General features: G+C 45.2%; 44 non-coding genes across 44 annotated transcripts; 26 read left to right on the top strand and 18 right to left on the bottom strand.

Annotated features, from left to right (window-relative positions):
• The first annotated feature begins 20,893 nt into the window (after positions 1-20,893).
• Positions 20,894-20,975, top strand: trnas-aga (transfer RNA serine (anticodon AGA)). Its single transcript has one exon. It is a non-coding gene; the product is annotated as a tRNA-Ser (tRNA).
• Positions 20,976-24,862: 3,887 nt separating this feature from the next.
• trnas-aga (transfer RNA serine (anticodon AGA)) lies at positions 24,863-24,944 on the top strand. The gene has a single exon. It is a non-coding gene; the product is annotated as a tRNA-Ser (tRNA).
• Positions 24,945-28,966: 4,022 nt separating this feature from the next.
• trnas-aga (transfer RNA serine (anticodon AGA)) lies at positions 28,967-29,048 on the top strand. The gene has a single exon. It is a non-coding gene; the product is annotated as a tRNA-Ser (tRNA).
• A 4,022-nt stretch (positions 29,049-33,070) lies between these two features.
• trnas-aga (transfer RNA serine (anticodon AGA)) lies at positions 33,071-33,152 on the top strand. Its single transcript has one exon. It is a non-coding gene; the product is annotated as a tRNA-Ser (tRNA).
• A 6,145-nt stretch (positions 33,153-39,297) lies between these two features.
• On the top strand, positions 39,298-39,379 carry trnas-aga (transfer RNA serine (anticodon AGA)). Its single transcript has one exon. It is a non-coding gene; the product is annotated as a tRNA-Ser (tRNA).
• Positions 39,380-43,400: 4,021 nt separating this feature from the next.
• Positions 43,401-43,482, top strand: trnas-aga (transfer RNA serine (anticodon AGA)). The gene has a single exon. It is a non-coding gene; the product is annotated as a tRNA-Ser (tRNA).
• A 4,022-nt stretch (positions 43,483-47,504) lies between these two features.
• On the top strand, positions 47,505-47,586 carry trnas-aga (transfer RNA serine (anticodon AGA)). The gene has a single exon. It is a non-coding gene; the product is annotated as a tRNA-Ser (tRNA).
• Positions 47,587-51,608: 4,022 nt separating this feature from the next.
• trnas-aga (transfer RNA serine (anticodon AGA)) lies at positions 51,609-51,690 on the top strand. The gene has a single exon. It is a non-coding gene; the product is annotated as a tRNA-Ser (tRNA).
• Positions 51,691-57,650: 5,960 nt separating this feature from the next.
• trnah-gug (transfer RNA histidin (anticodon GUG)) lies at positions 57,651-57,724 on the bottom strand. Its single transcript has one exon. It is a non-coding gene; the product is annotated as a tRNA-His (tRNA).
• Positions 57,725-59,784: 2,060 nt separating this feature from the next.
• Positions 59,785-59,858, bottom strand: trnan-guu (transfer RNA asparagine (anticodon GUU)). The gene has a single exon. It is a non-coding gene; the product is annotated as a tRNA-Asn (tRNA).
• A 2,102-nt stretch (positions 59,859-61,960) lies between these two features.
• trnas-aga (transfer RNA serine (anticodon AGA)) lies at positions 61,961-62,042 on the top strand. The gene has a single exon. It is a non-coding gene; the product is annotated as a tRNA-Ser (tRNA).
• Positions 62,043-65,935: 3,893 nt separating this feature from the next.
• On the top strand, positions 65,936-66,017 carry trnas-aga (transfer RNA serine (anticodon AGA)). Its single transcript has one exon. It is a non-coding gene; the product is annotated as a tRNA-Ser (tRNA).
• A 1,702-nt stretch (positions 66,018-67,719) lies between these two features.
• Positions 67,720-67,793, bottom strand: trnan-guu (transfer RNA asparagine (anticodon GUU)). Its single transcript has one exon. It is a non-coding gene; the product is annotated as a tRNA-Asn (tRNA).
• A 128-nt stretch (positions 67,794-67,921) lies between these two features.
• Positions 67,922-68,003, top strand: trnas-aga (transfer RNA serine (anticodon AGA)). Its single transcript has one exon. It is a non-coding gene; the product is annotated as a tRNA-Ser (tRNA).
• Positions 68,004-69,908: 1,905 nt separating this feature from the next.
• trnas-aga (transfer RNA serine (anticodon AGA)) lies at positions 69,909-69,991 on the top strand. Its single transcript has one exon. It is a non-coding gene; the product is annotated as a tRNA-Ser (tRNA).
• A 1,703-nt stretch (positions 69,992-71,694) lies between these two features.
• trnan-guu (transfer RNA asparagine (anticodon GUU)) lies at positions 71,695-71,768 on the bottom strand. Its single transcript has one exon. It is a non-coding gene; the product is annotated as a tRNA-Asn (tRNA).
• A 128-nt stretch (positions 71,769-71,896) lies between these two features.
• trnas-aga (transfer RNA serine (anticodon AGA)) lies at positions 71,897-71,978 on the top strand. Its single transcript has one exon. It is a non-coding gene; the product is annotated as a tRNA-Ser (tRNA).
• A 1,703-nt stretch (positions 71,979-73,681) lies between these two features.
• Positions 73,682-73,755, bottom strand: trnan-guu (transfer RNA asparagine (anticodon GUU)). The gene has a single exon. It is a non-coding gene; the product is annotated as a tRNA-Asn (tRNA).
• Positions 73,756-73,883: 128 nt separating this feature from the next.
• On the top strand, positions 73,884-73,965 carry trnas-aga (transfer RNA serine (anticodon AGA)). The gene has a single exon. It is a non-coding gene; the product is annotated as a tRNA-Ser (tRNA).
• Positions 73,966-75,668: 1,703 nt separating this feature from the next.
• Positions 75,669-75,742, bottom strand: trnan-guu (transfer RNA asparagine (anticodon GUU)). The gene has a single exon. It is a non-coding gene; the product is annotated as a tRNA-Asn (tRNA).
• A 128-nt stretch (positions 75,743-75,870) lies between these two features.
• Positions 75,871-75,952, top strand: trnas-aga (transfer RNA serine (anticodon AGA)). The gene has a single exon. It is a non-coding gene; the product is annotated as a tRNA-Ser (tRNA).
• Positions 75,953-77,639: 1,687 nt separating this feature from the next.
• Positions 77,640-77,713, bottom strand: trnan-guu (transfer RNA asparagine (anticodon GUU)). The gene has a single exon. It is a non-coding gene; the product is annotated as a tRNA-Asn (tRNA).
• A 128-nt stretch (positions 77,714-77,841) lies between these two features.
• trnas-aga (transfer RNA serine (anticodon AGA)) lies at positions 77,842-77,923 on the top strand. Its single transcript has one exon. It is a non-coding gene; the product is annotated as a tRNA-Ser (tRNA).
• Positions 77,924-79,626: 1,703 nt separating this feature from the next.
• On the bottom strand, positions 79,627-79,700 carry trnan-guu (transfer RNA asparagine (anticodon GUU)). Its single transcript has one exon. It is a non-coding gene; the product is annotated as a tRNA-Asn (tRNA).
• Positions 79,701-79,828: 128 nt separating this feature from the next.
• trnas-aga (transfer RNA serine (anticodon AGA)) lies at positions 79,829-79,910 on the top strand. The gene has a single exon. It is a non-coding gene; the product is annotated as a tRNA-Ser (tRNA).
• A 1,703-nt stretch (positions 79,911-81,613) lies between these two features.
• Positions 81,614-81,687, bottom strand: trnan-guu (transfer RNA asparagine (anticodon GUU)). Its single transcript has one exon. It is a non-coding gene; the product is annotated as a tRNA-Asn (tRNA).
• A 128-nt stretch (positions 81,688-81,815) lies between these two features.
• On the top strand, positions 81,816-81,897 carry trnas-aga (transfer RNA serine (anticodon AGA)). Its single transcript has one exon. It is a non-coding gene; the product is annotated as a tRNA-Ser (tRNA).
• Positions 81,898-83,599: 1,702 nt separating this feature from the next.
• trnan-guu (transfer RNA asparagine (anticodon GUU)) lies at positions 83,600-83,673 on the bottom strand. Its single transcript has one exon. It is a non-coding gene; the product is annotated as a tRNA-Asn (tRNA).
• A 3,901-nt stretch (positions 83,674-87,574) lies between these two features.
• On the bottom strand, positions 87,575-87,648 carry trnan-guu (transfer RNA asparagine (anticodon GUU)). Its single transcript has one exon. It is a non-coding gene; the product is annotated as a tRNA-Asn (tRNA).
• Positions 87,649-87,776: 128 nt separating this feature from the next.
• trnas-aga (transfer RNA serine (anticodon AGA)) lies at positions 87,777-87,858 on the top strand. The gene has a single exon. It is a non-coding gene; the product is annotated as a tRNA-Ser (tRNA).
• Positions 87,859-89,763: 1,905 nt separating this feature from the next.
• trnas-aga (transfer RNA serine (anticodon AGA)) lies at positions 89,764-89,845 on the top strand. The gene has a single exon. It is a non-coding gene; the product is annotated as a tRNA-Ser (tRNA).
• Positions 89,846-91,548: 1,703 nt separating this feature from the next.
• Positions 91,549-91,622, bottom strand: trnan-guu (transfer RNA asparagine (anticodon GUU)). Its single transcript has one exon. It is a non-coding gene; the product is annotated as a tRNA-Asn (tRNA).
• A 128-nt stretch (positions 91,623-91,750) lies between these two features.
• trnas-aga (transfer RNA serine (anticodon AGA)) lies at positions 91,751-91,832 on the top strand. Its single transcript has one exon. It is a non-coding gene; the product is annotated as a tRNA-Ser (tRNA).
• A 1,702-nt stretch (positions 91,833-93,534) lies between these two features.
• trnan-guu (transfer RNA asparagine (anticodon GUU)) lies at positions 93,535-93,608 on the bottom strand. The gene has a single exon. It is a non-coding gene; the product is annotated as a tRNA-Asn (tRNA).
• A 128-nt stretch (positions 93,609-93,736) lies between these two features.
• trnas-aga (transfer RNA serine (anticodon AGA)) lies at positions 93,737-93,818 on the top strand. The gene has a single exon. It is a non-coding gene; the product is annotated as a tRNA-Ser (tRNA).
• Positions 93,819-95,521: 1,703 nt separating this feature from the next.
• Positions 95,522-95,595, bottom strand: trnan-guu (transfer RNA asparagine (anticodon GUU)). The gene has a single exon. It is a non-coding gene; the product is annotated as a tRNA-Asn (tRNA).
• Positions 95,596-97,509: 1,914 nt separating this feature from the next.
• Positions 97,510-97,583, bottom strand: trnan-guu (transfer RNA asparagine (anticodon GUU)). The gene has a single exon. It is a non-coding gene; the product is annotated as a tRNA-Asn (tRNA).
• A 128-nt stretch (positions 97,584-97,711) lies between these two features.
• On the top strand, positions 97,712-97,793 carry trnas-aga (transfer RNA serine (anticodon AGA)). Its single transcript has one exon. It is a non-coding gene; the product is annotated as a tRNA-Ser (tRNA).
• A 1,703-nt stretch (positions 97,794-99,496) lies between these two features.
• On the bottom strand, positions 99,497-99,570 carry trnan-guu (transfer RNA asparagine (anticodon GUU)). The gene has a single exon. It is a non-coding gene; the product is annotated as a tRNA-Asn (tRNA).
• A 128-nt stretch (positions 99,571-99,698) lies between these two features.
• Positions 99,699-99,780, top strand: trnas-aga (transfer RNA serine (anticodon AGA)). The gene has a single exon. It is a non-coding gene; the product is annotated as a tRNA-Ser (tRNA).
• Positions 99,781-101,483: 1,703 nt separating this feature from the next.
• trnan-guu (transfer RNA asparagine (anticodon GUU)) lies at positions 101,484-101,557 on the bottom strand. The gene has a single exon. It is a non-coding gene; the product is annotated as a tRNA-Asn (tRNA).
• A 128-nt stretch (positions 101,558-101,685) lies between these two features.
• Positions 101,686-101,767, top strand: trnas-aga (transfer RNA serine (anticodon AGA)). The gene has a single exon. It is a non-coding gene; the product is annotated as a tRNA-Ser (tRNA).
• Positions 101,768-105,458: 3,691 nt separating this feature from the next.
• trnan-guu (transfer RNA asparagine (anticodon GUU)) lies at positions 105,459-105,532 on the bottom strand. The gene has a single exon. It is a non-coding gene; the product is annotated as a tRNA-Asn (tRNA).
• A 128-nt stretch (positions 105,533-105,660) lies between these two features.
• On the top strand, positions 105,661-105,742 carry trnas-aga (transfer RNA serine (anticodon AGA)). Its single transcript has one exon. It is a non-coding gene; the product is annotated as a tRNA-Ser (tRNA).
• The last annotated feature ends 36,443 nt before the right edge of the window (positions 105,743-142,185 follow it).

The following is a 142,185-nucleotide window of genomic DNA, read 5'->3' as shown; positions in this document are numbered from 1 at the left end:
AAAAAGTTTGATTAACAAAAGATTAAATTTCAGTCGAAGATTTAACCTTGGAGTTGCGGTTGCTATGGTGAAAACTTCTAAAGCAGTTTGATTTGCTTAAATGTGAAAAACTAATTTTTCTCCAGTTATATTCAATGTTTTTTTTACAGTATTTTGGAAAGACATCTGAAGAAAGGACAATAAGAAATATGACGTAATTTACTGTTTTCTGCAAGAATGTGCTATTTTGTTTTGTTTTATCTGTTCACTGTTTTACAAAAGATAAGCTTCAGCCTTGAAGTTACAGTTGTCAATGTGCCTGGAAGAAAATGAATTTGAATATTTACAATGCATACGTGATTGCTTCTTTGTTAGAAATGGTTTCTTTCTTTCTTTTCCAAATGATACTGATCGGTAAAATAAAATTGATCTGGATCAAATTGGAGTTATGAGGATAATTAAACTATTAATACCAGACTTTCATTGTGGCCAGGGTGAAATTCTAATTGGTATAAATTGGTGTAGTCCGAATTGAATAAGATAACTCCAGTTTGCAAGAACATCCGATATTGGCAGGTCCCGCTACAATACTTAATTGACTACGGTACTGGAAACCCTACAGAATGTGGGACTAAAGGTGAACTCTGGAAAGGTACAGGTAGGGAAGGATGGAGTAATCTACCTAGGATACAAAGTATAATAAATTAAAACACACAAGAAGATTACTGACCAACACCAACAGGGCAATGCATGGGCAGCCAGGGCAGTCAAGCGGGCAGCTGAGAAAGGGAATCTGAACAATGAAGCCCAAGTGTTCGTGTTTAGTTAAAGTGTGAAAACACAACTGTCTATTTCGATCAGGAAAGTTTCTTTAATTTATGTGAAGTGACGCAATTGCGTGCAGCTGGAAATGTTTCGCTCCAGCTTCTTAAAAATCTGCAAAGGAGTTAACCCTTTCCACAGACAGCTGTTTAAGTTCACCAAGCAACAACTTTAGTATGAACTTTAAAGATATTGGACATTATTAAATTTAAGTTTCTTAATTTTAAGCTGGTATTGCCCCAGTGACAGAAGGAAAATTATGATCTGATAAATTAACCCCTTAGGCTCTAAGAAGAGTCACAATGGATTATCTTCTTTCTTTTGTTATATGGAAGTTATCTTGTAAACTTATTGCTGCAACACCTCAAACGGCAGGAAGGCTGCTTGGGAGGCTGTCCTGTTAGCCAAAGATAAATCTATACAGATAGTTAGACATGAGCCAGAACCCCACATCTATGATGGGAATGGAAGGAGAGGAACACTGTTGCACCTGTGAAGAGGAACAAGAGTATGCAGACAGGATCAAGGAATTACCTTTGACGGAAACAGACTTACAGCTATATGTGGATGGGTCTCCTAAATATGTTAACGGAACACAACAAACAGGTTGGGCTGTGGTGATGGGAAACGGCACCATCCAGAGGGAAGGAAGACTACCAGGGGATAGTTCAGCACAAGGTGCCGAGTTAACGGCATTGACAGAGGCATTAAAATTAGCAGCAGGAAAACGGGTGAATATCTATATCAATAGTCGCTATGTTAATGGCATAGTACATGCTTATATGGCTGCCTGGAGTAGATGGGGTACATCGCCTGGGGGGCAAACACTTACTGCATGAGGGCTTAGTAAAGAGATTGGTTGCCACCTCGGGGCTAACCACGGAAACGGCGGTAGTGAAGGTAAAATACCACCAGCGGGGGAATTCCCCCACAGAGAAGGGAAACAGAGCCGCCGATCCTGCAGCCAGAAATGTGGTACAGCAACAGATTGCAGCGGTAAACAAGAGTGAAACAGAACCAGAAATGCAAATAGACATAGCCGCTATTATTGCATTACCAGAGGATATAGACATAATTACATAAGGAAGTCTCCGAGGAGGAGAAGCAGCTGTGGGAACGAAGGGGTGCAAGAGAAAGGGCGGGGGGAATATGGAGGAAAGAGCAGCAAATATGTACACCAAGCTGTATACAACAAGAATGAATGAAAATGTACCATGCTAGACAACACACAGATATATCCAATATGTTAAACAACCTCCAGCGATGAAACAATCTGTGGGCAGATTCTTTAGACACTGCCGCATATGTGCACAGCATAACATAGGGTAACCTGTCAATGTAAAGTGTGCACATCAGCCAAGACCAGGAGGCCCATGGGGGAAGTTGCAGATGGACTTTACTGGACCTCTACCAAAATCAAAGGGAAAAATATACTGCTTGGTAATAATAGATCAATTTAGTAGATGGGTTGAATCATTCGCCACTAGAGATTGTACAGAAACAACAATAGCACGAATAATGGCAGAGCAGGTAGTACCACGATGGGGGGTCCCGCTGCAGATTGATTCAGACCAGGGAACACACTTTACAGGGAAGGTTATAAAGGAAACATGCGCATTATTAGGTATCAGACAAAGGTTCCACACACCATACCACCCTCAGAGTTCAAGGATGGTGGAAAGGATGAATCGAACTTTCAAATTATCCTTAGATAAAGCAATAGAAGACACAGGAAAGGGATGGGCGGAGTTACTCCCGAGTATACTGGTGAGGCTTAGGGCAACCCCGAATAGAACTACGGGGCTGACATCTTTTGAACTAATGACCGGACGAACAATGACACTGCCGGAAGGAGACACTACCGGGTGTGAGGATGCAGGGCCCCTGAAGGATAGAACTAGGAGATTTAATTAAAAATTGTGTACGAAATTACACGCTCTCAGAAATGAGGCCAGAGACCAACAGATTATATGAGATCTAGAACAGCATACACGGGACGACCAGAAGGAGGTTCCAGTATTAGGTAGCAAGGTAATGGCAAAACTAATCCCTGACAAACCAGGGTTAGCACCTAGATGGTCAGGATCCTACGAGGTATTGATGAACAGTGACACATGCGCTTGTATATACGAGTCTGGAACAGGTAAAGGAAGGTGGAAACTTAGAAACATAGAAACATAGAAGATAGAAGCAGGAGTAGGCCATTCGGCCCCTCGAGCCTGCTCCACCATTCAATGCGATCATGGCTGATCATCCAAATCCCTGCTTTCTCCCATTAACCCTTGATCCCTTTAGCCTTAAGAAATATATCTAACTCCTTCTTGAATATATTTAATGAATTGGCCTCTACTGCCTTCTGTGGTAGAGAATTCCACAGGTTCATCACTCTCTGGGTGAAGAAATTCCTCCTCATTTCTGTCGTAAATGGCTTACTCCTTATCGTTAGACTATGACCCCTGGTTCTGAACTCCCCGACCATCGGGAACATCCTTCCAGTATCTAGTTTGCCTAGTCCTGTTCGAATTTTATAACTTTCAATGAGATCGCCTCTCATTCTTCTAAACTCCAGCGAGTATAAACCCAATCGACCAAATCTCTCCTCATACGTCATTCCTGCCATCCGAGGTACCAGCCTGGTGAATCTTCGCTGAACTCCTTCCATGGCAAGAACATCCTTCCTCAGATAAGGCGACCAAAACTGCACACAATACTCAAGATGTGGTCTCACCAAGGCCCTGTACAACTGCAGCAAGACATCCTTGTTACTGTTCTCAAAACCTCTCGCTACACAGGCCAACATACCATTTGCCTCCTTAACCACCTGCTGCACCTGCATGCTTACCTTCAGCGATTAGTGCACAAGGACACCTAGGTCTCGTTGCACTTCCCCTTCTCCCAATCTATTGCCATTCAGATAATAATCTGCCTTCCTGTTTTTGCAACCCAAAGTGGATAACCTCACATTTATCCACGTTATATTGCATCTGCCATGATTCTGCCCAATCACCGACCCTGTCCAAATCATCCTGCAGCTTCTCTGCATCCTCCTCACAGCACACACGCCCAACCAGCTTTGTGTCATCTGCAAACTTCGAGATATTACATCTAGTGCCCTTGTATAGATCATTAATATATATTGTGAATAGCTGGGGTCCACGGACCGATCCCTGCAGTACCCCACTAGTCACTGCCTGCCACTCAGAAAAAGACCCGTTTATTCCAACTCTTTGCTTTCTGTCTGCCAACCAGTTCTCTATCCAAGTCAATACCTTGCCCCCAATCCCATGTGCCTTATCTTTACACGCTAATCTCTTATGCGGGACCTTATCCAAAGCCTTCTGAATGTCCAAATACACAACATCCGCTGGTTCTCGCTTATTTGTTTTACCAGTTGCATCCTCAAAAAATTCCAATAGATTAGTCCAGCTCGATTATCCTTTTGTAAATCCATGTTGACTTTGTCCGATCCTGTCACTCTTTTCCAAGTGCTCTTCTATTACATCTTTTATAATGGACTCTAGCATTTTCCCCACTACCGATGTCAGGCTTCCCAGTCTGTAATTCCCCGTTTTCTCCCTACCACTTTTTTGAATAATTGAATAATTGTAAAATTAGCTACCCTCCAATCCATGTGTTCTGTTCCAGAAGCTATCGAATGTTGGAAGATGATCAGCAATGCATCGACTATTTCTAGGGCCACTTCCTTAAGTACCCTAGGAAGTAGGTTATCAGGCCCTGGGGATTTATCGGCATTCAATCCCGTCAATTTCCCTTACGCCATTTCCCTACAAATACTGATTTCTTTCAGTTCCTCCCTTTCATCAGACCCTATGTTCCCGACATCTCTGGGATGTTATTTTTGTCCTTCTTTGTGAAGACAGAACCAAAATATGTTTTTAATTTTAACCATTTCTTTGTTCCCCATTATAAATTCCCCTGATTCTGACTGCAAGTGACCTACTGGAAGCACTGGACTCAGTTACAGGTATATAACAAGGACAATGATTAAGCCAGAGATGGTGCCTTTTGAGGAGAGTGAGGAATATGCTAGAATGTATAAAGAATGGAAGGGGATTAACTTCATATATCAATGATAGGGCTGTGCATGATTTTAATATTATACACCGTGGTTTGCATCTTCAAGTATATCTGGAAACAGAGCCACAGACCAATAAATGAACAAGATGTACAACATCTCGAACTGACAAAGCAATTAAGAATAGAATAATTCTAACCAGCTTATGATGACTGGCCCCTTTGTCTATCATTACAGGAACGATAAACTCGTAGAAAGATGAAGTGGAACATCATTTGCGCGCTCATAGGGATTTTATGGCTAATTATAAGCGCTGAGTCTGTTGGGAATAAAGAGGGAGAGAGGCGCTGTCCAGCAGGATTTACAGTATGAAGTAACGAAATCTGTACATAAAATCAGAGTTGTAGGAGGACCAGATATGGTGACGGAGGATACAGGCTACCACCGGAGTGTTTGGTTAAGATGAGCACCGGACAATGGGGCACATGTTTAAATGGCACTTTCTGTGTGAAAAACATCCCGCCATCATCCACAACCCCACTACCTTGCCCGTCAATGGAAAAAGTAGCATGAGGGGGCTCAATCATGAGAAAAACACAAGATGAGGTGTATTTTAGTGTAACACATAGAGTTATTTAGCTTGCCATTAATATGTGTACTTTTGAGATGCCCGTGATGTGTAACAAGCATACAAAAGAATTATGGAACTCCCTGTGGGTAAAACAATCAGGGGGTCCACAGGGAAAATCTATCTTACAAAGACGTAAGAAACGGGGAATATTTGAAATGGCTGGAGCAGGGTATGCGGCCAGGTTAGCAACAGTTAATAGTTTTGACTTAGAAGGAGTAAACGAAGGAGTAGAGGCACCAGAAGCAAAAATGGACAAGTTACGAAAACAAGCCACCGGAAATAGCCAGCAAAGGCACTGGAAGGAAAACAAACGACAACAAAATTGTTCGGGTGGAAGGGATAGTAGCCTACTATGGAAAAACAATTAATAGATTTATTGATCAGATCAGCAATACATCACGCAAAACCCATAAGGAATTGATATGTGCAAAGTATGGCTCATGGCTATGGTCGAATGCCCAGCATAACATGAAGCAAATAAATAATGGACAAATCCCTGACTGGATTACTAATGAGGATCTGGAAACTTGGATTGACACAAATAAAAGCCTATGCAAAGGGCGTAAAATGGGACAAGTATACAGGGTAGGCAATTGTCTGACCCAATGGACTAAGGTGATTGGCTTTGTACTAGCCATCCCACAACTCCCAGAAGAGGGACAGCCCCTATGCGACGTGATTAACATAGGAGAGATTCAAAGGGAGAGTTTGGTTAAATATCATGATGTCCCTACCAAGGCAATTTGGAAAAGGGATGAAGATAATAACCAGAAGAATGGAACCTTAAGGGGGTGTTAATGGACGGGTGCCACCATAATGGAAGGACATGGGTGCGTACACACACCCCCACCGAAGGATACACAGCCGAGTGCGGATTTACGAAAACCACCAATTGCACCCTTGAGCTACACCCACGAGGGATACACCGGACAACGGTAGCAACGAGGAACAATGGGCCATTTTGTGTCACCACAACTGAACAGAAATATGAATATCAAGATCTGACTTGTCGCATTCCCCAACCAAACTTTTGTTTCTATCCAAAGATATCTACACAGATAGGGCACCAATATATGCACCCACCAAGACCACAGCAAGGGAAAACCTGGTCGCTTGATAATATGGAACTTAATAAAGAGGTTGAAACTTATGTCATATCAGAGCCCAAGGCAATTCCTAAGTTAGAGGAAGAAAAAGCTTGGAAGAAATTAGAGCAGGAAACGAAGGAAATTTTAAAGTATTATCATTAAATAGAAGAAGACGTAAAGAAACAACAAAAAGACATTAGTAAAACGTTAGCAGAGACTCCTTGGTACAATAAGATCTGGAACTGGGGGCTAAATGTTGATATACACCCCTGGATAAGGATCATATCATACGTATTAGTAGTTGTGCAAGGCGCCGTATTAATGATCCTTTTGTTATTAATTTGTGGATATTGCCAGTGCAAAAGAACCGAAACTTAGCACAAGCCATAATCTAACAAATAATGAAGGAAGGAGGGAAAGAAAGATTGTTGCTAACCACCAACAAACAAGTGGTAGGGCGTGAGAAGAATGATTATGAAAACTGTGTTTAGGATTGTGGAAGTATGAGTACTAGACACCCTTGGCGATTCAAGCAGAAAATAAAACAAGCTCTTCACCCCATTATTACATCACAGCATCACGAGAGGCCTAGGCCACTGGAGAAATACTACATTATTTAATGTTCTTGAAACCGTGAAAGCAATTTTAACCATTGGAAATATTTATTTTGCAACCCATTGAAGAAAATGCACGTCGTCTGTGCAACCATCTTCCAGTTGATGCTGCTTCCTGCTGCGATGCTTATTTAATGAACTAAGCCAGACGAGCCACAGTTCTCAACCCTGCTGGCCAAGATCGGTACATGAGAATGTTGTATCCGTGTGTTAATGGAGACACGGAATGCAGGAGTTGGTTTAACAGGTGTTTACTGGACAAAGTCTGGAGGTGAACTAACAGATACAAGACACTATACAGGCTTATATAGCCCGATGGGCCACTACCGGCATTACAGTACACAGGGGCACTTAAAGGCACATACACCACAATTCCTCCCATTTCAGACAACGAGTACATAACATTTTAAGTAATTGTTATTAACATGTGTACAAGAACAATAATCTAAACATTTGCTGCAGTTAATCAATTATAAGTCAGTCTCTCTGGAGGCTTCCTGACTCAGTCCGGATAACGCCTCGGTGGTGTAGTAGTTTTCGGTGGTGTAGTAGGTTCCTTTGGCAAGGTCGATTCGGCTTGAATGCCAGTGTCGGGTTCATCTGGTTCCAGTATCACCGGATCGGAGGTAGATACTATGGCTATCTCTGCTTCATCATTAGGTGTATAGAGTTGTGGTGTAGGTTGCCCCTTTTTGGATGACTCCATGATCTGGTCAGCATGGCGCCTTATTACGCTTTCTCCAATGTCCACGGTATACATCAGTGATCCTAGTCGTGTGCAAATATTTCCAGGCTGCCATTTCTCGGTACGGTAGTCCCGGGACAAAACGTGTTGACCTATCTGGAAGGTTCTAGTTGGCCTTTCATTCATGCCTTGAAATTGCCGGTTCTCTACGTCCCTTCTGATGTTTGGCTTGATCAAATCCAGCCGGCATCTTAGTCTACTGTTGAAAAACATCATGGCGGGAGTTTGGTTTGTAACCATATGTGTTGCATTCCTGTAGGCAAACAAGAAGTTATCTACCTTATGCTGTAGATTAATGCCTTCATTACCCATAGCCTTTATGGCCTTCTTGAAGGTCTGGACAAACCTTTCAGCCAATCCATTGGTGGCGGGATGGTATGGGGCGGATGTATAGTGCTTAACCCCATTGTTTTTTAAGAACTTTCTGAATTCTTCGGACACAAATTGTGGTCCATTATCAGAACAGATCTGTTCAGGCAGCCCATTCCTGGCAAAAATGGTCCTTAATACTGTGATGTTTTTTTCCGTGGTGGGGGAGGACATCTTTATTACCTCTGGCCACTTGGAGTGTGCGTCAACCGCGATTAAGAACATTGAGTCCATAAATGGACCAGCAAAGTCGATGTGTACCCTTTGCCATGGAGTTGAGGACCACTCCCATGGATGTAGAGGGGCTTGTGGTGGGGCGTTTTGGACCTTCTGGCATCCTAGACAGCCCTTGGTCATTGTCTCCATCGAAACCTGGCCACCACACAAACGCTCTGGCTAGGTTCTTCATTTTCACTCCACACAGATGCCCCTCGTGAAGCTCCTTTAGCACTTTATCCTGGAGTTTGGGTGGAATCACCACTCTGGATCCACACATCTAGGTTCCTCGGCACACTGACAGCTGTTCCCTTGTTTGTGAGAATGCTGGCAACAGTGGTTCGCCATGTGCTGGCCATCCCTTTACCGTTAAATCGTAGACTCGTGAGAGAGTCGGGTCATTTCTCATTTCCTTTTCAATGGCAGAATTTGTTACTGGTAGACAATCTACTATGGTAGAGTGGAACATTTCCACTGGGTCCACTGTAGGTGCTTCTTCTACCATTGGCAACGGTAGACGCGATAAACCATCTGCATTTCAATGCTGTTTTGATCCTTTGTATTCTATGTCATATCGGTGTGCCCCTAGGAAAAGGGACCACCTCTGTTGCCTTTGTGCCGTCAAAATGGGAACGCCCTTTTTAGGGTTGACTATGGAGACGAGGGGTTGATGGTCAGTCAACAAGGTAACTTTTTGTCCGTGTAGGTAATGGTTGAATTTCTTCACTCCCCATACCAGGCTGAGTGCTTCCCTGTCGATCTGGGCATAGTTATGCTCAGCTGAGTGCAATGAGCGTGATGCAAAAGCTATCGGCCGCTCTGAGCCATCAGGGAATCTATGCGATAATACCACTCCTACGCAGTAAGGGGATGCATCGCACGCCAGTCTGATTAGCAGTGATGGGTTTTAATGAGCCAAAACTTCCTTGGACGTGATCAATCCTTTACATTTATGGAAGGCACGTTTACAGTCCTCGTTCCATTCCCAAATTACTCCCGTTTGTAGCAGTTCGTTAAGAGGGTGCAGACAGTTGACAAGTTCGGTAATAATTTATGATAGTAATTTATCAATCCCAGGAACGACCTTAATTGTGAGACATTTTCAGGTGCTGGGGCTTTTATGACCGCTTCAATTTTTTCAGGTGACTTATGCAACCCTTCTTCGTTAATTATGTGGCCACAATATGATATTTGTTTCTGGAAAAATTCGCACTTCGGGCGGTTTGCTCGTAGGCCCCGTTCTCTCAGCCTGGTGAGCAGCTGCTCCAAATTGGCAAGGTTCTCGTTGTCGTTTTCTCCTGTTACAAGGATGTCGTCTAGGTAGCATTGAGTCCCAGGATTCCCTTTGCAGGACTTGTTCCATAGCTCTTTGCCAGATAGCTGAAGCTGATGCTACTCCGAAAACCAGTCGATTGTAGTGGTACAGGCCTTTGTGTGTGTTTATTGTGAGATGCTTTTTAGAGGCCTCCTCAACCTCCATCTGTTGATATGCCTGTGCCAAGTCAATTTTTGTGAAACGTTTCCCTCCGGATAGTGAGGTGAAAATATCTTCTATCCTCGGTAGAGGTTACTGTACCGTGTGAAGGACCAGGTTTACAGTCACCTTGAAGTCCCCACAGATGCGAATTTTTCTTTCTTCTTCAGATTTATCATTATTCAAAGTTTTCTTCATGACCGGGATGATGGGTGTTGCCCACTCACTCCAATCTATCTTGGATAACACGCCTGTCCTTTCCAAATTCTCCAGCTCTGCCTCGACTGCTGGGCGAATTGCGTATGGCACCGGCCTTGCTTTAAAAAACTTGGGAATTGCCGCATCTTCCACCTTTATTGAGGCAGTGACGCCTTTCAAGGTTCCTAGTTCCTGTTGGAACACTTCTTTGGCGTTGGCCAAGTTGTCTTTCAATCGTTCAGGTATGATGTCATCATCATTTTTTTTCTTACTGGTCACCGTCAGTGCCTGAATGGAGTGCCAGTCTAAACGTATCTTTCTGATCCATTCACGTCCCAACAGCGGTGGACCACCATTTTGCAGAACGTATTAATACAACTTCTGTATTTCCTTGCCGTTGTATACAACAGGCACCCTTATTTTCCCTCTGGGGTATACTTTCTGCCCCATATATGTTTTTAAGATAATGGATGTGTCTTTCAAGGGTATATGCGGAAACAGTCGCTCGTAATCCTGTCGACTTATGACGGTCAGAGCTGATCCTGTATCCAGCTCCATTTTAACTGGGGACCCTGCTATCGTGAGGGTAACCCAAATGGTCTGGTAATCTTCTTTGGTAATTGCATTATTTAATTTGAGACAGCTTAGTCTCTTGTTTTCGGAGTCGCTATCGCTCTTCGGGTCTTCGGAGCTACTGTCCGTCATCATTTGTACCTTTTTGTACGTTTCTTTATTGATTTTTTTTTTGTCAGTGGACTTTTTGTTTCCAGATCGGCATACACGTGCAATGTGTCCCATCTTTCCACATTGCCTGCATGCTCTGTCCTTGAACCAGCAGTCCCTCTGGTCATGGGTGGATCTGCTGCACCGATAACATCTCTCGAAACCCTGTGTCATTTCATGGGTGCCGAAATCCTGTGGCTTTTGCTGTATCTCTGCAGCTCATCTCGCTGCTGCTTCGTATGATACAGCCATACTGAAAGCCTTGTCCAGTGTTAAATCTTTCTCAGAAAGTAGCCTTTTCTGTGTTCCTTCACTTAGGAGACCGCAGACGAATTTGTCTCGAAGAGAATCTGCCAGTCCTGCTCCGAATTGGCAGTGCTTTGATAGCTTCCTTAATTCGGTGAGGTAATCAGCATTACTTTCATTCTTGTGCTGATTCCTCCTGAAGAATTTGAACCATTCTGCTATCAGCAGCGGTGTTGGGGTTAAGTGTTCCTGTAGGGTATCAACAATTTCCTTAAAATTCTTGTCCATTGGTTTGGCTGGAGTGATTAATTTTCGTAACAGCCCATATTCCTTTGCGCCCATTAGATTTAGGAGTATCGATGCCTTTTTATCATCTTCTATTTCATTTGCTGTGCAATATATCTCCACTCTTTCCACATATGTGGTCCAATCCTCTACATCACTATCGAAAATAATAATATTGCCAGTCTTAGGCATCCTGAAAAAAAATGGCGCCTCCCGCGCTTTCCTTTCTTCCTTGCTGAGAAAAGAAAAATGGCGCCTCCCACGCTTTCCCGCCGCTGTTGCTGCTGACAACGCTGTTCTCCGCGGTTTTTATTTATACAAATATTTTTTATAGTCGGAGACTTGTTCCCGCCGGACTCTCTGGGACTTTCCCCTCCCTCTGCATGGTACGAACGCCGACCTGCTTTGCAGAGCTGGCCTTCTCCCGAGTGCTCCACCCTTCGTCTCTGTTTGCCTGCGCCTTGACTGCTTGGCCCCGCTGTAGAGCCAGCCGATCGAGCCCCAGTCCGCCGCGCAGGAAGGATTATTCCAGTACCTGCCACCAGCCCGGCTAGCTGGTGATACCACAGTTTTTTCTTTTTTTTTTCTTTTATTCTTCTTCCTTCGTCAGAGGAATCGATCTCCTTGAGGTGCTGCCGAATTGCAGGTAATTCCGTTTCCAATTCGTCACCACTGTTGTATCTGTGTGTTAATGGAGACAGGGAATGCAGGAGTTGGTTTACAGGTGTTTACTGGACAAACTCTGGAGGTGAACTAACAGATACAAGACACTATACAGGCTTATATAGCCCGAGTGGCCACTACCGGCATTACAGTACACAGGGGCTCTTAAAGGCAAATACACCACAGAGAACATAAGAAATAGGAGCAGAAATTGGCCATTCGGCCCTCGAGCCTGCTCCACCATTCATTAAGATCACGGCTGATCCTCTACCTCAACTGAAGCTTCCAAACTTAGCCCCTTATACCTTGATACCCGTAATGTCCAAATCCATCTCAGTTAGGAATGTACTCAATGATTAAACAGCCACTGCCCTCTGCAGTAGAGAATTCCAAATATACACAACCCTTAGAATGAAGAAATTTCTCATTATCTCTATCCAAATTGGCCGGCCCCTTATTCTGAAACACTGAATGCTAGCTCTGGGCTCCAGAGCCAGGGCAAAATGGCTCTCATTATCCGCCCAGTCAAGCCCTGAAAGAATTTATATGTTCTTCCTTCGTACAATCTGCTGATTTCATTTCACCACAGAAAACAATGTTTAACTGGATGGACACGCAGCAGGAAATAGAATGCAGCTGCAGATTTATTCTCCAACCACTTTTTCTGGCACGCAGGTGGCCGTATAAAGCGATAAAAGCAGCACACGAGAGAAGAGGCGATTTCAATCCCTTTCGTAGTGTCGAATTGCCTCAATTTGGCCGAACACCATATGAAGCAGCAACTTGAATCAGACATTGCACTTCGTTTCAGTCTCAAAACTTTAAGCGGTCACTCACTGAAAACTGCACGGAAAAACAAAAGCACACGGCCCATGCGAGTCAGTAAACCGCATTCAAATACAGCAACCAAATCATCTCGCGACAAAGATTTTGTGATTAGAAATTCATATCTCTTGCATTTGGCTGAAAACAAGAGATTGCAGGGGCTGCTCGCTTCTCGGCCGCGGCGCCAGCGACAGGAACAAGTCATCCGCTCACAGCCGAGTCCTCCAACGTACTGGAGCTGCTTGTGACGGAGCAGCTCAATCCTCAGGCCCTGATTGGACACATTCAATGGGGGCATTCTGGCGCCGCTGCATGTGATTGGTTGGTTGTTGCCACGTGATCAGGGTGCGGGCGATGCCAGGAAGCTAAAATTGTCTGGCAATTGTTATTGCTTCAAGCTGGTCGGGGAGTCCAGAACCAGGTGTCACAGTCTAAGGATAAGGGGTAAGCCATTTAGGACAGAAATGAGGAGGAATTTCTTCACCCAGAGAGTGGTGAACCTGTGGAATTCTCTACCACAGAAGGCAGTAGAGGCCAATACATTAAATATATTCAAGAAGGAGTTGGATATATTTCTTAAGGCTAAAGTGATCAAGGGGTATGCGGAGAAAGCAGGGATCGAGTACTGAATTTGGATGATCAGCCATGATCGCATTGAATGGCAAAGCAGGCTCGAGTGGCCGAATGGCCTACTGCTGCTCCTATCTTCTATGTTTCTATGTTTCCGTTCTTATCCATGTAAGTGTAAAACTAATGAGAGTGTAGGAAAGGGTTTTCAGAATGGATTATCTGAAGATGCAGGTGAGGATTTAAATGAATATTTGGCATCTGTGTTAAATATGGAGAAGGACGATATAGGCATGGAAATCAGGCAGAGGTATTTTGATATACTTGAACAAATTAGTATTGAGAAGGAGGAGGTACTCGCAGTTTTATCCGGCTTCAATGTGGTTAATCCCCAGTCCCAGACGAGTAGTATCCCAGTTTGCTGTTTGAGGCTAGGGAGCAGATTGCATGGGTTCGGAAACCAATTTTCAGAAACTCTCTGGCCACAAGGCAGGTGCCAGAGGACTGCGGGACAGCTAACATTGTACCATTATTCAAGAAGGGTAGTAGGGTTAAACCAGGGAATTAGAGGCCAGTGAGTCTAACACCAGTGGTAGGGAAAATATTTGAAAACATTCTGAGGGACAGAATTAGTCTCCACTTGAAGAGGCAACGATTAATCAAGGGTAGTCAGCATGGCTTTGTCAGGGGGAGATCATATCTAACCAATTTGATATAATTTTTCGAGGGGGTGACTAGGTGTGTGGATTAGTGTAGTGTAGTTGATATAGTCTACATGGACTTCAGTAAGGCTTTTAACAAAGTCCCACATGGGAGACTGGTCAAGAAGGTAAGAGCCCCTATGATCCAGGGCAATTTGGCACATTGGATCCAAAATTGGCTTAGTGGCAGCAGGCAGAGTATGATGGCCGAAAATTGCTTTTGTGACTGGAAGTCTGTGTCCATTGGTGTACCGCAGGGATCTGTGTAAGTTGCTTTGCTGTTGTAGTGTACATTAATGATTTAGATATGAAGGTAGGAGGTATGATCATTAAGTTTACAGATGAGACGAAACTTGTTGGAGTGGTACATAGCGAGGAGGGAAGCCGCTGGCTGCAGAACGATATAAACGGGATGTTTAGGTGGGCAGAACAGTGGCAAATTGAACTTAAGCCTGAAAATTGCGAGGTGATGCATTTTTGGAGGACTAAGAAGGCAATGTAACACAGAAAGAATGGTAGGACCCTAGGAAGGACAGACGATCAGAAGGACGATGCATGTCATCTACCACTGGGCTACATCCACAACTGATGCTTTGCTGTAATGTAGTACAGAAGACCTGGCAGCCTTTTCTTTCTAATCACCCTTTGCTTTCTAAGTCTGTGCTGAAGAAGGAGCACCTGATGCAACTGTGGGTGAAGAGAAGAATTTTTTGGCCTCGTCACTCCAGGAACAGAGGAAGGAGAAATGAGAAGGAAATGTTAGGGAACTATTTGGCCTCTTCGCTCTAGGAAAAAAGTAGACTGAGAGGAGAGCTGACGTAGGCCTTTAACATTTTGGAGGAGTGAAAGTCATAGAATGTTACATTACAACAGGGGCCCTTTGGCCTGTCGTGCCTGTGCCGGCTCTTTGAAAGAGCTGTCCCATTTCGTCCCACACCCCAGCGTTTTCCCCACAAGCCTGCAGACTAGTTCTCTTCAAAAACATGTCCAATTGCCTTTTGAAGTTGCTTCGAATCTGAATACCTTTTGAGGTAATGCATTCCTGCACATAACAACCGTCTGTGCGCCAATATATATTACATCTTTGACCTCTGGTTACCATTCTAATTGTCAGGAAATAGTTTTCCTACTTGACCTATCAAATCACCTCAAGTTTTTGAATATATCTATTCAGCCTCCCCTTTACCGTCTCTGCTTTAAGGAGAACAATCCCAGGTTCGCCAAACTCTCCACAAACTAAATCTCTTAACCCTGGTACCATTCTAATAAATCTCCTCTGCACCATCGCCAAGGTCTTGCCATCCTTCCCAATGTGTATGCCCATAATTGAGCATAATACTCCCGCTGAGGCTAACCAGTGTTTTAGGAAGATTTAGCATAACTTCTTTACTTTTCTTCTCTATTTCTCTATTGATAAAGCCAAGCATCCTGTGTGCTTTTTAACAGCCGTGTCCTGCCACCTTCAAAGGTTTGTGCACATACACCTCCAGGTCTTTCTGTTCATGCACCGTTTGAAATTCTACTATTTCCTTCATATTGCCTCTCCTCATTCACCCTAACAAAATATATCACGTCACACTTCTCTGCATTAACTTCCATCTGCCATGTGTTTTCCCATCCTTCTTGAAGGCGATCAGAGAGTCAGCACCCACAAAACCGGAGTGCAACGCATTACTGCTCTCTGGAAAAGTATCACCGCCTAAAATCCAGTCTATTCCTCCCGCTGTGTCAGCTTGAGAATATATTCTTGATATATTACTCGGAATGGAGCACAGGAGCAGATGGGAGGTGCTGTTCAACCGGTAAGTTTGGAAGGGCAAACAGGGAGGCCGCGGTGAGATGGTGGCAGCAAGGAGCAACAAAATTGTAAAAGTGGTGGAATCAGAGTTAGTGAGATAGAGCCCGCGTGGAGATGTGTGAGTCAATAAATAGATGAATGTTTGAACACACCAATTGCAAATTTAATTCATTATTTATCCCTAAAGTAACATTATGAAGGAAAAGAGAGATATCTGGTCATTATCACATTGCTGCTTATGGGAGCTTGCTGTGCACATAATGACTGCGGCATTTCCAACATCACAACGGGAACTACACTTTAAAGAACTGCATTGGCTGTACAGCGCTTTGGGCCACTTCCAGATAAGAGAATTTAGTTCATGAATTCGAGCCAGTAGTGCTTCTCTGCCATGCGTTAGTGCCTCGGCAGGGATTCCATCTGCTCCTGAGGCCTTGCTGTTCTTCAGTTGTCAGATGGCCTTTTCAATCACATGCCGGTCTGGGGTTGAGCGGAAATGTTGGCAGGTAGCATGCCGCAGGGCGGAGTTGAGCAAACTCACGTCAAAAAGTGTCTCGGTTAAGGAGATCTTCGAAGTGTTCCTTCCAGCGGGCACTGACTGCATCCCTGCCTTTGATGAGTACCTCTCTATTCTTGGCCCGCAGTGGGATAGGACCTTGTGTGCTTGGGCCATAAGTGGTCTTGACTGCGCTAAAGAATCCACGCACGTCGTGGTTGTAAGAAATGGAAGAAACGATAATGTATAAGTGTTGGATATCTGAATAAGTGAGCCACAGCGGCTGTGGAGACGAGTGAGTGAACGGTCTGAATTTAGTTGGTTGGATGACGGTGTTTGTAGTGTCCGGTGCTGGATTCAGGCCAATTATGGACCAGAGGGAATTCTGCAAATCTTTTCAGCCTGTCAGTAACAACTGAATGGAAAGGATAGCATGGACATCCACGAGCAAATGGTGAAGAAGTGACATGATAATTTGCAGAACCGCTCACCCTGCACGGTTTACTGCTGTTGGTGAAGCGACGAAATGTATGACTGTTCAATTATGGGTGTACACCTTGGGAATGATGGCAAGGCCCTGGCGTGGGTGCAGAGGAGATCTACTAGAATGGTACCAGGGTTATTGGATTTATGTTATGTGGTTAATCCTACCGCTGCCAGATATTGTGGCTTTTGTAAATTTCGTCGCTAAAAGCATTAAACTGTGCAGGCTGGCCAGCTTTGACAGTGTTTATGCCACTCTTTAACTTTCAATGCTGACATTTCAATTCACTCACACATCTCCACACACGCTGTGTCTCACGTCCTCAGAGATTCCACCACTTGTACAATTTTGTTGCTTACATTTCTTAAAACCCATCGACCACACCCTCCTTGCTGCCACTCTCACGCCCACCATCTCACCGCCACTCCCCCGTTCACCCTTCCAAACTTACCGGTGGAACAGCACCTCCCACTTGCGCCTGCACTCGAATCCAATCAATATAACAAGAATATATTCTCAGCGTGACACAGAGGGAGGAATAGACTGGATTTTAGGCGGTGTTACTGTTCCCAGAGAGCGTTGAGCCTCAGGAATGCTTTGCCAGTCGGTGTTGTGGGTGCTGAATCTCTGATCGCCTTCAAGAAGGATGGGAAAACACATGGCAGATGGAAGTTAATGCAAAGAAGTGTGACGTGATATATTTTGGAAGGACGAATATGGAGAGGAAATATGAAAGAAATAGTACAATTTTAAACGGGTGCATGAACAGAGAGACCTGGATGTGCATGTGCCAAATCTTTGCTGGTGGCAGGATACGATTAGAGGACTGTTAAAAAGCATATGGGATGCTTGGCTTTTTCAATAGAGCAATAGAGAAGAAAAGTAAAGAAGTTATGCTAAACCTTCTTAAAACACTAGTTAGTCTCAGCTGGAGTATTGTTTTCAATTATGGACATACACTTTGGCCAGAATTGCAAGGCCTTGAAGGGAGCGCAGAGAAGATTTACTAGGATGGTACCAGGGTTAAGGGATTTCAGTTATGTGGAGAGATTGGAGAACCTCGGATTGTTCTCCTGGAGCAGAGACGTTTAAGTGGAGGCTTAATAGAGATATTCAATAACATGAGGGGGTATGATAGAGCATGTGGGGATACTCTGACAAGTGAAATGGTAACCAGAGGTAATGGGTGTAATATATATTGGCGCACAGGCGGTTGTTAAGAGCAGGACCACTTTACCTAAAATGGCAGTGGAGTCAGATTCGACAGAAACTTCAAAAGGCAATTGGACATTTACTTGAAGATAACTCGCAGGGTGGTGGGAAGAACGCTGGGTTATTGGATGAAATTGGACAGCTCTTTCAAAGAGCTGGCACAGGCACGACAGGCCGAATGGCCCCTGTTGTGATGTAATATTTTAACCCCTCCATAATGTTAAAGGCCTATATGAGGTCTCCTCTCAGTCTACTTTTTCCTTGAGGGAAGATGCACATTAATGCCGCAAGTCATCCTTCTCATTTCCCCTTTCTCTGTTCCTGGAGTGATGAGGCCAGAATTCTTCTCTTCACCTACTTCAGCACAGACTTGGAACACAAAGGGAGATTAGAAAAATAATACTGCCGGTCCTTCTGTCCTACATCACAGCAAAACATCTGCTGAGGCTGTAACTCAGTGATAGAGTGCATGCATGTATGAATTCTTGGGTTCAATACCCCGCATTTCCAAATATTGTTTTTAACACCGTCATTTTCAGCAAAACGTTATTTTATGAGTTCCAGCGTCTCAGGCCTCGGTTAAACATTTCTTCCATTATTTACAATCTATTGACCGCGCCATGTTTGCTGCCACTCTCAAACCCACCATCTCTCAGCCGCTTCCCCGTTCGCCCTACCAAACTTCCCGGTTGAACAGCGGATCCCATCTGCTCCTGCACTCCAATTGGTTCAATATTACAAGAATATATTCTCAACCTGACCTAGCAAGACAGTGAACTTTACATTAAGACAAGGTTAAGGGAATATTCATGATCTATAAACAGGTGGTGAGCTGGTCTCCATGATCAGGATGAGGGTCAGATGTTGTTTAAATTCCATTAGTCTGAGGAACTTTTGATTAGGAGGGCAAATATCCCCTAATATTCTCTCCTCTTATACAAATGGTAAATTTCAATCTCAATGCGGCAGGAATAGTTCAGTTGTGAGAGCAGTAGAAGGAAGATCAAATGTGTCGGCTATGCTCTGAATTTTATTATAACAATTGGCAACATTCTGCAATATGTCCCTATGGAAATGATTATCTTTCTTTCTACCATTTTTTATTTCTTCCCTCAAACACGATATCTTTCCTCTCACTGACATTCTGCCGACGGTTGTCATGATATTATTTGTTGTCAACTTGCAATGTTTCCCCTCATGCTCGCACGCTCTGATCAGACTTGCATTGCCTTAGTGCCTTTCAGCTCCTCAAGATGTCCCAGAGCGCTTTACAACCAATGAAGCATTTTGAAGCGAAGTTATTGTTGTAATGTTGGAAAGGCTGCAGCCTAGTTGCGCATAAAATGTCCCACAAGCAACAATGTGTTAATGATCTGTTTTACTCGTGCTGTTGATTTTGGGATAAATTATTAATTAAATTTGCAATCGGTGTGTTCCAAGAAACATCGGTCTCCAGCTTATTGCAGTTCTGACGAAGGGTCTTCAACCTGAAACGTTAACACTGTTTCTCTCTCCACAGATTCTGCCTGAACTGCTAAGTATTTCCAGCATTTTCTTTTTTTATTTCAGATTTCCATCATCCACAGTATTTTCCTTTTGTATCTATTTATTAATGTTCAAACACAGTAACCAAACCAGCTCGCGTCCAAGATTTTGTGACAAGCACGGGGCCATACAAAGGGACAAAAGCAGCACAAGAGAGAAAAGGCGATTTGAATCCCATTCGTAGTGTTGAATTTCCTCAATTTGACCGAAAGCCATATGAAACAACAATTTGAATCAGAGATTGCATTTAATTTCAGTCTCAAAATGTTAAGCAATCACACACTGCAAACCGTACACAAAAAGAAAATCACAAGGCCCGTGCGAGGCACTAAACCGCATTCAAATACAGCAAACAAATCAGTTAGCGTCAAAGATTTTGTCATTAGAAATTCATAGCTCCAGCATTTGGCTGAAAACAAGAGATTGCAGGGGCTGCTCGCTTCTCGGCCGTGGCGCCAGCGACAGGAACAAGTCATCCGCTCACAGCTGAGTCCTCCAACGTACTGGAACTGCTTGTGACGGAGCAGTTCAATCCTCAGGCCCTGATTGGACACATTCAATGGGGGTGTTCTCGCGCCGCTCTATGTGATTGGTTGGTTGTTGTCACGTGATCAGGGTGCAGAGCGATGCAAGGAAGCTGAAGTTCTCTGGCAATTGTTATAGTTTCAAGCTTTCCATTCTAATCCATGTATGTGTAAAACTGAGGAAAGTGTAGAAAAGGGTATTCAGAATGGATTATCCACTGTGGCCGATTTTCCTGCTAGATTTTAATGCAAGAACGCTGCACTTGGTATATTGGTATATAAGGGAAGCAGAAAATCCAGGCTGCCTGGCAGAAGACTGATCGATGAAGCGATTGTTCCCATTGGAAGCAGGAAGGCAGCAGCAGTATGCTCACCACTGTTCATTTCACGGAATCAAAGACTCCATTTTTAAACAATAGATGAGTTTGCAAAAATTAAAATTTACTCACGTCTTCTGGTGGGCTCGAACCACCAGCCTTTGCAATTAACAGCCAGAACGCGCTGGCCCATTGCGCCACAGAGACAGACACGGAAATGTTTGCAATTGGAATTATTCCACATGAACCCATGTGATTATGCGCCAGAGTGTTCACAGCAGAGGCACCGCTTTCGAAGCAAATGAGAAGCTGCGTGGGTCCAAACCACCGTCAGGGTAGTCGTGGCCGAGTGGTTAAGGCGATGGACTAGAAATCCATTGGGGTTTCCCCGCGCAGGTTCGAATCCTGCCGACTACGGCACCAAGGACGTCGTCCCAAATGATCGCTTTTTACTTAATTTGAACTGCTGCCTTTCGGTTCCTCTGCCGAGATTCAAAGCGACAATCAAACAAAGTTTCAAGCAGAAAGTATAACAAGCACTTCACCCCATTATGACATTACGAGAGGCCTAAGCCAAAGGAGAATACTACGTTATTTAACGCTCTTGAAACCGTCAAAGCAATTTTAACCGTCGAAAATATTTTATTTTGCAACCCATTGAAGAAAATGCACGTCTTCCGCGCAGCCATCTTCCAGTTGATGCTGCTTCCTACTGCGATGCTTATTTAATGAACTAAGCCAGACGAGCCACAGTTCTCAACACCGCCGGCCTAAATCGGGACATTAGATCATAAGAAATAGGAGCAGGATTTGGCCATGCGGCCCTCGATCATGCTCCGCCATTCAATAAGATCATGGCTGATCCTCTACCTCAACTGAAAATTACCGACCTAGCCCCATATACCTTGATTTCCGTAATGTACATATCCATCTCAGTTAGGAATGTACTCAACGACTGAACCACCACATCCCTCTGTGTTAGAAAACTCCAAAGATACACAACCCTTACAATGAAGCAATTTCTCCTCATCTCAATCTTAAATGGCCGGCCCCTTATTCTGAAAGTTTGACCCCTCGTTCGGGCTCCACACCCAGGGTAAACAACCTCTCAGAATCCGCCCAGTCAAGCCATGAAAGAATTTATATGTTCTTCCTTCGTAGCGTCTGCTGAATTCATTTCACCACAGAAAACTATGTTTAGCTGGATGGACAACCAGCAGGAAAAACAATGCAGCCAAAGATTTATTCTCCAACCACATTCCGTGAGGCACGCGGCCATACAAAGGGACAAAAGCAGCACACAAGAGAAAAGGCGATTTGAATCCCGTTCGTAGTGTCGAATTTCCTCAATTTGACCGAACGCCATATGAAGCAACAATTTGAATCAGATATTGCATTTAATTTCAGTCGCAAATTGTAAGGCGATCACACACTGCAAATCGTACGCAAAAAGAAAATGACAAGGCCCGTGCGAGGCACTAAACCGCATTCAAATACAACTACCAAATCAGTTAGCGTCAAAGATTTTGTCATTAGAAATTCATACCTCTAGCATTTGGCTGAAAACAAGAAATTGCAGGGGCTGCTCGCTTCTCGGCCGCGGCGCTACCGATAGCAACAAGTCATCCTTTCACAGCTGAGTCCTCCAACGTACTGGAACTGCATGTGACAGAGCAGTTCAATCCTCAGGCCCTGATTGGACACATTCAATGGGGGGTGTTCTCGCGCCGCTCTATGTGATTGGTTGGTTGTTGTCATGTGATCAGGGTGCAGAGCGATGCAAGGAAGCTGCAGTTCTCTGGCAATTGTAATAGTTGCAAGCTTTCCATTCTAATCCATGTATGTGTAAACCTGAGGAAAGTGTAGAAAAGGGTTTTCAGAATGGATTATCCACTGTGGCCGATTTTCCTGCTGGATTTTAATGCAAGAACGCTGCACTTGGAGTATTGGTATAAGGGATGTAGAATATCCATGCTGCCTGGCAGAAGACTGATCGATGAAGCGATTTTTCCCATTGGAAACAGGAAGGCAGCAGCAGTATGCTCACCACTGTTCATTTCACGGAATCAAAGACTCCATTTTTAAACAATAGATGAGTTTGCAAAAATTAAAAGTTACTCACGTCTCTGGGTGGGCTCGAACCACCCACCTTTCAGTTAACAGCCGAACGCACTGGCCCATTGCGCCACACACGAAAATTTTTGCAATTGGAATTATTCCACATGAACCCATGTGATTATGTGCCAGAGTGTTCACAGCAGAGGCACCGATTTCGATGCAAATGAGAAGCTGCGTGGGTCCAAACCACTGTCAGGGTAGTCGTGGCCGAGTGGTTAAGGCGATGGACTAGAAATCCATTGGGTGTTTCCACGCGCAGGTTCGTATCCTGCCGACTACGTCACCGAGGATGTCGTCCCAAATGATCGGTTTTTACTTAATTTGAACTGCTGCCTTTCGGTTCCTCTGCCGAGATTCAAAGCTACAATCAAACAAATTTTCAAGCAGAAAGTATAACAAGCACTTCACCCCATTATGACATTACGAGTAGGCCTAAGCCAAAGGAGAATACTACGTTATTTAACGCTCTTGAAACCGTCAAAGCAATTTTAACCGTCGAAAATATTTTATTTTGCAACCCATTGAAGAAAATGCACGTCTTCCGCGCAGCCATCTTCCAGTTGATGCTGCTACCTACTGCGATGCTTATTTAATGAACTAAGGCAGGCGAGCCACAGTTCTCAACACCGCCGGCCTAAATCGGTACATTAGATCATAAGAAATAGGAGCAGGATTTGGCCATGCGGCCCTCGATCATGCTCCGCCATTCAATAAGATCATGGCTGATCCTCTACCTCAACTGAAAATTACCGACCTAGCCCCATATACCTTGATTTCCGTAATGTACATATCCATCTCAGTTAGGAATGTACTCAACGACTGAACCACCACAGCCCTCTGCTTTAGAAAACTCCAAAGATACGCAACCCTTACAATGAAGCAATTTCTGCTCATCTCAATCTTAAATGGCCGGCCCCTTATTCTGAAACTTTGACCCCTAGTTCGGGCTCCACAGCCAGGGTAAACAACCTCTCAGAATCCGCCCAGTCAAGCCATGAAAGAATTTATATGTTCTTCCTTCGTAGCGTCTGCTGAATTCATTTCACCACAGAAAACTATGTTTAGCTGGATGGACAACCAGCAGGAAAAACAATGCAGCCAAAGATTTATTCTCCAACCACATTCCGTGAGGCACGCGGCCATACAAAGGGACAAAAGCAGCACACAAGAGAAAAGGCGATTTGAATCCCGTTTGTAGTGTCGAATTTCCTCAATTTGACCGAACGCCATATGAAGCAACAATTTGAATCAGATATTGCATTTAATTTCAGTCGCAAAATGTTAAGCGATCACACACTGCAAACCGTACGCAAAAAGAAAATCACAAGGCCCGTGCGAGGCACTAAACCGCATTCAAATACAACAACCAAATCAGTTAGCGTCAAAGATTTTGTCATTAGAAATTCATACCTCTAACATTTGGCTGAAAACAAGAGATTGCAGGGGCTGCTCGCTTATCTGCCGCGGCGCTCGCGACAGCAACAAGTCATCCGCTCACAGCTGAGTCCTCCAACGTACTGGAACTGCATGTGACAGAGCAGTTCAATCCTCAGGCCCTGATTGGACACATTCAATGGGGGTGTTCTCGCGCCGCTCAATGTGATTGGTTGTTTGTTGTCATGTGATCAGGGTGCAGAGCGATGCAAGGAAGCTGCAGTTCTCTGGCAATTTTAATAGTTGCAAGCTTTCCATTCTAATCCATGTATGTGTAAATCTGAGGAAAGTGTAGAAAGGGTTTTCAGAATGGATTATCCACTGTGGCCGATTTTCCTGCTGGATTTTAATGCAAGAACGCTGCACTTGGAGTATTGGTATAAGGGATGTAGAATATCCATGCTGCCTGGCAGAAGACTGATCGATGAAGCGATTGTTCCCATTGGAAACAGGAAGGCAGCAGCAGTATGCTCACCACTGTTCATTTCACGGAATCAAAGACTCCATTTTTAAACAATAGATGAGTTTGCAAAAATTAAAAGTTACTCACGTCTTCGGGTGGGCTCGAACCACCAACCTTTCAATTAACAGCCAGAACGCGCTGGCCCATTGCGCCACAGATACAGACACGAAAATGTTTGCAATTGGAATTATTCCACATGAACCCATGTGATTATGCGCCAGAGTGTTCACAGCAGAGGCACCGATTTCGAAGCAAATGAGAAGCTGCGTGGGTCCAAACCACCGTCCGGGTAGTCGTGGCCGAGTGGTTAAGGCGATGGACTAGAAATCCATTGGGGTTTCCCCGCGCAGGTTCGAATCCTGCCGACTACGGCACCGAGGACGTCGTCCCAAATGATCGCTTTTTACATAATCTGAACTGCTGCCTTTCGGTTCCTCTGCCGAGATTCAAAGCTACAATCAAACAAAGTTTCAAGCAGAAAGTATAACAAGCACTTCACCCCATTATGACATTACGAGAGGCCTAAGCCAAAGGAGAATACTACGTTATTTAACGCTCTTGAAACCGTCAAAGCAATTTTAACCGTCGAAAATATTTTATTTTGCAACCCATTGAAGAAAATGCACGTCTTCCGCGCAGCCATCTTCCAGTTGATGCTGCTTCCTACTGCGATGCTTATTTAATGAACTAAGCCAGACGAGCCACAGTTCTCAACACCGCCGGCCTAAATCGGTACATTAGATCATAAGAAATAGGAGCAGGATTTGGCCATGCGGCCCTCGATCATGCTCCGCCATTCAATAAGATCATGGCTGATCCTCTACCTCAACTGAAAATTACCGACCTAGCCCCATATACCTTGATTTCCGTAATGTACATATCCATCTCAGTTAGGAATGTACTCAACGACTGAACCATCACAGCCCTCTGCGTTAGAAAACTCCAAAGATACACAACCCTTACAATGAAGCAATTTCTCCTCATCTCAATCTTAAATGGCCGGCCCCTTATTCTGAAAGTTTGACCCCTAGTTCGGGCTCCACAGCCAGGGTAAACAACCTCTCAGAATCCGCCCAGTCATACCATGAAAGAATTTATATGTTCTTCCTTCGTAGCGTCTGCTGAATTCATTTCACCACAGAAAACTATGATTAGCTGGATGGACAACCAGCAGGAAAAACAATGCAGCCAAAGATTTATTCTCCAACCACATTCCCTGAGGCACACGGCCATACAAAGGGACAAAAGCAGCACACAAGAGAAAAGGCGATATGAATCCCGTTGGTAGTGTCGAATTTCCTCAATTTGACCGAACGCCATATGAAGCAACAATTTGAATCAGATATTGCATTTAATTTCAGTCGCAAAATGTTAAGCGATCACACACTGCAAACCGTACGCAAAAAGAAAATCACAAGGCCCGTGCGAGGCTCTAAACCGCATTCAAATACAGCAACCAAATCAGTTAGCGTCAAATATTTTGTCATTAGAAATTCAAACCTCTAGAATTTGGCTGAAAACAAGAGATTGCAGGGGCTGCTCGCTTCTCGGCCGCGGCGCTAGCGACAGCAACAAGTCATCCGCTCACAGCTGAGTCCTCCAACGTACTGGAACTGCATGTGACAGAGCAGTTCAATCCTCAGTCCCTGATTGGACACATTCAATGGGGGTGTTCTCGCGCCGCTCTATGTGATTGGTTGGTTGTTGTCATGTGATCAGGGTGCAGAGCGGTGCAAGGAAGCTGCAGTTCTCTGGCAATTGTAATAGTTGCAAGCTTTCCATTCTAATCCATGTATGTGTAAACCTGAGGAAAGTGTAGAAAAGGGTTTTCAGAATGGATTATCCACTGTGGCCGATTTTCCTGCTGGATTTTAATGCAAGAACGCTGCACTTGGAGTATTGGTATAAGGGATGTAGAATATCCATGCTGCCTGGCAGAAGACTGATCGATGAAGCGATTGTTCCCATTGGAAACAGGAAGGCAGCAGCAGTATGCTCACCACTGTTCATTTCACGGAATCAAAGACTCCATTTTTAAACAATAGATGAGTTTGCAAAAATTACTCACGTCTCTGGGTGGGCTCGAACCACCAACCTTTCAGTTAACAGCCGAACGCGCTGGCCCATTGGGCCACAGAGACAGACACGAAAATGTTTGCAATTGGAATTATTCCACATGAACCCATGTGATTATGTGCCAGAGTGTTCATAGCAGAGGCACCGATTTCGAAGCAAATGAGAAGCTGCGTGGGTCCAAACCACCGTCCGGGCAGTCGTGGCCGAGTGGTTAAGACGATGGACTAGAAATCCTTTGAGGTTTCCCCGCGCAGGTCCGAATCTTGCCGACTACGGCACCGAGGACGTCGTCCCAAATGATCAGTTTTTACTTAATTTGAACTGCTGCCTTTCGGTTCCTCTGCCGAGATTCAAAGCTACAATCAAACAAAGTTTCAAGCAGAAAGTATAACAAGCACTTCACCCCATTATGACATTACGAGAGGCCAAAGCCAAAGGAGAATACTAAGTTATTTAACGCTCTTGAAACCGTCAAAGCAATTTTAACCGTCGAAAATATTTTATTTTGCAACCCATTGAAGAAAATGCACGTCTTCCCCGCAGCCATCTTCCAGTTGATGCTGCTTCCTACTGCGATGCTTATTTAATGAACTAAGGCAGACGAGCCACAGTTCTCAACACCGCCGGCCTAAATCGGTACATTAGATCATAAGAAATAGGAGCAGGATTTGGCCATGCGGCCCTCGATCATGCTCCGCCATTCAATAAGATCATGGCTGATCCTCTACCTCAACTGAAAATTACCGACCTAGCCCCATATACCTTGATTTCCGTAATGTACATATCCATCTCAGTTAGGAATGTACTCAACGACTGAACCACCACAGCCCTCTGCGTTAGAAAACTCCAAAAATACACAACCCTTACAATGAAGCAATTTCTCCTCATCTCAATCTTAAATGGCCGGCCCCTTATTCTGAAACTTTGACCTGTAGTTCGTGCTCCACAGCCAGGGTAAACAACCTCTCAGAATCCGCCCAGTCAAGCCATGAAAGAATTTATATGTTCTTCCTTCGTAGCGTCTGCTGAATCCATTTCACCACAGAAAACTATGTTTAGCTGGATGGACAACCAGCAGGAAAAACAATGCAGCCAAAGATTTATTCTCCAACCACATTCCCTGAGGCACGCGGCCATACAAAGGGACAAAAGCAGCACACAAGAGAAAAGGCGATTTGAATCCCGTTCGCAGTGTCGAATTTCCTCAATTTGACCGAACGCCATATGAAGCAACAATTTGAATCAGATATTGCATTTAACTTCAGTCGCAAAATGTTAAGCGATCACACACTGCAAACCGTACGCAAAAAGAAAATCACAAGGCCCGTGCGAGGCACTAAACCGCATTCAAATACAGCAACCAAATCAGTTAGCATCAAAGATTTTGTCATTAGAAATTCATACTTCTCGCGTTCTGGCATTAAAATCCAGCAGGAAAATCGGCCACAGTGGATAATCCATTCTGAAAACCCTTTTCTGCACTTTCCTCAGGTTTGCACATACATGGATTAGAATGGAAAGCTTGCAACTATTACAATTGCCAGAGAACTGCAGCTTCCTTGCTGAAAACAAGAGATTGCAGGGGCTGCTCGCTTCTCGGCCGCGGCGCTAGCGACAGCAACAAGTCATCCGCTCACAGCTGAGTCCTCCAACGTACTGGAACTGCATGTGACAGAGCAGTTCAATCCTCAGGCCCTGATTGGACACATTCAATGGGGGTGTTCTGGCGCCGCTCTATGTGATTGGTTGGTTGTTGTCATGTGATCAGGGTGCAGAGCGATGCAAGGAAGCTGCAGTTCTCTGGCAATTGTAATAGTTGCAAGCTTTCCATTCTAATCCATGTATGTGTAAACCTGAGGAAAGTGTAGAAAAGGGTTTTCAGAATGGATTATCCACTGTGGCCGATTTTCCTGCTGGATTTTAATGCAAGAACGCTGCACTTGGAGTATTGGTATAAGGGATGTAGAATATCCATGCTGCCTGGCAGAAGACTGATCGATGAAGCGATTGTTCCCATTGGAAACAGGAAGGCAGCAGCAGTATGCTCACCACTGTTCATTTCACGGAATCAAAGACTCCATTTTTAAACAATAGATGAGTATGCAAAAATTAGAAGTTACTCACGTCTCTGGGTGGGCTCGAACCACCAACCTTTCAATTAACAGCCGAACGCGCTGGCCCATTGCGCCACACACGAAAATGTTTGCAATTGGAATTATTCCACATGAACCCATGTGATTATGTGCCAGAGTGTTCACAGCAGAGGCACCGATTTCGAAGCAAATGAGAAGCTGCGTGGGTCCAAACCACCGTCAGGGTAGTCGTGGCCGAGTGGTTAAGGCGATGGACTAGAAATCCATTGGGGTTTCCCCGCGCAGGTTCGAATCCTGCCGACTACGGCTCCGAAGACGTCGTCCCAAATGATTGGTTTTTACTTAATTTGAACTGCTGCCTTTCGGTTCCTCTTCCGAGATTCAAAGTGACAATCAAACAAAGTTTCAAGCAGAAAGTATAACAAGCACTTCACCCCATTATGACATTACGAGAGGCTGAAGCCAAAGGAGAATACTACGTTATTTAACGCTCTTGAAACCGTCAAAGCAATTTTAACCGTCGAAAATATTTTATTTTGCAACCCATTGAAGAAAATGCACGTCTTCCGCGCAGCCATCTTCCAGTTGATGCTGCTTCCTACTGCGATGCTTATTTAAAGAACTAAGCCAGACGAGCCACAGTTCTCAACACCGCCGGCCTAAATCGGTACATTAGATCATAAGAAATAGGAGCAGGATTTGGCCATGCGGCCCTCGATCATGCTCCGCCATTCAATAAGATCATGGCTGATCCTCTACCTCAACTGAAAATTACCGACCTAGCCCCATATACCTTGATTTCCGTAATGTACATATCCATCTCAGTTAAGAATGTACTCAACGACTGAACCATCACAGCCCTCTGCGTTAGAAAACTCCAAAGATACACAACCCTTACAATGAAGCAATTTCTCCTCATCTCAATCTTAAATGGCCGGCCCCTTATTCTGAAACTTTGACCCCTAGTTCAGGCTCCACAGCCAGGGTAAACAACCTCTCAGAATCCGCCCAGTCATGCCATGAAAGAATTTATATGTTCTTCCTTCGTAGCATCTGCTGAATTCATTTCACCACAGAAAACTATGATTAGCTGGATGGACAACCAGCAGGAAAAACAATGCAGCCAAAGATTTATTCTCCAACCACATTCCCTGAGGCACGCGCCCATACAAAGGGACAAAAGCAGCACACAAGAGAAAAGGCGACTTGAATCCCGTTCGTAGTGTCGAATTTCCTCAATTTGACCGAACGCCATATGAAGCAACAATTTGAATCAGATATTGCATTTAATTTCAGTCGCAAAATGTTAAGCGATCACACACTGCAAACCGTACGCAAAAAGAAAATCACAAGGCCCGTGCGAGGCACTAAACCGCATTCAAATACAGCAACCAAATCAGTTAGCGTCAAAGATTTTGTCATTAGAAATTCAAACCTCTAGAATTTGGCTGAAAACAAGAGATTGCAGGGGCTGCTCGCTTCTCGGCCGCGGCGCTAGCGACAGCAACAAGTCATCCGCTCACAGCTGAGTCCTCCAACGTACTGGAACTGCATGTGACAGAGCAGTTCAATCCTCAGGCCCTGTTTGGACACATTCAATGGGGGTGTTCTCGCGCCGCTCTATGTGATTGGTTGGTTGTTGTCATGTGATCAGGGTGCAGAGCGATGCAAGGAAGCTGCAGTTCTCTGGCAATTGTAATAATTGCAAGCTTTCCATTCTAATCCATGTATGTGTAAACCTGAGGAAAGTGTAGAAAAGGGTTTTCAGAATGGATTATCCACTGTGGCCGATTTTCCTGCTGGATTTTAATGCAAGAACGCTGCACTTGGAGTATTGGTATAAGGGATGTAGAATATCCATGCTGCCTGGCAGAAGACTGATCGATGAAGCGATTGTTCCCATTGGAAACAGGAAGGCAGCAGCAGTATGCTCACCACTGTTCATTTCACGGAATCAAAGACTCCATTTTTAAACAATAGATGAGTTTGCAAAAATTACTCACGTCTCTGGGTGGGCTCGAACCACCAACTTTTCAGTTAACAGCCGAACGCGCTGGCCCATTGGGCCACAGAGACAGACACGAAAATGTTTGCAATTGGAATTATTCCACATGAACCCATGTGATTATGTGCCAGAGTGTTCACAGCAGAGGCACCGATTTCGAAGCAAATGAGAAGCTGCGTGGGTCCAAACCACCGTCTGGGTAGTCGTGGCCGAGTGGTTAAGACGATGGACTAGAAATCCTTTGGGGTTTCCCCGCGCAGGTTCGAATCTTGCCGACTACGGCACCGAGAACGTCGTCCCAAATGATCAGTTTTTACTTAATTTGAACTGCTGCCTTTCGGTTCCTCTGCCGAGATTCAAAGCGACAATCAAACAAAGTTTCAAGCAGAAAGTATAACAAGCACTTCACCCCATTATGACATTACGAGAGGCCAAAGCCAAAGGAGAATACTACGTTATTTAACGCTCTTGAAACCGTCAAAGCAATTTTAACCGTCGAAAATATTTTATTTTGCAACCCATTGAAGAAAATGCACGTCTTCCGCGCAGCCATCTTCCAGTTGATGCTGCTTCCTACTGCGATGCTTATTTAATGAACTAAGGCAGACGAGCCACAGTTCTCAACACCGCCGGCCTAAATCGGTACATTAGATCATAAGAAATAGGAGCAGGATTTGGCCATGCGGCCCTCGATCATGCTCCGCCATTCAATAAGATCATGGCTGATCCTCTACCTCAACTGAAAATTACCGACCTATCCCCATATACCTTGATTTCCGTAATGTACATATCCATCTCAGTTAGGAATGTACTCAACGACTGAACCACCACAGCCCTCTGCGTTAGAAAACTCCAAAGATACACAACCCTTACAATGAAGCAATTTCTCCTCATCTCAATCTTAAATGGCCGGCCCCTTATTCTGAAACTTTGACCTCTAGTTCGGGCTCCACAGCCAGGGTAAACAACCTCTCAGAATCCTCCCAGTCAAGCCATGAAAGAATTTATATGTTCTTCCTTCGTAGCGTCTGCTGAATTCATTTCACCACAGAAAACTATGTTTAGCTGGATGGACAACCAGCAGGAAAAACAATGCAGCCAAAGATTTAATCTCCAACCACATTCCCTGAGGCACGCGGCCATACAAAGGGACAAAAGCAGCACACAAGAGAAAAGGCGATTTGAATCCCGTTCGCAGTGTCGAATTTCCTCAATTTGACCGAAAGCCACATGAAGCAACAATTTGAATCAGATATTGCATTTAACTTCAGTCGCAAAATGTTAAGCGATCACACACTGCAAACCGTACGCAAAAAGAAAATCACAAGGCCCGTGCGAGGCACTAAACCGCATTCAAATACAGCAACCAAATCAGTTAGCGTCAAAGATTTTGTCATTAGAAATTCATACCTCTCGCGTTCTGGCATTAAAATCCAGCAGGAAAATCGGCCACAGTGGATAATCCATTCTGAAAACCCTTTTCTGCACTTTCCTCAGGTTTGCACATACATGGATTAGAATGGAAAGCTTGCAACTATTACAATTGCCAGAGAACTGCAGTTTCCTTGCTGAAAACAAGAGATTGCAGGGGCTGCTCGCTTCTCGGCCGCGGCGCTAGCGACAGCAACAAGTCATCCGCTCACAGCTGAGTCCTCCAACGTACTGGAACTGCATGTGACAGAGCAGTTCAATCCTCAGGCCCTGATTGGACACATTCAATGGGGGTGTTCTGGCGCCGCTCTATGTGATTGGTTGGTTGTTGTCATGTGATCAGGGTGCAGAGCGATGCAAGGAAGCTGCAGTTCTCTGGCAATTGTAATAGTTGCAAGCTTTCCATTCTAATCCATGTATGTGTAAACCTGAGGAAAGTGTAGAAAAGGGTTTTCAGAATGGATTATCCACTGTGGCCGATTTTCCTGCTGGATTTTAATGCAAGAACGCTGCACTTGGAGTATTGATATAAGGGATGTAGAATATCCATGCTGCCTGGCAGAAGACTGATCGATGAAGCGATTGTTCCCATTGGAAACAGGAAGGCAGCAGCAGTATGCTCACCACTGTTCATTTCACGGAATCAAAGATTCCATTTTTAAACAATAGATGAGTTTGCAAAAATTAGAAGTTACTCATGTCTCTGGGTGGGCTCGAACCACCAACCTTTCAATTAACAGCCGAACGCGCTGGCCCATTGCGCCACACACGAAAATGTTTGCAATTGGAATTATTCCACATGAACCCATGTGATTATGTGCCACAGTGTTCACAGCAGAGGCACCGATTTCGAAGCAAATGAGAAGCTGCGTGGGTCCAAACCACCGTCAGGGTAGTCGTGGCCGAGTGGTTAAGGCGATGGACTAGAAATCCATTGGGGTTTCCCCGCGCAGGTTCGAATCCTGCCGACTACGGCACCGAGGACGTCGTCCCAAATGATCGCTTTTTACTTAATTTGAACTGCTGCCTTTCGGTTCCTCTTCCGAGATTCAAAGCGGCAATCAAACAAAGTTTCAAGCAGAAAGTATAACAAGCACTTCACCCCATTATGACATTACGAGAGGCTGAAGCCAAAGGAGAATACTACGTTATTTAACGCTCTTGAAACCGTCAAAACAATTTTAACCGTCGAAAATATTTTATTTTGCAACCCATTGAAGAAAATGCACGTCTTCCGCGCAGCCATCTTCCAGTTGATGCTGCTTCCTACTGCGATGCTTATTTAAAGAACTAAGCCAGACGAGCAACAGTTCTCAACACCGCCGGCCTAAATCGGTACATTAGATCATAAGAAATAGGAGCAGGATTTGGCCATGCGGCCCTCGATCATGCTCCGCCATTCAATAAGATCATGGCTGATCCTCTACCTCAAATGAAAATTACCGACCTAGCCCCATATACCTTGATTTCCGTAATGCACATATCCATCTCAGTTAGGAATGTACTCAACGACTGAACCATCACAGCTCTCTGCGTTAGAAAACTCCAAAGATACACAACCCTTACAATGAAGCAATTTCTCCTCATCTCAATCTTAAATGGCCGACCCCTTATTCTGAAACTTTGACCCCTAGTTCGGGCTCCACAGCCAGGGTAAACAACCTCTCAGAATCCGCCCAGTCATGCCATGAAAGAATTTATATGTTCTTCCTTCGTAGCGTCTGCTGAATTCATTTCACCACAGAAAACTATGATTAGCTGGATGGACAACCAGCAGGAAAAACAATGCAGCCAAAGATTTATTCTCCAACCACATTCCCTGAGGCACGCGGCCATACAAAGGGACAAAAGCAGCACACAAGAGAAAAGGCGACTTGAATCCCGTTCGTAGTGTCGAATTTCCTCAATTTGACCGAACGCCATATGAAGCAACAATTTGAATCAGATATTGCATTTAATTTCAGTCGCAAAATGTTAAGCGATCACACACTGCAAACCGTACGCAAAAAGAAAATCACAAGGCCCGTGCGAGGCACTAAACCGCATTCAAATACAGCTACCAAATCAGTTAGCGTCAAAGATTTTGTCATTAGAAATTCAAACCTCTAGAATTTGGCTTAAAACAAGAGATTGCAGGGGCTGCTCGCTTCTCGGCCGCGGCGCTAGCGACAGCAACAAGTCATCCGCTCACAGCTGAGTCCTCCAACGTACTGGAACTGCATGTGACAGAGCAGTTCAATCCTCAGGCCCTGATTGGACACATTCAATGGGGGTGTTCTCGCGCCGCTCTATGTGATTGGTTGGTTGTTGTCATGTGATCAGGGTGCAGAGCGATGCAAGGAAGCTGCAGTTCTCTGGCAATTTTAATAGTTGCAAGCTTTCCATTCTAATCCATGTATGTGTAAATCTGAGGAAAGTGTAGAAAGGGTTTTCAGAATGGATTATCCAATGTGGCCGATTTTCCTGCTGGATTTTAATGCAAGAACGCTGCACTTGGAGTATTGGTATAAGGGATGTAGAATATCCATGCTGCCTGGCAGAAGACTGATCGATGAAGCGATTGTTCCCATTGGAAACAGGAAGGCAGCAGCAGTATGCTCACCACTGTTCATTTCACGGAATCAAAGACTCCATTTTTAAACAATAGATGAGTTTGCAAAAATTACTCACATCTCTGGGTGGGCTCGAACCACCAACCTTTCAGTTAACAGCCGAACGCGCTGGCCCATTGGGCCACAGAGACAGACACGAAAATGTTTGCAATTGGAATTATTCCACATGAACCCATGTGATTATGTGCCAGAGTGTTCATAGCAGAGGCACCGATTTCGAAGCAAATGAGAAGCTGCGTGGGTCCAAACCACCATCCGGGCAGTCGTGGCCGAGTGGTTAAGACGATGGACTAGAAATCCTTTGGGGTTTCCCCGCGCAGGTCCGAATTTTGCCGACTACGGCACCGAGGACGTCGTCCCAAATGATCAGTTTTTACTTAATTTGAACTGCTGCCTTTCGGTTCCTCTGCCGAGATTCAAAGCTACAATCAAACAAAGTTTCAAGCAGAAAGTATAACAAGCACTTCACCCCATTATGACATTACGAGAGGCCAAAGCCAAAGGAGAATACTAAGTTATTTAACGCTCTTGAAACCGTCAAAGCAATTTTAACCGTCGAAAATATTTTATTTTGCAACCCATTGAAGAAAATGCACGTCTTCCGTGCAGACATCTTCCAGTTGATGCTGCTTCCTACTGCGATGCTTATTTAATGAACTAAGGCAGACGAGCCACAGTTCTCAACACCGCCGGCCTAAATCGGTACATTAGATCATAAGAAATAGGAGCAGGATTTGGGCATGCGGCCCTCGATCATGCTCCGCCATTCAATAAGATCATGGCTGATCCTCTACCTCAACTGAAAATTACCGACCTAGCCCCATATACCTTGATTTCCGTAATGTACATATCCATCTCAGTTAGGAATGTACTCAACGACTGAACCACCACAGCCCTCTGCGTTAGAAAACTCCAAAGATACACAACCCTTACAATGAAGCAATTTCTCCTCATCTCAATCTTAAATGGCCGGCCCCTTATTCTGAAACTTTGACCTCTAGTTCGGGCTCCACAGCCAGGGTAAACAACCTCTCAGAATCCGCCCAGTCAAGCCATGAAAGAATTTATATGTTCTTCCTTCGTAGCGTCTGCTGAATTCATTTCACCACAGAAAACTATGTTTAGCTGGATGGACAACCAGCAGGAAAAACAATGCAGCCAAAGATTTATTCTCCAACCACATTCCCTGAGGCACGCGGCCATACAAAGGGACAAAAGCAGCACACAAGAGAAAAGGCGATTTGAATCCCGTTCGCAGTGTCGAATTTCCTCAATTTGACCGAACGCCACATGAAGCAACAATTTGAATCAGATATTGCATTTAACTTCAGTCGCAAAATGTTAAGCGATCACACACTGCAAACCGTACGCAAAAAGAAAATCACAAGGCCCGTGCGAGGCACTAAACCGCATTCAAATACAGCAACCAAATCAGTTAGCGTCAAAGATTTTGTCATTAGAAATTCATACCTCTCGCGTTCTGGCATTAAAATCCAGCAGGAAAATCGGCCACAGTGGATAATCCATTCTGAAAACCCTTTTCTGCACTTTCCTCAGGTTTGCACATACATGGATTAGAATGGAAAGCTTGCAACTATTACAATTGCCAGAGAACTGCAGCTTCCTTGCTGAAAACAAGAGATTGCAGGGGCTGCTCGCTTCTCGGCCGCGGCGCTAGCGACAGCAACAAGTCATCCGCTCACAGCTGAGTCCTCCAACATACTGGAACTGCATGTGACAGAGCAGTTCAATCCTCAGGCCCTGATTGGACACATTCAATGGGGGTGTTCTGGCGCCGCTCTATGTGATTGGTTGGTTGTTGTCATGTGATCAGGGTGCAGAGCGATGCAAGGAAGCTGCAGTTCTCTGGCAATTGTAATAGTTGCAAGCTTTCCATTCTAATCCATGTATGTGTAAACCTGAGGAAAGTGTAGAAAAGGGTTTTCAGAATGGATTATCCACTGTGGCCGATTTTCCTGCTGGATTTTAATGCAAGAACGCTGCACTTGGAGTATTGGTATAAGGGATGTAGAATATCCATGCTGCCTGGCAGAAGACTGATCGATGAAGCGATTGTTCCCATTGGAAACAGGAAGGCAGCAGCAGTATGCTCACCACTGTTCATTTCACGGAATCAAAGACTCCATTTTTAAACAATAGATGAGTTTGCAAAAATTAGAAGTTACTCACGTCTCTGGGTGGGCTCGAACCACCAACCTTTCAATTAACAGCCGAACGCGCTGGCCCATTGCGCCACACACGAAAATGTTTGCAATTGGAATTATTCCACATGAACCCATGTGATTATGTGCCAGAGTGTTCACAGCAGAGGCACCGATTTCGAAGCAAATGAGAAGCTGCGTGGGTCCAAACCACCGTCCGGGTAGTCGTGGCCGAGTGGTTAAGACGATGGACTAGAAATCCTTTGGGGTTTCCCCGCGCAGGTTCGAATCTTGCCGACTACGGCACCGAGGACGTCGTCCCAAATGATCAGTTTTTATTTAATTTGAACTGCTGCCTTTCGGTTCCTCTGCCGAGATTCAAAGCGACAATCAAACAAAGTTTCAAGCAGAAAGTATAACAAGCACTTCACCCCATTATGACATTACGAGAGGCCAAAGCCAAAGGAGAATACTACGTTATTTAACGCTCTTGAAACCGTCAAAGCAATTTTAACCGTCGAAAATATTTTATTTTGCAACCCATTGAAGAAAATGCACGTCTTCCGCGCAGCCATCTTCCAGTTGATGCTGCTTCCTACTGCGATGCTTATTTAATGAACTAAGGCAGACGAGCCACAGTTCTCAACACCGCCGGCCTAAATCGGTACATTAGATCATAAGAAATAGGAGCAGGATTTGGCCATGCGGCCCTCGATCATGCTCCGCCATTCAATAAGATCATGGCTGATCCTCTACCTCAACTGAAAATTACCGACCTGGCCCCATATACCTTGATTTCCGTAATGTACATATCCATCTCAGTTAGGAATGTACTCAACGACTGAACCACCACAGCCCTCTGCGTTAGAAAACTCCAAAGATACACAACCCTTACAATGAAGCAATTTCTCCTCATCTCAATCTTAAATGGCCGGCCCCTTATTCTGAAACTTTGACCTCTAGTTCGGGCTCCACAGCCAGGGTAAACAACCTCTCAGAATCCGCCCAGTCAAGCCATGAAATAATTTATATGTTCTTCCTTCGTAGCATCTGCTGAATTCATTTCACCACAGAAAACTATGTTTAGCTGGATGGACAACCAGCAGGAAAAACAATGCAGCCAAAGATTTATTCTCCAACCACATTCCCTGAGGCACGCGGCCATACAAAGGGACAAAAGCAGCACACAAGAGAAAAGGCGATTTGAATCCCGTTCGCAGTGTCGAATTTCCTGAATTTGACCGAACGCCATATGAAGCAACAATTTGAATCAGATATTGCATTTAACTTCAGTCGCAAAATGTTAAGCGATCACACACTGCAAACCGTACGCAAAAAGAAAATCACAAGGCCCGTGCGAGGCACTAAACCGCATTCAAATACAGCAACCAAATCAGTTAGCGTCAAAGATTTTGTCATTAGAAATTCATACCTCTCGCGTTCTGGCATTAAAATCCAGCAGGAAAATCGGCCACAGTGGATAATCCATTCTGAAAACCCTTTTCTGCACTTTCCTCAGGTTTGCACATACATGGATTAGAATGGAAAGCTTGCAACTATTACAATTGCCAGAGAACTGCAGCTTCCTTGCTGAAAACAAGAGATTGCAGGGGCTGCTCGCTTCTCGGCCGCAGCGCTAGCGACAGCAACAAGTCATCCGCTCACAGCTGAGTCCTCCAACGTACTGGAACTGCATGTGACAGAGCAGTTCAATCCTCAGGCCCTGATTGGACACATTCAATGGGGGTGTTCTGGCGCCGCTCTATGTGATTGGTTGGTTGTTGTCATGTGATCAGGGTGCAGAGCGATGCAAGGAAGCTGCAGTTCTCTGGCAATTGTAATAGTTGCAAGCTTTCCATTCTAATCCATGTATGTGTAAACCTGAGGAAAGTGTAGAAAAGGGTTTTCAGAATGGATTATCCACTGTGGCCGATTTTCCTGCTGGATTTTAATGCAAGAACGCTGCACTTGGAGTATTGGTATAAGGGATGTAGAATATCCATGCTGCCTGGCAGAAGACTGATCGATGAAGCGATTGTTCCCATTGGAAACAGGAAGGCAGCAGCAGTATGCTCACCACTGTTCATTTCACGGAATCAAAGACTCCATTTTTAAACAATAGATGAGTTTGCAAAAATTAGAAGTTACTCACGTCTCTGGGTGGGCTCGAACCACCAACCTTTCAATTAACAGCCTAACGCGCTGGCCCATTGCGCCACACACGAAAATGTTTGCAATTGGAATTATTCCACATGAACCCATGTGATTATGTGCCAGAGTGTTCACAGCAGAGGCACCGATTTCGAAGCAAATGAGAAGCTGCGTGGGTCCAAACCACCGTCAGGGTAGTCGTGGCCGAGTGGTTAAGGCGATGGACTAGAAATCCATTGGGGTTTCCCCGCGCAGGTTCGAATCCTGCCGACTACGGCTCCGAAGACGTCGTCCCAAATGATCGGTTTTTACTTAATTTGAACTGCTGCCTTTCGGTTCCTCTTCCGAGATTCAAAGCGACAATCAAACAAAGTTTCAAGCAGAAAGTATAACAAGCACTTCACCCCATTATGACATTACGAGAGGCTGAAGCCAAAGGAGAATACTACGTTATTTAACGCTCTTGAAACCGTCAAAGCAATTTTAACCGTCGAAAATATTTTATTTTGCAACCCATTGAAGAAAATGCACGTCTTCCGCGCAGCCATCTTCCAGTTGATGCTGCTTCCTACTGCGATGCTTATTTAAAGAACTAAGACAGACGAGCCACAGTTCTCAACACCGCCGGCCTAAATCGGTACATTAGATCATAAGAAATAGGAGCAGGATTTGGCCATGCGGCCCTCGATCATGCTCCGCCATTCAATAAGATCATGGCTGATCCTCTACCTCAACTGAAAATTACCGACCTAGCCCCATATACCTTGATTTCCGTAATGTACATATCCATCTCAGTTAGGAATGTACTCAACGACTGAACCATCACAGCCCTCTGCGTTAGAAAACTCCAAAGATACACAACCCTTACAATGAAGCAATTTCTCCTCATCTCAATCTTAAATGGCCGGCCCCTTATTCTGAAACTTTGACCCCTAGTTCGGGCTCCACAGCCAGGGTAAACAACCTCTCAGAATCCGCCCAGTCATGCCATGAAAGAATTTATATGTTCTTCCTTCGTAGCGTCTGCTGAATTCATTTCACCACAGAAAACTATGATTAGCTGGATGGACAACCAGCAGGAAAAACAATGCAGCCAAAGATTTATTCTCCAACCACATTCCCTGAGGCACGCGGCCATACAAAGGGACAAAAGCAGCACACAAGAGAAAAGGCGACTTGAATCCCGTTCGTAGTGTCGAATTTCCTCAATTTGACCGAACGCCATATGAAGCAACAATTTGAATCAGATATTGCATTTAATTTCAGTCGCAAAATGTTAAGCGATCACACACTGCAAACCGTACGCAAAAAGAAAATCACAAGGCCCGTGCGAGGCACTAAACCGCATTCAAATACAGCAACCAAATCAGTTAGCGTCAAAGATTTTGTCATTAGAAATTCAAACCTCTAGAATTTGGCTGAAAACAAGAGATTGCAGGGGCTGCTCGCTTCTCGGCCGTGGCGCTAGCGACAGCAACAAGTCATCCGCTCACAGCTGAGTCCTCCAACGTAATGGAACTGCATGTGACAGAGCAGTTCAATCCTCAGGCCCTGTTTGGACACATTCAATGGGGGTGTTCTCGCGCCGCTCTATGTGATTGGTTGGTTGTTGTCATGTGATCAGGGTGCAGAGCGATGCAAGGAAGCTGCAGTTCTCTGGCAATTGTAATAATTGCAAGCTTTCCATTCTAATCCATGTATGTGTAAACCTGAGGAAAGTGTAGAAAAGGGTTTTCAGAATGGATTATCCACTGTGGCCGATTTTCCTGCTGGATTTTAATGCAAGAACGCTGCACTTGGAGTATTGGTATAAGGGATGTAGAATATCCATGCTGCCTGGCAGAAGACTGATCGATGAAGCGATTGTTCCCATTGGAAACAGGAAGGCAGCAGCAGTATGCTCACCACTGTTCATTTCACGGAATCAAAGACTCCATTTTTAAACAATAGATGAGTTTGCAAAAATTAGAAGTTACTCACGTCTCTGGGTGGGCTCGAACCACCAACCTTTCAATTAACAGCCGAACGCGCTGGCCCATTGCGCCACACACGAAAATGTTTGCAATTGGAATTATTCCACATGAACCCATGTGATTATGTGCCAGAGTGTTCACAGCAGAGGCACCGATTTCGAAGCAAATGAGAGTTTGCTTGGGTCCAAACCACCGTCCGGGTAGTCGTGGCCGAGTGGTTAAGACGATGGACTAGAAATCCTTTGGGGTTTCCCCGCGCAGGTTCGAATCTTGCCGACTACGGCACCGAGGACGTCGTCCCAAATGATCAGTTTTTATTTAATTTGAACTGCTGCCTTTCGGTTCCTCTGCCGAGATTCAAAGCGACAATCAAACAAAGTTTCAAGCAGAAAGTATAACAAGCACTTCACCCCATTATGACATTACGAGAGGCCAAAGCCAAAGGAGAATACTACGTTATTTAACGCTCTTGAAACCGTCAAAGCAATTTTAACCGTCGAAAATATTTTATTTTGCAACCCATTGAAGAAAATGCACGTCTTCCGCGCAGCCATCTTCCAGTTGATGCTGCTTCCTACTGCGATGCTTATTTAATGAACTAAGGCAGACGAGCCACAGTTCTCAACACCGCCGGCCTAAATCGGTATATTAGATCATAAGAAATAGGAGCAGGATTTGGCCATGCGGCCCTCGATCATGCTCCGCCATTCAATAAGATCATGGCTGATCCTCTACCTCAACTGAAAATTACCGACCTAGCCCCATATACCTTGATTTCCGTAATGTACATATCCATCTCAGTTAGGAATGTACTCAACGACTGAACCACCACAGCCCTCTGCGTTAGAAAACTCCAAAGATACACAACCCTTACAATGAAGCAATTTCTCCTCATCTCAATCTTAAATGGCCGGCCCCTTATTCTGAAACTTTGACCTCTAGTTCGGGCTCCACAGCCAGGGTAAACAACCTCTCAGAATCCGCCCAGTCAAGCCATGAAAGAATTTATATGTTCTTCCTTCGTAGCGTCTGCTGAATTCATTTCACCACAGAAAACTATGTTTAGCTGGATGGACAACCAGCAGGAAAAACAATGCAGCCAAAGATTTATTCTCCAACCACATTCCCTGAGGCACGCGGCCATACAAAGGGACAAAAGCAGCACACAAGAGAAAAGGCGATTTGAATCCCGTTCGCAGTGTCGAATTTCCTCAATTTGACCGAACGCCATATGAAGCAACAATTTGAATCAGATATTGCATTTAACTTCAGTCGCAAAATGTTAAGCGATCACACACTGCAAACCGTACGCAAAAAGAAAATCACAAGGCCCGTGCGAGGCACTAAACCGCATTCAAATACAGCAACCAAATCAGTTAGCGTCAAAGATTTTGTCATTAGAAATTCATACCTCTCGCGTTCTGGCATTAAAATCCAGCAGGAAAATCGGCCACAGTGGATAATCCATTCTGAAAACCCTTTTCTGCACTTTCCTCAGGTTTGCACATACATGGATTAGAATGGAAAGCTTGCAACTATTACAATTGCCAGAGAACTGCAGCTTCCTTGCTGAAAACAAGAGATTGCAGGGGCTGCTCGCTTCTCGGCCGCGGCGCTAGCGACAGCAACAAGTCATCCGCTCACAGCTGAGTCCTCCAACGTACTGGAACTCCATGTGACAGAGCAGTTCAATCCTCAGGCCCTGATTGGACACATTCAATGGGGGTGTTCTGGCGCCGCTCTATGTGATTGGTTGGTTGTTGTCATGTGATCAGGGTGCAGAGCGATGCAAGGAAGCTGCAGTTCTCTGGCAATTGTAATAGTTGCAAGCTTTCCATTCTAATCCATGTATGTGTAAACCTGAGGAAAGTGTAGAAAAGGGTTTTCAGAATGGATTATCCACTGTGGCCGATTTTCCTGCTGGATTTTAATGCAAGAACGCTGCACTTGGAGTATTGGTATAAGGGATGTAGAATATCCATGCTGCCTGGCAGAAGACTGATCGATGAAGCGATTGTTCCCATTGGAAACAGGAAGGCAGCAGCAGTATGCTCACCACTGTTCATTTCACGGAATCAAAGACTCCATTTTTAAACAATAGATGAGTTTGCAAAAATTAGAAGTTACTCACGTCTCTGGGTGGGCTCGAACCACCAACCTTTCAATTAACAGCCGAACGCGCTGGCCCATTGCGCCACACATGAAAATGTTTGCTATTGGAATTATTCCACATGAACCCATGTGATTATGTGCCAGAGTGTTCACAGCAGAGGCACAGATTTCGAAGCAAATGAGAAGCTGCGTGGGTCCAAACCACCGTCAGGGTAGTCGTGGCCGAGTGGTTAAGGCGATGGACTAGAAATCCATTGGGGTTTCCCCGCGCAGGTTCGAATCCTGCCGCCTACGGCTCCGAAGACGTCGTCCCAAATGATCGGTTTTTACTTAATTTGAACTGCTGCCTTTCGGTTCCTCTTCCGAGATTCAAAGCGACAATCAAACAAAGTTTCAAGCAGAAAGTATAACAAGCACTTCACCCCATTATGACATTACGAGAGGCTGAAGCCAAAGGAGAATACTACGTTATTTAACGCTCTTGAAACCGTCAAAGCAATTTTAACCGTCGAAAATATTTTATTTTGCAACCCATTGAAGAAAATGCACGTCTTCCGCGCAGCCATCTTCCAGTTGATGCTGCTTCCTACTGCGATGCTTATTTAAAGAACTAAGACAGACGAGCCACAGTTCTCAACACCGCCGGCCTAAATCGGTACATTAGATCATAAGAAATAGGAGCAGGATTTGGCCATGCGGCCCTCGATCATGCTCCGCCATTCAATAAGATCATGGCTGATCCTCTACCTCAACTGAAAATTACCGACCTAGCCCCATATACCTTGATTTCCGTAATGTACATATCCATCTCAGTTAGGAATGTACTCAACGACTGAACCATCACAGCCCTCTGCGTTAGAAAACTCCAAAGATACACAACCCTTACAATGAAGCAATTTCTCCTCATCTCAATCTTAAATGGCCGGCCCCTTATTCTGAAACTTTGACCCCTAGTTCGGGCTCCACAGCCAGGGTAAACAACCTCTCAGAATCCGCCCAGTCATGCCATGAAAGAATTTATATGTTCTTCCTTCGTAGCGTCTGCTGAATTCATTTCACCACAGAAAACTATGATTAGCTGGATGGACAACCAGCAGGAAAAACAATGCAGCCAAAGATTTATTCTCCAACCACATTCCCTGAGGCACGCGGCCATACAAAGGGACAAAAGCAGCACACAAGAGAAAAGGCGACTTGAATCCCGTTCGTAGTGTCGAATTTCCTCAATTTGACCGAACGCCATATGAAGCAACAATTTGAATCAGATATTGCATTTAATTTCAGTCGCAAAATGTTAAGCGATCACACACTGCAAACCGTACGCAAAAAGAAAATCACAAGGCCCGTGAGAGGCACTAAACCGCATTCAAATACAGCAACCAAATCAGTTAGCGTCAAAGATTTTGTCATTAGAAATTCAAACCTCTAGAATTTGGCTGAAAACAAGAGATTGCAGGGGCTGCTCGCTTCTCGGCCGTGGCGCTAGCGACAGCAACAAGTCATCCGCTCACAGCTGAGTCCTCCAACGTAATGGAACTGCATGTGACAGAGCAGTTCAATCCTCAGGCCCTGTTTGGACACATTCAATGGGGGTGTTCTCGCGCCGCTCTATGTGATTGGTTGGTTGTTGTCATGTGATCAGGGTGCAGAGCGATGCAAGGAAGCTGCAGTTCTCTGGCAATTGTAATAATTGCAAGCTTTCCATTCTAATCCATGTATGTGTAAACCTGAGGAAAGTGTAGAAAAGGGTTTTCAGAATGGATTATCCACTGTGGCCGATTTTCCTGCTGGATTTTAATGCAAGAACGCTGCACTTGGAGTATTGGTATAAGGGATGTAGAATATCCATGCTGCCTGGCAGAAGACTGATCGATGAAGCGATTGTTCCCATTGGAAACAGGAAGGCAGCAGCAGTATGCTCACCACTGTTCATTTCACGGAATCAAAGACTCCATTTTTAAACAATAGATGAGTTTGCAAAAATTACTCACGTCTCTGGGTGGGCTCAAACCACCAACCTTTCAGTTAACAGCCGAACGCGCTGGCCCATTGGGCCACAGAGACAGACACGAAAATGTTTGCAATTGGAATTATTCCACATGAACCCATGTGATTATGTGCCAGAGTGTTCACAGCAGAGGCACCGATTTCGAAGCAAATGAGAAGCTGCGTGGGTCCAAACCACCGTCCGGGTACTCGTGGCCGAGTGGTTAAGACGATGGACTAGAAATCCTTTGGGGTTTCCCCGCGCAGGTTCGAATCTTGCCGACTACGGCACCGAGGACGTCGTCCCAAATGATCAGTTTTTACTTAATTTGAACTGCTGCCTTTCGGTTCCTCTGCCGAGATTCAAAGCGACAATCAAACAAAGTTTCAAGCAGAAAGTATAACAAGCACTTCACCCCATTATGACATTACGAGAGGCCAAAGCCAAAGGAGAATACTACGTTATTTAACGCTCTTGAAACCGTCAAAGCAATTTTAACCGTCGAAAATATTTTATTTTGCAACCCATTGAAGAAAATGCACGTCTTCCGCTCAGCCATCTTCCAGTTGATGCTGCTTCCTACTGCGATGCTTATTTAATGAACTAAGGCAGACGAGCCACAGTTCTCAACACCGCCGGCCTAAATCGGTATATTAGATCATAAGAAATAGGAGCAGGATTTGGCCATGCGGCCCTCGATCATGCTCCGCCATTCAATAAGATCATGGCTGATCCTCTACCTCAACTGAAAATTACCGACCTAGCCCCATATACCTTGATTTCCGTAATGTACATATCCATCTCAGTTAGGAATGTACTCAACGACTGAACCACCACAGCCCTCTGCGTTAGAAAACTCCAAAGATACACAACCCTTACAATGAAGCAATTTCTCCTCATCTCAATCTTAAATGGCCGGCCCCTTATTCTGAAACTTTGACCTCTAGTTCGGGCTCCACAGCCAGGGTAAACAACCTCTCAGAATCCGCCCAGTCAAGCCATGAAAGAATTTATATGTTCTTCCTTCGTAGCGTCTGCTGAATTCATTTCACCACAGAAAACTATGTTTAGCTGGATGGACAACCAGCAGGAAAAACAATGCAGCCAAAGATTTATTCTCCAACCACATTCCCTGAGGCACGCGGCCATACAAAGGGACAAAAGCAGCACACAAGAGAAAAGGCGATTTGAATCCCGTTCGCAGTGTCGAATTTCCTCAATTTGACCGAACGCCACATGAAGCAACAATTTGAATCAGATATTGCATTTAACTTCAGTCGCAAAATGTTAAGCGATCACACACTGCAAACCGTACGCAAAAAGAAAATCACAAGGCCCGTGCGAGGCACTAAACCGCATTCAAATACAGCAACCAAATCAGTTAGCGTCAAAGATTTTGTCATTAGAAATTCATACCTCTCGCGTTCTGGCATTAAAATCCAGCAGGAAAATCGGCCACAGTGGATAATCCATTCTGAAAACCCTTTTCTGCACTTTCCTCAGGTTTGCACATACATGGATTAGAATGGAAAGCTTGCAAATATTACAATTGCCAGAGAACTGCAGCTTCCTTGCTGAAAACAAGAGATTGCAGGGGCTGCTCGCTTCTCGGCCGCGGCGCTAGCGACAGCAACAAGTCATCCGCTCACAGCTGAGTCCTCCAACGTACTGGAACTGCATGTGACAGAGCAGTTCAATCCTCAGGCCCTGATTGGACACATTCAATGGGGGTGTTCTGGCGCCGCTCTATGTGATTGGTTGGTTGTTGTCATGTGATCAGGGTGCAGAGCGATGCAAGGAAGCTGCAGTTCTCTGGCAATTGTAATAGTTGCAAGCTTTCCATTCTAATCCATGTATGTGTAAACCTGAGGAAAGTGTAGAAAAGGGTTTTCAGAATGGATTATCCACTGTGGCCGATTTTCCTGCTGGATTTTAATGCAAGAACGCTGCACTTGGAGTATTGGTATAAGGGATGTAGAATATCCATGCTGCCTGGCAGAAGACTGATCGATGAAGCGATTGTTCCCATTGGAAACAGGAAGGCAGCAGCAGTATGCTCACCACTGTTCATTTCACGGAATAAAAGACTCCATTTTTAAACAATAGATGAGTTTGCAAAAATTAGAAGTTACTCACGTCTCTGGGTGGGCTCGAACCACCAACCTTTCAATTAACAGCCGAACGCGCTGGCCCATTGCGCCACACATGAAAATGTTTGCTATTGGAATTATTCCACATGAACCCATGTGATTATGTGCCAGAGTGTTCACAGCAGAGGCACCGATTTCGAAGCAAATGAGAAGCTGCGTGGGTCCAAACCACCGTCAGGGTAGTCGTGGCCGAGTGGTTAAGGCGATGGACTAGAAATCCATTGGGGTTTCCCCGCGCAGGTTCGAATCCTGCCGACTACGGCTCCGAAGACGTCGTCCCAAATGATCGGTTTTTACTTAATTTGAACTGCTGCCTTTCGGTTCCTCTTCCGAGATTCAAAGCGACAATCAAACAAAGTTTCAAGCAGAAAGTATAACAAGCACTTCACCCCATTATGACATTACGAGAGGCCTGAGCCAAAGGAGAATACTATGTTATTTAACGCTCTTGAAACCGTCAAAGCAATTTTAACCGTCGAAAATATTTTATTTTGCAACCCATTGAAGAAAATGCACGTCTTCCGCGCAGCCATCTTCCAGTTGATGCTGCTTCCTACTGCGATGCTTATTTAAAGAAATAAGCCAGACGAGCCACAGTTCTCAACACCGCCGGCCTAAATCGGTACATTAGATCATAAGAAATAGGAGCAGGATTTGGCCATGCGGCCCTCGATCATGCTCCGCCATTCAATAAGATCATGGCTGATCCTCTACCTCAACTGAAAATTACCAACCTAGCCCCATATACCTTGATTTCCGTAATGTACATATCCATCTCAGTTAGGAATGTACTCAACGACTGAACCATCACAGCCCTCTGCGTTAGAAAACTCAAAAGATACACAACCCTTACAATGAAGCAATTTCTCCTCATCTCAATCTTAAATGGCCGGCCCCTTATTCTGAAACTTTGACCCCTAGTTCGGGCTCCACAGCCAGGGTAAACAACCTCTCAGAATCCGCCCAGTCATGCCATGAAAGAATTTATATGTTCTTCCTTCGTAGCGTCTGCTGAATTCATTTCACCACAGAAAACTATGATTAGCTGGATGGACAACCAGCAGGAAAAACAATGCAGCCAAAGATTTATTCTCCAACCACATTCCCTGAGGCACGCGGCCATACAAAGGGACAAAAGCAGCACACAAGAGAAAAGGCGACTTGAATCCCGTTCGTAGTGTCGAATTTCCTCAATTTGACCGAACGCCATATGAAGCAACAATTTGAATCAGATATTGCATTTAATTTCAGTCGCAAAATGTTAAGCGATCACACACTGCAAACCGTACGCAAAAAGAAAATCACAAGGCCCGTGCGAGGCACTAAACCGCATTCAAATACAGCAACCAAATCAGTTAGCGTCAAAGATTTTGTCATTAGAAATTCAAACCTCTAGAATTTGGCTGAAAACAAGAGATTGCAGGGGCTGCTCGCTTCTCGGCCGTGGCGCTAGCGACAGCAACAAGTCATCCGCTCACAGCTGAGTCCTCCAACGTAATGGAACTGCATGTGACAGAGCAGTTCAATCCTCAGGCCCTGTTTGGACACATTCAATGGGGGTGTTCTCGCGCCGCTCTATGTGATTGGTTGGTTGTTGTCATGTGATCAGGGTGCAGAGCGATGCAAGGAAGCTGCAGTTCTCTGGCAATTGTAATAATTGCAAGCTTTCCATTCTAATCCATGTATGTGTAAACCTGAGGAAAGTGTAGAAAAGGGTTTTCAGAATGGATTATCCACTGTGGCCGATTTTCCTGCTGGATTTTAATGCAAGAACGCTGCACTTGGAGTATTGGTATAAGGGATGTAGAATATCCATGCTGCCTGGCAGAAGACTGATCGATGAAGCGATTGTTCCCATTGGAAACAGGAAGGCAGCAGCAGTATGCTCACCACTGTTCATTTCACGGAATCAAAGACTCCATTTTTAAACAATAGATGAGTTTGCAAAAATTACTCACGTCTCTGGGTGGGCTCAAACCACCAACCTTTCAGTTAACAGCCGAACGCGCTGGCCCATTGGGCCACAGAGACAGACACGAAAATGTTTGCAATTGGAATTATTCCACATGAACCCATGTGATTATGTGCCAGAGTGTTCACAGCAGAGGCAACGATTTCGAAGCAAATGAGAAGCTGCGTGGGTCCAAACCACCGTCCGGGTAGTCGTGGCCGAGTGGTTAAGACGATGGACTAGAAATCCTTTGGGGTTTCCCCGCGCAGGTTCGAATCTTGCCGACTACGGCACCGAAGACGTCGTCCCAAATGATCAGTTTTTACTTAATTTGAACTGCTGCCTTTCGGTTCCTCTGCCGAGATTCAAAGCGACAATCAAACAAAGTTTCAAGCAGAAAGTATAACAAGCACTTCACCCCATTATGACATTACGAGAGGCCAAAGCCAAAGGAGAATACTACGTTATTTAACGCTCTTGAAACCGTCAAAGCAATTTTAACCGTCGAAAATATTTTATTTTGCAACCCATTGAAGAAAATGCACGTCTTCCGCGCAGCCATCTTCCAGTTGATGCTGCTTCCTACTGCGATGCTTATTTAATGAACTAAGGCAGACGAGCCACAGTTCTCAACACCGCCGGCCTAAATCGGTATATTAGATCATAAGAAATAGGAGCAGGATTTGGCCATGCGGCCCTCGATCATGCTCCGCCATTCAATAAGATCATGGCTGATCCTCTACCTCAACTGAAAATTACCGACCTAGCCCCATATACCTTGATTTCCGTAATGTACATATCCATCTCAGTTAGGAATGTACTCAACGACTGAACCACCACAGCCCTCTGCGTTAGAAAACTCCAAAGATACACAACCCTTACAATGAAGCAATTTCTCCTCATCTCAATCTTAAATGGCCGGCCCCTTATTCTGAAACTTTGACCTCTAGTTCGGGCTCCACAGCCAGGGTAAACAACCTCTCAGAATCCGCCCAGTCAAGCCATGAAAGAATTTATATGTTCTTCCTTCGTAGCGTCTGCTGAATTCATTTCACCACAGAAAACTATGTTTAGCTGGATGGACAACCAGCAGGAAAAACAATGCAGCCAAAGATTTATTCTCCAACCACATTCCCTGAGGCACGCGGCCATACAAAGGGACAAAAGCAGCACACAAGAGAAAAGGCGATTTGAATCCCGTTCGCAGTGTCGAATTTCCTCAATTTGACCGAACGCCACATGAAGCAACAATTTGAATCAGATATTGCATTTAACTTCAGTCGCAAAATGTTAAGCGATCACACACTGCAAACCGTACGCAAAAAGAAAATCACAAGGCCCGTGCGAGGCACTAAAGCGCATTCAAATACAGCAACCAAATCAGTTAGCGTCAAAGATTTTGTCATTAGAAATTCATACCTCTCGCGTTCTGGCATTAAAATCCAGCAGGAAAATCGGCCACAGTGGATAATCCATTCTGAAAACCCTTTTCTGCACTTTCCTCAGGTTTGCACATACATGGATTAGAATGGAAAGCTTGCAACTATTACAATTGCCAGAGAACTGCAGCTTCCTTGCTGAAAACAAGAGATTGCAGGGGCTGCTCGCTTCTCGGCCGCGGCGCTAGCGACAGCAACAAGTCATCCGCTCACAGCTGAGTCCTCCAACGTACTGGAACTGCATGTGACAGAGCAGTTCAATCCTCAGGCCCTGATTGGACACATTCAATGGGGGTGTTCTGGCGCCGCTCTATGTGATTGGTTGGTTGTTGTCATGTGATCAGGGTGCAGAGCGATGCAAGGAAGCTGCAGTTCTCTGGCAATTGTAATAGTTGCAAGCTTTCCATTCTAATCCATGTATGTGTAAACCTGAGGAAAGTGTAGAAAAGGGTTTTCAGAATGGATTATCCACTGTGGCCGATTTTCCTGCTGGATTTTAATGCAAGAACGCTGCACTTGGAGTATTGGTATAAGGGATGTAGAATATCCATGCTGCCTGGCAGAAGACTGATCGATGAAGCGATTGTTCCCATTGGAAACAGGAAGGCAGCAGCAGTATGCTCACCACTGTTCATTTCACGGAATAAAAGACTCCATTTTTAAACAATAGATGAGTTTGCAAAAATTAGAAGTTACTCACGTCTCTGGGTGGGCTCGAACCACCAACCTTTCAATTAACAGCCGAACGCGCTGGCCCATTGCGCCACACATGAAAATGTTTGCTATTGGAATTATTCCACATGAACCAATGTGATTATGTGCCAGAGTGTTCACAGCAGAGGCACCGATTTCGAAGCAAATGAGAAGCTGCGTGGGTCCAAACCACCGTCAGGGTAGTCGTGGCCGAGTGGTTAAGGCGATGGACTAGAAATCCATTGGGGTTTCCCCGCGCAGGTTCGAATCCTGCCGACTACGGCTCCGAAGACGTCGTCCCAAATGATCGGTTTTTACTTAATTTGAACTGCTGCCTTTCGGTTCCTCTTCCGAGATTCAAAGCGACAATCAAACAAAGTTTCAAGCAGAAAGTATAACAAGCACTTCACCCCATTATGACATTACGAGAGGCCTGAGCCAAAGGAGAATACTATGTTATTTAACGCTCTTGAAACCGTCAAAGCAATTTTAACCGTCGAAAATATTTTATTTTGCAACCCATTGAAGAAAATGCACGTCTTCCGCGCAGCCATCTTCCAGTTGATGCTGCTTCCTACTGCGATGCTTATTTAAAGAAATAAGCCAGACGAGCCACAGTTCTCAACACCGCCGGCCTAAATCGGTACATTAGATCATAAGAAATAGGAGCAGGATTTGGCCATGCGGCCCTCGATCATGCTCCGCCATTCAATAAGATCATGGCTGATCCTCTACCTCAACTGAAAATTACCAACCTAGCCCCATATACCTTGATTTCCGTAATGTACATATCCATCTCAGTTAGGAATGTACTCAACGACTGAACCATCACAGCCCTCTGCGTTAGAAAACTCAAAAGATACACAACCCTTACAATGAAGCAATTTCTCCTCATCTCAATCTTAAATGGCCGGCCCCTTATTCTGAAACTTTGACCCCTAGTTCGGGCTCCACAGCCAGGGTAAACAACCTCTCAGAATCCGCCCAGTCATGCCATGAAAGAATTTATATGTTCTTCCTTCGTAGCGTCTGCTGAATTCATTTCACCACAGAAAACTATGATTAGCTGGATGGACAACCAGCAGGAAAAACAATGCAGCCAAAGATTTATTCTCCAACCACATTCCCTGAGGCACGCGGCCATACAAAGGGACAAAAGCAGCACACAAGAGAAAAGGCGACTTGAATCCCGTTCGTAGTGTCGAATTTCCTCAATTTGACCGAACGCCATATGAAGCAACAATTTGAATCAGATATTGCATTTAATTTCAGTCGCAAAATGTTAAGCGATCACACACTGCAAACCGTACGCAAAAAGAAAATCACAAGGCCCGTGCGAGGCACTAAACCGCATTCAAATACAGCAACCAAATCAGTTAGCGTCAAAGATTTTGTCATTAGAAATTCAAACCTCTAGAATTTGGCTGAAAACAAGAGATTGCAGGGACTGCTCGCTTCTCGGCCGCGGCGCTAGCGACAGCAACAAGTCATCCGCTCACAGCTGAGTCCTCCAACGTACTGGAACTGCATGTGACAGAGCAGTTCAATCCTCAGGCCCTGATTGGACACATTCAATGGGCGTGTTCTCGCGCCGCTCTATGTGATTGGTTGGTTGTTGTCATGTGATCAGGGTGCAGAGCGATGCAAGGAAGCTGCAGTTCTCTGGCAATTGTAATAATTGCAAGCTTTCCATTCTAATCCATGTATGTGTAAACCTGAGGAAAGTGTAGAAAAGGGTTTTCAGAATGGATTATCCACTGTGGCCGATTTTCCTGCTGGATTTTAATGCAAGAACGCTGCACGTGGAGTATTGGTATAAGGGATGTAGAATATCCATGCTGCCTGGCAGAAGACTGATCGATGAAGCGATTGTTCCCATTGGAAACAGGAAGGCAGCAGCAGTATGCTCACCACTGTTCATTTCACGGAATCAAAGACTCCATTTTTAAACAATAGATGAGTTTGCAAAAATTACTCACGTCTCTGGGTGGGCTCGAACCACCAACCTTTCAGTTAACAGCCGAACGCGCTGGCCCATTGGGCCACAGAGACAGACACGAAAATGTTTGCAATTGGAATTATTCCACATGAACCCATGTGATTATGTGCCAGAGTGTTCACAGCAGAGGCACCGATTTCGAAGCAAATGAGAAGCTGCGTGGGTCCAAACCACCAACCGGGTAGTCGTGGCTGAGTGGTTAAGACGATGGACTAGAAATCCTTTGGGGTTTCCCCGCGCAGGTTCGAATCTTGCCGACTACGGCACCGAGGACGTCGTCCCAAATGATCAGTTTTTACTTAATTTGAACTGCTGCCTTTCGGTTCCTCTGCCGAGATTCGAAGCTACAATCAAACAAAGTTTCAAGCAGAAAGTATAACAAGCACTTCACCCCATTATGACATTACGAGAGGCCAAAGCCAAAGTAGAATACTACGTTATTTAACGCTCTTGAAACCGTCAAAGCAATTTTAACCGTCGAAGATATTTTATTTTGCAACCCATTGAAGAAAATGCACGTCTTCCGCGCAGCCATCTTCCAGTTGATGCTGCTTCCTACTGCGATGCTTATTTAATGAACTAAGGCAGACGAGCCACAGTTCTCAACACCGCCGGCCTAAATCGGTACATTAGATCATAAGAAATAGGAGCAGGATTTGGCCATGCGGCCCTCGATCATGCTCCGCCATTCAATAAGATCATGGCTGATCCTCTACCTCAACTGAAAATTACCGACCTAGCCCCATATACCTTGATTTCCGTAATGTACATATCCATCTCAGTTAGGAATGTACTCAACGACTGAACCACCACAGCCCTCTGCGTTAGAAAACTCCAAAGATACACAACCCTTACAATGAAGCAATTTCTCCTCATCTCAATCTGAAATGGCCGGCCCCTTATTCTGAAACTTTGACCTCTAGTTCGGGCTCCACAGCCAGGGTAAACAACCTCTCAGAATCCGCCCAGTCAAGCCATGAAAGAATTTATATGTTCTTCCTTCGTAGCGTCTGCTGAATTCATTTCACCACAGAAAACTATGTTTAGCTGGATGGACAACCAGCAGGAAAAACAATGCAGCCAAAGATTTATTCTCCAACCACATTCCCTGAGGCACGCGGCCATACAAAGGGACAAAAGCAGCACACAAGAGAAAAGGCGATTTGAATCCCGTTCGCAGTGTCGAATTTCCTCAATTTGACCGAACGCCATATGAAGCAACAATTTGAATCAGATATTGCATTTAACTTCAGTCGCAAAATGTTAAGCGATCACACACTGCAAACCGTACGCAAAAAGAAAATCACAAGGCCCGTGCGAGGCACTAAACCGCATTCAAATACAGCAACCAAATCAGTTAGCGTCAAAGATTTTGTCATTAGAAATTCATACCTCTAGCGTTCTTGCATTAAAATCCAGCAGGAAAATCGGCCACAGTGGATAATCCATTCTGAAAACCCTTTTCTGCACTTTCCTCAGGTTTGCACATACATGGATTAGAATGGAAAGCTTGCAACTATTACAATTGCCAGAGAATTGCAGCTTCCTTGCTGAAAACAAGAGATTGCAGGGGCTGCTCGCTTCTCGGCCGCGGCGCTAGCGACAGCAACAAGTCATCCGCTCACAGCTGAGTCCTCCAACGTACTGGAACTGCATGTGACAGAGCAGTTCAATCCTCAGGCCCTGATTGGACACATTCAATGGGGGTGTTCTCGCGCCGCTCTATGTGATTGGTTGGTTGTTGTCATGTGATCAGGGTGCAGAGCGATGCAAGGAAGCTGCAGTTCTCTGGCAATTGTAATAGTTGCAAGCTTTCCATTCTAATCCATGTCTGTGTAAACCTGAGGAAAGTGTAGAAAAGGGTTTTCAGAATGGATTATCCACTGTGGCCGATTTCCTGCTGGATTTTAATGCAAGAACGCTGCACTTGGAGTATTGGTACAAGGGATGTAGAATATCCATGCTGCCTGGCAGAAGACTGATCGATGAAGCGATTGTTCCCATTGGAAACAGGAAGGCAGCAGCAGTATGCTCACCACTGTTCATTTCACGGAATCTAAGACTCCATTTTTAAACAATAGATGAGTTTGCAAAAATTAAAAGTTACTCACTTCTTTGGGTGGGCTCGAACTACCAACCTTTCAATTAACAGCAAGAACGCGCTGGCCCATTGCGCCACAGAGACAGTCACGAAAATGTTTGCAATTGGAATTATTCCACATGAACCCATGTGATTATGCGCCAGAGTGTTCACAGCAGAGGCACCGCTTTCGAAGCAAATGAGAAGCTGCGTGGGTCCAAACCACCGTCAGGGTAGTCGTGGCCGAGTGGTTAAGGCGATGGACTAGAAATGCATTGGGGTTTCCCCGCACAGATTCGAATCCTGCCGACTACGTCACCGAGGACGTCGTCCCAAATGTTCGGTTTTTAAGTAATTTGAACTGCTGCTTTTCGGTTGGTCTGCCGAGATTTAAAGACACAATCAAACAAAGTTTCAAGCAGAAAGTATAACAAGCACTTCACCCCATTGTGACATTACGAGAGGCCTAAGCCAAAGGAGAATACTGCGTTATTTAACGCTCTTGAAACCGTCAAAGCAATTTTAACCGTCGAAAATATTTTATTTTGCAACCCATTGAAGAAAATGCACGTCTTCCGCGCAGCCATCTTCCAGTTGATGCTGCTTCCTACTGCAATGCTTGTTTAATGAACTAAGGCAGACGAGCCACAGTTCTCAACACCGCCGGCCTAAATCGGTACATTAGATCATAAGAAATAGGAGCAGGATTTGGCCATGCGGCCCTCGATCATGCTCCGCCATTCAATAAGATCATGGCTGATCCTCTACCTCAACTGAAAATTACCGACCTAGCCTCATATACATTGATTTCCGTAATGTACATATCCATCTCAGTTAGGTATGTACTCAACGACTGAACCACCACAGCCCTCTGCGTTAGAAAACTCCAAAGATACACAACCCTTACAATGAAGCAATTTCTCCTCATCTCAATCTTAAATGGCCGGCCCCTTATTCTGAAACTTTGACCTCTAGTTCGGGCTCCACAGCCAGGGTAAACAACCTCTCAGAATCCGCCCAGTCAAGCCATGAAAGAATTTATATGTTCTTCCTTCGTAGCGTCTGCTGAATTCATTTCACCACAGAAAACTATGTTTAGCTGGATGGACAACCAGCAGGAAAAACAATGCAGCCAAAGATTTATTCTCCAACCACATTCCCTGAGGCACGCGGCCATACAAAGGGACAAAAGCAGCACACAAGAGAAAAGGCGATTTGAATCCCGTTCGCAGTGTCGAATTTCCTCAATTTGACCGAACGCCATATGAAGCAACAATTTGAATCAGATATTGCATTTAATTTCAGTCGCAAAATGTTAAGCAATCACACACTGCAAACCGTACGCAAAAAGAAAATCACAAGGCCCGTGCGAGGCACTAAACCGCATTCAAATACAGCAACCAAATCAGTTAGCGTCAAAGATTTTGTCATTAGAAATTCATACCTCTAGCGTTCTTGCATTAAAATCCAGCAGGAAAATCGGCCACAGTGGATAATCCATTCTGAAAACCCTTTTCTACACTTTCCTCAGGTTTGCACATACATGGATTAGAATGGAAAGCTTGCAATTATTACAATTGCCAGAGAACTGCAGCTTCCTTGCTGAAAACAAGAGATTGCAGGGGCTGCTCGCTTCTCGGCCGCGGCGCTAGCGACAGCAACAAGTCATCCGCTCACAGCTGAGTCCTCCAACGTACTGGAACTGCATGTGACAGAGCAGTTCAATCCTCAGGCCCTGATTGGACACATTCAATGGGGGTGTTCTCGCGCCGCTCTATGTGATTGGTTGGTTGTTGTCATGTGATCAGGGTGCAGAGCGATGCAAGGAAGCTGCAGTTCTCTGGCAATTGTTATAGTTGCAAGCTTTCCATTCTAATCCATGTATGTGCAAACCTGAGGAAAGTGTAGAAAAGGGTTTTCAGAATGGATTATCCACTGTGGCCGATTTTCCTGCTGGATTTTAATGCAAGAACGCTGCACTTGGAGTATTGGTATAAGGGATGTAGAATATCCATGCTGCCTGGCAGAAGACTGATCGATGAAGCGATTGTTCCCATTGGAAACAGGAAGGCAGCAGCAGTATGCTCACCACTGTTCATTTCACAGAATCAAAGACTTCATTTTTAAACAAGAGATCAGTTTGCAAAAATTAAAAGTTACTTACGTCTCTGGGTGGGCTCGAACCACCAACCTTTCAGTTCACAGCCGAACGCGCTGACCCAATGCGCCACAGAGACAGACACGAAAATGTTTGCAATTGGAATTATTCCACATGAACCCATGTGATTATGTGCCAGAGTGTTCACAGCAGAGGCACCGATTTCGAAGCAAATGAGAAGCTGCGTGGGTCCAAACCACCGTCAGGGTAGTCGTGGCCGAGTGGTTAAGGCGATGGACTAGAAATCCATTAAGGTTTCCCCGCGCATGTTCGAATCCTGCCGACTACGGCACCGAGGACGTCGTCCCAAATGATCGGTTTTTCCTTAATTTGAACTGCTGCCTTTCGGTTTCTCTGCCGAGATTCAAAGCGACAATCAAACAAAGTTTCAAGCAGAAAGTATAACAAGCACTTCACCCCATTATGACATGACGAGAGGCTTAAGCCAAAGGAGAATACTACGTTATTTAACGCTCTTGAAACCGTCAAAGCAATTTTAACCGTCGAAAATATTTTATTTTGCAACCCATTGAAGAAAATGCACGTCTTCTGCGCAGCCATCTTCCAGTTGATGCTGCTTCCTACTGCGATGCTTACTTAATGAACTGAGGCAGACGAGCCACAGTTCTCAACACCGCCGTCCTAAATCGGTACATTAGATCATAAGAAATAGGAGCAGGATTTGGCCATGCGGCCCTCGATCATGCTCCGCCATTCAATAAGATCATGGCTGATCCTCTACCTCAACTGAAAATTACCGTCCTAGCCCCATATACCTTGATTTCCAGAATGTACATATCCATCTCAGTTAGGAATGTACTCAACGACTGAACCAACACAGACCTCTGCGTTAGAAAACTCCAAAGATACACAACCCTTACAATGAAGCAATTTCTCCTCATCTCAATCTTAAATGGCCGGCCCATTATTCTGAAATTTTGACCCCTAGTTCGGGCTCCACAGCCAGGGTAAACAACCTCTCAGAATCCGCCCAGTCAAGCCATGAAAGAATTTATATGTTCTTCCTTCGTAGCGTCTGCTGAATTCATTTCACCACAGAAAACTATGCTTAGCTAGATGGACAACCAGCAGGAAAAACAATGCAGCCAAAGATTTATTCTCCAACCACATTCCCTGAGGCACGCGGCCATACAAAGGGACAAAAGCAGCACACAAGAGAAAAGGCGATTTGAATCCCGTTCGTAGCGTCGAATTTCCTCAATTTGACCGAACGCCATATGAAGCAAAAATTTGAATCAGATATTGCATTTAATTTCAGTCGCAAAATGTTAAGCGATCACACACTGCAAACCGTACGCAAAAAGAAAATCACAAGGCCCGTGCGAGGCACTAAACCGCATTCAAATACAGCAACCAAATCAGTTAGCGTCAACGATTTTGTCATTAGAAATTCATACCTCTAGCGCTCTTGCATTAAAATCCAGCAGGAAAATCGGCCACAGTGGATATTCCATTCTGAAAACCCTTTTCTACACTTTCCTCAGGTTTGCACTTACATGGATTAGAATGGAAAGCTTGCAACTATTACAATTGCCAGAGAACTGCAGCTTCCTTGCTGAAAACAAGATATTGCAGGGGCTGCTCGCTTCTCGGCCGCGGCGCTAGCGACAGCAACAAGTCTCCTGCTCACAGCTGAGTCCTCCAACGTACTGGAACTGCATGTGACAGAGCAGTTCAATCCTCAGGCCCTGATTGGACACATTCAAAATGGGGGTGTTCTCGCGCCGCTCTATGTGATTGGTTGGTTGTTGTCATGTGATCAGGGAGCAGAGCGATGCAAGGAAGCTGCAGTTCTCTGGCAATTGTAATAGTTGCAAGTTTTCCATTCTAATCCATGTATGTGCAAACCTGTGGAAAGTGTAGAAAAGGGTTTTCAGAATGGATTATCCACTGTGGCCGATTTTCCTGCTGGATTTTAATGCAAGAACGCTGCACTTGGAGTATTGGTATAAGGGATGTAGAATATCCATGCTGCCTGGCAGAAGACTGATCGATGAAGCGATTGTTCCCATTGGGAACAGGAAGGCAGCAGCAGTATGCTCACCACTGTTCATTTCACGGAATCAAAGACTCCATTTTTAAACAACAGATGAGTTTGCAAAAATTAAAAGTTACTCACGTCTCTGGGTGGGCTCGAACCACCAACCTTTCAGTTAACAGCCGAACGCGCTGGCCCATTGCGCCACAGAGACAGACGCGAAAATGCTTGCAATTGTAATTATTCCACATGAACCCATGTGATTATGTGCCAGAGTGTTCACAGCAGAGGCACCGATTTCGAAGCAAATGAGAAGCTGCGTGGGTCCAAACCACCGCCAGGGTAGTCGTGGCCGAGTGGTTAAGGCGATGGATTAGATAATACATTGGGGGTTTCCCCGTGCAGGTTCCAATCCTGCCGAATGCGGCACCGAGGACGTCGTCCCAAATGATCGGTTTTTACTTAATTTGAACTGCTGACTTTCGGTTCTTCTGCCGAGATACAAAGTTTCAAGCAGAAAGTATAACAAGCACATCACCCCATTATGACATTACGAGAAGGCCGAAGCCAAAGGAGAATACTACGTTATTTAACGCTCTTGAAACCGTCAAAGCAATTTTAACCGTCGAAAATATTTTATTTTGCAACCCATTGAAGAAAATGCACATCTTCCGCGCAGCCATCTTCCAGTTGATGCTGCTTCCTACTGCGATGCTTATTTAATGAACTAAGGCAGACGAGCCACAGTTCTCAACACCACCGGCCTAAATCGGAGCATTAGATCAAAAGAAATAGGAGCAGGATTTGGCCATGCGGCCCTCGATCATGCTCCGCCATTCAATAAGATCATGGCTGATCCTCTACCTCAACTGAAAATTACCGACCTAGCCCCATATACCTTGATTTCCATAATGTACATATCCATCTCAGTTAGGAATGTACTCAACGACTGAACCATCACATCCCTCTGCGTTAGAAAACTCCAAAGATACACAACCCTTACAATGAAGCAATTTCTCCTCATCTCAATCTTAAATGGCCGGCCCCTTATTCTGAAAGTTTGACCCCTAGTTCGGGCTCCACATCCAGGGTAAACTACCTCTCAGTATCCGCCCAGTCAAGCCATGAAAGAATTTATATGTTCTTCCTTCGTAGCGTCTGCTGAATTCATTTCACCACAGAAAACTATGTTTAGCTGGATGGACAACCAGCAGGAAAAACAATGCAGCCAAAGATTTATTCTCCAACCACATTCCCTGAGGCACGCGGCCATACAAAGGGACAAAAGCAGCACACAAGAGAAAAGGCGATTTGAATGCCGTTCGTAGTGTCGAATTTCCTCAATTTGACCGAACGCCATATGAAGCAACAATTTGAATCAGATATTGCATTTAATTTCAGTCGCAAATTGTAAAGCGATCACACACTGCAAACCGTACGCAAAAAGAAAATCACAAGGCCCGTGCGAGGCACTAAACCGCATTCAAATACAGCAACCAAATCAGTTAGCGTCAAAGATTTTGTCATTAGAAATTCATACCTCTAGCATTTGGCTGAAAACAAGAGATTGCAGGGGCTGCTCGCTTCTCGGCCGCCGCGCTAGCGACAGCAACAAGTCATCCGCTCACAGCTGAGTCCTCCAACGTACTGGAACTGCATGTGACAGAGCAGTTCAATCCTCAGGCCCTGATTGGACACATTCAATGGGGGTGTTCTCGCGCCGCTCTATGTGATTGGTTGGTTGTTGTCATGTGATCAGGGTGCAGAGCGGTGCAAGGAAGCTGCAGTTCTCTGGCAATTGTAATAGTTGCAAGCTTTCCATTCTAATCCATGTATGTGTAAACCTGAGGAAAGTGCAGAAAAGGGTTTTCAGAATGGATTATCCACTGTGGCCGATTTTCCTGCTGGATTTTAATGCAAGAACGCTGCACTTGGAGTATTGGTATAAGGGATGTAGAATATCCATGCTGCCTGGCAGAAGACTGATCGATGAAGCGATTGTTCCCATTGGAAAGAGGAAGGCAGCAGCAGTATGCTCACCACTGTTCATTTCACGGAATCAAAGACTCCATTTTTAAACAATAGATGAGTTTGCAAAAATTAAAAGTTACTCACGTCTCTGGGTGGGCTCGAACCACCAACCTTTCAGTTAACAGCCGAACGCGTTGGCCCATTGCGCCACAGAAACAGACGCAAAAATGTTTGCAATTGGAATTATTCCACATGAACCCATGTGATTATGTGCCAGAGTGTTCACAGTAGAGGCACCGATTTCGAAGCAAATGAGAAGCTGCGTGGGTCCAAACCACTGTCAGGGTAGTCGTGGCCGAGTGGTTAAGGCGATGGACTAGAAATCCATTGGGGTTTCCTCGCGCAGGTTCGAATCCTGCCGACTACGGCACCGAGGACGTCGTCCCAAATGATTGCTTTTTACTTAATTTGAACTGCTGCCTTTCGGTTCCTCTGCCGAGATTCAAAGCTACAATCAAACAAAGTTTCAAGCAGAAAGTATAACAAGCACTTCACCCCATTATGACATTACGAGAGGCCTAAGCCAAAGGAGAATACTACGTTATTTAACGCTCTTGAAACCGTCAAAGCAATTTTAACCGTCGAAAATATTTTATTTTGCAACCCATTGAAGAAAATGCACGTCTTCCGCGCAGCCATCTTCCAGTTGATGCTGCTTCCTACTGCGATGCTTATTTAATGAACTAAGGCAGACGAGCCACAGTTCTCAACACCGCCGGCCTAAATCGGTGCATTAGATCATAAGAAATAGGAGCAGGATTTGGCCATGCGGCCCTCGATCATGCTCCGCCATTCAATAAGATCATGGCTGATCCTCTACCTCAACTGAAAATTACCGACCTTGCCCCATATACCTTGATTTCCGTAATGTACATATCCATCTCAGTTAGGAATGTACTCAACGACTGAACCACCACATCCCTCTGCGTTAGAAAACTCCAAAGATACACAACCCTTACAATGAAGCAATTTCTCCTCATCTCAATCTTAAATGGCCGGCCCCTTATTCTGAAAGTTTGACCCCGAGTTCGGGCTCCACATCCAGGGTAAACAACCTCTCAGAATCCGCCCAGTCAAGCCATGAAAGAATTTATATGTTCTTCCTTCGTAGCGTCTGCTGAATTGATTTCACCACAGAAAACTATGTTTAGCTGGATGGACAACCAGCAGGAAAAACAATGCAGCCAAAGGTTTATTCTCCAACCACATTCCCTGAGGCACGCGGCCATACAAAGGGACAAAAGCAGCACACAAGAGAAAAGGCGATTTGAATGCCGTTCGTAGTGTCGAATTTCCTCAATTTGACCGAACGCCATATGAAGCAACAATTTGAATCAGATATTGCATTTAATTTCAGTCGCAAAATGTTAAGCGATCACACACTGCAAACCGCACGCAAAAAGAAAATCACAAGGCCCGTGCGAGGCACTAAACCGCATTCAAATACAGCAACCAAATCAGTTAGCGTCAAAGATTTTGTCATTAGAAATTCATACCTCTAGCATTTGGCTGAAAACAAGAGATTGCAGGGGCTGCTCGCTTCTCGGCCGCGGCGCTAGCGACAGCAACAAGTCATCCGGTCACAGCTGAGTCCTCCAACTTACTGGAACTGCATGTGACAGAGCAGTTCAATCCTCAGGCCCTGATTGGACACATTCAATGGGGGTGTTCTCGCGCCGCTCTATATGATTGGTTGGTTGTTGTCATGTGATCAGGGTGCAGGGCGATGCAAGGAAGCTGCAGTTCTCTGGCAATTGTAATAGTTGCAAGCTTTCCATTCTAATCCATGTATGTGTAAACCTGAGGAAAGTGTAGAAAAGGGTTTTCAGAATGGATTATCCACTGTGACCGATTTTCCTGCTGGATTTTAATGCAAGAACGCTGCACTTGGAGTATTGGTATAAGGGATGTAGAATATCCATGCTGCCTGGCAGAAGACTGATCGATGAAGCGATTGTTCCCATTGGAAACAGGAAGGCAGCAGCAGTATGCTCACCACTGTTCATTTCACGGAATCAAAGACTCCATTTTTAAACAATAGATGAGTTTGCAAAGATTAAAAGTTACTCACGTCTCTGGGTGGGCTCGAACCACCAACCTTTCAGTTAACAGCCGAACGTGCTGGTCCATTGCGCCACAGACACAGACACGAAAATGTTTGCAATTGGAATTATTCCACATGAACCCATGTGATTATGTGCCAGAGTGTTCACAGCAGAGGCACCGATTTCGAAGCAAATGAGAAGCTGCGTGGGGCCAAACCACTGTCAGGGTAGTCGTGGCCGAGTGGTTAAGGCGATGGATTAGAAATCCATTGGGGTTTACCCGCGCAGGTTCGAATCCTGCCGATCTGCGGCACCGAGGACGTCGTCCCAAATGATCGGTTTTTACTTAATTTGAACTGCTGCCTTTCGGTTTCTCTGCCGAGATTCAAAGCTGCAATCAAACAAAGTTTCAAGCAGAAAGTATAACAAGCACTTCACCCCATTATGACATTACGAGAGGCCTAAGCCAAAGGAGAATACTACGTTATTTAACGCTCTTGGAACCGTCAAAGCAATTTTAACCGTCGAAAATATTTTATTTTGCAACCCATTGAAGAAAATGCACGTCTTCCGCGCAGCCATCTTCCAGTTGATGCTGCTTCCTGCTGCGATGCTTATTTAATGAACTAAGGCAGACGAGCCACAGTTCTCAACTCCGCCGGCCTAAATCGCTACATTAGATCATAAGAAATAGGAGCAGGATTTGGCCATACGGCCCTCGATCATGCTCCGCCATTCAATAAGATCATGGCTGATCCTCTACCTCAACTGAAAATTACCGACCTTGCCCCATATACCTTGATTTCCGTAATGTACATATCCATCTCAGTTAGGAATGTACTCAACGACTGAACCACCACATCCCTCTGCGTTAGAAAACTCCAAAGATACACAACCCTTACAATGAAGCAATTTCTCCTCATCTCAATCTTAAATGGCCGGCCCCTTATTCTGAAAGTTTGACCCCGAGTTCGGGCTCCACATCCAGGGTAAACAACCTCTCAGAATCCGCCCAGTCAAGCCATGAAAGAATTTATATGTTCTTCCTTCGTAGCGTCTGCTGAATTGATTTCACCACAGAAAATTATGTTTAGCTGGATGGACAACCAGCAGGAAAAACAATGCAGCCAAAGGTTTATTCTCCAACCACATTCCCTGAGGCACGCGGCCATACAAAGGGACAAAAGCAGCACACAAGAGAAAAGGCGATTTGAATCCCGTTCGTAGTGTCGAATTTCCTCAATTTGACCGAACGCCATATGAAGCAACAATTTGAATCAGATATTGCATTTAATTTCAGTCGCAAAATGTTAAGCGATCACACACTGCAAACCGCACGCAAAAAGAAAATCACAAGGCCCGTGCGAGGCACTAAACCGCATTCAAATACAGCAACCAAATCAGTTAGCGTCAAAGATTTTGTCATTAGAAATTCATACCTCTAGCATTTGGCTGAAAACAAGAGATTGCAGGGGCTGCTCGCTTCTCGGCCGCGGCGCTAGCGACAGCAACAAGTCATCCGGTCACAGCTGAGTCCTCCAACTTACTGGAACTGCATGTGACAGAGCAGTTCAATCCTCAGGCCCTGATTGGACACATTCAATGGGGGTGTTCTCGCGCCGCTCTGTGTGATTGGTTGGTTGTTGTCATGTGATCAGGGTGCAGGGCGATGCAAGGAAGCTGCAGTTCTCTGGCAATTGTAATAGTTGCAAGCTTTCCATTCTAATCCATGTATGTGTAAACCTGAGGAAAGTGTAGAAAAGGGTTTTCAGAATGGATTATCCACTGTGGCCGATTTTCCTGCTGGATTTTAATGCAAGAACGCTGCACTTGGAGTATTGGTATAAGGGATGTAGAATATCCATGCTGCCTGGCAGAAGACTGATCGATGAAGCGATTGTTCCCATTGGAAACAGGAAGGCAGCAGCAGTATGCTCACCACTGTTCATTTCACGGAATCAAAGACTCCATTTTTAAACAACAGATGAGTTTGCAAAAATTAAAAGTTACTCACGTTTCTGGGTGGGCTCGAGCCACCAACCTTTCAGTTAACAGCCGAACGCGCTGGCCCATTGCACCACAGAGACAGACATGAAAATGTTTGCAATTGGAATTATTCCACATGAACCCATGTGATTATGTGCCAGAGTGTTCACAGCAGAGGCACCGATTTCGAAGCAAATGAGAAGCTGCGTGGGTCCAAACCACTGTCAGGGTAGTCGTGGCCGAGTGGTTAAGGCGATGGACTAGAAATCCATTGGGGTTTCCCCGCGCAGGTTCGACTCCTGCCGACTACGTCACCGAGGACGTCGTCCCAAATGATCGCTTTTTACTTAATTTGAACTGCTGCCTTTCGGTTCCTCTGCCGAGATTCTCAGCTGCAATCAAACAAAGTTTCAAGCAGAAAGTATAACAAGCACTTCACCCCATTATGACATTACGAGAGGCCTAAGCCAAAGGAGAATACTACGTTATTTAACGCTCTTGGAACCGTCAAAGCAATTTTAACCGTCGAAAATATTTAATTTGCAACCCATTGAAGAAAATGCACGTCTTCCGCGCAGCCATCTTCCAGTTGATGCTGCTTCCTACTGCGATGCTTATTTAATGAACTAAGGCAGACGAGCCACAGTTCTCAACACCGCCGGCCTAAATCGCTACATTAGATCATAAGAAATAGGAGCAGGATTTGGCCATGCGGCCCTCGATCATGCTCCGCCATTCAATAAGATCATGGCTGATCCTCTACCTCAACTGAAAGTTACCGACCTTGCCCCATATACCTTGATTTCCGTAATGTACATATCCATCTCAGTTAGGAATGTACTCAACGACTGAACCACCACAGCCCTCTACGTTAGAAAACTCCAAAGATACACAACCCTTACAATGAAGCAATTTCTCCTCATCTCAATCTTAAATGGCCGGCCCCTTATTCTGAAACTTTGACCCCTAGTTCGGGCTCCACAGCCAGGGTAAACAACCTCTCAGAATCCGCCCAGTCAAGCCATGAAATAATTTATATGTTCTTCCTTCTTAGCGTCTGCTGAATTCATTTCACCACAGAAAACTATGTTTAGCTGGATGGACAACCAGCAGGAAAAACAATGCAGCCAAAGATTTATTCTCCAACCACATTCCCTGAGGCACGCGGCCATACAAAGGGACAAAAGCAGCACACAAGAGAAAAGGCGATTTGAATCCCGTTCGTAGTGTCGAATTTCCTCAATTTGACCGAACGCCATATGAAGCAACAATTTGAATCAGATATTGCATTTAATTTCAGTCGCAAAATGTTAAGCGATCACACACTGCAAACCGCATGCAAAAAGAAAATCACAAGGCCCGTGCGAGGCACTAAACCGCATTCAATTACAGCAACCAAATCAGTTAGCGTCAAAGATTTTGTCATTAGAAATTCATACCTCTAACATTTGGCTGAAAACAAGAGATTGCAGGGGCTGCTCGCTTCTCGGCCGCGGCGCTAGCGACAGCAACAAGTCATCCGGTCACAGCTGAGTCCTCCAACTTACTGGAACTGCATGTGACAGAGCAGTTCAATCCTCAGGCCCTGATTGGACACATTCAATGGGGGTGTTCTCGCGCCGCTCTATGTGATTGGTTGGTTGTTGTCATGTGATCAGGGTGCAGGGCGATGCAAGGAAGCTGCAGTTCTCTGGCAATTGTAATAGTTGCAAGCTTTCCATTCTAATCCATGTATGTGTAAACCTGAGGAAAGTGTAGAAAAGGGTTTTCAGAATGGATTATCCACTGTGGCCGATTTTCCTGCTGGATTTTAATGCAAGAACGCTGCACTTGGAGTATTGGTATAAGGGATGTAGAATATCCATGCTGCCTGGCAGAAGACTGATCGATGAAGCGATTGTTCCCATTGGAAACAGGAAGGCAGCAGCAGTATGCTCACCACTGTTCATTTCACGGAATCAAAGACTCCATTTTTAAACAATAGATGAGTTTGCAAAAATTAAAAGTTACTCACGTCTCTGGGTGGGCTCGAACCACCAACCTTTCAGTTAACAGCCGAACGCGCTGGCCCATTGCGCCACAGAGACAGACACGAAAATGTTTGCAATTGGAATTATTCCACATGAACCCATGTGATTATGTGCCAGAGTGTTCACAGCAGAGGCACCGATTTCGAAGCAAATGAGAAGCTGCGTGGGTCCAAACCACTGTCAGGGTAGTCGTGGCCGAGTGGTTAAGGCGATGGACTAGAAATCCATTGGGGTTTCCCCGCGCAGGTTCGAATCCTGCCGACTACGGCACCGAGGACGTCGTCCCAAATGATTGCTTTTTACTTAATTTGAACTGCTGCCTTTCGGTTCCTCTGCCGAGATTCAAAGCTACAATCAAACAAAGTTTCAAGCAGAAAGTATAACAAGCACTTCACCCCATTATGACATTACGAGAGGCCTAAGCCAAAGGAGAATACTACGTTATTTAACGCTCTTGAAACCGTCAAAGCAATTTTAACCGTCGAAAATATTTTATTTTGCAACACATTGAAGAAAACGCACGTCTTCCGCGCAGCCATCTTCCAGTTGATGCTGCTTCCTACTGCGATGCTTATTTAATGAACTAAGGCAGACGAGCCACAGTTCTCAACACCGCCGGCCTAAATCGGTGCATTAGATCATAAGAAATAGGAGCAGGATTTGGCCATGCGGCCCTCGATCATGCTCCGCCATTCAATAAGATCATGGCTGATCCTCTACCTCAACTGAAAATTACCGACCTAGCCCCATATACCTTGATTTCCGTAATGTACATGTCCATCTCAGTTAGGAATGTACTCAACGACTGAACCACCACATCCCTCTGCGTTAGAAAACTCCAAAGATACACAACCCTTACAATGAAGCAATTTCTCCTCATCTCAATCTTAAATGGCCGGCCCCTTATTCTGAAAGTTTGACCCCTAGTTCGGGCTCCACATCCAGGGTAAACAACCTCTCAGAATCCGCCCAGTCAAGCCATGAAAGAATTTATATGTTCTTCCTTCGTAGCGTCTGCTGAATTGATTTCACCACAGAAAACTATGTTTAGCTGGATGGACAACCAGCAGGAAAAACAATGCAGCCAAAGATTTATTCTCCAACCACATTCCCTGAGGCACGCGGCCATACAAAGGGACAAAAGCAGCACACAAGAGAAAAGGCGATTTGAATGCCGTTCGTAGTGTCGAATTTCCTCAATTTGACCGAACGCCATATGAAGCAACAATTTGAATCAGATATTGCATTTAATTTCAGTCGCAAATTGTAAAGCGATCACACACTGCAAACCGTACGCAAAAAGAAAATCACAAGGCCCGTGCGAGCCACTAAACCGCATTCAAATACAGCTACCAAATCAGTTAGCGTCAAAGATTTTGTCATTAGAAATTCATACATCTAGCATTTGGCTGAAAACAAGAGATTGCAGGGGCTGCTCGCTTCCCGGCCGCGGCGCTAGCGACAGCAACAAGTCATCCGCTCACAGCTGAGTCCTCCAACGTACTGGAACTGCATGTGACAGAGCAGTTCAATCCTCAGGCCCTGATTGGACACATTCAATGGGGGTGTTCTCGCGCCGCTCTATGTGATTGGTTGGTTGTTGTCATGTGATCAGGGTGCAGAGTGATGCAAGGAAGCTGCAGTTCTCTGGCAATTGTAATAGTTGCAAGCTTTCCATTCTAATCCATGTATGTGTAAACCTGAGGAAAGTGTAGAAAAGGGTTTTCAGAATGGATTATCCACTGTGGCCGATTTTCCTGCTGGATTTTAATGCAAGAACGCTGCACTTGGAGTATTGGTATAAGGGATGTAGAATATCCATGCTGCCTGGCAGAAGACTGATCGATGAAGCGATTGTTCCCATTGGAAACAGGAAGGCAGCAGCAGTATGCTCACCACTGTTCATTTCACGGAATCAAAGACTCCATTTTTAAACAATAGATGAGTTTGCAAAAATTAAAAGTTACTCACGTCTCTGGGTGGGCTCGAACCACCAACTTTTCAGTTAACAGCCGAATGCGCTGGCCCATTGGGCCACAGAGACAGACACGAAAATGTTTGCAATTGGAATTATTCCATATGAACCCATGTGATTATGTGCCAGAGTGTTCACAGCAGAGGCACCGATTTCGAAGCAAATGAGAAGCTGCGTGGGTCCAAACCACTGTCAGGGTAGTCGTGGCCGAGTGGTTAAGGTGATGGACTAGAAATCTATTGGGTGTTTCCCCGCGCAGGTTCGAATCCTGCCGACTACGGCACCGAGGACGTCGTCCCAAATGAAAGCTTTTTACTTAATTTGAACTGCTGCCTTTCGGTTCCTCTGCCGAGATTCAAAGCAACAATCAAACAAAGTTTCAAGCAGAAAGAATAACAAGCACTTCACCCCATTATGACATTACGAGAGGCCTAAGCCAAAGGAGAATACTACGTTATTTAACGCTCTTGAAACCGTCAAAGCAATTTTAACCGTCGAAAATATGTTATTTTGCAACCCATTGAAGAAAACGCACGTCTTCCGCGCAGCCATCTTCCAGTTGATGCTGCTTCCTACTGCGATGCTTATTTAATGAACTAAGGCAGATGAGCCACAGTTCTCAACACCGCCGGCCTAAATCGGTGCATTAGATCATAAGAAATAGGAGCAGGATTTGGCCATGCGGCCCTCGATCATGCTCCGCCATTCAATAAGATCATGGCTGATCCTCTACCTCAACTGAAAATTACCGACCTAGCCCCATATACCTTGATTTCCGTAATGTACATATCCATCTCAGTTAGGAATGTACTCAACGACTGAACCACCACATCCCTCTGCGTTAGAAAACTCCAAAGATACACAACCCTTACAATGAAGCAATTTCTCCTCATCTCAATCTTAAATGGCCGGCCCCTTATTCTGAAAGTTTGATCCCTAGTTCGGGCTCCACATCCAGGGTAAACAACCTCTCAGAATCCGCCCAGTCAAGCCATGAAATAATTTATATGTTCTTCCTTCGTAGCGTCTGCTGAATTGATTTCACCACAGAAAACTATGTTTAGCTGGATGGACAACCAGCAGGAAAAACAATGCAGCCAAAGATTTATTCTCCAACCACATTCCCTGAGGCACGCGGCCATACAAAGGGACAAAAGCAGCACACAAGAGAAAAGGCGATTTGAATGCCGTTCGTAGTGTCGAATTTCCTCAATTTGACCGAACGCCATATGAAGCAACAATTTGAATCAGATATTGCATTTAATTTCAGTCGCAAATTGTAAAGCGATCACACACTGCAAACCGTACGCAAAAAGAAAATCACAAGGCCCGTGCGAGCCACTAAACCGCATTCAAATACAGCTACCAAATCAGTTAGCGTCAAAGATTTTGTCATTAGAAATTCATACATCTAGCATTTGGCTGAAAACAAGAGATTGCAGGGGCTGCTCGCTTCCCGGCCGCGGCGCTAGCGACAGCAACAAGTCATCTGCTCACAGCTGAGTCCTCCAACGTACTGGAACTGCATGTGACAGAGCAGTTCAATCCTCAGGCCCTGATTGGACACATTCAATGGGGGTGTTCTCGCGCCGCTCTATGTGATTGGTTGGCTGATGTCATGTGATCAGGGTGCAGAGCGATGCAAGGAAGCTGCAGTTCTCTGGCAATTGTAATAGTTGCAAGCTTTCCATTCTAATCCATGTATGTGTAAACCTGAGGAAAGTGTAGAAAAGGGTTTTCAGAATGGATTATCCACTGTGGCCGATTTTCCTGCTGGATTTTAATGCAAGAACGCTGCACTTGGAGTATTGGTATAAGGGATGTAGAATATCCATGCTGCCTGGCAGAAGACTGATCGATGAAGCGATTGTTCCCATTGGAAACAGGAAGGCAGCAGCAGTATGCTCACCACTGTTCATTTCACGGAATCAAAGACTCCATTTTTAAACAATAGATGAGTTTGCAAAAATTAAAAGTTACTCACGTCTCTGGGTGGGCTCGAACCACCAACCTTTCAGTTAACAGCCGAACGCGCTGGCCCATTGCGCCACAGAGACAGACACGAAAATGTTTGCAATTGGAATTATTCCACATGAACCCATGTGATTATGTGCCAGAGTGTTCACAGCAGAGGCACCGATTTCGAAGCAAATGAGAAGCTGCGTGGGTCTAAACCACTGTCAGGGTAGTCGTGGCCGAGTGGTTAAGGCGATGGACTAGAAATCCATTGGGGTTTCCCCGCGCAGGTTCGAATCCTGCCGACTACGGCACCGAGGACATCGTCCCAAATGATCGCTTTTTACTTAATTTGAACTGCTGCCTTTCGGTTCCTCTGCCGAGATTCAAAGCAACAATCAAACAAAGTTTCAAGCAGAAAGAATAACAAGCACTTCACCCCATTATGACATTACGAGAGGCCTAAGCCAAAGGAGAATACTACGTTATTTAACGCTCTTGAAACCGTCAAAGCAATTTTAACCGTCGAAAATATGTTATTTTGCAACCCATTGAAGAAAACGCACGTCTTCCGCGCAGCCATCTTCCAGTTGATGCTGCTTCCTACTGCGATGCTTATTTAATGAACTAAGGCAGATGAGCCACAGTTCTCAACACCGCCGGCCTAAATCGGTGCATTAGATCATAAGAAATAGGAGCAGGATTTGGCCATGCGGCCCTCGATCATGCTCCGCCATTCAATAAGATCATGGCTGATCCTCTACCTCAACTGAAAATTACCGACCTAGCCCCATATACCTTGATTTCCGTAATGTACATATCCATCTCAGTTAGGAATGTACTCAACGACTGAACCACCACATCCCTCTGCGTTAGAAAACTCCAAAGATACACAACCCTTACAATGAAGCAATTTCTCCTCATCTCAATCTTAAATGGCCGGCCCCTTATTCTGAAAGTTTGATCCCTAGTTCGGGCTCCACATCCAGGGTAAACAACCTCTCAGAATCCGCCCAGTCAAGCCATGAAATAATTTATATGTTCTTCCTTCGTAGCGTCTGCTGAATTGATTTCACCACAGAAAACTATGTTTAGCTGGATGGACAACCAGCAGGAAAAACAATGCAGCCAAAGATTTATTCTCCAACCACATTCCCTGAGGCACGCGGCCATACAAAGGGACAAAAGCAGCACACAAGAGAAAAGGCGATTTGAATGCCGTTCGTAGTGTCGAATTTCCTCAATTTGACCGAACGCCATATGAAGCAACAATTTGAATCAGATATTGCATTTAATTTCAGTCGCAAATTGTAAAGCGATCACACACTGCAAACCGTACGCAAAAAGAAAATCACAAGGCCCGTGCGAGCCACTAAACCGCATTCAAATACAGCTACCAAATCAGTTAGCGTCAAAGATTTTGTCATTAGAAATTCATACATCTAGCATTTGGCTGAAAACAAGAGATTGCAGGGGCTGCTCGCTTCCCGGCCGCGGCGCTAGCGACAGCAACAAGTCATCTGCTCACAGCTGAGTCCTCCAACGTACTGGAACTGCATGTGACAGAGCAGTTCAATCCTCAGGCCCTGATTGGACACATTCAATGGGGGTGTTCTCGCGCCGCTCTATGTGATTGGTTGGTTGATGTCATGTGATCAGGGTGCAGAGCGATGCAAGGAAGCTGCAGTTCTCTGGCAATTGTAATAGTTGCAAGCTTTCCATTCTAATCCATGTATGTGTAAACCTGAGGAAAGTGTAGAAAAGGGTTTTCAGAATGGATTATCCACTGTGGCCGATTTTCCTGCTGGATTTTAATGCAAGAACGCTGCACTTGGAGTATTGGTATAAGGGATGTAGAATATCCATGCTGCCTGGCAGAAGACTGATCGATGAAGCGATTGTTCCCATTGGAAACAGGAAGGCAGCAGCAGTATGCTCACCACTGTTCATTTCACGGAATCAAAGACTCCATTTTTAAACAATAGATGAGTTTGCAAAAATTAAAAGTTACTCACGTCTCTGGGTGGGCTCGAACCACCAACCTTTCAGTTAACAGCCGAACGCGCTGGCCCATTGCGCCACAGAGACAGACACGAAAATGTTTGCAATTGGAATTATTCCACATGAACCCATGTGATTATGTGCCAGAGTGTTCACAGCAGAGGCACCGATTTCGAAGCAAATGAGAAGCTGCGTGGGTCCAAACCACTGTCAGGGTAGTCGTGGCCGAGTGGTTAAGGCGATGGACTAGAAATCCATTGGGGTTTCCCCGCGCAGGTTCGAATCCTGCCGACTACGGCACCGAGGACATCGTCCCAAATGATCGCTTTTTACTTAATTTGAACTGCTGCCTTTCGGTTCCTCTGCCGAGATTCAAAGCAACAATCAAACAAAGTTTCAAGCAGAAAGAATAACAAGCACTTCACCCCATTATGACATTACGAGAGGCCTAAGCCAAAGGAGAATACTACGTTATTTAACGCTCTTGAAACCGTCAAAGCAATTTTAACCGTCGAAAATATATTATTTTGCAACCCATTGAAGAAAACGCACGTCTTCCGCGCAGCCATCTTCCAGTTGATGCTGCTTCCTACTGCGATGCTTATTTAATGAACTAAGGCAGACGAGCCACAGTTCTCAACACCGCCGGCCTAAATCGGTGCATTAGATCATAAGAAATAGGAGCAGGATTTGGCCATGCGGCCCTCGATCATGCTCCGCCATTCAATAAGATCATGGCTGAACCTCTACCTCAACTGAAAATTACCGACCTAGCCCCATATACCTTGATTTCCGTAATGTACATATCCATCTCAGTTAGGAATGTACTCAACGACTGAACCACCACATCCCTCTGCGTTAGAAAACTCCAAAGATACACAACCCTTACAATGAAGCAATTTCTCCTCATCTCAATCTTAAATGGCCGGCCCCTTATTCTGAAAGTTTGACCCCTAGTTCGGGCTCCACATCCAGGGTAAACAACCTCTCAGAATCCGCCCAGTCAAGCCATGAAATAATTTATATGTTCTTCCTTCGTAGCGTCTGCTGAATTGATTTCACCACAGAAAACTATGTTTAGCTGGATGGACAACCAGCAGGAAAAACAATGCAGCCAAAGATTTATTCTCCAACCACATTCCCTGAGGCACGCGGCCATACAAAGGGACAAAAGCAGCACACAAGAGAAAAGGCGATTTGAATGCCGTTCGTAGTGTCGAATTTCCTCAATTTGACCGAACGCCATATGAAGCAACAATTTGAATCAGATATTGCATTTAATTTCAGTCGCAAATTGTAAAGCGATCACACACTGCAAACCGTACGCAAAAAGAAAATCACAAGGCCCGTGCGAGCCACTAAACCGCATTCAAATACAGCTACCAAATCAGTTAGCGTCAAAGATTTTGTCATTAGAAATTCATACATCTAGCATTTGGCTGAAAACAAGAGATTGCAGGGGCTGCTCGCTTCCCGGCCGCGGCGCTAGCGACAGCAACAAGTCATCCGGTCACAGCTGAGTCCTCCAACTTACTGGAACTGCATGTGACAGAGCAGTTCAATCCTCAGGCCCTGATTGGACACATTCAATGGGGGTGTTCTCGCGCCGCTCTATGTGATTGGTTGGTTGTTGTCATGTGATCAGGGTGCAGGGCGATGCAAGGAAGCTGCAGTTCTCTGGCAATTGTAATAGTTGCAAGCTTTCCATTCTAATCCATGTATGTGTAAACCTGAGGAAAGTGTAGAAAAGGGTTTTCAGAATGGATTATCCACTCTGGCCGATTTTCCTGCTGGATTTTAATGCAAGAACGCTGCACTTGGAGTATTGGTATAAGGGATGTAGAATATCCATGCTGCCTGGCAGAAGACTGATCGATGAAGCGATTGTTCCCATTGGAAACAGGAAGGCAGCAGCAGTATGCTCACCACTGTTCATTTCACGGAATCAAAGACTCCATTTTTAAACAATAGATCAGTTTGCAAAGATTAAAAGTTAATCACGTCTCTGGGTGGGCTCGAACCACCAACCTTTCAGTTAACAGCCGAACGCGCTGGCCCATTGCGCCACAGAGACAGACACGAAAATGTTTGCAATTGGAATTATTCCACATGAACCCATGTGATTATGTGCCAGAGTGTTCACAGCAGAGGCACCGATTTCGAAGCAAATGAGAAGCAGCGTGGGTCCAAACCACTGTCAAGGTAGTCGTGGCCGAGTGGTTAAGGCGATGGACTAGAAATCCATTGGGGTTTCCCCGCGCAGGTTCGAATCCTGCCGACTACGGCACCGAGGACGTCGTCCCAAATGATCGCTTTTCACTTAATTTGAACTGCTGCCTTTCGGTTCCTCTGCCGAGATTCAAAGCGACAAGCAGAAAGTATAACAAGCACTTCACCCCATTATGACATTACGAGAGGCCTAAGCCAAAGGAGAATACTACGTTATTTAACGCTCTTGGAACCGTCAAAGCAATTTTAACCGTCGAAAATATTTTATTTTGCAACCCATTGAAGAAAATGCACGTCTTCCGCCCAGCCATCTTCCAGTTGATGCTGCTTCCTACTGCGATGCTTATTTAATGAACTAAGGCAGACGAGCCACAGTTCTCAACACCGCCGGCCTAAATCGCTACATTAGATCATAAGAAATAGGAGCAGGATTTGGCCATGCGGCCCTCGATCATGCTCCGCCATTCAATAAGATCATGGCTGATCCTCTACCTCAACTGAAAGTTACCGACCTTGCCCCATATACCTTGATTTCCATAATGTAAATATCCATCTCAGTTAGGAATGTACTCAACGACTGAACCACCACAGCCCTCTGCGTTAGAAAACTCCAAAGATACACAACCCTTACAATGAAGCAATTTCTCCTCATCTCAATCTTAAATGGCCGGCCCCTTATTCTGAAACTTTGACCCCTAGTTCGGGCTCCACATCCAGGGTAAACAACCTCTCAGAATCCGCCCAGTCAAGCCATGAAATAATTTATATGTTCTTCCTTCGTAGCGTCTGCTGAATTGATTTCACCACAGAAAACTATGTTTAGCTGGATGGACAACCAGCAGGAAAAACAATGCAGCCAAAGATTTATTCTCCAACCACATTCCCTGAGGCACGCGGCCATACAAAGGGACAAAAGCAGCACACAAGAGAAAAGGCGATTTGAATGCCGTTCGTAGTGTCGAATTTCCTCAATTTGACCGAACGCCATATGAAGCAACAATTTGAATCAGATATTGCATTTAATTTCAGTCGCAAATTGTAAAGCGATCACACACTGCAAACCGTACGCAAAAAGAAAATCACAAGGCCCGTGCGAGCCACTAAACCGCATTCAAATACAGCTACCAAATCAGTTAGCGTCAAAGATTTTGTCATTAGAAATTCATACATCTAGCATTTGGCTGAAAACAAGAGATTGCAGGGGCTGCTCGCTTCCCGGCCGCGGCGCTAGCGACAGCAACAAGTCATCTGCTCACAGCTGAGTCCTCCAACGTACTGGAACTGCATGTGACAGAGCAGTTCAATCCTCAGGCCCTGATTGGACACATTCAATGGGGGTGTTCTCGCGCCGCTCTATGTGATTGGTTGGTTGATGTCATGTGATCAGGGTGCAGAGCGATGCAAGGAAGCTGCAGTTCTCTGGCAATTGTAATAGTTGCAAGCTTTCCATTCTAATCCATGTATGTGTAAACCTGAGGGAAGTGTAGAAAAGGGTTTTCAGAATGGATTATCCACTGTGGCCGATTTTCCTGCTGGATTTTAATGCAAGAACGCTGCACTTGGAGTATTGGTATAAGGGATGTAGAATATCCATGCTGCCTGGCAGAAGACTGATCGATGAAGCGATTGTTCCCATTGGAAACAGGAAGGCAGCAGCAGTATGCTCACCACTGTTCATTTCACGGAATCAAAGACTCCATTTTTAAACAATAGATGAGTTTGCAAAAATTAAAAGTTACTCACGTCTCTGGGTGGGCTCGAACCACCAACCTTTCAGTTAACAGCCGAACGCGCTGGCCCATTGCGCCACAGAGACAGACACGAAAATGTTTGCAATTGGAATTATTCCACATGAACCCATGTGATTATGTGCCAGAGTGTTCACAGCAGAGGCACCGATTTCGAAGCAAATGAGAAGCTGCGTGGGTCCAAACCACTGTCAGGGTAGTCGTGGCCGAGTGGTTAAGGCGATGGACTAGAAATCCATTGGGGTTTCCCCGCGCAGGTTCGAATCCTGCCGACTACGGCACCGAGGACATCGTCCCAAATGATCGCTTTTTACTTAATTTGAACTGCTGCCTTTCGGTTCCTCTGCCGAGATTCAAAGCAACAATCAAACAAAGTTTCAAGCAGAAAGAATAACAAGCACTTCACCCCATTATGACATTACGAGAGGCCTAAGCCAAAGGAGAATACTACGTTATTTAACGCTCTTGAAACAGTCAAAGCAATTTTAACCGTCGAAAATATATTATTTTGCAACCCATTGAAGAAAACGCACGTCTTCCGCGCAGCCATCTTCCAGTTGATGCTGCTTCCTACTGCGATGCTTATTTAATGAACTAAGGCAGACGAGCCACAGTTCTCAACACCGCCGGCCTAAATCGGTGCATTAGATCATAAGAAATAGGAGCAGGATTTGGCCATGCGGCCCTCGATCATGCTCCGCCATTCAATAAGATCATGGCTGAACCTCTACCTCAACTGAAAATTACCGACCTAGCCCCATATACCTTGATTTCCGTAATGTACATATCCATCTCAGTTAGGAATGTACTCAACGACTGAACCACCACATCCCTCTGCGTTAGAAAACTCCAAAGATACACAACACTTACAATGAAGCAATTTCTCCTCATCTCAATCTTAAATGGCCGGCCCCTTATTCTGAAAGTTTGACCCCTAGTTCGGGCTCCACATCCAGGGTAAACAACCTCTCAGAATCCGCCCAGTCAAGCCATGAAATAATTTATATGTTCTTCCTTCGTAGCGTCTGCTGAATTGATTTCACCACAGAAAACTATGTTTAGCTGGATGGACAACCAGCAGGAAAAACAATGCAGCCAAAGATTTATTCTCCAACCACATTCCCTGAGGCACGCGGCCATACAAAGGGACAAAAGCAGCACACAAGAGAAAAGGCGATTTGAATGCCGTTCGTAGTGTCGAATTTCCTCAATTTGACCGAACGCCATATGAAGCAACAATTTGAATCAGATATTGCATTTAATTTCAGTCGCAAATTGTAAAGCGATCACACACTGCAAACCGTACGCAAAAAGAAAATCACAAGGCCCGTGCGAGCCACTAAACCGCATTCAAATACAGCTACCAAATCAGTTAGCGTCAAAGATTTTGTCATTAGAAATTCATACATCTAGCATTTGGCTGAAAACAAGAGATTGCAGGGGCTGCTCGCTTCCCGGCCGCGGCGCTAGCGACAGCAACAAGTCATCCGCTCACAGCTGAGTCCTCCAATGTACTGGAACTGCATGTGACAGAGCAGTTCAATCCTCAGGCCCTGATTGGACACATTCAATGGGGGTGTTCTCGCGCCGCTCTATGTGATTGGTTGGTTGTTGTCATGTGATCAGGGTGCAGAGCGATGCAAGGAAGCTGCAGTTCTCTGGCAATTGTAATAGTTGCAAGCTTTCCATTCTAATCCATGTATGTGTAAACCTGAGGAAAGTGTAGAAAAGGGTTTTCAGAATGGATTATCCACTGTGGCCGATTTTCCTGCTGGATTTTAATGCAAGAACGCTGCACTTGGAGTATTGGTATAAGGGATGTAGAATATCCATGCTGCCTGGCAGAAGACTGATCGATGAAGCGATTGTTCCCATTGGAAACAGGAAGGCAGCAGCAGTATGCTCACCACTGTTCATTTCACGGAATCAAAGACTCCATTTTTAAACAATAGATGAGTTTGCAAAAATTAAAAGTTACTCACGTCTCTGGGTGGGCTCGAACCACCAACCTTTCAGTTAACAGCCGAACGCGCTGGCCCATTGCGCCACAGAGACAGACACGAAAATGTTTGCAATTGGAATTATTCCACATGAACCCATGTGATTATGTGCCAGAGTGTTCACAGCAGAGGCACCGATTTCGAAGCAAATGAGAAGCAGCGTGGGTCCAAACCACTGTCAAGGTAGTCGTAGCCGAGTGGTTAAGGCGATGGACTAGAAATCCATTGGGGTTTCCCCGCGCAGGTTCGAATCCTGCCGACTACGGCACCGAGGACGTCGTCCCAAATGATCGCTTTTCACTTAATTTGAACTGCTGCCTTTCGGTTCCTCTGCCGAGATTCAAAGCGACAATCAAACAAAGTTTCAAGCAGAAAGTATAACAAGCACTTCACCCCATTATGACATTACGAGAGGCCTAAGCCAAAGGAGAATACTACGTTATTTAACGCTCTTGGAACCGTCAAAGCAATTTTAACCGTCGAAAATATTTTATTTTGCAACCCATTGAAGAAAATGCACGTCTTCCGCGCAGCCATCTTCCAGTTGATGCTGCTTCCTACTGCGATGCTTATTTAATGAACTAAGGCAGACGAGCCACAGTTCTCAACACCGCCGGCCTAAATCGCTACATTAGATCATAAGAAATAGGAGCAGGATTTGGCCATGCGGCCCTCGATCATGCTCCGCCATTCAATAAGATCATGGCTGATCCTCTACCTCAACTGAAAGTTACCGACCTTGCCCCATATACCTTGATTTCCATAATGTAAATATCCATCTCAGTTAGGAATGTACTCAACGACTGAACCACCACAGCCCTCTGCGTTAGAAAACTCCAAAGATACACAACCCTTACAATGAAGCAATTTCTCCTCATCTCAATCTTAAATGGCCGGCCCCTTATTCTGAAACTTTGACCCCTAGTTCGGGCTCCACAGCCAGGGTAAACAACCTCTCAGAATCCGCCCAGTCAAGCCATGAAAGAATTTATATGTTCTTCCTTCGTAGCGTCTGCTGAATTCATTTCACCACAGAAAACTATGTTTAGCTGGATGGACAACCAGCAGGAAAAACAATGCAGCCAAAGATTTATTCTCCAACCACATTCCCTGAGGCACGCGGCCATACAAAGGGACAAAAGCAGCACACAAGAGAAAAGGCGATTTGAATCCCGTTCGTAGTGTCGAATTTCCTCAATTTGACCGAACGCCATATGAAGCAACAATTTGAATCAGATATTGCATTTAATTTCAGTCGCAAAATGTTAAGCGATCACACACTGCAAACCGCACGCAAAAAGAAAATCACAAGGCCCGTGCGAGGCACTAAACCGCATTCAAATACAGCAACCAAATCAGTTAGCGTCAAAGATTTTGTCATTAGAAATTCATACCTCTAGCATTTGGCTGAAAACAATAGATTGCAGGGGCTGCTCGCTTCTCGGCCGCGGCGCTAGCGACAGCAACAAGTCATCCGGTCACAGCTGAGTCCTCCAACTTACTGGAACTGCATGTGACAGAGCAGTTCAATCCTCAGGCCCTGATTGGACACATTCAATGGGGGTGTTCTCGCGCCGCTCTATGTGATTGGTTGGTTGATGTCATGTGATCAGGGTGCAGAGCGATGCAAGGAAGCTGCAGTTCTCTGGCAATTGTAATAGTTGCAAGCTTTCCATTCTAATCCATGTATGTGTAAACCTGAGGAAAGTGTAGAAAAGGGTTTTCAGAATGGATTATCCACTGTGGCCGATTTTCCTGCTGGATTTTAATGCAAGAACGCTGCACTTGGAGTATTGGTATAAGGGATGTAGAATATCCATGCTGCCTGGCAGAAGACTGATCGATGAAGCGATTGTTCCCATTGGAAACAGGAAGGCAGCAGCAGTATGCTCACCACTGTTCATTTCACGGAATCAAAGACTCCATTTTTAAACAATAGATGAGTTTGCAAAAATTAAAAGTTACTCACGTCTCTGGGTGGACTCGAACCACCAACCTTTCAGTTAACAGCCGAACGCGCTGGCCCATTGCGCCACAGAGACAGACACGAAAATGTTTGCAATTGGAATTATTCCACATGAACCCATGTGATTATGTGCCAGAGTGTTCACAGCAGAGGCACCGATTTCGAAGCAAATGAGAAGCTGCGTGGGTCCAAACCATTGTCAGGGTAGTCGTGGCCGAGTGGTTAAGGCGATGGACTAGAAATCCATTGGGGTTTCCCCGCGCAGGTTCGAATCCTGCCGACTACGGCACCGAGGACGTCGTCCCAAATGATTGCTTTTTACTTAATTTGAACTGCTGCCTTTCGGTTCCTCTGCCGAGATTCAAAGCTACAATCAAACAAAGTTTCAAGCAGAAAGAAAACAAGCACTTCACCCCATTATGACATTACGAGAGGCCTAAGCCAAAGGAGAATACTACGTTATTTAACGCTCTTGAAACCGTCAAAGCAATTTTAACCGTCGAAAATATTTTATTTTGCAACCCATTGAAGAAAATGCACGTCTTCCGCGCAGCCATCTTCCAGTTGATGCTGCTTCCTACTGTGATGCTTATTTAATGAACTAAGGCAGACGAGCCACAGTTCTCAACACCGCCGGCCTAATTCGCTACATTAGATCATAAGAAATAGGAGCAGGATTTGGCCATGCGGCCCTCGATCATGCTCCGCCATTCAAAAAGATCATGGCTGATCCTCTACCTCAACTGAAAGTTACCGACCTTGCCCCATATACCTTGATTTCCGTAATGTACATATCCATCTCAGTTAGGAATGTACTCAACGACTGAACCACCACAGCCCTCTGCGTTAGAAAACTCCAAAGATACACAATCCTTACAATGAAGCAATTTCTCCTCATCTCAATCTTAAATGGCCGGCCCCTTATTCTGAAACTTTGACCCCTAGTTCGGGCTCCACAGCCAGGGTAAACAACCTCTCAGAATCCGCCCAGTCAAGCCATGAAAGAATTTATATGTTCTTCCTTCGTAGCGTCTGCTGAATTCATTTCACCACAGAAAACTATGTTTAGCTGGATGGACAACCAGCAGGAAAAACAATGCAGCCAAAGATTTATTCTCCAACCACATTCCCTGAGGCACGCGGCCATACAAAGGGACAAAAGCAGCACACAAGAGAAAAGGCGATTTGAATCCCGTTCGTAGTGTCGAATTTCCTCAATTTGACCGAACGCCATATGAAGCAACAATTTGAATCAGATATTGCATTTAATTTCAGTCGCAAAATGTTAAGCGATCACACACTGCAAACCGCACGCAAAAAGAAAATCACAAGGCCCGTGCGAGGCACTAAACCGCATTCAAATACAGCAACCAAATCAGTTAGCGTCAAAGATTTTGTCATTAGAAATTCATACCTCTAGCATTTGGCTGAAAACAAGAGATTGCAGGGGCTGCTCGCTTCTCGGCCGCGGCGCTAGCGACAGCAACAAGTCATCCGGTCACAGCTGAGTCCTCCAACTGACTGGAACTGCATGTGACAGAGCAGTTCAATTCTCAGGCCCTGATTGGACACATTCAATGGGGGTGTTCTCGCGCCGCTCTATGTGATTGGTTGGTTGTTGTCATGTGATCAGGGTGCAGGGCGATGCAAGGAAGCTGCAGTTCTCTGGCAATTGTAATAGTTGCAAGCTTTCCATTCTAATCCATGTCTGTGTAAACCTGAGGAAAGTGTAGAAAAGGGTTTTCAGAATGGATTATCCACTGTGGCCGATTTTCCTGCTGGATTTTAATGCAAGAACGCTGCACATGGAGTATTGGTATAAGGGATGTAGAATATCCATGCTGCCTGGCAGAAGACTGATCGATGAAGCGATTGTTCCCATTGGAAACAGGAAGGCAGCAGCAGTATGCTCACCACTGTTCATTTCACGGAATCAAAGACTCCATTTTTAAACAGTAGATGAGTTTGCAAAAATTAAAAGTTACTCACGTCTCTGGGTGGGCTCGAACCACCAACCTTTCAGTTAACAGCCGAACGCGCTGGCCCATTGCGCCACAGAGACAGACACGAAAATGTTTGCAATTGGAATTATTCCACATGAACCCATGTGATTATGTGCCAGAGTGTTCACAGCAGAGGCACCGATTTCGAAGCAAATGAGAAGCTGCGTGGGTCCAAACCACTGTCAGGGTAGTCGTGGCCGAGTGGCTAAGGTCGATGGACTAGAAATCCATTGGGGTTTCCCCGCGCAGTTTCGAATCCTGCCGACTATGGCACCGAGGACGTCGTTCCAAATGATCGCTTTTTACTTAATTTGAACTGCTGCCTTTCGGTTCCTCTGCCGAGATTCAAAGCTGCAATCAAACAAAGTTTCAAGCAGAAAGTATAACAAGCACTTCACCCCATTATGACATTACGAGAGGCCTAAGCCAAAGGAGAATACTACGTTATTTAACGCTCTTGAAACCGTCAAAGCAATTTTAACCGTCGAAAATATTTTATTTTGCAACCCATTGAAGAAAATGCACGTCTTCCGCGCAGCCATCTTCCAGTTGATGCTGCTTCCTACTGCGATGCTTTTTTAATGAACTAAGGCAGACGAGCCACAGTTCTCAACACGGCCGGCCTAAATCGCTACATTAGATCATAAGAAATAGGAGCAGGATTTGGCCATGCGGCCCTCGATCATGCTCCGCCATTCAATAAGATCATGGCTGATCCTCTACCTCAACTGAAAGTTACCGACCTTGCCCCATATACCTTGATTTCCGTAATGTACATATCCATCTCAGTTAGTAATGTACTCAACGACTGAACCACCACAGCCCTCTGCGTTAGAAAACTCCAAAGATACACAACCCTTACAATGAAGCAATTTCTCCTCATCTCAATCTTAAATGGCCGGCCCCTTATTCTGAAACTTTGACCCCTAGTTCGGGCTCCACAGCCAGGGTAAACAACCTCTCAGAATCCGCCCAGTCAAGCCATGAAAGAATTTATGTGTTCTTCCTTCGTAGCATCTGCTGAATTCATTTCACCACAGAAAACTATGTTTAGCTGGATGGACAACCAGCAGGAAAAACAATGCAGCCAAAGATTTATTCTCCAACCACATTCCCTGAGGCACGCGGCCATACAAAGGGACAAAAGCAGCACACAAGAGAAAAGGCGATTTGAATCCCGTTGGTAGTGTCGAATTTGCTCAATTTGACCGAACGCCATATGAAGCAACAATTTGAATCAGATATTGCATTTAATTTCAGTCGCAAAATGTTAAGCGATCACACACTGCAAACCTTACGCAAAAAGAAAATCACAAGGCCCGTGAGAGGCACTAAACCGCATTCAAATACAGCAACCAAATCAGTTAGCGTCAAAGATTTTGTCATTAGAAATTCATACCTCTAACATTTGGCTGAAAACAAGAGATTGCAGGGGCTGCTCGCTTCTCGACCGCGGCGCGAGCGACAGCAACAAGTCATCCGCTCACAGCTGAGTCCTCCAACTTCCTGGAACTGCATGTGACAGAGCAGTTCAATCCTCAGGCCCTGATTAGACACATTCAATGGGGGTGTTCTCGCGCCGCTCTATGTGATTGGTTGGTTGTTGTCATGTGATCAGGGTGCAGAGCGATGCAAGGAAGCTGCAGTTCTCTGGCAATTGTAATAGTTGCAAGCTTTCCATTCTAATCCATGTATGTGTAAACCTGAGGAAAGTGTAGAAAAGGGTTTTCAGAATGGATTATCCACTGTGGCCGATTTTCCTGCTGGATTTTAATGCAAGAACGCTGCACTTGGAGTATTGGTATAAGGGATGTAGAATATCCATGCTGCCTGGCAGAAGACTGATCGATGAAGCGATTGTTCCCATTGGAAACAGGAAGGCAGCAGCAGTAAGCTCACCACTGTTCATTTCACGGAATCAAAGACTCCATTTTTAAACAATAGATGAGTTTGCAAAAATTAAAAGTTACTCACATCTCTGGGTGGGCTCGAAACACCAACATTTCAATTAACAGCCGAACGCGCTGGCCCATTGCGCCACAGAGACAGACACGAAAATGTTTGCAATTGGAATTATTCCACATGAACCCATGTGATTATGTGCCAGAGTGTTCACAGCAGAGGCACCGATTTCGAAGCAAATGAGAAGCTGCGTGGGTGCAAACCACTGTCAGGGTAGTCGTGGTCGAGTGGTTAAGGCGATGGACTAGAAATCCATTGGGGTTTCCTCGCGCAGGTTCGAATCCTGCCGACTACGGTACCGAGGACGTCGTCCCAAATGATTGCTTTTTACTTAATTTGAACTGCTGCCTTTCGGTTCCTCTGCCGAGATTCAAAGCTACAATCAAACAAAGTTTCAAGCACAAAGTATAACAAGCACTTCACCCCATTATGACATTACGAGCGGCCAAAGCCAAAGGAGAATACTACGTTATTTAACGCTCTTGAAACCGTCAAAGCAATTTTAACCGTCGAAAATATTTTATTTTGCAACCCATTGAAGAAAATGCACGTCTTCCGCGCAGCCATCTTCCAGTTGATGCTGCTTCCTACTGCGATGCTTATTTAATGAACTAAGGCAGACGAGCCACAGTTCTCAACACCGCCGGTCTAAATCGGTACATTAGATCATAAGAAATAGGAGCAGGATTTGGCCATGCGGCCCTGGATCATGCTCCGCCATTCAATAAGATCATGGCTGATCCTCTACCTCAACTGAAAATTACCGAACTAGCCCGATATACATTGATTTCCGTAATGTACATATCCATCCCAGTTAATAATGTACTCAACGACTGAACCACCACAGCCCTCTGCGTTAGAAAACTCCAAAGATACACAACCCTTACAATGAAGCAATTTCTCCTCATCTCAATCTTAAATGGCCGGCCCCTTATTCTGGAACTTTGACCCCTAGTTCGGGCTCCACAGCCAGGGTAAACAACCTCTCAGAATCCGCCCAGTCAAGCCATGAAAGAATTTATATGTTCTTCCTTCGTAGCGTCTGCTGAATTCATTTCACCACAGAAAACTATGTTTAGCTGGATGGACAACCAGCAGGAAAAACAATGAAGCCAAAGATTTATTCTCCAACCAGATTCCCTGAGGCACGCGGCCATACAAAGGGACAAAAGCAGCACACAAGAGAAAAGGCGATTTGAATCCCGTTCGTAGTGTCGAATTTCCTCAATTTGACCGAACGCCATATGAAGCAACAATTTGAATCAGATATTGCATTTAATTTCAGTCGCAAAATGTTAAGCGATCACACACTGCAAACCGTACGCAAAAAGAAAATCACAAGGCCCGTGCGAGGCACTAAACAGCATTCAAATACAGCAACCAAATCAGTTAGCGTCAAAGATTTTGTCATTAGAAATTCATACCTCTAGCATTTGGCTGAAAACAAGAGATTGCAGGGGTTGCTCGCTTCTCGGCCGCAGCGCCAGCGACAGCAACAAGTCATCCCCTCACAGATGAGTCCTCCAACGTACTGGAACTGCATGTGACAGAGCAGTTCAATCCTCAGGCCCTGATTGGACACATTCAATGGGGGTGTTCTCGCGCCGCTCTATGTGATTGGTTGGTTGTTGTCATGTGATCAGGGTGCAGAGCGATGCAAGGAAGCTGCAGTTCTCTGGCAATTGTAATAGTTGCAATCTTTCCATTCTAATCCATGTATGTGTAAACCTGAGGAAAGTGTAGAAAAGGGTTTTCAGAATGGATTATCCACTGTGGCCGATTTTCCTGCTGGATTTTAATGCAAGAACGCTGCACTTGGAGTATTGGTATAAGGGATGTAGAATATCCATGCTGCTTGGCAGAAGACTGATCGATGAAGCGATTGTCCCCATTGGAAACAGGAAGGCAGCAGCAGTATGCTCACCACTGTTCATTTCACGGAATCAAAGACTCCATTTTTAAACAATAGATGAGTTAGCAAAAATTAAAAGTTACTCACGTCTCTGGGTGGGCTCGAACCACCAACCTTTCAGTTAACAGCCGAACGTGCTGGCCCATTGCGCCACAGAGACAGACACGAAAATGTTTGCAATTGCAATTATTCCACATGAACACATGTGATTATGTGCCAGAGTGTTCACAGCAGAGGCACCGATTTCGAAGCAAATGAGAAGCTGCGTGGGTCCAAACCACTGTCAGGGTAGTCGTGGCCGAGTGGTTAAGGCGATGGACTAGAAATCCATTGGGGTTTCCCCGCGCAGGTTCGAATCCTGCTGACTACGGCACCGAGGACGTCGTCCCAAATGATCGCTTTTTACTTAATTTGAACTGCTGCCTTTCGGTTCCTCTGCCGAGATTCAAAGCTGCAATCAAACAAAGTTTCAAGCAGAAAGTATAACAAGCACTTCACCCCATTATGACATTACGAGAGGCCTAAGCCAAAGGAGAATACTACGTTATTTAACGCTCTTGAAACCGTCAAAGCAATTTTAACCGTCGAAAATATTTTATTTTGCAACCCATTGAAGAAAACGCACGTCTTCCGCGCAGCCATCTTCCAGTTGATGCTGCTTCCTACTGCGATGCTTATTTAATGAACTAAGGCAGACGAGCCACAGTTCTCAACACCGCCGGCCTAAATCGGTGCATTAGATCATAAGAAATAGGAGCAGGATTTGGCCTTGCGGCCCTCGATCATGCTCCGCCATTCAATAAGATCATGGCTGATCCTCTACCTCAACTGAAAATTACCGACCTAGCCCCATATACCTTGATTTCCGTAATGTACATATCCATCTCAGTTAGGAATGTACTCAACGACTGAACCACCACATCCCTCTGCGTTAGAAAACTCCAAAGATACACAACCCTTACAATGAAGCAATTTCTCCTCATCTCAATCTTAAATGGCCGGCCCCTTATTCTGAAAGTTTGACCCCTAGTTCGGGCTCCACATCCAGGGTAAACAACCTCTCAGAATCCGCCCAGTCAAGCCATGAAAGAATTTATATGTTCTTCCTTCGTAGCGTCTGCTGAATTGATTTCACCACAGAAAACTATGTTTAGCTGGATGGACAACCAGCAGGAAAAACAATGCAGCCAAAGGTTTATTCTCCAAACACATTCCCTGAGGCACGCGGCCATACAAAGGGACAAAAGCAGCACACAAGAGAAAAGGCGATTTGAATCCCGTTCGAAGTGTCGAATTTCCTCAATTTGACCGAACGCCATATGAAGCAACAATTTGAATCAGATATTGCATTTAATTTCAGTCGCAAATTGTAAAGCGATCACACACTGCAAACCGTACGCAAAAAGAAAATCACAAGGCCCGTGCGAGCCACTAAACCGCATTCAAATACAGCTACCAAATCAGTTAGCGTCAAAGATTTTGTCATTAGAAATTCATACATCTAGCATTTGGCTGATAACAAGAGATTGCAGGGGCTGCTCGCTTCCCGGCCGCGGCGCTAGCGACAGCAACAAGTCATCCGCTCACAGCTGAGTCCTCCAACGTACTGGAACTGCATGTGACAGAGCAGTTCAATCCTCAGGCCCTGATTGGACACATTCAATGGGGGTGTTCTCGCGCCGCTCTATGTGATTGGTTGGTTGTTGTCATGTGATCAGGGTGCAGAGCGATGCAAGGAAGCTGCAGTTCTCTGGCAATTGTAATAGTTGCAAGCTTTCCATTCTAATCCATGTATGTGTAAACCTGAGGAAAGTGCAGAAAAAGGTTTTCAGAATGGATTATCCACTGTGGCCGATTTTCCTGCTGGATTTTAATGCAAGAACGCTGCACTTGGAGTATTGGTATAAGGGATGTAGAATATCCATGCTGCCTGGCAGAAGACTGATCGATGAAGCGATTGTTCCCATTGGAAACAGGAAGGCAGCAGCAGTATGCTCACCACTGTTCATTTCACGGAATCAAAGACTCCATTTTTAAACAATAGATGAGTTTGCAAAAATTAAAAGTTACTCACGTCTCTGGGTGGGCTCGAAGCACCAACTTTTCAGTTAACAGCCGAACGCGCTGGCCCATTGCGCCACAGAGACAGACACGAAAATGTTTGCAATTGGAATTATTCCTCATGAACCCATGTGATTATGTGCCAGAGTGTCCACAGCAGAGGCACCGATTTCGAAGCAAATGAGAAGCTGCGTGGGTCCAAACCACTGTCAGGGTAGTCGTGGCCGAGTGGTTAAGGCGATGGACTAGAAATCCATTGTGGTTTCCCCGCGCAGGTTCGAATCCTGCCGACTACGGCACCGAGGACGTCGTCCCAAATGATCGCATTTTACTTAATTTGAACTGCTGCCTTTCGGTTCCTCTGCCGAGATTCAAAGCTGCAATCAAACAAAGTTTCAAGCAGAAAGTATAACAAGCACTTCACCCCATTATGACATTACGAGAGGCCTAAGCCAAAGGAGAATACTACGTTATTTAACGCTCTTGGAACCGTCAAAGCAATTTTAACAGTCGAAAATATTTTATTTTGCAACCCATTGAAGAAAATGCACGTCTTCCGCGCAGCCATCTTCCAGTTGATGCTGCTTCCTACTGCGATGCTTATTTAATGAACTAAGGCAGACGAGCCACAGTTCTCAACACCGCCGGCCTAAATCGCTGCATTAGATCATAAGAAATAGGAGCAGGATTTGGCCATGCGGCCCTCGATCATGCTCCGCCATTCAATAAGATCATGACTGATCCTCTACCTCAACTGAAAGTTACCGACCTTGCCCCATATACCTTGATTTCCGTAATGTACATATCCATCTCAGTTAGGAATGTACTCAACGACTGAACCACCACAGCCCTCTGCGTTAGAAAACTCCAAAGATACACAACCCTTACAATGAAGCAATTTCTCCTCATCTCAATCTTAAATGGCCGGCCCCTTATTCTGAAACTTTGACCCCTAGTTCGGGCTCCACAGCCAGGGTAAACAACCTCTCAGAATCCGCCCAGTCAAGCCATGAAATAATTTATATGTTCTTCCTTCGTAGCGTCTGCTGAATTCATTTCACCACAGAAAACTATGTTTAGCTGGATGGACAACCAGCAGGAAAAACAATGCAGCCAAAGATTTATTCTCCAACCACATTCCCTGAGGCACGCGGCCATACAAAGGGACAAAAGCAGGACACAAGAGAAAAGGCGATTTGAATCCCGTTCGTAGTGTCGAATTTCCTCAATTTGACCGAACGCCATATGAAGCAACAATTTGAATCAGATATTGCATTTAATTTCAGTCGCAAAATGTTAAGCGATCACACACTGCAAACCGCACGCAAAAAGAAAATCACAAGGCCCGTGCGAGGCACTAAACCGCATTCAAATACAGCAACCAAATCAGTTAGCGTCAAAGATTTTGTCATTAGAAATTCATACCTCTAGCATTTGGCTGAAAACAAGAGATTGCAGGGGCTGCTCGCTTCTCGGCCGCGGCGCTAGCGACAGCAACAAGTCATCCGGTCACAGCTGAGTCCTCCAACTTACTGGAACTGCATGTGACAGAGCAGTTCAATCCACAGGCCCTGATTGGACACATTCAATGGGGGTGTTCTCGCGCCGCTCTATGTGATTGGTTGGTTGTTGTCATGTGATCAGGGTGCAGGGCGATGCAAGGAAGCTGCAGTTCTCTGGCAATTGTAATAGTTGCAAGCTTTCCATTCTAATCCATGTATGTGTAAACCTGAGGAAAGTGTAGAAAAGGGTTTTCAGAATCGATTATCCACTGTGGCCGATTTTCCTGCTGGATTTTAATGCAAGAACGCTGCACTTGGAGTATTGGTATAAGGGATGTAGAATATCCATGCTGCCTGGCAGAAGACTGATCGATGAAGCGATTGTTCCCATTGGAAACAGGAAGGCAGCAGCAGTATGCTCACCACTGCTCATTTCACGGAATCAAAGACTCCATTTTTAAACAATAGATGAGTTTGCAAAAATTAAAAGTTACTCACGTCTCTGGGTGGGCTCGAACCACCAACCTTTCAGTTAACAGCCGAACGCGCTGGCCCATTGCACCACAGAGACAGACACGAAAATGTTTGCAATTGGAATTATTCCACATGAACCCATGTGATTATGTGCCAGAGTGTTCACAGCAGAGGCACCGATTTCGAAGCAAATGAGAAGCTGCGTGGGTCCAAACCACTGTCAGGGTAGTCGTGGCCGAGTGGTTAAGGCGATGGACTAGAAATCCATTGGGGTTTCCCCGCGCAGATTCGAATCCTGCCGACTACGGCACCGAGGAAGTCGTCCCAAATGATCGCTTTTTACTTAATTTGAACTGCTGCCTTTCGGTTCCTCTGCCGAGATTCAAAGCTGCAATCAAACAAAGTTTCAAGCAGAAAGAAAACAAGCACTTCACCCCATTATGACATTACGAGAGGCCTAAGCCAAAGGAGAATACTACGTTATTTAACGCTCTTGAAACCGTCAAAGCAATTTTAACCGTCGAAAATATTTTATTTTGCAACCCATTGAAGAAAATGCACGTCTTCCGCGCAGCCATCTTCCAGTTGATGCTGCTTCCTACTGCGATGCTTATTTAATGAACTAAGGCAGACGAGCCACAGTTCTCAACACCGCCGGCCTAAATCGCTACATTAGATCATAAGAAATAGGAGCAGGATTTGGCCATGCGGCCCTCGATCATGCTCCGCCATTCAATAAGATCATGGCTGATCCTCTACCTCAACTGAAAGTTACCGACCTTGCCCCATATACCTTGATTTCCGTAATGTACATATCCATCTCAGTTAGGAATGTACTCAACGACTGAACCACCACAGCCCTCTGCGTTAGAAAACTCCAAAGATACAGAACCCTTACAATGAAGCAATTTCTCCTCATCTCAATCTTAAATGGCCGGCCCCTTATTCTGAAACTTTGACCCCTAGTTCGGGCTCCACAGCCAGGGTAAACAACCTCTCAGAATCCGCCCAGTCAAGCCATGAAAACATTTATATGTTCTTCCTTCGTAGCGTCTGCTGAATTCATTTCACCACAGAAAACTATGTTTAGCTGGATGGACAACCAGCAGGAAAAACAATGCAGCCAAAGATTTATTCTCCAACCACATTCCCTGAGGCACGCGGCCATACAAAGGGACAAAAGCAGCACACAAGAGAAAAGGCGATTTGAATCCCGTTCGTAGTGTCGAATTTCCTCAATTTGACCGAACGCCATATGAAGCAACAATTTGAATCAGATATTGCATTTAACTTCAGTCGCAAAATGTTAAGCGATCACACACTGCAAACCGCACGCAAAAAGAAAATCACAAGGCCCGTGCGAGGCACTAAACCGCATTCAAATACAGCAACCAAATCAGTTAGCGTCAAAGATTTTGTCATTAGAAATTCATACCTCTAGCATTTGGCTGAAAGCAAGAGATTGCAGGGGCTGCTCGCTTTTCGGCCGCGGCGCTAGCGACAGCAACAAGTCATCCGGTCACAGCTGAGTCCTCCAACTTACTGGAACTGCATGTGACAGAGCAGTTCAATCCTCAGGCCCTGATTGGACACATTCAATGGGGGTGTTCTCGCGCTGCTCTATGTGATTGGTTGGTTGTTGTCATGTGATCAGGGTGCAGGGCGATGCAAGGAAGCTGCAGTTCTCTGGCAATTGTAATAGTTGCAAGCTTTCCATTCTAATCCATGTATGTGTAAACCTGAGGAAAGTGTAGAAAAGGGTTTTCAGAATGGATTATCCACTGTGGCCGATTTTCCTGCTGGATTTTAATGCAAGAACGCTGCACTTGGAGTATTGGTATAAGGGATGTAGAATATCCATGCTGCCTGGCAGAAGACTGATCGATGAAGCGATTGTTCCCATTGGAAACAGGAAGGCAGCAGCAGTATGCTCACCACTGTTCATTTCACGGAATCAAAGACTCCATTTTTAAACAATTGATGAGTTTGCAAAAATTAAAAGTTACTCACGTCTCTGGGTGGGCTCGAACCACCAACCTTTCAGTTAACAGCCGAACGCGCTGGCCCATTGCGCCACAGAGACAGACACGAAAATGTTTGCAATTGCAATTATTCCACATGAACCCATGTGATTATGTGCCAGAGTGTTCACAGCAGAGGCACCGATTTCGAAGCAAATGAGAAGCTGCGTGGGTCCAAACCACTGTCAGGGTAGTCGTGGCCGAGTGGTTAAGGCGATGGACTAGAAATCCATTGGGGTTTCCCCGCGCAGGTTCGAATCCTGCCGACTACGGCACCGAGGACGTCATCCCAAATGATCGCTTTTTACTTAATTTGAACTGCTGCCTTTCGGTTCCTCTGCCGAGATTGAAAGCTGCAATCAAACAAAGTTTCAAGCAGAAAGTATAACAAGCACTTCACCCCATTATGACATTACGAGAGGCCTAAGCCAAAGGAGAATACTACGTTATTTAACGCTCTTGAAACCGTCAAAGCAATTTTAACCGTCGAAAATATTTTATTTTGCAACCCATTGAAGAAAATGCACGTCTTCCGCGCAGCCATCTTCCAGTTGATGCTGCTTCCTACTGCGATGCTTATTTAATGAACTAAGGCAGACGAGCCACAGTTCTCAACACCGCCGGCCTAAATCGCTACATTAGATCATAAGAAATAGGAGCAGGATTTGGCCATGCGGCCCTGGATCATGCTCCGCCATTCAATAAGATCATGGCTGATCCTCTACCTCAACTGAAAGTTACCGACCTTGCCCCATATACCTTGATTTCCGTAATGTACATATCCATCTCAGTTAGGAATGTACTCAACGACTGAACCACCACAGCCCTCTGCGTTAGAAAACTCCAAAGATACACAATCCTTACAATGAAGCAATTTCTCCTCATCTCAATCTTAAATGGCCGGCCCCTTATTCTGAAACTTTGACCACTAGCTCGGGCTCCACAGCCAGGGTAAACAACCTCTCAGAATCCGCCCAGTCAAGCCATGAAAAAATTTATATGTTCTTCCTTCGTAGCGTCTGCTGAATTCATTTCACCACAGAAAACTATGTTTAGCTGGATGGACAACCAGCAGGAAAAACAATGCAGCCAAAGATTTATTCTCCAACCACATTCCCTGAGGCACGCGGCCATACAAAGGGACAAAAGCAGCACACAAGAGAAAAGGCGATTTGAATCCCGTTCGTAGTGTCGAATTTGCTCAATTTGACCGAACGCCATATGAAGCAACAATTTGAATCAGATATTGCATTTAATTTCAGTCGCAAAATGTTAAGCGATCACACACTGCAAACCGCACGCAAAAAGAAAATCACAAGGCCCGTGCGAGGCACTAAACCGCATTCAAATACAGCAACCAAATCAGTTAGCGTCAAAGATTTTGTCATTAGAAATTCATACCTCTAGCATTTGGCTGAAAACAAGAGATTGCAGGGGCTGCTCGCTTCTCGGCCGCGGCGCTAGCGACAGCAACAAGTCATCCGGTCACAGCTGAGTCCTCCAACTTACTGGATCTGCATGTGACAGAGCAGTTCAATCCTCAGGCCCTGATTGGACACATTCAATGGGGGTGTTCTCGCGCCGCTCTATGTGATTGGTTGGTTGTTGTCATGTGATCAGGGTGCAGGGCGATGCAAGGAAGCTGCAGTTCTCTGGCAATTGTAATAGTTGCAAGCTTTCCATTCTAATCCATGTCTGTGTAAACCTGAGGAAAGTGTAGAAAAGGGTTTTCAGAATGGATTATCCACTGTGGCCGATTTTCCTGCTGGATTTTAATGCAAGAACGCTGCACTTGGAGTATTGGTATAAGGGATGTAGAATATCCATGCTGCCTGGCAGAAGACTGATCGATGAAGCGATTGTTCCCATTGGAAACAGGAAGGCAGCAGCAGTATGCTCACCACTGTTCATTTCACGGAATCAAAGACTCCATTTTTAAACAATAGATGAGTTTGCAAAAATTAAAAGTTACTCACGTCTCTGGGTGGGCTCGAACCACCAACCTTTCAGTTAACAGCCGAACGCGCTGGCCCATTGCGCCACAGAGACAGACACGAAAATGTTTGCAATTGGAATTATTCCACATGAACCCATGTGATTATGTGCCAGAGTGTTCACAGCAGAGGCACCGATTTCGAAGCAAATGAGAAGCTGCGTGGGTCCAAACCACTGTCAGGGTAGTCGTGGCCGAGTGGTTAAGGCGATGGACTAGATAATCCATTGGGGTTTCCCCGCGAAGGTTCGAATCCTGCCGACTACAGCACCGAGGACGTCGTCCCAAATGATCGCTTTTTACTTAATTTGAACTGCTGCCTTTCGGTTCCTCTGCCGAGATTCAAAGCTACAATCAAACAAAGTTTCAAGCAGAAAGGATAACAAGCACTTCACCCCATTATGACATTACGAGAGGCCTAAGCCAAAGGAGAATACTACGTTATTTAACGCTCTTGAAACCGTCAAAGCAATTTTAACCGTCGAAAATATTTTATTTTGCAACCCATTGAAGAAAACGCACGTCTTCCGCGCAGCCATCTTCCAGTTGATGCTGCTTCCTACTGCGATGCTTATTTAATGAACTAAGGCAGACGAGCCACAGTTCTCAACACCGCCGGCCTAAATCGCTGCATTAGATCATAAGAAATAGGAGCAGGATTTGGCCATGCGGCCCTCGATCATGCTCCGCCATTTAATAAGATCATGGCTGATCCTCTACCTCAACTGAAAGTTACCGACCTTGCCCCATATACCTTGATTTCCGTAATGTACATATCCATCTCAGTTAGGAATGTACTCAACGACTGAACCACCACAGCCCTCTGCGTTAGAAAACTCCAAAGATACACAACCCTTACAATGAAGCAATTTCTCCTCATCTCAATCTTAAATGGCCGGCCCCTTATTCTGAAACTTTGACCCCTAGTTCGGGCTCCACAGCCAGGGTAAACAACCTCTCAGAATCCGCCCAGTCAAGCCATGAAAGAATTTATATGTTCTTCCTTCGTAGCGTCTGCTGAATTCATTTCACCACAGAAAACTATGTTTAGCTGGATGGACAACCAGCAGGAAAAGCAATGCAGCCAAAGATTTATTCTCCAACCACATTCCCTGAGGCACGCGGCCATACAAAGGGACAAAAGCAGGACACAAGAGAAAAGGCGATTTGAATCCCGTTCGTAGTGTCGAATTTCCTCAATTTGACCGAACGCCATATGAAGCAACAATTTGAATCAGATATTGCATTTAATTTCAGTCGCAAAATGTTAAGCGATCACACACTGCAAACCGCACGCAAAAAGAAAATCACAAGGCCCGTGCGAGGCACTAAACCGCATTCAAATACAGCAACCAAATCAGTTAGCGTCAAAGATTTTGTCATTAGAAATTCATACCTCTAGCATTTGGCTGAAAACAAGAGATTGCAGGGGCTGCTCGCTTCTCGGCCGCGGCGCTAGCGACAGCAACAAGTCATCCGGTCACAGCTGAGTCCTCCAACTTACTGGAACTGAATGTGACAGAGCAGTTCAATCCTCAGGCCCTGATTGGACACATTCAATGGGGGTGTTCTCGCGCCGCTCTATGTGATTGGTTGGTTGTTGTCATGTGATCAGGGTGAAGGGCGATGCAAGGAAGCTGCAATTCTCTGGCAATTGTAATAGTTGCAAGCTTTCCATTCTAATCCATGTATGTGTAAACCTGAGGAAAGTGTAGAAAAGGGTTTTCAGAATGGATTATCCACTGTGGCCGATTTTCCTGCTGGATTTTAATGCAAGAACGCTGCACTTGGAGTATTGGTATAAGGGATGTAGAATATCCATGCTGCCTGGCAGAAGACTGATCGATGAAGCGATTGTTCCCATTGGAAACAGGAAGGCAGCAGCAGTATGCTCACCACTGTTCATTTCACGGAATCAAAGACTCCATTTTTAAACAATAGATGAGTTTGCAAAAATTAAAAGTTACTCACGTCTCTGGGTGGGCTCGAACCACCAACCTTTCAGTTAACAGCCGAACGCGCTGGCCCATTGCGCCACAGAGACAGACACGAAAATGTTTGCAATTGGAATTATTCCACATGAACCCATGTGATTATGTGCCAGAGTGTTCACAGCAGAGGCACCGATTTCGAAGCAAATGAGAAGCTGCGTGGGTCCAAACCACTGTCAGGGTAGTCGTGGCCGAGTGGTTAAGGCGATGGACTAGAAATCCATTGGGGTTTCCCCGCGCAGGTTCGAATCCTGCCGACTACGGCACCGAGGACGTCGTCCCAAATGATCGCTTTTTACTTAATTTGAACTGCTGCCTTTCGGTTCATCTGCCGAGATTCAAATCTACAATCAAACAAAGTTTCAAGCAGAAAGTATAACAAGCACTTCACCCCATTATGACATTACGAGAGGCCTAAGCCAAAGGAGAATACGACGTTATTTAACGCTCTTGAAACCGTCAAAGCAATTTTAACCGTCGAAAATATTTTATTTGGCAACCCATTGAAGAAAACGCACGTCTTCCGCGCAGCCATCTTCCAGTTGATGCTGCTTCCTACTGCGATGCTTATTTAATGAACTAAGGCAGACGAGCCACAGTTCTCAACACCGCCGGCCTAAATCGGTGCATTAGATCATAAGAAATAGGAGCAGGATTTGGCCATGCGGCCCTCGATCATGCTCCGCCATTCAATAAGATCATGGCTGATCCTCTACCTCAACTGAAAATTACCGACCTAGCCCCATATACATTGATTTCCGTAATGTACATATCCATCTCAGTTAGGAATGTACTCAACGACTGAACCACCACATCCCTCTGCGTTAGAAAACTCCAAAGATACACAACCCTTACAATGAAGCAATTTCTCCTCATCTCAATTTTAAATGGCCGGCCCCTTATTCTGAAACTTTGACCCCTAGTTCGGGCTCCACAGACAGGGTAAACAACCTCTCAGAATCCGCCCAGTCAAGCCATGAAAGAATTTATAGGTTCTTCCTTCGTAGCGTCTGCTGAATTGATTTCACCACAGAAAACTATGTTTAGCTGGATGGACAACCAGCAGGAAAAACAATGCAGCCAAAGGTTTATTCTCCAACCACATTCCATGAGGCACGCGGCCATACAAAGGGACAAAAGCAGCACACAAGAGAAAAGGCGATTTGAATGCCGTTCGTCGTGTCGAATTTCCTCAATTTGACCGAACGCCATATGAAGCAACAATTTGAATCAGATATTGCATTTAATTTCAGTCGCAAATTGTAAAGCGATCACACACTGCAAACCGTACGCAAAAAGAAAATCACAAGGCCCGTGCGAGCCACGAAACCGCATTCAAATACAGCTACCAAATCAGTTAGCGTCAAAGATTTTGTCATTAGAAATTCATACATCTAGCATTTGGCTGAAAACAAGAGATTGCAGGGGCTGCTCGCTTCCCGGCCGCGGCGCTAGCGACAGCAACAAGTCATCCGCTCACAGCTGAGTCCTCCAACGTATTGGTACTGCATGTGACAGAGCAGTTCAATCCTCAGGCCCTGATTGGACACATTCAATGGGGATGTTCTCGCGCCGCTCTATGTGATTGGTTGGTTGTTGTCATGTGATCAGGGTGCAGAGCGATGCAAGGAAGCTGCAGTTTTCTGGCAATTGTAATAGTTGCAAGCTTTCCATTCTAATCCATGTATGTGTAAACCTGAGGAAAGTGTAGAAAAGGGTTTTCAGAATGGATTATCCACTGTGGCCGATTTTCCTGCTGGATTTTAATGCAAGAACGCTGCACTTGGAGTATTGGTATAAGGGATGTAGAATATCCATGCTGCCTGGCAGAAGACTGATCGATGAAGCGATTGTTCCCATTGGAAACAGGAAGGCAGCAGCAGTATGCTCACCACTGTTCATTTCACGGAATCAAAGACTCCATTTTTAAACAATAGATGAGTTTGCAAAAATTAAAAGTTACTCACGTCTCTGGGTGGGCTCGAACCACCAACCTTTCAGTTAACAGCCGAACGCGCTGGCCCATTGCGCCACAGAGACAGACGCAAAAATGTTTGCAATTGGAATTATTCCACATGAACCCATGTGATTATGTGCCAGAGTGTTCACAGCAGAGGCACCGATTTCGAAGCAAATGAGAAGCTGCGTGGGTCCAAATCACTGTCAGGGTAGTCGTGGCCGAGTGGTTAAGGCGATGGACTAGAAATCCATTGGGGTTTCCCCGCGCAGGGTCGAATCCTGCCGACTACGGCACCGAGGACGTCGTCCCAAATGATCGCTTTTTACCTAATTTGAACTGCTGCCTTTCGGTTCCTCTGCCGAGATTCAAAGCGACAATCAAACAAAGTTTCAAGCAGAAGGTATAACAAGCACTTCACCCCATTATGACATTACGAGAGGCCTAAGCCAAAGGAGAATACTACGTTATTTAACGCTCTTGGAACCGTCAAAGCAATTTTAACCGTCGAAAATATTTTATTTTGCAACCCATTGAAGAAAATGCACGTCTTCCGCGCAGCCATCTTCCAGTTGATGCTGCTTCCTACTGCGATGCTTATTTAATGAACTAAGGCAGACGAGCCACAGTTCTCAACACCGCCGGCCTAAATCGCTACATTTGATCATAAGAAATAGGAGCAGGATTTGGCCATGCGGCCCTCGATCATGCTCCGCCATTCAATAAGATCATGGCTGATCCTCTACCTCAACTGAAAGTTATCGACCTTGCCCCATATACCTTGATTTCCGTAATGTCCATATCCATCTCAGTTAGGAATGTACTCAACGACTGAACCACCACAGCCCTCTGCGTTAGAAATCTCCAAAGATACACAACCCTTACAATGAAGCAATTTCTCCTCATCTCAATCTTAAATGGCCGGCCCTTTATTCTGAAACTTTGACCCCTAGTTCGGGCTCCACAGCCAGGGTAAACAACCTCTCAGAATCCGCCCAGTCAAGCCATGAAAGAATTTATATGTTCTTCCTTCGTAGCGTCTGCTGAATTCATTTCACCACAGAAAACTATGTTTAGCTGGATGGACAACCAGCAGGAAAAACAATGCAGCCAAAGATTTATTCTCCAACCACATTCCCTGAGGCACGCGGCCATACAAAGGGACAAAAGCAGCACACAAGAGAAAAGGCGATCTGAATCCCGTTCGTAGTGTCGAATTTCCTCAATTTGACCGAACGCCATATGAAGCAACAATTTGAATCAGATATTGCATTTATTTTCAGTCGCAAAATGTTAGGCGATCACACACTGCAAACCGCACGCAAAAAGAAAATCACAAGGCCCGTGCGAGGCACTAAACCGCATTCAAATACAGCAACCAAATCAGTTAGCGTCAAAGATTTTGTCATTAGAAATTCATACCTCTAGCATTTGGCTGAAAACAAGAGATTGCAGGGGCTGCTCGCTTCTCGGCCGCGGCGCTAGCGACAGCAACAAGTCATCCGGTCACAGCTGAGTCCTCCAACTTACTGGAACTGCATGTGACAGAGCAGTTCAATCCCCAGGCCCTGATTGGACACATTCAATGGGGGTGTTCTCGCGCCGCTCTATGTGATTGGTTGGTTGTTGTCATGTGATCAGGGTGCAGGGCGATGCAAGGAAGCTGCAGTTCTCTGGCAATTGTAATAGTTGCAAGCTTTCCATTCTAATCCATGTATGTGTAAACCTGAGGAAAGTGTAGAAAAGGGTTTTCAGAATGGATTATCCACTGTGGCCGATTTTCCTGCTGGATTTTAATGCAAGAACGCTGCACTTGGAGTATTGGTATAAGGGATGTAGAATATCCATGCTGCCTGGCAGAAGACTGATCGATGAAGCGATTGTTCCCATTGGAAACAGGAAGGCAGCAGCAGTATGCTCACCACTGTTCATTTCACGGAATCAAAGACTCCATTTTTAAACAATAGATGAGTTTGCAAAAATTAAAAGTTACTCACGTCTCTGGGTGGGCTCGAACCACCAACCTTTCAGTTAACAGCCGAACGCGCTGGCCCATTGCGCCACAGAGACAGACACGAAAATGTTTGCAATTGCAATTATTCCACATGAACCCATGTGATTATGTGCCAGAGTGTTCACAGCAGAGGCACCGATTTCGAAGCAAATGAGAAGCTGCGTGGGTCCAAACCACTGTCAGGGTAGTCGTGGCCGAGTGGTTAAGGCGATGGACTAGAAATCCATTGGGGTTTCCCCGCGCAGGTTCGAATCCTGCCGACTACGGCACCGAGGACGTCGTCCCAAATGATTGCTTTTTACTTAATTTGAACTGCTGCCTTTCGGTTCCTCTGCCGAGATTCAAAGCTGCAATCAAACAAAGTTTCAAGCAGAAAGTATAACAAGCACTTCACCCCATTATGACATTACGAGAGGCCTAAGCCAAAGGAGAATACTACGTTATTTAACGCTCTTGAAACCGTCAAAGCAATTTTAACCGTCGAAAATATTTTATTTTGCAACCCATTGAAGAAAATGCACGTCTTCCGCGCAGCCATCTTCCAGTTGATGCTGCTTCCTACTGCGATGCTTATTTAATGAACTAAGGCAGACGAGCCACAGTTCTCAACACCGCCGGCCTAAATCGCTACATTAGATCATAAGAAATAGGAGCAGGATTTGGCCATGCGGCCCTCGATCATGCTCCGCCATTCAATAAGATCATGGCTGATCCTCTACCTCAACTGAAAGTTACCGACCTTGCCCCATATACCTTGATTTCCGTAATGTACATATCCATCTCAGTTAGGAATGTACTCAACAACTGAACCACCACAGCCCTCTGCGTTAGAAAACTCCAAAGATACACAACCCTTACAATGAAGCAATTTCTCCTCATCTCAATCTTAAATGGCCGGCCCCTTATTCTGAAACTTTGACCCCTAGTTCGGGCTCCACAGCCAGGGTAAACAACCTCTCAGAATCCGCCCAGTCAAGCCATGAAAGAATTTATATGTTCTTCCTTCGTAGCGTCTGCTGAATTCATTTCACCACAGAAAACTATGTTTAGCTGGATGGACAACCAGCAGGAAAAACAATGCAGCCAAAGATTTATTCTCCAACCACATTCCCTGAGGCACGCGGCCATACAAAGGGACAAAAGCAGGACACAAGAGAAAAGGCGATTTGAATCCCGTTCGTAGTGTCGAATTTCCTCAATTTGACCGAACGCCATATGAAGCAACAATTTGAATCAGATATTGCATTTAATTTCAGTCGCAAAATGTTAAGCGATCACACACTGCAAACCGCACGCAAAAAGAAAATCACAAGGCCCGTGCGAGGCACTAAACCGCATTCAAATACAGCAACCAAATCAGTTAGCGTCAAAGATTTTGTCATTAGAAATTCATACCTCTAGCATTTGGCTGAAAACAAGAGATTGCAGGGGCTGCTCGCTTCTCGTCCGCGGCGCTAGCGACAGCAACAAGTCATCCGGTCACAGCTGAGTCCTCCAACTTTCTGGAACTGCATGTGACAGAGCAGTTCAATCCTCAGGCCCTGATTGGACACATTCAATGGGGGTGTTCTCGCGCCGCTCTATGTGATTGGTTGGTTGTTGTCATGTGATCAGGGTGCAGGGCGATGCAAGGAAGCTGCAGTTCTCTGGCAATTGTAATAGTTGCAAGCTTTCCATTCTAATCCATGTATGTGTAAACCTGAGGAAAGTGTAGAAAAGGGTTTTCAGAATGGATTATCCACTGTGGCCGATTTTCCTGCTGGATTTTAATGCAAGAACGCTGCACTTGGAGTATTGGTATAAGGGATGTAGAATATCCATGCTGCCTGGCAGAAGACTGATCGATGAAGCGATTGTTCCCATTGGAAACAGGAAGGCAGCAGCAGTATGCTCACCACTGTTCATTTCACGGAATCAAAGACTCCATTTTTAAACAATAGATGAGTTTGCAAAAATTAAAAGTTACTTACGTCTCTGGGTGGGCTCGAACCACCAACCTTTCAGTTAACAGCCGAACTCGCTGGCCCCTTGCACCACAAAGACAGACACGAAAATGTTTGCAATTGGAATTATTCCACATGAACCCATGTGATTATGTGCCAGAGTTTTCACAGCAGAGGCACCGATTTCGAAGCAAATGAGAAGCTGCGTGGGTCCAAACCACTGTCAGGGTAGTCGTGGCCGAGTGGTTAAGGCGATGGACTAGAAATCCATTGGGGTTTCCCCGCGCAGGTTCGTAATCCTGCTGATTACTGGCACCGAGGAAGTCGTCCCAAATGATCGCTTTTTACTTAATTTGAACTGCTGCCTTTCGGTTCCTCTGCCGAGATTCAAAGCTACAATCAAACAAAGTTTCAAGCAGAAAGAAAACAAGCACTTCACCCCATTATGACATTACGAGAGGCCTAAGCCAAAGGAGAATACTACGTTATTTAACGCTCTTGAAACCGTCAAAGCAATTTTAACCGTCGAAAATATTTTATTTTGCAACCCAATGAAGAAAATGCACGTCTTCCGCGCAGCCATCTTCCAGTTGATGCTGCTTCCTACTGCGATGCTTATTTAATGAACTAAGGCAGACGAGCCACAGTTCTCAACACCGCCGGCCTAAATCGCTACATTAGATCATAAGAAATAGGAGCAGGATTTGGCCATGCGGCCCTCGATCATGCTCCGCCATTCAATAAGATCATGGCTGATCCTCTACCTCAACTGAAAGTTACCGACCTTGCCCCATATACCTTGATTTCCGTAATGTACATATCCATCTCAGTTAGGAATGTACTCAACGACTGAACCACCACAGCCCTCTGCGTTAGAAAACTCCAAAGATACACAATCCTTACAATGAAGCAATTTCTCCTCATCTCAATCTTAAATGGCCGGCCCCTTATTCTGAAACTTTGACCACTAGTTCGGGCTCCACTGCCAGGGTAAACAACCTCTCAGAATCCGCCCAGTCAAGCCATGAAAGAATTTCTATGTTCTTCCTTCGTAGCGTCTGCTGAATTCATTTCACCACAGAAAACTATGTTTAGCTGGATGGACAACCAGCAGGAAAAACAATGCAGCCAAAGATTTATTCTCCAACCACATTCCCTGAGGCACGCGGCCATACAAAGGGACAAAAGCAGCACACAAGAGAAAAGGCGATTTGAATCCCGTTCGTAGTGTCGAATTTCCTCAATTTGACCGAACGCCATATGAAGCAACAATTTGAATCAGATATTGCATTTAATTTCAGTCGCAAAATGTTAAGCGATCACACACTGCAAACCGCACGCAAAAAGAAAATCACAAGGCCCGTGCGAGGCACTAAACCGCATTCAAATACAGCAACCAAATCCGTTAGCGTCAAAGATTTTGTCATTAGAAATTCATACCTCTAGCATTTGGCTGAAAACAAGAGATTGCAGGGGCTGCTCGCTTCTCGGCCGCGGCGCTAGCGACAGCAACAAGTCATCCGGTCACAGCTGAGTCCTCCAACTGACTGGAACTGCATGTGACAGAGCAGTTCAATCCTCAGGCCCTGATTGGACACATTCAATGGGGGTGTTCTCGCGCCGCTCTATGTGATTGGTTGGTTGTTGTCATGTGATCAGGGTGCAGGGCGATGCAAGGAAGCTGCAGTTCTCTGGCAATTGTAATAGTTGCAAGCTTTCCATTCTAATCCATGTCTGTGTAAACCTGAGCAAAGTGTAGAAAAGGGTTTTCAGAATGGATTATCCACTGTGGCCGATTTTCCTGCTGGATTTTAATGCAAGAACGCTGCACTTGGAGTATTGGTATAAGGGATGTAGAATATCCATGCTGCCTGGCAGAAGACTGATCGATGAAGCGATTGTTCCCATTGGAAACAGGAAGGCAGCAGCAGTATGCTCACCACTGTTCATTTCACGGAATCAAAGACTCCATTTTTAAACAATAGATGAGTTTGCAAAAATTAAAAGTTACTCACGTCTCTGGGTGGGCTCGAACCACCAACCTTTCAGTTAACAGCCGAACGCGCTGGCCCATTGCGCCACAGAGACAGACACGAAAATGTTTGCAATTGGAATTATTCCACATGAACCCATGTGATTATGTGCCAGAGTGTTCACAGCAGAGGCACCGATTCCGAAGCAAATGAGAAGCTGCGTGGGTCCAAACCACTGTCAGGGTAGTCGTGGCCGAGTGGTTAAGGCGATGGACTAGAAATCCATTGGGGTTTCCCCGCGAAGGTTCGAATCCTGCCGACTACAGCACCGAGGACGTCGTCCCAAATGATCGCTTTCTCCTTAATTTGAACTGCTGCCTTTCGGTTCCTCTGCCGAGATTCAAAGCTACAATCAGACAAAGTTTCAAGCAGAAAGGATAACAAGCACTTCACCCCATTATGACATTACGAGAGGCCTAAGCCAAAAGCAATTTTAACCGTCGAAAATATTTTATTTTGCAACCCATTGAAGAAAACGCACGTCTTCCGCGCAGCCATCTTCCAGTTGATGCTGCTTCCTACTGCGATGCTTATTTAATGAACTAAGGCAGACGAGCCACAGTTCTCAACACCGCCGGCCTAAATCGGTACATTAGATCATAAGAAATAGGAGCAGGATTTGGCCATGCGGCCCTCGATCATGCTCCGCCATTCAATAAGATCATGGCTGATCCTCTACCTCAACTGAAAATTACCGACCTAGCCCCATATACCTTGATTTCCGTAATGTACATATCCATCTCAGTTAGGAATGTACTCAACGACTGAACCACCACAGCCCTCTGCGTTAGAAAACTCCAAAGATACACAACCCTTACAATGAAGCAATTTCTCCTCATCTCAATCTTAAATGGCCGGCCCCTTATTCTGAAACTTTGACCCCTAGTTCGGGCTCCACAGCCAGGGTAAACAACCTCTCAGAATCCGCCCAGTCAAGCCATGAAAGAATTTATATGTTCTTCCTTCGTAGCGTCTGCTGAATTCATTTCACCACAGAAAACTATGTTTAGCTGGATGGACAACCAGCAGGAAAAACAATGCAGCCAAAGATTTATTCTCCAACCACATTCCCTGAGGCACGCGGCCATACAAAGGGACAAAAGCAGCACACAAGAGAAAAGGCGATTTGAATCCCGTTCGTAGTGTCGAATTTCCTCAATTTGACCGAACGCCATATGAAGCAACAATTTGAATCAGATATTGCATTTAATTTCAGTCGCAAAATGTTAAGCGATCACACACTGCTAACCGTACGCAAAAAGAAAATCACAAGGCCCGTGCGAGGCACTAAACCGCATTCAAATACAGCAACCTAATCAGTTAGCATCAAAGGTTTTGTCATTAGAAATTCATACCTGTAGCATTTGGCTGAAAACAAGAGATTGCAGGGGCTGCTCGCTTCTCGGCCGCGGCGCCAGCGACAGCAACAAGTCATCCGCTCACAGCTGAGTCCTCCAATGTACTGGAACTGCATGTGACAGAGCAGTTCAATCCTCAGGCCCTGATTGGACAGATATAATGGGGGCGTTCTCGAACCGCTGTATGTGATTTGTTGGTTGTTGTCTCATGATCGGGGTGCGGGGAGATGCAAGTAAGCTGCCGTTCTCTGGCAATTGTTATTGCTTCAAATCTTTCCGTTCTTATCAATGAAATTGATAAACTGAGGAAAGTGTAGAAAATGATGTTCAGAATGGATTATCTACTGTGGCCGATTTTCCAGGTGGATTTTAATGGCAAGAAAGCCGCACTTGGCATATTGGTAAAAGGGAAGTAGATTATCCAGTGTGCCAGGCATGAGACTGATCGCTGAAGCGATTGTTCACATTGGAAGCAAGAAGGCAGCAGCAGTATGCTCACCACTGTCCATTTCACGGAAACAAGAACTCCATTTTTATACAATCGATAATAGGAAATATTTGCTCTCACAATCACAAGTTCCTCAGACTAATGGAATGAAAAACAAAGCTAACCCTCATCCTGAACAGACAGTCCAGCTCGCCACCTGTGTATTTTCACCTATCGTTGTCTTAATGTAACGTTCCCTGTGTTGATTGGACAGGTTGATAATATATTCAGAGAATCACAGAAATCCCACAGTGCAGATAAAGGCCATTTCGGCCCATTGAGCCCGCACCGACACATATCCCACCCTATCCCTTTAACCCCACGTATTTAATCCCCCAAATATTAAGGGTCAATTTATCATAGCCAATCAACCTGACCCGCACATGTTTTGGACTGTGGGAGAAAACCGGAGCACCCGGAGAAACCCCACACAAACACGGGCAGAATGTGCAAACTCTACACAGACAGTCACGTGAGGTCGGATTCGAACCTGGATTATCTGACGCTGTGAGGTAATAGGTGCTAACCACTATGCCACCGTGCTGCCCTGGTTCTTGTTATTCTTGTTATATTAAACGGATTGGAGCACAGGAGCAGATGAGATGCGCTTTTCAACAGGGAAGTCTTTCAGGGCAAACGGGGAAGTGGCTGTGAGATGGTGGTTGCGAGAGTGGCAGCATGAGTGGCGCGGTCGATAGATTTTAAGGACTGGAAAACATGTTTAACCGAGGCCTCAGATTCTGGAACGCCTAAAACAACATTTTGCAGAAAACAACATTTGGGGATGCTGGGTAGTGAACCTAGAATTTCATACATGCGAAGCATATACTCTGCCACTGAGCTATATCCCCTACTGGTACCATCTTGTAATGCAGTACAGAAGACCTGGCAACCTTTTCTTTCTGATCTCCCTGTGTTTTCTCAGTATGTGCTGAAGAAGGAGCTCCTGAAGCAACTGTGGGTGAAGAGAAGAATTCTGGCATCGTCAGGAACAGTGGAAGGGGAAATGAGAAGGAAGTCTTCTGGAAATATTTGGCCTCGTCCCTATAGGAAAAATAGTAGACTGAGAGTAGAGCGCATGTAGTTCTTTAACATTATGGAGGAGTTAAAGTCATAGACTGTCATGCCTGTGCCGGCTCTTCGAAAGAACTGTCAAATTTCATCCCACACCCCAGCGTTTTTCCCACAAGCCTGCAGATTATTGCAGTTCAAAAACATGTCCAATTGCCTTTTGAGGTTGCTTTAAATCTGACTCCACTACCATTTTAGGTAATGTGTTCCTGCACTTAACAAGTGCCTGCGCGCCAGTATATATTACATCTATTATCTCTGGTTACCTTTCCAATTGTCAGAGGAAATAGTTTTCCTACTGGCAGGATCTGGCCAAATTGGACTGGGAGCAGCTACTTATAGGAAAATCCGCATTAAAACAGTGGGAGACTTTCAGAAGGGAAATAGAGAGAGTACAACGCCAACATGTTCCTGTAAAGGTCAAGGGTGGGACCAACAAGCAAAGGGAACCTTGGATGACAAGGGATATACAAAAATGCATTAGAAATAAAAGGGGGGCTTTTGGCAGTTACAAAAGACTAAAGACGGAAGAAGCCCTAGAGGAGTATAAAAAATGCAGGGGCATACTTAAAAAAAGAAATTAGGAGGGCGAAGAGGGGCCATGAAATAACACTGGCGAGCAAAATAAAGGAAAATCCTAAGATGTTTTATAAGTATATTAAGGGCAAGAGGATAACCAGGGAAAGGGTAGGGCCCATTAGGGACCAAAGTGGCAATCTGTGTGTAGAGCCAGATGATGTAGGCGGGGTTTTAAATGAATTTTTTGCATCTGTGTTCACTATGGAGAAAGACGATGCAGACATAGAAATCGGGCAAGGGGGCTGTGACATACTTGAACATATTAGCATCGAGAGGGAGGAGGTGCTAGCGGTTTTAGCAGGCCAAAAAGTGGATAAATCCCCAGGCCCAGACGAGATGTATCCCAGGCTGCTGTGGGAGGCAAAGGAGGAGATTGCAGGGGCTCTGACACAAATTTTCAGAACCTCTCTGGCCACAGGTGATGTACCAGAGGACTGGAGAACAGCTAACGTTGTACCATTATTCAAGAAGGGTAGCAGGGATAAACCAGGGAATTACAGGCCAGTGAGCCTAACATCTGTGGTAGGGAAATTATTGGAAAAAATTCTGAGGGACAAAATTAGTCTCCACTTGGAGAGGCAAGGATTAATCGGGGATAGTCAGCATGGCTTTGTCAAGGGTAAATCATGTCTGACAAATCTGATTGAATTTTTCGAGGGGGTGACTAGGGGGGTGGATGAGGGAAATGCTGTGGATGTGGTTTACATGGACTTCAGTAAAGCTTTTGACAAAGTCCCGCATAGGAGACTGGTCAAGAAGGTAAGAGCCCATGGGATCCAGGGTGCCTTGGCGCGTTGGATCATAAACTGGCTGAGTGGCAGGAGGCAGAGGGTGATGGTCGAAGGTTGCTTTTGTGACTGGAAGCCTGTGTCCAGTGGGGTACCTCAGGGATCGGTGCTGGGTCCCTTGTTGTTTGTGATCTACATAAATGATTTGGATGAGAATGTAAAAGGTATGATCAGTAAGTTCGCAGATGACACGAAAATTGGTGGGGTGGTAAATTGCGAGGAGGAAAGCCTCAGGCTACAGGACGATATAAACGAGTTGGTCAGATGGGCGGAAAAGTGGCAAATGGAATTTAACCCTGAAAAGTGCGAGGTGATGCATTTTGGACGGACAAATAAGGCAAGGGAATACACAATGAGTGGTAGGACCCTAGGAAGTACAGAGGGTCAGAGGGACCTTGGTGTACATGTACATAGATCCCTGAAGGCAGCGGAACAGGTAGATAAGGTGGTTAAAAAGGCATATGGGATACTTGCCTTCATTAGCCGAGGCATAGAATATAAGAGCAGGGAGGTTATGATGGAGCTGTACAAAACGCTGGTGAGGCCACAGCTGGAGTACTGTGTGCAGTTCTGGTCACCTCACTATAGGAAGGATGTGATTGCTTTGGAGAGGTTGCAGAGAAGCTTCACCAGGATGTTACCTGGGATGGAGCGCCTCAGCTATGAAGAGAGGCTGGACAGGCTGGGGTTGTTTTCCTTGGAGCAAAGAAGGCTGAGGGGGGACCTGATTGAGGTGTACAAAATGATGAGGGGCATAGATAGGGTAGACAAAGAGGAACTTTTCCCCTTAGTAGGGGGGTCAATAACAAGGGGGCATAGATTCAGGGTAAGGGGCAGGAGATTTAGAGGGGATTTGAGGAGGAACTTTTTCACCCAGAGGGTGGTTGGAATGTGGAACTCAATGCCTGAAAGGGTGGTAGAGGCAGGAACCCTCACAACATTCAAGAACCATTTGGATGAGCACTTGAAATGCCATTGCATACAAGGCTATGGACCAAATGCTGGAAAATGGGATTAGACTGGACAGGGATGGATGGGCGGCGCAGACACGATGGGCCGAAGGGCCTCTTTCTGTGCTGTAAAACTCTATGACTCTATGACTCTATGACTTGACCTATCACACCACTTCAAGTTTTTGAAAATCTCTACCGTTTCTGCTTTAAGGAGAACAATCCCAGGTTCTCCAATCTCTCCACATAACTTGGTACCATTCTAGAAATCTGCCCTGCACCCTCTCCAAGGCCTAGCCATCCTTCCCAAAGTGTATGCCATAATTGAACACAATAGTCCCGCTGAGGGTAACCAGTGTTTTAGGAAGATTTAGCATAACTTCTTTAGTTTTCTTCTCTATTCCTCTATTGATAAAGCCAAGGTTCCCATGTGCTTCTTAACAGCCGTTTAGAAGGGCGAACAGGGAAGCGGCGGTGAGATGGTGGCAGCAAGGAGCAAAAAAATTGTAAAAAGTGGTGGAATCTGAGTAAGTGAGATACAGCGCACGTGGAGACGTGTGCGTGAACAGAAATGATAGCATCGAAAGTTTAAGAAGTGATATAGATATTGGCAAAACTGTCTGGCCTGCATAGTATAACGCTTTCTGTGAAACGAAATTTATAAATTCAACCATAACTGGCAGCGGTGAGATTCTGAAGCGCGCCTCCAAAGAGACGAGAACCATGAATCCAGCGCCTTAGACCGCTCGGCCACGCTACCACAGCAATCGGTTGAGGAATCTGAAAATAGTAACTGGTGAATGAAATGAGGCTTGGTCTTTTAAATAAAAGGGGAAACAAAAGGAAATTAAATTCGTGGTCGGCAACTCTCTTCTGATGCAACCCACCAGATCAGAAGAAGCTACCTGTTCACAGGGCAACACTAATTAATAGATCTTTGTTGGAACACACCCAATATAAATTTAATTCATAATTTATCCGTGTTGTGTATTGCAAGCAGGAAGTTGGTGTAAGTAAAGTGTGATAAGAATAAGTGTGACTTGATTGTGTGCAGCAATAGAGGGTTTTATTGTTGGTGTAAATAAGACTGCTAATAGCAGAGGATGGCTTCGATCTATCGACCTCTGGGTTACGGGCCCAGCACGCTTCCGCTGCGCCGCTCTGCTGTCGGTTGGTGCCGAATCCCGGCCGGTGTTTCGGTTCCGATGGCGCAGGGTGCTGTGTGTTAGCGAGACCAATTTCAGCATCCAGGCTGTGTTGAAAGCTACAGCATGGCCCTCAAACAGCCCAGAGACCCGGACCCCGCAACACCCGTGCTGCGAAGCTCACATGGCTGAATAATGTCACAAGGGCACTCAGTATTACTCCACCCACAATGGGACAGACACAGAATGCCACACAGAAAACTAGCAAGGGTCTTTCTGGCCACACAAAGGGAGGGACAGAGAAAGACACTGAAGAAACCAGAGAGAGAGAGACAGGCCTAATAAAGCGAGGGAGAGATAGAGACGGAGGGAAAACCGAGCAAGCGACAGAAACAGAGAGGGTTTGTAGACAGACAGGACAACGGAGACTGAGATGAAGAGAGAGAGAGAGACTTGCATGAAGGAGCTTTCTGCAGGGTAAAGATGTTCCCTGTTGTGTAAAGATGTTTCCTATTGTGTGAAGATGTTCTCTGTTGTGTAAAGGTTTTCCCTGTTGTTTAGAGATGTTGTCTGCTTTGTAAAGATGTCCGATATTGAGTAATGTGTTTCCTGTTGTGTAAAGGTTCTCCGTGTTGTGCAACGGTGTTCCGTCTTGTGTGAAGGTATTCCTTGTTGTGTAAAGGCCAAGAGCACCATCTGGTGTTGGAGAGGCGGCGCTGCAGGAATGCGTTGAGAGAAAGGGGAAGGCCAAGGCTGCTCCAAGTTTGCAGCATTTGCAGCTTATGTTGGTGCGAGAAAAGTGTTTTGAAAGTTTTGTTGCAGGTTCTTGTGTTTATTGCAAGAAGGAAGTTGCTGTAAGTGAAGCGGAAAGTGCGATAAAAATACCTGCCGCAATGAGCCTGAAAGTTACCATAATTATAAGAGGAGGGAATAATAGGAAATATTTGCCTCCGAATCACATTTCCTCAGACTAATGGTTTGAAAAGCACATCTGACTCTCATCCTGAACATAGAGTCCACATCCCCTCCAAGTTTTTTTTTGCATTACAGAATGGATCTTCTCTTAACCATGTCTTAATGTAACTTTCGCTGTCTGGATAGGTTTGATTGAACAAAAGATGCTCGTGTTACATTAATTGGATTGGAGCACAGGAGCAAATGGGAGGGGCTGTTGAACTGGCAAGTTTGGAAGGGCGAACGGGGAAACGACGGAGAGATGGTGGGTGCGAGAGTGACAGCAATGGGCGGCGCGATCGATAGATTGTAAGAAATGCAAGAAACACAAATGTAAAAGTGCTGTATATCTGAATAAGTGAGAGGCAGCAATTAGTGAGAGATGTGAGTGAACGGTCTGAATTCAGTTGGTTGGGTAACGATGGTTGCAGTTTCCAATGCTGGTTTCCGGCCAATTGTGGACCAGACGAAATTCTGTAAACCGTATCTGCCTGTCAACAACAACTGAAGGAAAAAGTGATATGATAGTGAACAAAACCAGCCAGCCTGCACTGTTTACGACGCAATTTATGAGCGCTGCAACATGTGGCAGCGGTGGGATTCGAACTTCAAGCTCCCGGCGAAATTGGAGAATAAATCCAACGCCGTTGACCGCTCAGCCCCGCTACCACAGCACACGGCGATTTCTGAAACACGTAACTGGTGATTGAAAGGTGGCTTGGTATGTAAAATAAAAAGTGGAAACAAAAGGAAATTATATTCGTGGACGGCAAACTCACTTCTGATGCAACCCACTGGATCAGAAGAAGCAACGTGTTCGCATGGCAACACTAATAAATAGATGTTTGTGAAACACACCTATTGTAAATTGAATTCATAATTTATCCCTGTTGTGTATTACAAGCAGGACGTTGGAGTAAGTCAATTGTAAACAGTGGTAAAAAATTAAGTGCGATGTGATTGTGGGCAGCAATGGAGCTTTTTATTGTTGGTATAAGTAAGAATGCAAATAGCAGAAGATGGTTTCGAGCCATCGACCGCTAGAGTTATGGGCCCAGCACGCTTCCACTGCGCCGTTTTGCTGTTGGCCGGTGTAACCTGCCGGCTGGTGTTTAGTTTCAGATGCCGCACGGTGCTGTCTGTTAGCGAGACAAATTTCAGCATCCAAGCTGTGTTCAAAGCTGCAGCATGGCCTTCAAACAGCCCAGAGACCGGGACCCCGCAGCACCCGTGTTGGCAGGCTCACATGGCTGCATAATGTCACAAGGACACTCAGTATTACTCCACCGACAATGGGACAGACACAGAGTGACACACAGCAAACTAGCAAGTGTCTTTCTGGCCAAACAAAGGGAGGGACAGAGAAAGACAATGAAGAAACCAGAGAGAGAGATAGAGAGAGAGACAGACAGACCGAATAACACGAGGGAGAGACAGAGACGGAGGGAAAACAGAGACTGCGAGAGAAACAGAGAGGGTTTGTAGACAGACAGGGAAACGGAGACTGAGATGAAGAGAGAGACTTGCATGAAGGTGCTTTCTGCTGTGTAAAGAAATTCCCGGTTGTGTAAAGATGTTCCCTGTTATATAAAGTTGTTCCCTGTTGTGTGAAGATGTTCTCTGTTGTGTAAAGATTTTCCCTGTTGTTTAGAGATTTTGTCTGCTTTGTAAAGATGTCCGATATTGAGTAATGTGTTTCCTGTTGTGTAAAGGTTCTCCGTGTTGTGTAACGGTGTTCCGTCTTGTGTGAAGGTATTCCCTGTTGTGTAAAGGCCAAGAGCACCATCTGGTGCTGGAGAGGCGGCGCTGCAGGAATGCGTTGAGAGAAAGGGACAGCCCAAGGCTGCTGCAAGTTTGCATCATTTGCAGCTTATGTTGGTGTGAATAAGCTGATTTGAAAGTTGTGTTGCAGGTTCTTGTGTTTATTGCAAGAAGTAAGTTGCTGTAAGTAAAGCAACCATACGCATTGAGCCTGAAATTTATCATAATTATAAGAGGAGAGAATAGTAGGGAATATTTGCCCTCCTAATCACAAATTCCTCAGACTAATGGCATGAAAAACACATCCGACTAACATCCTGAACACAGAGTCCAGATCCCCCCATGTTCTTTTTTTAATGTACAAAATTGAAAAAACATCTTCGTGTTATATTAATCTGATTGGAGCACAGAAGCCAATGGGAGCTGCTGTTCAACCGGCAGGTTTGGAAGAGCGAACTGGGAAACGACGGAGAGATGGTGGGTGCGACATTGACAGCAGGGCAATGATGGACCAGATGAAATTCTGCAATCAGATCTGTCTGCCAATAACAACTGAAGGAAAAGGTGACATAATACTGAACAAAACCGCCATGCCTGTCACGGTTTACGGCTGTTAGTCAAGCAACGAAATTTACGAATGCCGCAATATCTTGCAGCGGTGGGTTTCGAACTCTCGCACCCCGAAAAAACTGGAGCCTTAATCCAGCACCTTAGACCGCTCGGCCACGCTACCACAGCAATGCTCAGTGGAATCTGAAACTAGTGACTGGTGATTGAAAAGTGGCTTGGTCTTCGAAGTAAAAGGGGACACAAAAGGAAATTAAATTCGTGATCGGCAAACTCTCTTCTGATGCAACCCAGTAGATCAGAAGAAGTTACCTGTTCACAGGGCAACACTGATAAATAGATCTTTGTTGGAAAACACCCTTTGTAAATTTAATTAATAATTTATCCCTGTTGTGTATTGCAAGCAGGAAGTTGTTGCAAGTAAAGTGTGATAAAATCAGTGCGATTTGATTGTGTGTAGCAAAAGGGGTTTTTATTGTTGGTGTAAATAAGAATGCTAATAGCAGAGAGTGGTTTTGATCCATCGATTTCTGTATTACGAGCCCAGCACGCTTCCGCTGCGTCACTCTGCTATCGGCTGGTGCAGAATGCCGGCTGGTGCTTAGCTTCCGATGCCCCACGGTGCTGTGTGTTAGCGAGACAAATTTCAGCATCCAGGCTGTGTTGAAAGCTACAGCATGGCCGTCAAACAGCCCAGAGACCCGGACCCCGCAGCACCCGTGTTGGCAGGCTCACATGGCTGCGTAATTTCACAAGGACACTCAGTATTACTCCACCGACAATGGGACAGACACAAAATGACACACAGAAAACTAGCAAGGGTCTTTCTCGCCACACAAAGGGAGGGATAGAGAAATACACTGAATAAACAAGAGAGAGAGAGAGAGAGAGACAGACCGAATAACACAAGGGAGAGACAGAGACTGAGGGAAATCCGAGACTTCGAGAGAAACAGAGAGGGTTTGTAGACAGACAGGGAAACGGGGACTGAGATGAGGAGATAGACTTGCATGAAGGTGCTTTCTGCTGTGTAAAGAAATTCCCTGTTGTGTAAAGATGTTCCCCGTTATATAAAGTTGTTCACTTTTGCGTAAAGATGTTATCTGTTGTGTTAAGGTTTTCCCTGTTGTTTAGAGATGTTGTCTGCTTTGTAAAGATGTCCGATATTGAGTAATGTGTTTCCTGTTGTGTAAAGTTTCTCCGTGTTGTGCAACGGTGTTCCGTCTTGTGTGAAGGTATTCCTTGTTGTGTAAAGGCCAAGACCACCATCTGGTGCTGGAGAGGCGGCGCTGCAGGAATGCGTTGAGAGAAAGGGGAAGGCCAAGGCTGCTCCAAGTTTGCAGCATTTGCAGCTAATATTGTCGCGAATAAACTTATTTGAAAGTTGTGTGGAAGGTTCTTGTGTTTACTGAAGAAGGAAGTTGCTGTAAGTAAAGCGTAAAGTGTGATCAATAAAACCTGACGCATTGAGCCTGAAATGTATCATAATTATAAGAGGAGAGAACAATAGGAAAAGTTTGCCCAGCGAATAAAACTTCCTCAGACTAATGGTATGAAAAACACATCTGACTCACATCCTGAAGTCAGAGTCCAGATCCCACCCACCCTTTTTTTTACAGAATGGATCTTCTCTTAACCATGTCTTAATGTAACTTTCACTGCCTGGATAGGTTAGATTGAACAAAAGATACTCGTGTTACATTAATCGGATTGGAGCACAGGAGCAAATGGGAGGAGCTGTTGAACCGGCAAGATTGGAAGGGCGAACGGGGAAACGACGGAGAGATGGTGGGTGCGAGTTTGACAGCAATGGAGGGCGCGGTCGGTAGATTGTAAGAAATGGAAGAAACAAAATTGTAAAAGTGGTGCATATCTGAATAAGTGAGAGGCAGCAGGTGTGGAGACGAGTGAGTGAACGAGCTGAATTCAGTTGGTTGAGTGGCGGTGTTTGTAGTGTTCGGGACGGTGTTCAGGCCAGTTATGGACCAGAGGAAATTCTGCAATCAGATCGATCTGCCAATAACAACTGAAGGAAAAGGTGACATAATACTGAACAAGACCGACACCGCTGCACGGTTTACGGCTGTTGTCCAAGCGACGAAATTTGCAATATCGGGTTGCGGTGGGATTCGCACTCTCGCATCCCGAAAAAACTAGACGTTTAATCCAGCGCATTAGACCGCTCGGCCACGCTACCACATCAAAACTATCTGGAATCTGAAACTAGTGACTGGTGATTGAAAAGTGGCTTGGTCTTGTAAGTAAAAGGGGAAACAAAAGGAAATTAAATTCGTGATCGTCAACTCTCTTCTGATGCAACCCACTAGATCAGAAGAAGCTACCTGTTCACAGGGCAACACTGATAAATAGATCTTTGTTGGAAAACACCCTTTGTAAATTTAATTAATAATTTATCCCTGTTGTGTATTGCAAGCAGGAAGTTGTTGTAAGTAAAGTGTGATAAAATCAGTGCGATTTGATTGTGTGTAGCAAAAGAGGTTTTTATTGTTGGTGTAAATAAGAATGCTGATAGTAGAGGATAGTTTTGATCCATCGATCTTTGGGTTGCGGGCCCAGCACGCCTCCGCTGCGCCACTCTGCTATCGGTTGGTGCAGACTGCCGTCTGGTGCTTAGCTTCCGATGCCCCACGGTGCTGTGTGTTAGCGAGACAAATTTCAGCATCCAGGCTATGTTGAAAGCTACAGCATGGCCGTCAAACAGCCCAGAGACCCGGACCCCGCAGCACCCGTGTTGGCAGGCTCACATGGCTGCGTAATTTCACAAGGACACTCAGTATTACTCCACCGACAATGGGACAGACACAAAATGACACACAGAAAACTAGCAAGTGTCTTTCTCGCCACACAAATGGAGGCATAGAGAAATACACTAAATAAACAAGAGAGAGAGAGAGAGAGAGACAGACCGAATAACACAAGGGAGAGACAGAGACTGAGGGAAATCCGAGACTTCGAGAGAAACAGAGAGGGTTTGTAGACAGGGAAACGGGGACTGAGATGAGGAGATAGACTTGCATGAAGGTGCTTTCTGCTGTGTAAAGAAATTCCCTGTTGTGTAAAGATGTTCCCCGTTATATAAAGTTGTTCACTGTTGCGTAAAGATGTTCTCTGTTGTGTTAAGGTTTTCCCTGTTATTTAGAGATGTTGTCTGCTTTGTAAAGATGTCCGATATTGAGTAATGTGTTTCCTGTTGTGTAAAGGTTCTCCGTGTTGTGCAACGGTGTTCCGTCTTGTGTGAAGGTATTCCTTGTTGTGTAAAGGCCTAAGACCACCATCAGGTGCTGGAGAGGCGGCGCTGCAGGAATGCGTTGAGAGAAAGGGGAAGGCCAAGGCTGCTCCAAGTTTGCAGCATTTGCAGCTAATATTGTCGCGAACAAAGTTATTTGAAAGTTGTGTGGAAGGTTCTTGTGTTTACTGAAGAAGGAAGTTGCTGTAAGTAAAGCGTAAAGTGTGATCAATAAAACCTGACGCATTGAGCCTGAAATGTATCACAATTATAAGAGGAGAGAACAATAGGAAAAGTTTGCCCAGCGAATCACAACTTCCTCAGACTAATGGTATGAAAATCACATCTGACTCACATCCTGAAGTCAGAGTCCAGATCCCACCCACCCTTTTTATTACAGAATGGATCTTCTCTTAACCATGTCTTAATGTAACTTTCACTGTCTGGATAGGTTAGATTGAACAAAAGATACTCGTGTTACATTAATCGGATTGGAGCACAGGAGCAAATGGGAGGGGCTGTTGAACCGGCAAGGTTGGAAGGGCGAACGGGGAAACGACGGAGAGATGGTGGGTGCGAGATTGACAGCAATGGGGGGCGCGGTCGACAGGTTGCAAAAAATGGAAATAACAAAATTGTAAAAGTGGTGCATATCCGAATAAGTGAGAGGCAGCAGGTGTGGAGACGAGTGAGTGAACGAGCTGAATTCAGTTGGTTGAGTGGCGGTGTTTGTAGTGTTCGGGAAGGTGTTCAGGCCAATTATGGACCAGAGGAAATTGTGCAATCAGATCTGTCTGCCAATAACAACTGAAGGAAAAGGTGACATAATACTGAACAAGACCGACACCCCTGCACGGTTTACGGCTGTTGTCCAAGTGACGAAATTTGCGAATGCTGCAATATCGGGCAGCGGTGGAACGCGCACCCTCGCATCCCGAAAAAACTGGACGTTTAATCCAGCGCATTAGACCATGGCCACGCTACCACATCACTACTCTGCGGAATCTGAAACTAGTGACTGGTGATTGAAAAGTGGCTTGGTCTTGTAAGTAAAAGGGGAAACAAAAGGAAATTAAATTCGTGATCGTCAACTCTCTTCTGATGCAACCCACTAGATCAGAAGAAGCTACCTGTTCACAGGGCAACACTAATAAATAGATCTTTGTTGGAACACACCCATTGTAAATTTAATTAATAATTTATCCCTGTTGTGTATTGCAAGCAGGAAGTTGGTGTAAGTAAAGTGTGATTTGATTGTGTGTAGCAATAGAGGTTTTTATTGTTGGTGTAAATAAGAATGCAAATAGCAGAGAATGGATTTCGATCCTTCGACATCTGGGTTATGGGCCCAGCACGTTTCCGCGGTGCCGCTCGGCTGTCGACTGGTGCAGGATCCCGGCTGGTGTTTAAGTTCCGATGCCTCACGGTGCTGTCTGTTAGCGAGACAAATTTAAGCATCCAGGCTGTGTTGTACGATATAGCATAGCCGTCAAACAGCCCAGAGACCCGGACCCCGCCACACCGTGTTGGCAGGCTCACATGGCTGCATAATGTCACAAGGACACTCAGTATTACTCCACCGACAATGGGACAGTCACAAAATGACACACAGCAAACCAGCAAGGGTCTTTCTGGCCACACAATGGGAGGGACTGAGAAAGACACTGAAGAAACCAGAGAGAGAGAGAGAGACAGACAGACCGAATAACACGAGGGAGAGACAGAGACTGAGGGAAAACCGAGACTGCGAGAGAAACAGAGAGTGAGGTAGGCAGACAGGGAAACGGGGACTGAGATGAAGAGGGACTTGCATGAAGGTGCTTTCTGCTGTGTAAAGAAATTCCCGGTTGTGTAAAGATGTTCCCTGTTATATAAAGTTGTTCCCTTTTGTTTAAAGATGTTCTATGTTGTGTAAAGGTTTTCCCTGTTGTTTAGAGATGTTGTCTGCTTTGTAAAGATATCCCATATTGAGTAATGTGTTTCCTGTTGTGTAAAGGTTCTCCGTGTTGTGTAAGCTGTGTTTTTATGCATCTCTCCACTTCACCTGACGAAGGAGCAGTGCTCCGAAAGCTTGTGATTTCAAATAAATCTGTTGGACTATAACCTGGTGTTGTGTGAATTCTTACATTTGTCCACCCAAGTCCAACTCCGGCATCTCCACACCGGGGGTCATAGTCTAAGGATAAGGGGTAAGCCATTTAGGACAGAAATGAGGAGGAATTTCTTCACCCAGGGAGTGGTGAACCTGTGGAATTCTCTGCCACAGAGGGCGGTGGAGGCCAGTTCATTAAATATATTCAAGATAGATTTGGATATATTTCTTGAGGCTAAAGGGATCAAGGGATATGGGGAGAAGGCAGGGACAGGGTACTGAATTTGGATGATTAGCCATGATCTCATTGAATGGCGGAGCAGACTCGAAGGGCCGAATGGCCCACTCCTGCTCCTATCCTCTATGTTTCTATGCTTCTATGACAGGCATGCAGTGACACAAAGACAGTGACAGAGAGAAGGAGACAGAGACAGATAGCCAGAGGGACAAAGAGACCACGACAGAGGGAGACAGAGGGAGACAGAGAGTGACAGAGAGTGACAGAGAGTGACAGAGAGTGAAAGAGAGTGACAGCCAGAGAGCGTCAGAAAATGGCCAGCCGATAGCCAGAAGAGAGACAGAGAGACAGAGACAGCAAGACAGAGAGGCAGAAACAGAGAGACAGAGAGATAGAGAGACACAGACAGAGACAGACAAATCCAGGGACCGGTACAAACAAGTGAAAGTGGCAGCCAGAGAAGCAGAGGCTGACATACAGAGACAGACAGAGACAGGCATGAAGATACACAAAGGCAGAGACAGAGAGAAGGAGACTGATAGATAGAGAGATACAGGAAGAGAGACAGAGATAGACAGAGACAGACAGAGAAACTGAAAGAGAGAGACAGAGAGAAACAGAGAGAGACAGAGAGAGACAGAGAAGACTGAGAGAGAGAGAGAGACAGACAGAGAGAGAGAGAGAGATGGAGAGAGAGAGAGGTGGTCAGAGAGAGAGATGGAGAGAGAGAGATGGAGAGAGAGAAAAGGAGAGAGAGAGACAGACATGTAGACAGAGACAGACACACAAACTTAGAGACAGATACAATCAAAGTGTAAGAGGCAAACTTACAGAGACAGACAACAGTCCGACAGACAGACAGTCAGAGACAAACAAAAACAGATTCACATAGTCACAGAGGCTCAGAAATACAGAAACACAGAAACAGAGAGAGAGACAGGCAGACAGAGAGACAGCGACATACAGACAGACAAACAGACAGACAGAGGCAGGCAGACAGAGATATACAGACAGAGAGAAAGAAAGAGAGACAAAGAAAGACAGAGACAGAGAGCTAGTAAGACAGGCAGGCAGAGAGGCAGAAAGAGAGACAGGCAGAGAGAGAGAGACAGGCAGACAGACAGAGAGACAGGCAGACAGAGAGACAGGCAGGCAGAGACATGCAGAGGCAGAGAGATGGAGAGACAGAGAGACATACAGACAGAGACAGGCACAGAGACACAGACAGCCAGAGACAGACAGAGACAGAGAGACAGAGAGAAACAGAGAAAAACAGAGACACAGAGACACAGATATAGAGAGACAGATACAGGGAGGCAGAGATAAACAAACAGACAGAGAGACAGGCAGACAGTCATACAAAATCAGGCTGACAGACAGAGACAGACACAGTTAGAAACCTACAGACTGACAGATAGAAACAGAAACAGACACACTTAGAGACAAATACAAACAGAGTGAAAGAAGCAGCCTGAGAGAGAGAGACAGACAGAGAGACACATAGGCACACAGATGGAAGACAGACACACAAAGTGTGGAAGACAGACTGAGAGGCAAACAGCGATTTAAAGGGAGAGGCAGACAGAGACACAGAAAAACAGAGTGAGACAGACCGAGAAACAGTCAGAGGTTGACATTGAGAGGGAGATCAGACAGAGATATACAGAGAGATAGAGACAGACTGGCAGATAGTGACAGAGGCATACACGCAATACTGAGACTGACAATGACAGAACATGCAGAGTGTGACAGACAGACAAGGACATACAGAGACAGTCATACAGAGACAAATTGAGTCAGACTCAGACAGAAGAGACTGATAGAAACAATCTCACAGAGACAGAGAGAGCAGAGAGAGAAAGAGCGATAATCAGACAGACATACAGATGGAAATAGACAGACATAGAGAGAGACAGGCAGGCAGAGAGACAGACAGACATCAGATATACAGAGACCCAGGGAGAAAAATCCTCTGACTGACTGTGTCAGACATAGGTAGACAGAGAGTCAGAGACAGTCAGACAAAGACCTACAGACAAGACAATGACGAAGACAGACAGAGGCACAGTCAGCAACAGAAAGTGAGAGAGAGAGACAGAGAGAGAGAGACAGAGAGTGAGACAGGGAGAGAGAGTCAGAGAGAGAGTCAGAGAGCCAGAGAGAGTTAGAGAGGGCCAGAGAGGGCCCGCGAGGGCCATCGAGGGCCATCGAGGGCCAGAGAGGGCCAGAGAATGTCAGAGAGAGACAGCGAGCGACAGCAGATGGGCAGAAGATGGGAAGAAGAGGGGCAGGAGACAGAGACAGAAACAGACAGTCAGCCAACGTCAGACAGACAGAGACCGATATACAAACACAGATAGATGAATATAGGGATAGAGACAGTCGGAGACAAACAATGCCAAAGACAGAGAGACAGAGAGATAGAGCCAGAGAAACATAGACAGAGAGACAGAGCCAGAGAGCCAGAAATCCAGAGCCAGAGAGATAGAGCGGCAGAGAGAGGCAGAGAGAGACAGAGAGAGGCAGAAAGAGGCAGAGAGAGACACAGAGAGACACAGCGAGAGACAGAAAGACACAGAGAGAGACAGGGTGAGAAAGGGTGAGACAGGGTGAGACAGGGAGAGAGACAGAGTGCGACAGGGAGAGAGACAGACAGGGTGAGACAGAGAGACAGACAGACAGGTTGAGATATAGAGAGAGACAGACAGGGTGAGACAGAGAGAGAGACAGACAGAGTGAGACAGAGGGACAGACAGGGTGAGACGGACTCAGAGAAAAACAGAGACAGAGCAGGTAGACATGAACAGACATACAGTGACATACAAACAGAGATAGAGACAGAGGGAGAGAGGCAGAGAGCGTAATTGAAAAACAGATTGAATGAGACAGAGACATACAGACAAACTATACCAGACAGAGACAGACAGACAAAATCAGACAGAGAAAAAAACAGACGGACATAGATAGACAGAGACAGACAAACTATGGTGGACAGACAGAGTCTGACATACAAAGACAACAAAGAGACATAGAGTGTCAGACATAAAGAGACAGACACATGGAAACATGCATCCAGAGACAGACACACCGAGACAGGCATCCGGAGACAGAGACAGATGTAGATGGAGAAGGAGAGATACAGACACAGAAGGACAGAGAGAGAGAAAGTGAGGACAGAGAGAGAGTGACAAAGACAGAGACAGCGAGAGTCAGATAGAGATACAGACAGGGAAAAAAACAGAGAGACAGGCAGCAGTAGAGAGACAGAGAGAGATGGAAACAAAGAAAAAAACCTCGACGGAGACACAGACAGATAGACGGAGACACAGTCAGACAGAAAGGAACAGACAGGTGAATCTGGTGTCATTAACGTATATGTAAGAGCTGGTGCCATATCTGCCGCTGGAAGCTTCAACGGGAGGCATGTAGAAGAGGAATAAATGAGGGCTAGGATAGATCCTTGGGATTCTTCACAGGGAATAGTGCTTCGGAGGGTGGGGGAGGGGAGAGAAGCCATTGCTGGAGATTCTCTGGCTCCAATCAGATAGGTAAACGTGGATACGAGAAGCGGAAGTCCCACCAAATGGTCAATGCAAGAGGAATGAAGAGGCGACTGATTGGAGGAGAGGACCTTGTGTCTGCAGCTGGTAAATGCCTGATTCAGGGTTTGAGGGCCAGATGGGCAAAGGTATTGAGAGAGGCCAGCGATATTATGGTGGTGGAGGAACGGCCAGATATGATGGAGAGGGTATGAGGCAGGATTGTCATGTCAGTTACGTATAGGGATCAGAGGTCACAAACGTAATATGCAGCCTGAGATAACAGCGAGAAAGGCGGATGGAATCGGTGACCTGCGTATGGAGATTGTGTTGTAGCCAAAGATAATGGCTTTGGTCTTTCCAATGTTTAATTGGAGAAAATAGCAGACCCTGCAAAAGAGTCTGATAATGCAGAGGGAGTGAAGGGTGGAGAGAGATGGTGGAGAGCTGGAGCTGGGTGTTGTCAGCAGACATGTGGAGTAATGGAGGGTGGAGAGAGATGGTGGAGAGCTGGAGCTGGGTGTTGTCAGCAGACAGGTGGAGTAGTGGAGCGTGGAGAGAGATGGTGGAGAGCTGGAGCTGGGTGTTGTCAGCAGACATGCGGAGTAGTGGAGGGTGGAGAGAGATGGTGGAGAGCTGGAGCTGGGTGTTGTCAGCAGACATGTGGAGTAGTGGAGGGTGGAGAGAGATGGTGGAGAGCTGGAGCTGTGTGTTGTCAGCAGACATGTGGAGTAGTGGAGGGTGGAGAGAGATGGTGGAGAGCAGGAGCTGGGTGTTGTCAGCAGACATGTGGAGTAGTGGAGGGTGGAGAGAGATGGTGGAGAGCTGGAGCTGAGTGTTGTCAGCAGACATGTGGAGTAGTGGAGGGTGGAGAGAGATGGTGGAGAGCTGGAGCTGGGTGTTGTCAGCAGACATGTGGAGTAGTGGAGGGTGGAGAGAGATGGTGGAGAGCTGGAGCTGGGTGTTGTCAGCAGACATGTGGAGTAGTGGAGGGTGGAGAGAGATGGTGGAGAGCTGGAGCTGGGCGTTGTCAGTAGACATGTGGAGTAGTGGAGGGTGGAGAGAGATGGTGGAGAGCTGGAGCTGGGTGTTGTCAGCAGACATGTGGAGTAGTGGAGGATGGAGGGAGATGGTGGAGAGCTGGAGCTGGGTGTTGTCAGCAGAAATGTGGAGTAGTGGAGGGTGGAGAGAGAGGGTGGAGAGCTGGAGCTGGGTGTTGTCAGCAGACATGTGCTGTAGTGGAGGGTGGTGACAGATGTCGGAGAGCTGGAGCTGGGTGTTGTCAGCAGACATGTGGAGTAGTGGAGGGTGGAGAGAGATGGTGGAGAGCTGGAGCTGGTTGTTGTCAGCAGACATGTGGAGTAGTGTAGGGTGGAGAGAGATGGTGGAGAGCTGGAGCTGGGTGTTGTCAGCAGACATGTGGAGTAGTGGATGGTGGAGAGAGATGGTGGAGAACTGGAGCTGGGTGATGTCAGCAGACATGTGGAGTAGTGGAGGGAGGGGAGAGATGGTGGAGAGCTGGAGCTGGGTGTTGTCAGCAGACATGTGGAGTAGTGGATGGTGGAGAGAGATGTTGGAGAGCTGGAGCTGGGTGTTGTCAGCAGACATGTGGAGTAGTGGAGGATGGAGAGAGATAGTGGAGAGCTGGAGCTGGGTGTTGTCAGCAGACAGGTGGAGTAGTGGAGGGTGGAGAGAGATAGTGGAGAGCTGGAGCTGGGTGTTGTCAGCAGACATGTGGAGTAGTGCAGGGTGGGGAGAGATAGTGGAGAGCTGGAGCTGGGTGTTGTCAGCAGTCATGTGGAGTAGTGGAGGGTGGAGAGAGATGGTGAAGAGCTGGAGCTGGGTGTTGTCAGCAGACATGTGGAGTAGTGGAGGGTGGAGAGAGATGGTGGGGAGCTGGAGCTGGGTGTTGTCAGCAGACATGTGGAAGCTGACCCCATGTCTGTAGATGATATCACAAAGGGCAGCATGTAGATGAGGAAGAGGAGGGACAAGAATGGAAAGTTCAGAGACTCGAGAAAGAACGGTGCTGGTGTGGGAAGAGAAGTCATTGCTGGAGGTGCTCTGGCTGCCATCAGATCAGTAAGACTGGAACCAAGTGAGGGCAGTCCCACCGAAAGAGGCCAGTGACAGAGGCGTGGAGAGATCACAGGTGGGTTTACTGCAATGTTGGAGGAGAGGGTGGAGAGGGCGAGGGGTGAAGCCATGGAGGGATATAACCCAAGGGTAAGAATTTTTAATTTAATACTTTGGCGGATTGAGAGACACGGAGGCTCAGTGAGGGAGAAGGTGATGGGCGAAAGGAACTTGTGGAGGGCTGCACATGGACAGCAGAGTTTAGGATCAGTTGACATTGTTGGAAGGTGGAGGTTGGGTGACCTGCCTGAGTGAACTGGATGAATGGAGTCAGGAGGTGGGACAGTTCTAATGTTACTGGAACCGTTAACCTATGTAGAATAAAAAGGTAAACATCTGCAGTAAAATAGCGGAGAGAGGAATGTCAATGGGGCTCGTTCAATGATCGCCCCCTAATATCACCCACGGTAATTTCTGGGATCCTATCCTGAAACATGCCCTTTAACTGTCCCTGTCTCAGAGAAAGCAACACATTTCAACGGGGAAACTGCAGGGACAGAGAGAAACGTGGCTGTTTCTGTTCCTTGATTCAATGTACACTGCGGAGAAATCGGTAAAATGTATAACTCAATTGGCAGGTGTTATCATGGTCGATACAAATACATGAAAACTGTAAATGAAGCCGTTCATTATCGTTGGATCGGTCCTGTATGAGCCCAGCTTTCAGTCTTATTCCCGAAAGAGCTCTGATTAAGATAATGTCCTGAACTTTGAGATATTTGTGTTTTATTCAACACATGATTTACATCGGTGTCAAAGGTCCTGATGTAATGTGTTTGTTCAAGTGACTGGAACTAAGAGCAATGCTCAGAGGTATAACCTGTCAGTGTCAGTGGAGACTTATCCCCAGTATAAATCAGGGCCCAATGGAATGGATCAGCTCAGAGTGCCTGCCGGAGCTTTGGGTTCCACTTCAACAGAAGTCGCTGCTTCTCACAGAAATGGGCAATCCAGTAATCTTTCAGATACAAGACATTTACTTTCCTGTTATTGCAGCTGTTGGAGTTACTGGTAAGTGGGTATCTCAGCTGTCAATAGCATAAATGTCTGTTAATTGTGCTGTAGAGCTTGGAAATGTTTAACTCGGTGAATGTTTTCCACAGCCGGCTGTTCTGTTCCAGCAGGTGCTTGATGGGATGTCCTCAGTCTCTGCCCTTGTGGTCTTGCAGGAGTTTTATTATATCTGTAATAGTCGTTGTGGATCCACCCTGACATTGTTACTGGATCATTTTCTGTACTGAATGTACTGGAATCAGGTTTATCAGGAGTCTGGGCTCAGAGCAGGTATCAGACCATCAGGAGCTGTTGTGCAATTTATGTTGTGGCACTCACCTGTCCTCGAATATTTTTTCATAAATGTGCTTTCATTGATTGAAAATGAGACAGCTCACGGTCTCGGTGTCCTCCCTCCCAGTAACATGGTTCAGATTATCTTGGATTTAAATGTGTGATTGATTATCACTGTTGTAAAATATTATTTCACTGTGTGTGTATCTGACGCCGCTTCAGAGGTCTGGCGACTGAATTACATTTGTTGCTGGCGCTTTCACATCTCCTTCTCTACTTCAGTGTGGGTGGATTCACTTGGTGACACTGGACTTCAGTGTAAAATGAAATGTTTTGAGGTTATATTGTAACAGTTTGCACTGTACCTGTTGGAATCAGGAGCCCTTATGGAGATTATAATTAGCAGCGGTGATTTTGGTGTTCTGTTAATTGAACAATCGCGTCATCTAACGCTGGACTTTATAATTACAGCAGAAGGAACTTAAATTATTGTCAGCTCTTTCTGGAAGAGATATTCGGTTCTGCTTATTGTATGCACTGCAGATCAATGTAGGTGATCAGGTGAAGACTTGGGTGATCTGTAGGAACACCAACCTATTCAAAGAAGCCTAGATGCAGGGACCGAGTGCAATGTACCCAAGTTTTCTGAAGGTACAAAGCTAGGTGGGACAGTAAGCTGTGAGGAGAATACAAAGAGTCTGCAAAGGGATATAGATAGACAAAGTGAGTCGGCCGTAAGGTGGGAGATGGAGTATAATGTCAGGAAATGTGAGGTTTTTCCACTTTGGTAGCAAGAATAGAAAAACGGAATTTTTTTAAATGGTGAGAAACTTTCCAGTGTTGGTGTTCAGAGAGATTTGGGTCTCCCCGTGCAAGAAACACAGAAAGCTAGCACACAGGTAGAGCAAGCAATAAGGAAGGGTAATGGCATATTGTCCTTTATTGCAAGGGGGTTGGAGTATAGGAGTAAGGAAGTCTTGCTACAATTGTACAGGGCCTTGGTGAGACCACACCTGGAGTACTGGGCACAGTTTTGGTCTCCTTATCTAAGGAAGGATATACTTTCCTTGGAGGCGGTGCAACGAAGGTTCACTAGATTGATTCCTGGGATGAGAGGGCTGTCCTATGAGGAGATTGTGTAGAATGGGCTGATACTCTCTGGAGTTTCGAAGAATCAGAGGTGCTCGCATTGAAACATGCAACATTCTGAAGGGGATTGACAGGGTAGATGCTGAGAGGTTGGTTCCCCCTGGCTGGAGTGTCTAAAACCAGGGCGCATATTCTCAGGATAAGTGGTCGGCCATTTAAGACCGAGGTGAGGAGGAATTTCTTCACTCAGATGGTTGTGAATCTTTGGAATTCTCTGCCACAGCGGGTTTTGAATGCTGAGTTTATGAGTATATTCCAGGCTGAGATAGATAGATTTTTGGCCGCTAGGGGAATCAAGGGATATGGAGATCGGGCGGGAAAGTGGACTTGACTTCAATGATCAGCCATGATGTTAATGAATGGCGGAGCAGGCTCGAGGGCCGTAAGACCTACTCCTGCTCTTACTTCTTATGTTCTTATGTTGAAGAGATCACCAGCCCTGCCCCTAACTGTGGCCATTTTGCTGTTGTCACTTCCTGACGGCAGTGGTCATTATTCATGTGGCCACCAGGCCCGAACCCCCCCCCCCCCCCGCGCCCCACAGCGACCAAATTGATAATGTCACCTCCTGGTAGTGGTGGCCATTTTTCATATGGTACCCAGCCCCACCCACTACTGCCATTTTGATGATGGCACATCCTGGCGGAGGTGGCCATTTTTCAGCTCAGATCCTGTCAAACTGCTAATTTGTCTCCAATCTGATCAGTAATTTCTCTGCTTCCTTTCATTTCTCTTACACTTAACCTGGTGGCGATTGTGATCCTGTCCCGAGGAAAGTGCGGTCTCTCCAAATGTATCACTCGCTACCTGGTGGGAATGGCCGTGGCCGATCTCCTGGCCGTCATCACTGATCCCATATTGAGGCAGATTGGTTGGAGTTATTTAACAGGTTCATTCCTCTTCATTACTCCCGTGTGTAGACTCATTACCTTCCTGGTGTTTGCAACCACAGAGGTTTCTGTCTGGCTCACAGTCGCTTTCACCTTTGATCGATTTGTGGCCATTTGTTGGGAGAAGCTGAAAACAAAATATTGCACCGAGAAAACGGCCACTGTGGTTATCGGAACAGTGAGTGTGCTGGGCTTTTTAGAGTCTGTCCCCTGGTACTTTACATATGAACCTGTCTATATAATTGATAATGTTCCCTGGCATTGTGTCACTAAACCGAGCTTCGACACTTCCCCCTCGTGGGCCGCGTTTGATTTGTTTCACCGAATTTTAACCCCTTGTATCCCGTTCTTTCTGATTTTGATGCTCAATGTTCTGACGGTCATACGTATTTTAGCGGCCAGTAGAGTCCGCAGGGGACTCCGGGGCTGCAGCGCTGGAGAGAATCACAAGGACCCAGAGATGGAGAACCGAAAGAAATCCATCGTTATACTCTTCAGTATAACCGGCAGTTTTATATTGTAATGGGTGACCAGGTTGTATTTGTCATCTATCAGCGAATGACAGATATTAGTCCTTCCTCCGCCACTGACCCTCTTTATATCACAGACCACACAGCAGCAATGCTTCAGGTTCTCAGTTCCTGCACCAACACGTGTATTTACGCTGTGACCCAGACTAAGTTCAGAGAGGAGCTGAAGAACGCGCTGAAAAACCGACTCAATCTAATTGTTAAATTAGTTAAATCATAGAAAGAGCTGAAGGGTTTGCAGCACCAGAACTGCAGTACTTTTCATCCCCCATCTCATGCACTACACACTTGACAGACAGTCCATTTGACATTAGCAGCACCGAGCCCCGAGATGATTTATATCTCATTTTGATGTCAGATTTTATTGAAAATCCCACCTATTGAGGCGGGTCACCTTTGCAGACGACACATGAATTGTTTCTCCAAAGGGCGGCGCTAAATAGCTCAGCTGGACTTCAACTGAGAAAGCTGCTGTTAACCCGCGGACAGAATGACAGAGGAAGGCAGAGAAAATACCAAAAGCTGCTGTTAACCCGCGGACAGAATGACAGAGGAAGGCAGAGAAAATACCAAAAGCTGCTGTTCACCCGCGGACAGAATGACAGAGGAAGGCAGAGAAAATACCAAAAGCTGCTGTTAACCCGCGGACAGAATGACAGAGGAAGGCAGAGAAAATACCAAAAGCTGCTGTTCACCCGCGGACAGAATGACAGAGGAAGGCAGAGAAAATACCAAAAGCTACTGTTCACCCACGGACAGAATGACAGAGGAAGGCAGAGAAAATACCAAAAGCTGCTGTTCACCCGTGGACAGAATGACAGAGGAAGGCAGAGAAAATACCAAAAGCGACAGACAGTAGCTGAATAGCAAAAAGGAGCAGAAGTAAAATAGAAATAAGAAGGGGCAGAGGCACAATAACGTGACAAGCTCATAAATGCACAAAGAAGCAGAGATTGAAACATGTAGAGTCAGAAAAAGACAGCGACATCCATGAAGAGCAAATGGATAGAGAGAAAGAGGCAGAAAGTGAGAGAAAGAGAGAAAGAAAGAAAGAAAGAAAAAAGGAAGGTAAGAAAGAAAGAAGGAAGGAACGACAGAAAGACAGCTGCCTTGAACCTAATTATGGGAATACCCACCCTAAACTTCTCTGCATCTCTAGCACTCTCTGCTTCTTAAAACCATCCTCTTTCACCAAGCTTTTGGACATCTGTCCTGATATCTCCTTCTGTGACTCGGTGTTATAAAGTGTTTTATTGAAATCGCTCTTGTTAAACTCCTTGGGGCATTTTACTACGTTAAATGCGCTATATAAATGTAACTTGTTGTTGGGGGAAGGATAGAAACATATACACGGAAAATCAAGAAAGAGGTGGACAAGTCTTGGTCCACAATACAATACTTTCTTTAATTTGCATTCATACAGCCTCTTTTATTTCGACATATCTCCAAACACTTCATACATTGAATGATACAATGAATTGTGGTGCCAGTTATGTAGCTAATGTCTTAATGGATAAAGAATAGCAATATACTTTGGCTACCAGACATGTCTTCCTTTTTCCTCAACCGAGGATTCCCCTCTACCGTGATTGACATGGCCCTTGACCATGTCCATTCTATTTCCCGCACGTTTGCTCTCACCCCTGCCCCTCCCTCCCAGAACCACGATAGAGTTCCCCTTGTCCTCACCTTTCACCCCACCAGCCTCCACATTCAACGGATCATCCTCCACCATTTCCGCCACCTCCAACGTGATCCCACTACCAAACACATCTTCCCCTCACCTCCACTTTCAGCATTCCAAAGGGACTGCTCCCTCCGTGACACCCTGGTCCAGTCCTCAATCACCCCCAACAGCCCTGCTCCTTCACCTGGCACATTCCCATGCAAGCGCAGGAGATGCAACACATGCCCTTTTACGTCCTCCCTTCCCAGTGTCCAGGGCCCCAAACACCCCTTCCAGGTGAAACAGCGATTTACTTGTACTTCTTGCAATTTAATATAATGTATTCGCTGCTCACGATGCGGTCTCCTCTACATTGGGGAGACCAAACGCAGATTGGTCGACCGCTTTGCAGAACACCTCCATTCAGTCCGTACGGGTGACCCTGAGCTTCCGGTCACCTGTCACTTTAATTCACCGCTTCACTCCCACTCTGATCTCTCTGTCCTCGGGCTATTGCATTGTTCCAATGAAGCTCAATGTAAGCTCGAGGAACAGCACCCCATCTTTCGATTGGTCACTTTGCAGCCTTCCAGACTCAACATTGAGTTCAACAATTTCAGATAATTATCCCTGCCCCCATTTTTCATGCAGTATGATGTTTGCCACTCCCATTTGCAACATTTTATCTTTCCTGCCTCTTACAAAAGTACAGGATGTTCATTCTATTCGGTCCTCCCCTCCTAACCCCCCCCCCCGCCTCTGCACCTGCTTAATATCTGTTACATCTCCAGCTTTTTCTAGTTCTGATGAAGGGTCCCAGACCTGAAACGTTAACTCTGTATCTCTCTCCACGGATGCTGCCTGGCCTGCTGAGTTTTTCCAGCATTTTCTGTTGTTATTTCAGATTTCCAGCATCCACAGTATTTTGCAATTATGACCTAATCTTGTTGCTGCTTGAAAACCAAGGATGTCGAAACGCGACTAAAGTCGCACCACAACCATCAAAAGCTCAATCATGAACGAGCTTTGGGGTAGGAGCTAGACTGCTTTAACCATCAACAATCCAAGGCAACGCAGCAGGATTCAGGAAAAAGGAACACACACACGTGTCAGTTGTATTCAATTTGATAGCGGGTTTAGCAGATATCAAGTTACATGGAATCAATGTGACAGTCGCTGAAGGATCACTGTTCTAATCATACAGTCCTCAATCTCTTACAGGTATCATAGAAAGGGGGAGTTTGCTGTAAGGAAATTGGAGACTTCTCACCTCCAATAATGGCCGAGTCCAAGAAGGAGAGGGCGAAATAAATAACAGCTCCAAACTTTAACGAAAATGAAGGAGTATTTTCTTGGATGTTGTGGTTTGAATATTACGTCCAAAAGCACACCTGGGCAGGACTTTTTGAGAAGTGTGCAGTCACCAAATTAATATCATACTTTAGTTTATGTAAGAATATGTAAAATGTATCACCAGTGTACAGGGTGGACGTCGTGAATTACTTCATACCCTGAGTTAAATGGTAGATAGGTCTGTATTATGTATTTATCCACCTAAACTCTAAAGACAAATACCGAGATGATGGGAAATTAAACTGCGAAGCCAGCTGCAGAGTTTGGCTTGTGGGAAGATTGGGGAGGTTGCCTATTCGGCCAGGCAGGATAGCACGCATAAAAGATAACATACATAAGAATTGCGTTTTCCTTCAGCGACTGTCACGTTACTTCGCTTGTTTGTGAAGCGACAACATGGTTCACTAAAAGACAAAATGGCTTACATCAAAGTCTGGTGGAACTAATTACACATATGCTTGCCCTGCAGAAGTAACATGAGCAGGTTACAAGGTCAGAATCTGTGCATTGCAGTGATGGTTTGGACAAGTAGGCCGATTGAACAAGAACTGTCATCTTATGAAAACATGTTACTGAGCCGCACCATCTGGCAGAGACAATGGACGACTGTGGCTCCAGGCTACAAGAGTAGATAAGAAGAAGGCCACGGTGATAGAGGAGTTGGAATAAGTCAAGCAAGCAACAAACATGATTAACTGCGGGATATGGGGAGAAGCATAAAAATGTCACGCGGTAGAAGCAATGGAATAATAGAGACTATGATTAATAGATTTGTACCTGCCCCTAGGGCAGGATGTGACTGATAAGATTATGTATAAGAATGTAACTCACTAAACTATCGGATCTGAGAAGGGTCTCAGAAGGTTCTCGCCAGGCCTGTGAATAAAGACCGTTTTGAACCACGGATCGAATTCTGTCAGTTATACTATAGCTAAGCGTCGACCTTGTATATCACTTGGTCCACTTGTAGCTTACATCAATCGGCATAGTCGGCAGGATTGTAGACACTGGCCGATCCCACACGAAAGTTGAGCTAGAAAGGATGAGTACATTTAAATTACCACCCATAAATTCGAAAGCTCACAACGTCATGTGAGAATCGGTAGGTCTGCGATTAAAAGCACATAGGTAGACAGACTCGAGAAAGGGGTGCAGTCTGATAAGCTGGGAAGGTGCAAAATCCACTAAGCCGAGGAGGCAGCAAAATCCTCTAAGCCACGGAGGGGGCAAAATCCTTTAGGTCGGATAGGTGGCTAAATGGCCGGTAAAGTCCTATGAATATTGAATCCTTGGGAGTCATGGGGTGATCGACATGGACAAGGATGGCTGCCTATCCCAAACACCTAGCCTGAGCCCGAATTAAGAGGACATAGTCCCACGTGATGGCCAGGATCATGTAGATGTAGGGAACTAAACACACAACAGAATCGTGATCCCGTGATGAGTGAGTGCGCAAATTAATTGTGTGTGGGTGAATGATAGAGTGACATAAGAACCATTGAGAAGTAGGTCAGAAGTTATATAGAATGCCTCAAAAGGATGCAGAGATAGAGGAGGAGGGACTATCCCCTTGGGGAGATCCTGACTCCATCACTCACTATTTAGCGGACAAAGATCAAAAACTTATCGAAACTATGAAAAAAAAGGGTGGGATCCCGAAGACAGTGCAGAGAGCCAAAGGGATTGGTGGAGAGGACAAACCAAAGATAAAGAGGGAAAAGGGTGAATGGGGAATCTTAGTTTGTTACCAGAAACAACGTAAGGAATTGAAACTGAAGGAAGAGATAAAGAAGTAAAAAGATATAATTTGCAGGGTAACGAATCTGAAAACTCAGCAAAGGAAAAGGAAAAAACACGGATTTGGAAAGCCAGGCAAAGCTGCTGAGTCACTGATTTAAAATGGGGGAAAAAAAAGAGCGACTTAAATATTTACCGACATGGAAGTTATTAACGTCTGTGCCGAGACAAATAAAACCCAAGATTGCTGAGTGAAAGGAACCTTAAACAAATGCTGGAATTTCAGTTTGTATGCAAGTGTGTGTTAAAGTGTGACATTTTTCCTGACTGAACTTTTTAGAAGTTACTGTATTTCATTGTCTGAAAGTCTGTCTTTAAATGAAAGATTCTGTTATGAGTGTTTTAGCTCCACCCACTTCTCTATTAAAAACGTTTAAAACTTTTGTCTTGTCTTGGATTTTGGAAGTTTTAAGACTGCGTGAATAAGATTGTGCCCCCAGAATTGAAAAAAACTACTGCAATTTAAGTTAAGCTGGTGTGTAAAAAACTGAGAAGAACAAAAAAAGTTTGATTAACAAAAGATTAAATTTCAGTCGAAGATTTAACCTTGGAGTTGCGGTTGCTATGGTGAAAACTTCTAAAGCAGTTTGATTTGCTTAAATGTGAAAAACTAATTTTTCTCCAGCTATATTCAATGTTTTTTTTACAGTAGTTTGGAAAGACATCTGAAGAAAGGACAATAAGAAATATGACGTAATTTACTGTTTTCTGCAAGAATGTGCTATTTTGTTTTGTTTTATCTGTTCACTGTTTTACAAAAGATAAGCTTCAGCCTTGAAGTTACAGTTGTCAATGTGCCTGGAAGAAAATGAATTTGAATATTTACAATGCATACGTGATTGCTTCTTTGTTAAAAATGGTTTCTTTCTTTCTTTTCCAAGTGATACTGATTGGTAAAATAAAATTGATCTGGATCAAATTGGAGTTATGAGGATAATTAAACTATTAATACCAGACTTTCATTGTGGCCAGGGTGAAATTCGAATTGGTATAAATTGGTGTAGTCCGAATTGAATAAGATAACTCCAGTTTGCAAGAACATCCGATATTGGCAGGTCCCGCTACAATACTTAATTGACTATGGTACTGGAAACCCTACAGAATGTGGGACTAAAGATGAACTCTGGAAAGATACAGGTAGGGAAGGATGGAGTAATCTACCTAGGATACAAAGTATAATAAATTAAAACACACAAGAAGATTACTGACCAACACCAACAGGGCAATGCATGGGCAGCCAGGGCAGTCAAGCGGGCAGCTGAGAAAGGGAATCTGACCAATGAAGCCCAAGTGTTCGTGTTTAGTTAAAGTGTGAAAACACAACTGTCTATTTCGATCAGGAAAGTTTTCTTTAATTTATGTGAAGTGACGCAATTGCGTGCAGCTGAAAATGTTTCGCTCCAGCTTCTTAAAAATCTGCAAAGGAGTTAACCCTTTCCACAGACAGCTGTTTAAGTTCACCAAGCAACAACTTTAGTATGAACTTTAAAGATATTGGACATTATTAAATTTAAGTTTCTTAATTTTAAGCTGGTATTGCCCCAGTGACAGAAGGAACATTATGATCTGATAAATTAACCCCTTAGGCTCTAAGAAGAGTCACAATGGATTATCTTCTTTCTTTTGTTATATGGAAGTTATCTTGTAAACTTATTGCTGCAACACCTCAAACGGCAGGAAGGCTGCTTGGGAGGCTGTCCTGTTAGCCAAAGATAAATCTATACAGATAGTTAGACATGAGCCAGAACCCCACATCTATGATGGGAATGGAAGGAGAGGAACACTGTTGCACCTGTGAAGAGGAACTAGAATATGCAGACAGGATCAAGAAATTACCTTTGACGGAAACGGACTTACAGATATATGTGGATGGGTCTCCTAAATATGTTAACGGAACACCACAAACAGGTTGGGCTGTGGTGATGGGAAACGGCACCATCCAGAGGGAAGGAAGACTACCAGGGGATAGTTCAGCACAAGGTGCCGAGTTAACGGCATTGACAGAGGCATTAAAATTAGCAGCAGGAAAACGGGTGAATATCTATACCAATAGTCGCTATGTTAATGGCATAGTTCATGCTTATATGGCTGCCTGGAGTAGATGGGGTACATCGCCTGGGGGGCAAACACTTACTGCATGAGGGCTTAGTAAAGAGATTGGTAGCCACCTCGGGGCTAAGCACGGAAACGGCGGTAGTGCAGGTAAAATACCACCAGCGGGGGAATTCCCCCACAGAGAAGGGAAACAGAGCCGCCGATCCTGCAGCCAGAAATGTGGTACAGCTACAGATTGCAGCGGTAAACAAGAGTGAAACAGAACCAGAAATGCAAATAGACATAGCCGCTATTATTGCATTACCAGAGGATATAGACATAATTACATAAGGAAGTCTCCTAGGAGGAGAAGCAGCTGTGGGAACGAAGGGGTGCAAGAGAAAGGGCGGGGGGAATATGGAGGAAAGAGCAGCAAATATGTACACCAAGCTGTATACAACAAGAATGGATGAAAATGTACCATGCTAGACAACACACAGATATATCCAATATGTTAAACAACCTCCAGCGATGAAACAAGCTGTGGGCAGATTCTTTAGACACTGCCGCATATGTGCACAGCATAACATAGGGTAACCTGTCAATGTAAAGTGTGCACATCAGCCAAGACCAGGAGGCCCATGGGAGAAGTTGCAGATGGACTTTACTGGACCTCTACCAAAATCAAAGGGAAAAATATACTGCTTGGTAATAATAGATCAATTTAGTAGATGGGTTGAATCATTCGCCACTAGAGATTGTACAGAAACAACAATAGCACGAATAATGGCAGAGCAGGTAGTACCACGATGGGGCTCCCGCTGCAGATTGATTCAGACCAGGGAACACATTTTACAGGGAAGGTTATAAAGGAAACATGCGCATTATTAGGTATCAGACAAAGGTTCCACACACCATACCACCCTCAGAGTTCAAGGATGGTGGAAAGGATGAATCGAACTTTCAAATTATCCTTAGATAAAGCAATAGAAGACACAGGAAAGGGATGGGCGGAGTTACTCCCGAGTATACTGGTGAGGCTTAGGGCAACCACGAATAGAACTACGGGGCTGACATCTTTTGAACTAATGACCGGACGAACAATGACACTGCCGGAAGGAGACACTACCGGGTGTGAGGATGCAGGGCCCCTGAAGGATAGAACTAGGAGATTTAATAAAAAATTGTGTACGCAATTACACGCTCTCAGAAATGAGGCCAGAGACCAACAGATTATATGAGATCTAGAACAGCATACACGGGACGACCAGAAGGAGGTTCCAGTAATAGGTAGCAAGGTAATGGCAAAACTAATCCCTGACAAACCAGGGTTAGCACCTAGATGGTCAGGACCCTACGAGGTATTGATGAACATGCGCTTGTATATACGAGTCTGGAACAGGTAAAGGAAGGTGGAAACTTCGAAACATAGAAACATAGAAGATAGAAGCAGGAGTAGGCCATTCGGCCCCTCGAGCCTGTTCCACCATTCAATGCGATCATGGCTGATCATCCAAATCCCTGCTTTCTCCCCATAACCCTTGATCCCTTTAGCCTTAAGAAATATATCTAACTCCTTCTTGAATATATTTAATGCATTGGCCTCTACTGCCTTCTGTGGTAGAGAATTCCACAGGTTCATCACTCTCTGGGTGAAGAAATTCCTCCTCATTTCTGTCGTAAATGGCTTACTCCTTATCGTTAGACTGTGACCCCTGGTTCTGAACTCCCCGACCATCGGGAACATCCTTCCAGTATCTAGTTTGTCTCGTCCTGATCGAATTTTATAACTTTCAATGAGATCGCCTCTCATTCTTCTAAACTCCAGCGAGTATAAGCCCAATCGACCAAATCTCTCCTCATACGTCATTCCTGCCATCCGAGGTACCAGCCTGGTGAATCTTCGCTGAACTCCTTCCATGGCAAGAACATCCTTCCTCAGATAAGGCGACCAAAACTGCACACAATACTCAAGATGTGGTCTCACCAAGGCCCTGTACAACTGCAGCAAGACATCCTTGTTACTGTTCTCAAAACCTCTCGCTACACAGGCCAACATACCATTTGCCTCCTTAACCACCTGCTGCACCTGCATGCTTACCTTCAGCGATTAGTGCACAAGGACACCTAGGTCTCGTTGCACTTCCCCTTCTCACAATCTATTGCCATTCAGATAATAATCTGCCTTCCTGTTTTTGCAACCCAAAGTGGATAACCTCACATTTATCCACGTTATATTGCATCTGCCATGATTCTGCCCAATCACCGACACTGTCCAAATCATCCTGGAGCTTCTCTGCATCCTCCTCACAGCACACACGCCCAACCAGCTTTGTGTCATCTGCAAACTTCGAGATATTACATCTAGTGCCCTTGTATAGATCATTAATATATATTGTGAATAGCTGGGGTCCAAGGACCGATCCCTGCAGTACCCCACTAGTCACTGCCTGCCACTCAGAAAAAGACCCGTTTATTCCAACTCTTTGCTTTCTGTCTGCCAACCAGTTCTCTATCCAAGTCAATACCTTGCCCCCAATCCCATGTGCCTTATCTTTACACGCTAATCTCTTATGCGGGACCTTATCCAAAGCCTCCTGAATGTCCAAATACACAACATCCGCTGGTTCTCGCTTATTTGTTTTACCAGTTGCATCCTCAAAAAATTCCAATAGATTAGTCAAGCTCGATTATCCTTTTGTAAATCCATGTTGACTTTGTCCGATCCTGTCACTGTTTTCCAAGTGCTCTTCTATTACATCGTTTATAATGGACTCTAGCATTTTCCCCACTACCGATGTCAGGCTTACCAGTCTGTAATTCCCTGTTTTCTCCCTACCACTTTTTTGAATAATTGAATAATTGTAAAATTAGCTACCCTCCAATCCATGTGTTCTGTTCCAGAAGCTATCGAATGTTGGAAGATGATCAGCAATGCATCGACTATTTCTAGGGCCACTTCCTTAAGAACCTAGGAAGTAGGTTATCAGGCCCTGGGGATTTATCGGCATTCAATCCCGTCAATTTCCCTTACGCCATTTCCCTACAAATACTGATTTCTTTCGGTTCCTCCCTTTCATCAGACCCTATGTTCCCGACATCTCTGGGATGTTATTTTTGTCCTTCTTTGTGAAGACAGAACCAAAATATGTTTTTAATTTGTCTTCCATTTCTTTGTTCCCCATTATAAATTCCCCTGATTCTGACTGCAAGTGACCTACTGGAAGCACTGGACTCAGTTACAGGTATATAACAAGGACAATGATTAAGCCAGAGATGGTGCCTTTTGAGGAGAGTGAGGAATATGCTAGAATGTATAAAGAATGGAAGGGGATTAACTTCATATATCAATGATAGGGCTGTGCGTGATTTTAATATTATACACCGTGGTTTGCATCTTCAAGTATATCTGGAAACAGAGCCATAGACCAATAAATGAACAAGATGTCCAACATCTCGAACTGACAAAGCAATTAAGAATAGAATAATTCTAACCAGCTTATGATGACTGGCCCCTTTGTCTATCATTACAGGAACGATAAACTCGTAGAAAGATGAAGTGGAACATCATTTGCGCGCTCATAGGGATTTTATGCCTAATTATAAGCGCTGAGTCTGTTGGGAATAAAGAGGGAGAGAGGCGCTGTCCAGCAGGATTTACAGTATGAAGTAACGAAATCTGTACATAAAATCAGAGTGGTAGGAGGACCAGATATGGTGACGGAGGATACAGGCTACCACCGGAGTGTTTGGTTAAGATGAGCACCGGACAATGGGGCACATGTTTAATTGGCACTTTCTGTGTGAAAAACATCCCGCCATCATCCACAACCCCACTACCTTGCCCGTCAATGGAAAAAGTAGCATGAGGGGGTTCAATCATAAGAAAAACACAAGATGAGGTGTATTTTAGTGCAACACATAGAGTTATTTAGCTTGCCATTAATATGTGTACTTTTGAGATGCCCGTGATGTGTAACAAGCATTCAAAAGAATTATGGAACTCCCTGTGGGTAAAACAATCAGGGGGTCCACAGGGAAAATCTATCTTACAAAGACGTAAGAAACGGGGAATATTTGAAATGGCTGGAGCAGGGTATGCGTCCAGGTTAGCAACAGTTAATAGTTTTGACTTAGAAGGAGTAAACGAAGGAGTAGAGGAACCAGAAGCAAAAATGGACAAGTTACTAAAACAAGCCACCGGAAATAGCCAGCAAAGGCACTGGAAGGAAAACAAATGACAACAAAATTGTTCGGGTGGAAGGGATAGTAGCCTACTATGAAAAAACAATTAATAGATTTATTGATCAGATCAGCAATACATCACGCAAAACCCATAAGGAATTGATATGTGCAAAGTATGGCTCATGGCTATGGTCGAATGCTCAGCATAACATGAAGCAAATAAATAATGGACAAATCCCTGACTGGATTACTAATGAGGATCTGGAAACTTGGATTGACACAAATAAAAGCCTATGCAAAGGGCGTAAAATGGGACAAGTATACAGGGTAGGCAATTGTCTGACCCAATGGACTAAGGTGATTGGCTTTGTACTAGCCATCCCACAACTCCCAGAAGAGGGACAGCCCCTATGCGACGTGATTAACATAGGAGAGATTCAAAGGGAGAGTTTGGTTAAATATCATGATGTCCCTACCAAGGCAATTTGGAAAAGGGATGAAGATAATAACCAGAAGAATGGAACCTTAAGGGGGTGTTAATGGACGGGTGCCACCATAATGGAAGGACACGGGTGCGTACACACACCCCCACCGAAGGAGACACAGCTGAGTGCGGATTTACGAAAACCACCAATTTCACCCTTGAGCTACACCCACGAGGGATACACCGGACAACGGTAGCAACGAGGAACAATGGGCCATTTTGTGTCACCACAACTGAACAGAAATATGAATATCAAGATCTGACTTGTCGCATTCCCCAACCAAACTTTTGTTTCTATCCAAAGATATCTACACAGATAGGGCACCAATATATACACCCACCAAGACCACAGCAAGGGAAAACCTGGTCGCTTGATAATATGGGACTTAATAAAGAGGTTGAAACTTATGTCACATCAGAG

The sequence above is a fragment of the Somniosus microcephalus genome, unplaced genomic scaffold, assembly GCF_052327205.1.
Source record: "Somniosus microcephalus isolate GS21.2 unplaced genomic scaffold, FLI_Smic_1.0 unresolved_chr9, whole genome shotgun sequence".
NCBI lineage: Eukaryota > Metazoa > Chordata > Chondrichthyes > Squaliformes > Somniosidae > Somniosus > Somniosus microcephalus.
Note: the sequence above shows the minus strand (reverse complement) of the source record. Positions and strands in the feature narration are given on the sequence as shown.